Below are 144179 nucleotides of genomic sequence, written 5' to 3' on the forward strand. Positions count from 1 at the left end.
GGTTTAACTGCTTACCCACCCTCTTCTTGCTTTCAGCTCCCCGATGAGAACTCATCTACGATCCCGTTCCTTAGTTCTTTATAGACTGGCTACGTTCTCTTCTTCCCTTTCATTTCAGGTTTCCTCTGTGTTTGTGTCTCTGAAGTTTGACTATCACGTAGCTAGGGCTTTGCTGTTGTTTGGTTGGTGGTCTTGTTTTTTGTTTTTTGTTTTTCGTTTTTTTTTTTTTAAGAGATTTTCTATTCATTTTACATACTAACCACAGATTCCCCTGTCCTCCCTCCTCCTGCCCCCAGCCTTCCTCCACAACCCACCCCCCATCCTCACCTCCTCCAAGGCAAGTTCTCCCCTGGGGAGTCAGCAGAGTCTGGTACATTCAGTTGAGGCAGGTCCAAGCCCCTCCTCTCTGCACCAAGGCTGCGCAGAGTAGTCTCTCCAAAAAGCCAGCTCATGCACTAGGGACAGGTCCCGGTCCCACTGCCTGGGAGCCCCCTAAACAGTTCAAGCCAAACAACTCTCTCACCTATCCAGAGGGCCTAGTCCAGTACCATGGGGGTCCTCAGCCATTGGTTCACCGTTCATGCATTTCCACTAGTTTGGCTAGTTGTCTCTGTACTTTTTCCAGTCATGGTCTCAATATCCCTTGCTCACAGAATCCTTCTCTCTCTCTCATCGATTTTCAAGGGGCTGGAATGAACCCAGGGCCTTGAGCATGACAGTCAAGTGCTCTCCAGTCCTCTGTCTCTGAATTTCCTGCTCTGGAGGATTAGTGCCGATTCTGGAAAATTCCTGGCCATTTTTTTTTTTCTGCATATGCCTCCATGTGGCATCCAAATTGTGTATACTATTCCTTTTGAAATTGTATCATCATTTTTTGTTTGTTTGTTGTTTGTTTTTTAAGATGACTTAGTAATGTAAGTGAGGGGACAGTGAAACCACTGAACTGGACCACTCCATGGGTAGGAAGAAAGGTTTGTTGGGCATCGAACTGCCAAGACGATCTCTCAGGGGACTGAGAAAAGGGCAAAATGGTAGAGAAGCAAGCTGATTTTTACGTGACAATCCAGCGTCAGGGGAGGGTCTGTGAAACAGTCCAGCCTGTTTAGATTGACCATAAGTCTCTGATAAAGTAGTTTCTCTGTAGGGCAGAACTTTGCCATGGAGAATACACCCCTAGGAGATCATTTCAAAAGAGTTACACCCCAAACACCCACCACCTCCCCACCACCCTACCCTAAACACAAGGTGACTTCTAGAAACCAGTCCGTTTTCATTGAGAGAACGTGGTTGGCTTCTTCGAGGTCAAATCATGTGAGAGCAGGAAGCTCTTCTAAGATTACCTCCCCAGGAGTTTTAGCTCCTGAGCTAGTCTTTGATCAGCCTCTGGTTGGTCAGTTACGAGTGTGTGTCCTTACCGGTCACTGGCTTTGGCCGTTTCAGTCCTTTTTAGATGAAGGTTATGTGTAATTGCCTATCTAGTTTTTTAGTGGTGATGTGTTGTCCTGCTCATCTTGGTTTTCCGATGAATCAATGAAAAGTTGGTGGTTTTCAGTTTATTTGGCTTTTTCCCCCTATTGTGGGGGATGGGAATGACAACATACAGCCACAAAGCCACACCTGGCAAATGCTTCTGCAACACAGATGGCCGTTCCTTACGTCTTCCTCAATCCCTTAGAAGCTACACAACCCGAGGGTAATTACTAAAAACCTCTTAGAGATATCAGAGTCTACGATGAGGTGCTTCCTACCCTGTGGACCACATTGATGTGCCAGAGGAAGAGGAGTTCCTTCTAAGGTGACTCCCTCTTGTATGCTCCAGACCCCCAAACTTCCCACCTCTTTCAGTAGTTCTTCCCTATACATAACCATCCCCACCCCCCGACCCCCGCCCCATCCCGGTGTGTGTGTGTGTGTGTGTGTGTGTGTGTGTGTGTGTGTGTGTGTGTGTGCTTTCTCCTTTGGCTCCTTCACTCACTGTAATTGTAATTGCATAGACTTTGCATTGCATTGACAAATAACCTTAGAAAAGCACTTTAAGAGTGAGAGTTTGTAGTTTGTTCTGGCTTAGGGTTCAGAGCTTTTAGCCCACCACGATGGAGAGGGCATGATGGGAACACAATAGCTCAGTTCAGGATGGCCAGGTCTCAGAGAAAGAAGATGCCTGCACCAGCGACTTCTTCCTCTTGTGTTACATCTAAGCCTCTAGTGTATTCAATGGACACCTAGATTCAGTGTGTATCTTCTGATATGGGGCCTTGGTTGTAAAACAAGATTCCTATGAGATTACAGATGTGCTTACTCAGCCTTATTAGTCGGTTCAGAAGGGATGTCTGTAGAGACATGGCAAACAATTTCAGGAAGGAGAGTCTGCAACAGACCCTATAGCTGCAACAGCTTCATTCCAAGCCCCTCACCCTGCCCCTGCAAAGGGTCGCAGTCAGCTTTTCCCCGGGCAGACCCTTCAATTTCCCATGGAAGAAAGGCTGCCCTTGGCCGTGTGTGCTAATAAACACAGTCCCGTTTGTGGAAAATCAGACTCTGGTATCTTTCTGCCTTATGTCTCTTTTATGCCGTCTTAGAAATCTAACATCCTTTCTCTTGAGTCTGAGATACCAGCACAAACGCACTGAGGTGTGCTCTATGAATCTCCATGTACTTCTCCAGCCATTGAAGTTGACAATGTAGATTAACCATCCCAAGTCCAGCAAGTCCACACCCTGTAAACTTGACATCCAAACACATCTCCCATCTTCTTAAGCCAGAACATACCACTAGTGATGCCCTAAAAGCCCATATCCATCCCATAATGCAAAGCATGTACTCCAAGAATACCCATGATATTAACAGTTAAATATTGTTTAAAAGTCCCAAGTTCAAAGTTTTCTCTGAGACTTAAGACACACTCTTTAGAAATACGCTCCTATAAAGTCCAAACAAGTTGCATACTTCTAAAGTACATGGCACAGAGTAATTCTCATCCCAAGGGGGACGAAATTTTAGTATAGAAGGAAAGATGGGAAAGCAAGACTGATATCCACCAGGACAAATATTAAACCTTGTCATTCCATGTCCAGTATCCACACGGCATGATGTGAGCTTCCAAAGGCTTGAACAACGCCATCCCTAGGGCACTGTGCAGTACGGCCCACATAACTTCTCTCTACACTCTGCCTTTGCCTTTGCTTGCAGAATGTCATGTGTCTGGCATCTCCAACATCTGTCTCATCTCTTCCACTTCACTCTTACAGCTTGCTGTGTTGACCTCTTTGGACCTGCCTGCCGGAATCTTGTTCTGACTTTACACTGTCTGGGCGCCTTGGACTTCTCTGAAATCTGAGTGGCAGTTTCTATGACCTCATAACTCATGCAAGCCTGGGAAACTAGTATCATGTGGACAATGCCAGGGTCTCCTGCCAGCTGCAGCAGCTGAGCCTTTGTACCCTCTCCTGTTTCCATCAGAGTTCCTCGCCTATTAATCATAGTTATTCAGAAATCTGTATCATACTGGAGTCTAATGATAATAAATGCTTAGTCCCTTCTGACTGTTTAAAGTGTATTCTGTATTATGGTTTGGGGTGCCTTGTGGCTCTTGTGGCTGCAATCTGATGTTTATTACACTGCAGCCCTGTTGATATGGCGTTAAACTCTGAGGAAGAAGCATTTAAAATCCTGTGATCAAATCTCACTCTTTCATCTCTAGATGTGATCTCCGAAAGTACTTTTAGCTTCCTCTGAGGTGGGACAGGAAAGAAAAGGAGACAGAAGCAGGGTGAGAGTTCTGATGTCTGGGTGGAATGATGTTGTGTTTGAGTCTTCCCATGGAGAACAGGTCTTAATAACGGAAAATGTCTAGGGCTTATTCCAAAATGGTTTTCCTTCCTCTTGTCAGAGCTACAACGAGGAAATATTTTCTTGGCTTTTCATAATAAAGACAATACAGTTTCTAGAGGGAAAATTTGTGAAAATGTGGGCCCTAAGACTATGGCCTCAGTAGTTTCTTACTCACTTTAGAGCACACCCTGCCTCTAGCAGTTCATCGGAATTAGCATTTAAAAAAAAAAAACTAATTTATTGATTTACATGTATGGATGTTTTGCCTGCATGCATATGTGTACCGCATGTGTGCAGTGGCTATGGAGGCCAAAAGAGGGCATTGGATCCCCTGGAACTGGAGTTACAGACAGTGGTGAGCTGCCATATGGGTGCTGGGAACTAAACCTGGGTCCTCTGGAAGAGCAGCTGGTGCTCTTAATCACTGAGCCATCTCTCCAGCCCCCAGAATTTGTAGTTTAAAGTGTCTACCAGTTCATAGCTGGAAGCTTCTGCTGCAGTGGGTAGATCTTGCCTGCTGTTTTCTGGTTTTGCTTCCTCTCCAGATTTCTCTGTGGAATACTACCTGGCAATCTCAGTTTTATGATGGGTTAAAAAAAAAAAAAAAAGGCTACACAGTCTATTTTCAAGATTTTTTTTTTTTGGTTTTATGTTCTTTTAAGGACAAGTACAATGATTTCTGAGCTCTGTACCTAGCAGAGATAAATCTGCAAGTCTAGCAGTTCATTTCAATCAATTTAAATTTAAATATAAAAACTTTATTATTATGATACTTGAATGAGCTACTGGAAAATCTTACGTGTGTTTAGAACAATCTGAATATAGAAAACTATGTTTTTCAATTACAAATTTTATTAAATCCATATATAAATTATACATTTCTAATGAAAATTTACCATTCAAATTGAGATAATTAAAATATAAAAAACATATTCGAAGTGTTAGAATGTAAAAAGAAGGTAATGATATCTCATTAAAATTTTTGTGATTTTATATTGCAATAATGTAAAAAATATATTGGGTAAAATAAAAACATTAAAATTGCCAGGCAGCGGTGGCGCACGCCTTTAATCCCAGCACTTGAGAAACAGAGCCAGGAGGATCTATGTGAGTTTGAGGCCAGCCTGGTCTACTGAGTGAGATACAGGACAGGTACCAAAACTACACAGAAAAACCCTGTCTCAAAACCACAATAACAACAACAAAAACCAACCAAACAAAAACATTAAAATTATGTTTTGGGGCTGGAAAGATGGATCAGTAATTAAGAGCATCTGCTGCTCTTGCACAGGACCAGAGTTCAATTCCTAGAACCCACATGGCAGCTCACAACTACCTGTTACTCCAGCTCCAGGGAATCTGATGTCTTCTTATGACCTCTGTGGGTACTGGATACATCTGGTACCTAGACCCACACATAGACACTTAAGGTTTAAAAATTATCATGGCCCTACTGCAGTCGGAGTTTGTATTGATGTCTCATGGCTCTTGTTGCCATCAAAGACTGTGGTGTCTGGGCCAGCGGGGTCTGGGCCACCACCTGGGGCCATGTTGGAGTCTGTGGACCATGTTGCTGCTGGGCCCATCTGGATCTAAGAGGCCTACACCTCACCCCCCAGGGCCATGATGACATCCAGGTTCAAGCTGCTGCTGCTGGCCATGTCTCGGTACGTGGTCCTGCTGCAGCTGGGGTCTGTGTTGATGTCCATTGCCCATGTTTCCACAGGGGCCGTGTGGACCACGTGTTGAATTATGTGTTGAAGTACAAGGGCCATGCTGAGCTGTGGTGGTATTCTAATTGTACCCTCAGAGCTATTAGAGCCATAGCAAGAGTGTGGCGCACACGCCTTTAATCCCATAGATCTCTGTGTGTTCAATACAGCCAGCATTGGAGAAATATGCCTTTAAGACCTGGGGGCACAGACAGTGATGAGGCAGTCACTGGGTTTACAACCAATGAGAAGGCAGAACAAAATACTATGACAGGGCTCTCTTTTGGGACACCACAGGAGGAAGGGTGAGATTAGCTCACCCTTTAGCTCTGAGCTCTGATTCTCTACATTGGTTCTGGTGCCTACCCAGGCACACATTCAGGACTCGGAGTTGGCACACCCCAACATCTATCCATGACCTGCTGGAGTGTGTGAAGGGACTGATCTATAGCTACAGAGTCTCCATGGACACCAGTGGGATATTGGAAAGGAATGTCGTCGTGGGGTCCAGTATTGACCATGTACTAGAAGCCAGAGGCCTTGAACCTGACCAACAACTCATTCCACAATGAACGTTTGCAAGTAAAGCTGTTTGAACAAAAGGGTGTGCTATGTGATACATTGAAGCTCCCTGTGCCACTAAGATGAATGAAGAGGAGATGGAGAGTCGGAGAGATGGAGGAGCGGAGGGGATTTTTTTTGTTTGCTTGCTTGCTTTTGTATTTTTGTTTTTGTTGGTTTTTTTAATTAATATTCTTATTTGTACTTTTAATTTTTATTTCTTTTTATTATTTCTTTTAAGTTTTCCTTTGGGGGGTGTTACAGGGGTGAAGGGCAGATACAGAGGGGCTGGGAAATGAGTGGGACTTGAGGTTCATGATGTGAAATTCTCCAAAAAAATCAATAAAGGATTATGTTAAAAAATTAAAAAATTATGTCTCATGTATTTTTGGTTATATTTTTAAAATATAGCTATTAGCAATTTTCAAATTACATACACCCACATATGTCATTTGCCAATATCACTATAGTTTAAAATAAACATCTTGGCTTATTGTGGTACACTTTTAATATATGTTATAACATTTTACATATGAATTTGGGGATTTGTTTTGTGTGTTTGATTGTTTTGCTTGGTTGATTAGTTTTTGTTTTTGTTTTGTTTAGACATAGTCTTATTGTGTAGCCCTGGCTGGCTTAGACCTCTGGATATAGATCAGGCTGGCCTTGAACTCAGAGATCCATCTGCCTCTGCCTTCTGAGTGCTGAGATTAGAGGTGTGCAGTACTATTCCTGGTCTTCATATATGCTTTGAAACCTTACAGTATTTGTTCCAAATCTTTCTCTTGTCCTTTATGCTATGAATGCCTTGCATTTTATTTCAATATTCTAGACAACACACTAAATTATTGCTTGGATACTTAATAAGCACTTGTCCGCTAAAGACCTCACAATTAGGAGGCACTTTTTAATTAACCCACATGTATTCCATTTCCAGCATTTTATTTCTTTGTGTAAGTACAGTGACATCATTCTGCTTTTACTTGGAACTTTTCATCATGCTATTTTGCATCTGTTTAATTATCTCAGCTTTTGTTTATCTGAAAATATGTTCTAATGTAGCTCTCATTTTTAAAGGATAATTTCGGCCGGGCGGTGGTGGCGCACGCCTTTAATCCCAGCACTCGGGAGGCAGAGGCAGGCGGATCTCTGTGAGTTCGAGGCCAGCCTGGGCTACCAAGTGAGTTCCAGGAAAGGAAAGGTGCAAAGCTACACAGAGAAACCCTGTCTCGAAAAACCAAAAAAAAATAAAAAAATAAAAAAAATAAAAAAAAAAAATAAAGGATAATTTCACCAGATGAAAGTTCTAGGTAGACAGGGCATTCCCCTTCCCCTCCCCCACTTGAAAGTCGCTGTGCCGGCTTTGAACTGACATACCTGCTGAGAGTCTTTGGAAATTCTAATCTTGGCTTTGTCCATTTTTACCTGCATGTGTATAAAATATTCTTCTAATTTTCCTTTTCAGGTTGATGATGTCTCTAGTTTTTCAATAACTTAATTGTGATATGTACTGATATAACGGGTCTTTCTTTGGACTGCCAGCACCTGAATAATGACATGGAGACTTTTTATTAATTATGAAAGCTTAGCCTTAGCTTAGGCTTGTTCCCAGCTAATTTTTAAAACTTAAATTAGCTCATTTATATTCATCTACATTCTGCCACATGGCTTGTTACCTCTCCTCAATACCATACATCTGACTCCCTTCAATGCTGGTGAATCTTCTGCCTCAGACTCTTTCCCAGAGTTCCCATCTCTTCCCAGAAAGTCCCACCTACCCTCTCCTGCCTAGCTATTGGCCATTTAGTTCTTTATTAAACCAATAAGAAGGTGCCTTAGGCAGGTGTGGTAAAACAGAGAGACACATCTTCACACAGTGTACAAGAAGATTATCCCAACATATTGAAGTGTGTGTGTGTGTGTGTGTGTGTGTGTGTGTGTGTGTGTGTGTGTGTGTGTGTTATTTGAAGTTCACTGAGATTCCTTTTGTTTTTAGTTTTTGAGACAATATCTCACTATGTAGCCCAGGCTAGCTTGTAACTTTCAATCCTCCTGCTCAGCCTCTTAAGTTCTGGGACTTCATAGCTGAGGCATGTATGGCATTTCTGTTTTTTGCTCTTTTGTCTGTTTTGTGGGGCTGGCATCTAACACAGGGTCATATACATTCTGGGCAAGTACTCTCCCACTGAGCTACATCTCTAGTCCCTGAGAGTTTTCATTCTGGGTTACAGCTTTCACAAACATCAGACAATGTTGAACCATTCTTTCCTCAGACATCCTTCTGCCCTGATCACTCACAGCTCTTTCTGATGACGATATGCTATGCTGCATCAACATTCCCAGAGCCATTGAGATTTTCACTCCCCTCTTGCACCTTGGATAAATCCTGCTGTGGTGCCTTTCTATATAACATTTTCTCGTGTAGTCTCTGACCCTCTATTAATCATATGATAGGAAAATGTTCATTTCTGGCATATTGCTTATCATCTCTAGGATCTTTTGGGGGGTTGTTTTTATGTTTCTGCAGGGTAAATCTTTACCCCAAGGCTGTACTGACCCCACTTCTAAGACTTAGCCTTTCTGGGGTCACTAATGGATGCTCTGGGTCTCCCAAAATGGCTTACCCATCTTCCCACCCTCAATTATTTAAGAGATAATGGTACCTAGTTCACACAGTACAGATGCAGCTACAGGCAAATGGTATGTTTTGTCTCATGTCTAGTGAAGGAATCAACTGTGTGTTCATGTGTGCAAGCCTGTATTTACATTTCTATGATACATTCTTAGATTGAGACCATGTGATAGGAGGGCATTTGTGCATTGTGCTTTTAAAAAAAAAAAAAAAATGTTCATTTCCTCCTGGCTGTGTATGCCTGAATGTAAGCATACACATCATGTGCATGCGATGCTCCAAAGAAGACAGTAAGAGGCATCACATCCCTTAGAATTGAATTTACAGACCCCATGCAGGTGTTGGGACCCTGTGCAGGCGCTGAGACCTTGTGTAGGCGCTGGGATCCCATGTAGGTGCTGGGAACCGAGGGCCCTATGAAAGGGTGCCATGCTCTCTTAGCGGCTGAGCCACCTCTCTAGCCCTTATGTATTGTGCTTTCTCTACTATTGTCAAATGCTTCTCAAAAGGGTTTGCAATGCATCAGATTTCCATCAAAAATGTAGGAAAGCATCTGTCCTCTTGTCTACAGTAGACACTGGCACTCTGAGTTTTGGCAGCACAAGTGAGAATTACATATTGTCACTTTAATTTGTTTCCTTGACGACGAGTAGAGCAGCTCTGTTTACTAGAACTTTGGGCTTATTTTTCCCCCCTTAAAATACTGTCTCAGCAAGTGTTCTATGGCTGTGAAGAGACACCATGACCACAGCAACTCTTATAAAGGAAAACATTCAATTGGGGCTGGCTTACATTAGAGGCTTAGTCCATTATTTTATCATGGCAGGAAGCATGGCAGCATGCAGGCAGACATGGTGCTGTAGAGGTGGCTGAGAGTTCTACAACCTGATCGGCAGGCAGCAGGAAGAGACTGAGACACCGGGTCTGGCTTGAGCATCTGAGACCTCAAAGCCCACCCCACACTGACACACTTCCTCCAACAAAGTCACAGCTACTCCAACAAGGCCACACCTCCTAATAGTGTTACACCCTATGTGCCTCTGGGGGCCAGTTTTATTCAAGCCACCAAAGATATGTTCTTATGTGTTCCAGGTTTCTACCCGTTTCTTTTAATATCAGGATTTTAATCATTAACATCTTCACAAAAATCATCCATTTCCTTTTTTTGCCATAAACTTGATACAATGACATTGCTGTGAGTTAGCCACCAGAGAAGAATACTTGGACAATAGTTCAAGCCAATAGAAAGTCTTTTTCTATCCAGCCAGTGAGTACACTGAGGTCCTGAAGGTTACTTTTGATCATGGCTAAACTTTCTCTAATGACCCCTGACTGACCAGTATAGAGCCAACAAGTCAGTATCATACAGAGACCTCCTTGTCTCCTAAAGAGGAGGTCCAGTCCTCTTTGAGCCTGAAGAATAACTGTTGTAGAGTATTATTTCAAGATGTGTTACTTTTGTTTATACTCTGGAATGTTTGTTTAATGATGCAAAGATGTGTTTGATTAAATATAATTCACCTGCAGTCAGGAGGCTGAGTCAGCAGCTAGCTGACAGGAAGTGGTGGGGAGGAGCCAGGTGAGAAAGGGTTTATAAGGAGGGGCCAGGAGAAGCAGGAGGGCATTTTGGAAAACTCCAGTAAGGAGAGGAGGTGAGCTAATTGCTACTACTCAGCCTCTGAAGAGCAGAATTCCACCTTAACCTTTGAATGTTGAGTTCTTTAGAGGGAGAGGTTTAGTTAGGCTCCCTTCGTAGCTTTGCAAGAGTTGGAGCCTGGGGGAACAGATTTCCCTCCGGCTACATCCCTTGCAGCCTAACAGTTGCTGGTAGCGAATGAGTTGCAGTTCCTGATTCGGACAGCTGTGGCTTAAAAGGCAGAAACAATTTTTAAAAGGACAACAAATAACGTTGGCTAAGGAATCTAACAGGGCTTCCACACAGGAAGCAGAAGTTTCTAGATGACCCAGGTCTATGTCTGCTTGAGCACTGAGTTTCTAAAGGTTTGCCCCCCCCTCCCCCAACTAGGGCTGAAATTCCAACTGTCATGGCACCTGCAACGCCTGCCCCCACCAACAGGGGAATGAGCATGGGGTCAGCTTGCTGCACGTGAGGAAGCTCAGACTCTAGACGTAGGTGGGCCATGCCCTCTGTTTTCATTGTCGATGAACACCTGCGGTATAACATACATGAGGACATAAAGGAGTGGGTTCTCCTCCCGTGTAAACAATTTAGAAGCTGTAAAAGGGAAGCCAGTCTAGAAGCCAGCTGCTTATAAAGACTTTCGATCGGCTTAAACCTGTGTCCGAGTGCTCTTCTCCAGTGGGTACCTCACAACAACGTAATTCTGACTCTTCTCTGAGTCTGTCTGTGTCTGCTTCCTTTTGTCCACTCCCTTCTTTCTCAAGAAAGCTTTCTCATTTATCTTTTCTCCCTTTTATTCCATTTCATATTTCAGCTTTGCCTGAATCCATTCCTTCTTTTTGTTTAATGTTCACTTTAACTTAAGGTGAAATACTAAATTATTTTGCTTTTAATTTTTAAGTGATAAAGGTATATAATGTTAAGTTCTATTTGGAATACTCATTGTGCTCTGTACTACAGATTTTTCTGGAATCTGAGTTTCAGATTTGATATAGGTGTGTGTGTGTGTGTGTGTGTGTGTGTGTGTGTGTGTGTGTGTTTATTCAAGGATTATCATAAATGTATTTCTTACTATAGTTGACCATATGTGTTTGTGGGTTCAAAAGCCACATACTCAACCAACCTCAGACTAGAAGTATTTTTGGTAAAAGCTGTCTGCTATGATCAATTAGAGACTGTTTCTGATACTATTGCCTGAGCAACACAGGGTAGCAGCTACTTACATAGCATTGGTATTATACAAAGCTTTATATGAAATTTAAATATGTAAGAAGATGTATGGCTTATATTCAGCTATGATGCCATCTCATATAAGGGACTTGACCATATGTGGATTTTGGTATCTCTGGGGATTCTGGGACTGTCCTAAGATACTAAGGAGTGGCTGGGGGTGTTTGTTTGTTTGTTTGTTTGTTTTAAGATTTATTCTTACATTAATTTACACGTATGTGTGTGGGTCTGAGTGTATGCTGCATGTGTTCAGGTGCCCACAGAGGCCAGAAGGGAGTGTCAGATCTGAAACTGGAGTTACAGGTGGGTGTAAACCACTCGGTGTGGGTGTTGGGAACTGGTCTCTAGTCCCCAGGAAGAGCAGCAAGTGCTCTTAGAACCACTGAGACATCTCTGGGGCCCAGAAGAGCTGTCTGTTTTTAATTTATCGTTCATGTTTTTTATTTCTAGTTCCTGAGGAGTGTAGTCAGAGAAGATGGAGTATTTCTCCATATCTCTTTTTGAAACAAGGGAGCCCAGGATGGTTCTAAGTGACCTATAGCTGAGGTTAGCTGAGAACTTCTGATCCTTTGGTTTCTACCTCTCAAGGGTTGGGATTGCACATGTCCCATCATGCCCAGCTTCTCATTCCTTCTCCACCTCCTCTTTTCCCCTCCCTTTCCTTCCCTCCCTATTCTCTTCTTATTTTAAGTTTATGGTTTAAGTTTATCTGGAGTCAATTACATAATAAAAATCTGCATCACACAGTATATTCCATAGTCTCTTTTGAAGCACTGTAGTTTCTGGTAGTATCCATTAAATTAAATTTACTGATTACATCACTGAATATTCTCCAGATTCTTTTTGTCTAGCAGCTTCAGCTAACTCTGAAAGATCTCCTTTGTTGTTGGTCTCTGCAACTGTTTTTATCCCATTTCCCTGGATTTCTTCTTGCTGTGGGATGTCTTTCTGTACCCTGTGTGTATATATATGTGTGTGTCACTCTGATTGGTTTATAAATAAAGCCATTTGGCCTATGGTGAGGCAGGTGATAGCTAGGCAGGAAATTGAGGATAGACAGGAAGAGAAAGGAGAAGCAGGAGAGACGTTAGCCTGCAGCCCAAGGAACAACATACCAGCGACTGGTAAGCCACAGAACACGTGGCCAAAAAAAAAAAAAAAAAAAAAATAGAAATGGGTTAATTTAAGATATAAGAGCTAGCTAGCAGGAAGCTTGAGCCATAAGCCATGGCCATACAGTTTGTAAATAATATGAGCCTCTGTGTGTTCACTTGGGTCTGAGCGACTGCGAGACCACGGTGAGAGAGATTTGTCTGGACTGGGTGGGACACAGGAAAGCTTTGACTACATCTTCTGTTTCTTTTATCTGTACATACTTAACTACTGTTAATTTTGGTTCACACTAGTTTATTTTCTTTCTTTTTGCCATAAAGTATATGTTGTTCTCTTGTTTGGTGGCTTTAATTTCAGTGATGTTACTCCTCAACAGTTGATCTGACACACCCTGGGAGTTCTATTTTCAGTTAGGACACAAACTAGGGTTAATGTCAGGTGCCAGTTATAAGTGGGTACCCACACTTCTGTCTGACTTGTCTACAAATATGAGGGTTTCTAAATACCCACTTCAGGTTTGATAACTCAGGAGAATGACTCACAAAATTCACCAAAAGTAAAATTCAGCAAGTTGCCTCCACGGGTGACGGCACTTGGCACCGAGCCTGACAACCTGGGTTCCATCCCTGAGGTTTCCATGATGAAAAGAGATAATCAAGTCCTGAAAGTTATTTTCTGACCACCATCCACATACATACAAGCATGTATATATATATATATATATATGTGTGTGTGTGTGTGTGTGTGTGTGTATTCATATATGGTATACCTATATACACACACACACATATTAAGACAAATAAATAAAAATAAAGAACTCACCAAAAACATTACACTTACACTTACATTTTGTTACAAAAGACAAAAAGATATAGTTCAAGGACATAAGCACAGGGCCTGGTCTGGGAGGAGGGGGTCTCCCTGTGGGATCCGGGCATGTTACCTGCTGATGATGAGTTCACCAACCAGGAAGTGCCTGCAAGCTTCAGTGTCCTGATATTTTTAATCTGTCATTCATTATATAGGCAGGATTGATAAAATCACTAGCCTTATGATTGAAGTTAATCTCTAGCATCCTTCCTTCTCCCAAGGTCAAGTCATTGAAAGTTCCAGCCTTCTAATCATGTGATTGGTTTCTCCGACAGTCACCATTTTGAAGCTATCTAAGGCTTCCACCTGGAGTTGCTTCATTAGCATAACAAAGGCATTCCTATTACTCAGAAAATCTCAAGGGTTTTGAAGCTCAGTGCCAGAAATTGGTGACAAAGACCATCTATGTGGTGTGTGTGTGTGTGTGTGTGTGTACACCATACATTTCTTTGTGCATGACTTTAATTTTTGACCTTTCTTCATATAAATAGTATATAGGTGGGCAGTTTAAATCTTATCTGTCACTTTGTACATTTTATGGGAAAATTCAGTCCATCCTTATAAAATATAATGACTGACATAGTTGACTGTCTTGCTCTTATATTTAACAGTATGCTTTAATCTTCTTCCTAATGTTGCCAATTTTATGAAATTGTTGTTTGTTCTTTTTTGTGCCATGTTAATTGGTTTTATTTTTCAGTTCATTTAGCAACTATCTTCTCTTTCCCAGCACTAGTAATCAAAACATATTGTTCTACTTTATTTTCTTTGTTTAAAGAAAAGAAAACAGGCCTTACCTAAGACTCTGCATTACCTAACCAAAACTTAAATTGGTTACCTTGTAACAAATCAGTAAGGAGGTAACAATCTCTCCCATAAAGTAAATAATATCCTCCTATAAAGAAAGTAACTTTGAAAGGACCAATCCTCTTCTTATTCCCTCAGGTTTTCTTTTAAGACAAAAAATGATTTTTCATACACTATATTCTGATCACAACTTCCCCTTTCCCAGCTCCTTCCAGATCCTCCCCAGCTATCCACCCACCCAACTCCATGCCTTTCTTTCTCTCTTTAGAAAACAAACAGGTAAACAACAACAAAAACGGAATAGTAAAAAAACAAGAAACACACACACAATATAAAAATTGAAAACCATAATATACAAGCAAAAGAGCAGAAAGAAAAACAAAATACCCAAACAAAATGAGCAATATGAGACAAAAAAAAAAAATCCACAAAAACATTGAGTTTATTTTGGATTGGGGCCTCTGTGGAGGGTCCATTGAAGAGAACTAATTTTCCCCTTGCAAGCAGATGTCAGTGGTTGTAGGTTCTTGGTCAGGGGTTCTTGGTTGTAGGTTCTTGGTCAGGGGTTCTTGGTTGGGGTGGGAGCCTGGGTCGCCTGTTCTTGCTTTGTTCAGCCTTTTCTGCCTGTCAAGCTGACTCCCTCATGCAGCTCCTGGAGTTTTACCTTGTAGGCAAGACATTTTTCAATGATGAATTAATTACCTCTCAGAGCTAATTAGCCTTTGAAGCTCAATTTATTGTCATTGTGTTCTTTGATACCCAATAAAATGTTCCATTCTAGAGCCTTCCTCAGTCTTATCCCCAAATAAGATGAAAAATATTTTGCTGCCCCGCATCTTCACCTCCACCTCTGTAGGCCATCCCCTCTGATTTACTGAGACTGTTGAGAATATTTTATGCTACAATGATTTCAGAATTTTCTTTGCAAAGTGTCTCTTGTTTCAAGTGTCCTTGTTTACCACTTAAATTGTCCATTTCCGGAGACTACCACAACCCAGTGAGATAGAAATACACATGCATGGAGTGGGAGGGAGCTAAAGTAGCTGGGGAAAGAGACACAAAGACCTAGAGAGAGCTCCGACTTTGCTTATACTCACTTATCCACTCTCTTTTCAACATGTGGTGAGTTGAGTGAGATGTCCCCCATAGCCTCAGGAATTTGAATACTTGGTCCCCAGCTGGTGGCGCTGTGTGGGGAGGTTTAGGAGGTGTGGCCTTGTTGGAAGAAGTATGGGGCTAGGGGTGGGCTTTGAGAGGTTTAAAGACTCATGGTATTTCTAGTACTCTCTTTTTTCCTGCTTGTAGTTTACGATGTGAATTCTTGGCTTCCAACTCCAGCCACTGTGTCTCAGCTTTGCCATCATGGACTCTTTTCCCACTGTAACTATACTAAAACAACAACAAAAATAACAAACAAACAAGTAACTAATAAAACACTTTACCATGAGATTCTGTCTTAGGTCGTTCAAGCTGTTACAGCAAAATACTTAGCAGGGAAGGTTCTCCAGAGAAACAATCAATAGACTACAGGTGCTTGTGTGGGAAGGGGCTTGTTAGATCGGCTCCCATGAAGCAGCTGAGCAGTTCCACAATGGTGGCCAGGCTGGAGAGCCAAGGAAAGCTGCAGCCCAAATCAAGAACACAGAGTGAGAGGCCAGTGATGCTGCCCCGCACGAGACTCAGTGCTTAAGAGCTCCCACCCAACCCCAAGGCAGCTGGTGCAATCTGAGACTGAAGGATGATGAACTGAGTCTGATGTTCAAGGGTAGGGACAGCAGGAAACCGCACCAGCTCTGAAAGGAAGGGTTAGAATAAGCGAGAATGGATTTTTCTTTTCTGAGTTTTGCTCCATCTGGCTCACCAGTTCATCAGGGTAGGTCTTCCCCATGTCCATAATGATCCCAATGCTAATCTTCTTTAGAAATAGCTGGAACTGTGCTTACCAATCCTCTGATCATCCCTCAATCTGGGCAAGAGGACACCCATAATGCATCATCGAATACTATCCACTAGGTAGATAAATAAATCAGGAAAGCATGTCTTGCAGTCTGCAGGGTGGGAAGTTGAAGATCAGAGTGCATTCACATTTGGTGTCTCGCAAGGGTCCGTCTTCATCCTAATGAAAGATACAGGAGATCTTCAAAGTCCCAGCTTCTGAAGCCCCATCACGCCATGACAACCCATAGCATCTAAAGGATGGGCCCAGGGAGAGATCAGGACTTTGGCTGTGTCAGCTGGGAGTGAAGGCTGCTGGCAGCTGAAAACAAACTCACACACACAAATACCTCATTGCAGCCAACAGGCTGCCTTCGCCTTGTGACTGTCTGAAGGCTGGGGTCGTGTGCCTTTCCCCTTCCACCGTCCCAATCAGTTCCCGACTGGTAACTGTCCCAGATTTTGGTGGGCTTTTGCTGTCCATTCCCGGGCTTGATAACTCTTTTTGGTCTTTATTCATACCTCATTTGCGTGCGCGCACGCACGCGCACGTACATGCACACACTATCAGAGCCCACCTGATTCTATATAAACCCGAGTAGCAATTTTACTAGTCTAGCTCTGGCCGGAGTTAAGCTCCCAGCACTTTCCAGTAGGTAGATACAATCATAAATCACTGTATACATACATGAAATTCTCAAGGACTAAATGAAAACTAATAGTTCTTCAAAAGTCTAGAGAAATGCACTCAGTTGGTAGATAAATTTGATGCTCTGATGACTGGTAAACTATTAAGATGGATTTTTTAAATTTATTTTTTAATTAGTATACAAAGCAACACGATTTCCTATGACATTTTCATGCATACTTCGTTTTAATTGATTCCCGTACCATGCATACCTCTCACCCCCTTGTTCCCCATTCCCGGCTTGTATCTTCCTTCCCCATGTTTCCCTTTTGACATTCACTTCACATGTGTTCGACCACCCTCTCCATCCTTCTTCCTTGGTGTTTCTCATGGACACTTCCAGTTTCATGTTTTCTACTCAGTCATTCCCACATACATACATACACATAGATATATATTAGAAGACAGGATCCACATGAGAACTAACATGTTTTATCTTTATTTCTGAGCCTAAGTTACTTCACTTAATATATTTCCATTACATTCATTTTCTTGCAAAGTTCATTTTTTTTTTATTCATGAATCAAATTCCATTGCGTATATGTGTACCATGTTTTCATTATCCATTCATCAGCTGATGAACAGCTAGGCTGATCCCATTTCCTAGCTCTCATGGTAGAGTAGCAATAAACAGGCAAAGTGTCCCTGGGGTAGGACACGGAGTGTTTTGGGTCTCCGCCCTGCAGGGTATAGCTGGGTCATATAGTATTTCCATGTTTCTTTTTGATAATTCTTCACACTGGTTTCCATAGTTGCTGTACCAGTTTATGCTCCCATCAACAGTGAATAAGTGTGTTCCTCTTTCCCCACGTCCTCATTAGTGTTATTGTCAACTGGTTTTGTGAGGATAGCCATTCTGATCACCATGAGATGGAATCGCAATGCAGTTTTGTTGTGGGTGCACATATATGCACAAGGGCACCAGAGAACAACCTGGGGTGTCACTTCTTAGGAGGTACAGTCCATCTTGGGGTTTTATTGCTGTTGTTGTTTTGAGACACGGCCTCTTATTGGTCTGGACCTAACCATTATGTTAGGCTGGATGACAAGCAATCTCCAGGGAGATCTTACTGCCTCTATACCCCAGTGCTTTGTTATAAACCCATGACACACCTGAGCTTTTTGTTTGAGCTACCTTTCTAGGCCCCTCAACACAGCTTGCAACTTCTTGATGGCTAAGAATGTTGAATACTTCAAAAATACTTATTGACTGTTGTTATTTGATATTTTGATTGCTGTGGGAGCCCGTTTTCAGGTTCCTCGTGGCTTTACCCAGCAGGTCCACATAGAGGATGATTAGGACCTGAGTGCAGGTGTCTGAGATGGTCTGCACTTGGCTGTGCTGGGGGGCAGGGAGGTCTTTTGCTCCACCCCCTTGGCATCTCTATAAATACCCTGGGGCAGAGACAGTCAGGGCCCATTGGAATAGGTTCCAGGCCCTCTCAAGGCTATCTTTTATTTTCTGTTTATCTCCGCAAGATTCTCCGCTATAAATCCTTCTATCTAATATTTCCTGCTGCTCACACTCAAGAAAACTCTGGGGAACTGTGGGGTTGGTGGGTAAACGCTCCACAGATTGCATTCTGACAAAGTTTGTTTTGGATCAGAGGGCAGAGCTAGCCACTAACTGATCAAAATTAATCATAGAGTTTTTGGAGGACTGAGGACAGATAGAGAGACAGGAAGTAGTAAGGCAGGGCTTAGAGAGGATCTTAGCCCTTTTGGAGGGAAGAATGGAAGAGGTAGGAGGTTACTAATGGTCTGACTCCCGATTTATTATTGATAAAGAATAATTAGATAAGTACTTCAGGCTGTTTGTAGCTCTTGTGAACTCTGAAGATAGTTGAAATTCATTGTCCCATTTCCTGATTGGCAATTCTGGGTTTGGGTGTTTAATGTTGCTGTTCTTTAGTTGTTTTACATATTAACCCCATCTTAAATATAGCTTCTTTTCCATTCTGTAGACTGTTTGCTCTGCTGATAGTTTCTCTTGCTATGTAGAAACATTTTAACATCATGTAATCCCATCTGTCAGTCCTGTGCTGTTGGAGTTCTACTCAAAAAATTTTCCCCATATATATATAATTATTTCCCAAGATTTTTTATTATATCTTGAAGTATTTCTCCTTTTTTCCTCTAGATATTTCAGGATTTACAGGTGTTTTGTTTTGTTTTGGAGACAGGGTTTCTCTTTGTAACAGCCCTGGCTGTCCTAGTACTCACTCTGTAGACAAGGCTGGCCTCAAACTCAGAGATCTGCCTGCCTCTGCCGCTCAAGTGCTGGGATTAAAGGTGTGTGCCACCATGCCTGGCTCAGCATTTACAGTTTTAAATCAAGCTTTTTGGTCCACTTTGAACTAATTTTCTTAAAGATGAGAGATGTGGATCTAAACTCATGTTTTCTGCATGTGGAAATACAGTCTTGCAAGCGCAATTTAATAGGCTGTCATGTTTCTCTCATGTTTTGATAACTTTGTTAAAAATTAGGTGGCCATAGCCATGTGGGTTTATTCATGGGTATTTATTTTCTCTCTTATATTCCATTTACCAAGTTATACATGCCTGTTTTATTCTAGTACTATATTATCTATATCACTACGACTCTGTAGTATAGTTTTGTTGTTAAGACATATTCTTACTATGAAGCCCCGGTTGGTCTGGAACTTGTTATGTAGACCAGGAAGGCCTCAAACTCACAGCGACTGTCTGCCTCTGCCTCCTAAGTACTGGGATTAAAGGCATGCATTACAACAACCTGCTAAGTATAGTTTGACAGCAGTTCCTATGATACCTTGGCACTGTTCTTTCTACTTGAGATTGGTTTGGCTGTATTTCAGTATGAACTCTAGAATTGCTTTCTCTAATTTTGTGAAGAATGTCCTTCGATTTTGAGAGGGATTACACTGAATCCATAGATAAGTTTGGGTAGTAGAGCCATTTTCACAGTATTAATTCTGCTCATCTAGGAGCATGGAAGTTCTTTACATGGTCTAGAGCGGTGGTTCTCAGCCTTCCTAAGGCTGCAACTCTTTAATACAGTTCCTCATGCTGTGGTGACCCCCAACCATAAAATCATTTTATTGCTACTTTGAAACTGTAATTTTGTGACTTATGAATTGTAAAGCAAATATCTGATATGCAGTATTGATATGTGACCCCTAGAGGGGCTGCGACCCACATGTGGAGAACCACCGTCTAGTGCCTTCACTTTCTTTTTTCAGTGTCTTAATGTTTTCATTAAGGATACAGGGATCTTTCGCCTCCTTGGTTAGGTAAATTCCTATGCCTGTAAATCCAATAAACTCACTGGTTTCCAGAATGTAACTGGAACCTTAGGAGGAAAGTTAGACATTGTTTACATCTCCCCTAGGAAGAAATTTTAGCAAAATGTGTAAGTGAGCAGGAGTGTAAAGGTGTGTATGCCCATGCGCACCCACATGACCATCGGAGCAGGGGATTGGGTGGCTGCCTCTATTCTTCTCTCCCTTAGTGCCTTGAGACAGGGTTTCTCATTGATGCTAATCTCAACGTTTTGGGCTAGACTGGCTGGCTGGTGAGCTCTCTGGATCTGCTTGTCTCCACATCCCAGTTACCAATATGCTCGGCTGTGGCTGCCATTCTACATGGCTGCTGAGGATTTGAACTCAGGTTCTCCCCTTTGCAGAATAAGCAAGCACTCACGGAGCCACTTCACAAGCCCACAATTCCCCCTTCACCTCTAAATTTATCAATTTTGGTCTTCTCTTTCTTTTGGTTAGTTTAGCTCTGGGTCTGTCACTCATTGATGTTTTCAAAGAAATAGCTCTTTGACTAATTCTATGCGTCTATTCTGTTTCGTTCATTTCTGCCATAATCTTTACTAGAGCCTGAGGTATGTCACTAGGTTGTTTGAAATCTTTCTGATCATCTTATAGCTATACTCTTTTGGGACTGACTTGGTTACATCCCAAAGGTTCTGGCAGATTGTGCTTTCATTTGATTTTTAGTAATTTTTAAAATTCTCTCCTGATTTCTTTAATGACCCACTGTTCATTCAAAAGCATGTTGTTCGATCTCCAAGTATTTGTGTATTTCCTAAGTTTAGCCTTGATGATGACAACATGTTATTGGACTTAGTTTTTTCGATCCAGTCAATCTGCGTCTTCTTTGGGTTAAGGGTGTTTGCATTCAAGGTTATATTGTGATTATGGATGGTCCTCATGTTGTTTGTTACTCTGGTTGGCTGGCTTATGGTAGTTCTTCTCCTGGTAGTACTGAAGGTTTTCTGATTGGCTATGTTGGATGTGATTCCTTTCCATCTGTCTTCTGTTCATTCTTCTTCTCATGTGTTGTATACTCTTTCCTGTGTTCTCATGGATGAAATTTTCTTTTTCTTCTGTGTATAGTACTCCTTTGGTAATTGTCTTATGCTATTTTTACAATTGTTATTTTATGTGTATGGATATTTTGCCTTAATATATAACTATATTCACCTCACATGTGCCTGGTGCCTGAGGTCAGAAAAGGGCATTGGATCCCCTGGAACTGGAGTTACAGACAAATGTGAGCCATCATGTAGGTGCTAGGAATGAAACTCATCTTCTAGAAGAGCAGTCAGTGTTCTTAACCACCTAGTCATCTCTCCAGCCCTTTATGCTTATTTTAAAATATTCTAATTTTTATTTCTCCACCAATTTTAATATATAGCTTTGTTGGGTTGGTTATTTACTTTCAGGGCTTGTAATGTATCAGTTCATACTTGGTTTGGGGGGTTGCTGATGAAAGATCTGATGTTATTCTAATGCTTTCTTATGTTTGAGTTGACATTTTCCTCTGATAGCCTTCGTAGTGTTTATTTGCTTAATTTTTTCATATTGACTGGAACACGTCATAGAGAGGTTCTTATCTGGTCATATCTATTTGTGGTTTTAGATTCTTTCTGTGTTTGGATGCCTCTGGGTTTAGGAAATGCTCAGATATAATCCCACTGAATAGAGGGACACCAGGAACACGTACAGAGGAAAGGCTGTGTGACAAGGTGATGTGTGACGTGATCTGCAACAGAACAGAGGGCCCAGAAGAAGCCACATCTGCCAATACCTTGATCTTGGACTGTGACAGGCTGTTGTTTAAGGCACCTGGCCTGTGACATTTGATCACAGGAACTCCAGGAAGCTGGGTAAAAAGAAGAGTGTGACATTAAAAAAAAATGTGTAAACACAATAGAAGAAAAACAGATTATTTCGTCCCAGAAACCAAAACAAGAGCGGTTCAACAGGTGAGGCAGTCACCCTCAGAAGGTCTCCTGGGAGGTCATGGTGAAACCCTCAGATTAAACACTCTCTGGACTCGGTGAGTCACAAGTCACTGGTATCCTCTCTACTGATTCTCTCGGGGGAGCAAAAAAAAAAAGGAAAACCTGTGTACACAAGGAGTGTGCGACTGCATGGGTGTGTGTATAAGTGTATGTGTGCATATGTGTGTGAGTACATGTGAATGTGTTCATGCATGTGTGCATGAGAATGTGGGAGTGTGTATGTATGTGTGTCTACGAGTATGTATGTGTGTATGTCTGTTTTTGCGTGTGTGTGTGTGTGTGTGTGTGTGTGTGTGTGTGTAATGAAAACTGAATATGGAGAACATGTAATTGGCATATTACTGGAAAGGAAATGAGAAATTAATGTTTTTTTTTTAAATTTTGTAATTAAAAAGTTTTTAATGGGAAAGATTCAACTTAGGTGTGTAGTCTTCAGGATAAAGGAATGGTGACTCACTTTCTGGCTGGTGAAGGTCCTTGGTTTTAAGGATCTTTTCTTCCTGGAATGAGATTTCACCTAAGATTTACCTGGTAACCAGCGACATTTTCTGTTATGACCTGTTATGATTGCGTTGACTGGCTATCTATTTTTAGCATGATTGTGAATCTTCACTTTAATGCTGTTGATGTTTGTGAAACACATCGAAAAGTTTTAAGTGGCTGTTGCTAGTTAGGGGATCACAAAAAATGTCAAGTTTCTATATTTTTCAGGTTTTATTAAGTGTTTAAGCTATTTCCAGTCTATTAGTCATGGCAGATGTCTAATACTTTTCTCATACATGTGATCATTTCCATAATAATTCAACAAACATCTGGGTGTCTCAAACGGTTTCGTGTGATATGGAAAATGAATGAATGAGGATCTTTTCCAAAGTCCTTAGTTCCTAAGCAAGGAACTAGTTGCTATACTGATGTGCTTATTATATACTGACAAGGCATCCCGAGAACCAGCCTGTCTCCATGCTGTAGTCAGGAGCCCTACAAGAAAGACGAGAACCAGCCTGTCTCTGCTGTAGTCAGGAGCATTTTGATACTCTAGCTCACTTAGGTTTCTGTTTCCTGGAGTCTGACCTACTTTGAGCCGGCAGTGTGACTATAAATCCACTCCCCAGGACCATCTGTTCCCAGACACACTCTATACCCATTATACCAGGAGAGACTTTCCTAACTGCCTGGTCTTGCTTCTGTAACCACCTTGCTTACAAAATCCCCCACCCTGCAGTGTTACCCTATAAAAGGGGTTTGAGAAACTGGCTCATCTCTTGAACTCCATCCATCTTCTTAGGGGAGACAACCACTGGCCAGCTCCTATGTACACAAATAAAACTTGATTTGATTTGGCCATAATTTGGGTAGGTGGTCTTTCTTACATTTATGAGAAATACATAGAGGTATTTTGTTGTTTTGTTTTGTTTTGTTTTTAATGCAACACACATTAGCTGACATGTTAGCGGGATTCAGTGTGCTTTTACATACATGTATGTTGGGTGTACTGACCAAATTTAGCTGCATATACCCTCATGTCTGTAAACACTCTTCTACTTTTAGACTGGTGTTCTGTAGCTTCTACCCTGACAGAGAACAATGCGCTGCTTATCTTCTTGGGTACTGTTTATGTACTACAATGATCTCCAGTTCCATCCACTCTGCAGAAAATGGTAAAATTTCATTCTTCTTTATGGCTGAATAATGTTCTATTCATGTAATGTACCACATTTTCTTCACCCATTCACTTCCGGACACCTAGCGTGAGTCCATTCTTAGCTTGAAGACAGCTGTCCGAGGCCGAGACTTCACATGTAAGGTGTGGTGAACCACAGCTGACGTGGCCTTCCCTCCAGGATTCCTGTTCCAGTGGTTCTCCGGCCCAGGCCTTCTCCAGTACCATTCCCAGGTCATGCGGTGCCAGCGATCAGCTGCACACTGAAACAGCACTGGATTTGGAGGCAGAGGGAAGGATATCCTCAGGGTGTTCTATAGTCACACTGGACAGGCCCCAAGGCCAATGGGCTTTCGTCAAGAGCCCTCTACTGAGCAGTGCAAAGAAGAGCAGGAGAATGCCTCTGGTAGGGGTGAGGAGCCCGTCCTCACCCCACTGTTGTCTCTGAAGGCCTGAGTTGGCTGAAGTGGTTTCTTTCCCCCAGGGCTGCCCTGTCCTGTCATTACTCGGTTCTTAACCACACAGCCAGCCCTTCCTTTTATAAATCAGTCTGGTGGAGGGTAAGAAAACTAAATCCAGGGGGGGGGAACCAATGTAACTATTAATGATAGAAAATTTATTATTATACAGAGTTATGCAATCTGAAGTCAACGGGCTTCCCCAAATAAGCTGTGCATTCCTGTATTACAGGTACTGGATCACAGTAACAATTCCAGGGGAACAAAATAAGAATTCAGAAAAGACCATCTCAGGGTTCCAGAGCAGGGAACCCAGCCGAGGACAGCCTTGGTTCCTGAAAACTAACAGTCACTCTGGGGCATGAATTTACTAGCTGGTTGCTGAAAACTGGATCCAATGCGGGGCTGACTGTCACGGAACCGGCGGTGCTGAGGAGGGGGATGCAGACTGTGAATGGCAGGCAGCAGCCTTGCTTCTAGGGAAGTAGTATCTGCAAAGATGTTTAAGGAAGACACAGCTCATCGCTCTAACTCAGCTTTACCCGACTACTAGTTCTCAGGTAATCCCTGCAAACACTGTGGAGGTCCTGTGTCTTAACCCCTTCTCTTCATATTAGAAACACTCTGCTGTTGTTAGAACTTGTGACTGTCATTGTTATGTGGTCTACTAAAATTCTTGACATTGTGCAAGCACATAAAACGTGACTTCTGTATTAAGGTTTTATAGGGACATAAATGCTTTTGAGACCACACGGAGAGTACATAATTCAGTAAGGACCTAGGTAAAAAGATACGGTTTCTGTACATTAGAGCCTGGAGGTTAATTCTGCTGTTTCTAGCCATTTTGGACGCAGTTTAGTTTACAGTTCAAAAATGCTGACCTCTAGAGCCAGGTCTTGAGAAAAACGATCAGTCTAGCAAATGTAAATGGGGACTTGAAGTTCACAATGGATTTCACACTGCCTCTTAAGAGTACTTCAGAAAGAAGCAGGGGTGTAGCTCAGTGGAAGTGAGCCTTCCTAGCACGTGTAAGACCCAAGTTCAATCCCCAGCACCACAGTTAAAACAAAACACAAAGAAGAACACGTCCAAGGCTCTAGGATAAAAGACTTCACTTGTCTCAGTTAACTTAGCGTAGTGAACATAATGAAGGTCTTCAAATTCGGCCTCCACCACAGACCTGAAGGGTCTCGAGAGAAGTGACAAGAAAAGATGTCACCAAACGGCAGTTTTTCAGTTAGCTCTCCCGCTCTCCTTTTATCATCATCATTGTTATTGTTCAAGGCAGGGTCTCTCTGTGTAGCCCTGGCTGTCCTGGAACTGACTTTGTAGACCAGGATGGCCTCGAACTCACAGAGATCCGCCCCCGCCTCTGCCTCCTGAGTGCTGGGATTAAAGGTGTGCGCCACCATACCCAGCTACCATATATCCTTTTTAAATGGAAAAAAAAAATTAAGTGTATTTATTTGTGTGTGTGTGTGCGCGCGCGCGCGCGTGCGTGCATGCGTGCATGCGCAGGTCAGAAGACAACTTGCAGGAATCAGTTCTCTCCTTCAACTATGTGGATTCTGGGGATTGAGCTCAGGCCATCTTGGCATAGAGCATCTTTATCTGCTAAGCCTTATCTTAATCTACTTCTAGGCATCTAGAAATGCTTGGGTGTATTTATTTCCTTGGGTGTGTACTCTAGATTATACAAGCTGTAAAGTACCTCTTAGCTGGGTCTCACTGAAGAGGGACAGAGTGAAGAATGCGGACTAGAGAACACTGTTACTAAACTCCAGCACAGTTTCCCCCTTGGTTGAAGAACACACTTTCCAGACCACAAAGGATACATGTAAGTTGGGATGCCTCTTGCGGCCAAATGTTTCCGAATAAGTCTTTCAGTGCCGTACCAGTTAAAACCCTTTGTAGCATGTCCAATGCGTGGAAGATGAACACTTGCTATTGAAAAGAAAAGATTATGATAATCAGTGGAAAATATATACAGAAGAAAATAATTACTGATGGCCTCATGAAATGTGTACAATTACAATGTCAAAAATGTTCTGGGGAGGAAATGAAAGAGGGAGAAAGTAAGATTTTCTGTGGGGGACAAAGACCCACAGGTTCTAGAAGTAAGTAGATATGATGGACATAGATTATGACTGATGGGTGAATCATCAATTAAAACAAGCATAAATTCTCCAAAAAGTCAAGAAATTCCACCAACACTGAGATACACTAGGCTGAGACAGTAAACTCTTTCAGAAAAGAACTGTCAGTTGCAATATGTGTCAAGGAGGCTGAGGAGCGCCTCCTCATCTGTACAATGAGAACAGTGCCCACTGGACGGACACGGTACACAAGGAAAGGAATCTGTGAACACAAAATGATGTGGTTTGCGTTTACTGTGCAAACCAGGGGAGTCTTCACGTTTCTCGCCTCCCTTCAAAAGTCACAGCACACAGGACAGAAATTCTTCTCATCCTGAGCAGAGGGAAGGGCTTACCTTTCTTCTTCTTTGCTGCTAAAAACACCTTCTTGAGGCCCTCTTCTAGGGCCGCCATCTTGATGCCAGACAGGACATTGGCGCGATCGCGGTGCTGAGCCACCATCAAGGCCAACTAGAAAGAACAAGCAGTGGACAACTGACAGGGTAGCGGGCAGTCACACTGCCAGCAGGTGAGCTGGCCACACAGGAGACAGACGTCAGTGAGGCCCCGGGCTGAGCTCTGTTCCTCTGGATGCTGCCTGGGCACCAGTATCCTACACTGTACGAAGGGACTGGCCCATATGATTTCGTGGTAACTTATAAAGGCTTCTATTCCTGGTTTTAAGGTAGGTTCAGAGATGTGGACTCTCCTAAACGTTCTCCAGGGAAAAGAGAACTGTTCGGAATCTCGGCTGACATGATGTCAGGAGTTCTATATTTCAGCCCTCTACCTGGTGCTCATCAGCTCCACACCCCCAGGACAGAGTTATCCATCTCTGTCCTAACAGCCTGTAAAGACGGTGCCCCCAACACCCCCCAGAGGTCCTCAAGGGAACTGCTGAGGCAAAGCAATAGGGTCCCCCACGCATGCTGCTGTTCACTGTGAGCACCCTGCTTTCTTTTGCAGTTCTGGGTAGGGATTAAACCCAGGGCCCGGGGCAGGCTGGGCCAGTGACCTACACTGCCACATTCACAGCTGCCAGCTTGAGTCCCTGGATGCTGTTTCTTGTGCACAGACACAGAATCCCTCTCTGCCCACTTTGTGCAGCGTTTTAGAAATTACCGAGAGAAGAAACAGGAAACACTTTGCTGTTAGCCACAGAGACCACCAGGTATTTGAGTGTGAGCTTCTCTCGGCCTCAGTTTCTAACTCTTTTCTAAGATAGCAATGATCTGGCTCGAAATTCAAATATGGATTTGGGCCTCAGAGACAATCAGGTGGATGTGGTAAAAAATAGAACTCACTACAGATACTCCAAATGACAGGCACGCAGGAAATACTTAAGATGCAAAGCAGGGGAGGGGTGGGCTGCTTCCTGTGTTCCGCCGGCTAGAAAGTGTAATCCTTCACACACATTTTTTGTATAAACACAAATGATGAACCTTCAGAATCTTGCATCCTATTTTCTATTCTACTCAGGAAATGTTTTCGAGCATATTCTATGAGCCAGCACTGTGTGGCTAATGATAAAAAGAATGAACAGAAACAGAAGGGGCTGGCGGCCAGGCCTGTGACCAGAAGGGGCTGGCGGCCAGGCCTGTGACCAGAGTTTGATCCCTCAGACCCACAGGATGGAAAGAGAGAACAGACCCCTGCAAGTTGTCCTCTAAACCAACACACATGGGTACAGACAAGCACGCACACACACACACACACACACACACACACACACACACACACACAGCACAAAATAAGTAAAAATGTAATAATAAATTTACACAAATGATTAAAACATAGGAATGCCTGTACGTGAAGGGCCTGCTGTTTAGGCCAGGGAGAGAGCAGGGTGGTGTTTCGGGACTGTAACGGAAGGGAGCCCTGAGGCGCTGGAAATGATGTGCAGAGTGGCCTGCCTACCTGCCTGTTGTGGGTGGATTGTGTCCCTCCCGCAATGGCTACGTTGAAGCATCAAACCCTTGGGACCTAAGTTGTGACGACATATGGACAAAGTCTTTATGAGATTACGTAAAAACGAGGTTGGGCCCTAATCCAAGCTTACACTTGCACTTTGAAGAGGAAACTTTGGAGGCTGGGGGGAAAACTTGAGACAAGGAGGACAGCTCGGGCAGGAAAGTGCTTGTCTCTCAGGTACAAGGACCCGAGTTCATCCCCTGAACCCACATACAAAGCTGGGTGTAGTGGCATGCACTTGGAATCCCAAAACTGGGGAGCTGAAGACAGCTGGATCCAAGGCTTGCTGGTGAGCTCCAGGACAGAGACCCAGTCTCAAGCAAACAAGGTGGGTGGCCCCTGAGAACTGCCATGTGAGGTTCGTCTCTAGCCTCCACATGCGTGTGCAAACACACACACATGAAGAAACTAGGACACAGAGACATCAGAGATGTGCACACACAGAAGAAAGACACGCGGTGACACGAGGAGGTGGCTGGTCATGTACAAGCCGACAAGAAAAGCCCAACGCACCGCTGCCCCACGTGGTCACGCCGTCTCCAGCGACACTCGCAGTGTTTCCAGGGCTGAAGCCACCCGGTCCGTGCCATGGGTGTGGCAGCCCTACCAAACTACTGGGCTGCTACAGAGGCTGGGCAGTGAGCACTTGATGGGGACACACGGACACACACACACACACACACACACACACACACACACACACACACACACACACACACACACACCAGGAGAGGTTTAAGGGAAGCTGTTATGAGCCAAGCTTTGGTTCTGATATGTGACAGTTTCTTACTTACCAAATCTTGTCCTTTGCCTCGTGACTCTTTATCATCAATAGGAAATAAAAGGACACCTCCCAAACTCAAGTCTGAGGTTTGAAAGAGAGACAGAAGACCATTAAGTTCCCGAAGGGCTATTCTGAATCTTGCTTATGTGTTCACTTTCTCAATCCAATCACATTTTTTGTTATTTTCTTGCCTTTTGAAATACGATCTCACTCTGTAGCTCAGGCTATCCTTGAACTCGCAGCAATCCTCCTGCCTCGACTTCCCCAGTGCCAGGACTTTGGGCGTGCACCTACTTGGTTTTGCACTCCACCTCCCTCGGAATTTTCACAGCTGTTCTGTCTCCTGACCTGTCCTCATCTTAGCCCGGGACTCAGCTCCTGCCTTCCTGCATTTTCATGTTCTCCAAACTCGGCGGGCCCCATACGTGGTTACCAGCCTAGTGCGCCGTGGCCATCATGGCGACTCCAAAAGGCAGAGGAATAGGGTAGGGGAGTCCTGAGCTTGAGGTTCCTTAGGAGTCTCCTGCTTGTCTTCAATCACTCAAAGGCCGCCCTCACCATTTCTATCTATATATTTATTTCCCTATCATCCAAATCAGACCAAGCTGGTGCTCTAGACAAATGGGCCAATTTAGTTCTGTGCTCTACAGACCCAGTTTATATTTTCTGTTCAAACAAAAAATGATGAAACAAAATGATAAATATCCCACATACCCTAATCTTTTAAGGCATCTAAAACACCTGAAGCCCTGCTGTACCGTTCTCCCAATCAGATTTCCCAAACCAGCGGACTACCTCTGGATGGTCTCTAGGATGTGGCTAAGCTTCCTTTTAAAATGTAACTTTCCTCTCCTCCTTGGACAGCGGCTCTACCCTGGGCTGTGTGGGGCTGTGTAACTGCCTAGATCCTTCAGCCACTAGGTGTTGGGAATGGTGTGACAAAGATTAAAAAAAAAACCAAAAAACAAAACAAAACAAACAAACAAACAAAAAAGGACTCTTGGGAACTCTCCTGCCACCTCTCTCCAACAATGTGAGTCCGACCACCCTCCTGAGCTGTCCCTGGTGGCGCTAGCGAAGGCTCATCTGCTCTGCTGGGCCCTGTGCCAATCCCTCTTGAGAGATGACGGCACAGTCCACGGGCCATCATACTGTAAGTCTGTGCAGCCGCCATGGAGTCTTCCCATGCCTCCAAATGGTCAAGGGAATGTGGCCACTGAAAAGGGTGAGATCCAGCAGCTATTCCCAGTCCTCACTTTTACTTCAGTGTCTCCATACTGTGGATCTCTCTGCCTTCTTCACACCCTCTCTTTTCTTGTACAAAGTGGGTATCTCTAATTAGAAATCCAAAATTCAAAGTGCGCCAACATCTGAGTTTTGAACTCAGATTCTCACCTGATACCAAAGTAGAAAGTTGCCCACCTGACCTCATGTGATGGGTGCCTTAAAAACATTGTATGAAATTACCTTTGTGTTGCTTATTAGATGCATGTGAAACATAAACAAATCTTGTATTCAGACTCAGATCCCAAACCCACAGATTCATAATGTCAATGCAAATATTCCAAATTCTTTTAGAAATCTGAAATTTAAAACACTTGTGGTCCCAAGCATTTTAGATAAGGTCTACTCAACCTTTACATCAAAAGTTCCCTTTACATTCTCAAGTTCCCTCTTTTCTCTAACAATCTGTTTGCTCTTCCTGCCTCAGTGACTACATGGATGTTCCCCAGGCTCCATCATCTGCGATCTCATTTCTTCCTCATGATTACAATGCAGGACTTCGCACAGGGACTCCTCCATCCACACCTCTCACTCCACTCTCCCAGGTTCTCTGCTTTTCCAGCTGCCAGATCAGAGGCCAGATCTGGAATGACTTCTCTCAACAGTCCATGTCTCTAGAGCTGGTACTCGCTCTGTCTGTGTACCCCTTCCTTCCTACCCTACAGAATTGGGCAGAAGCAGGAGCTGGACCCCTACAGACCCTGAGAACTCTGGCAGGTGTTCGATCCTCCCAGCAGAGCCCTCCCCCCTCGGCCACCTCCGGAGGGAGCACAGGAACTTCCACTCACCTGCCGCACTGAGACTGCCGCACTGAAAAGAAAAGGCCTTTTCCTGCCCTGGTGCCAAAGGCTAACACTGTTCAACAAGACCCCCCTGTCCTCAAACAACCTTGCTTCTGCCTTCAGGGAGTGTGGTAGTCCTGGCTGTGGTGACCTCAAAAGACACCCTCTTTCCCCTGAGCTGTCGTGAACAGTTTCAAAGCGTCTCCACTGGGTACGGTGTTCCTCTATGGGGACGGTCGGTTCGGTGAACAGGGACACAATCTTCAGGGAGAACACTTGAATCCACTATCCTTATTACAGCCCCCAAAGAAGATGGGGAAAGTTAGCTATACATTATGGACGAGAAAATAGACACTCAGGGAGATCTGCCTCACAGTGACAGTGGCGGCGGAAGCCAGGCTCCGGCTGGCTCGTCCCTGTCCTGCGGTGCCTGCTAACCCATCCCATGCAGGGTTCTAAGTGTCCTCTCCTGTCCCATGCCGCCCTGGACCCGCTCCGTCTCTTACCTTTCATTTTCCCAGCCAGCTCATACACTTTCCTTGGCTCGGCGGATCGTGCTTCCAGAGCTGTGAATAAGCCACCTCTGCCCCAGCGGCCAGAATCATCTGACGGGAGAGAGAGAAAGTGTCCGTCTACAGCAGGCATGCCCAGTCCACAACTCAGAAAACCAAAGGCACACCAACAGGCTCTGTCTAATCTCCTAGGAATATTCTAGAAGGTAGACTGGGCCCTTGTGCCAGGAAGGGTCAACACAGGAATCTCAGAAATGAAGTGTTCCGAAAGAGCAGAAGCCCTGGTGCCTCTGTAGCGGCTGGAGGTGAGATGCGGGATGAAGAACAGAGTGGACGGACATAGCGGAGTGGCCGCTGGGAAGGCCACAGTGCACACTCCATACACAGGAAGGAGGAGGAGAAGCAGGGCTCAGTCCAAGCTGGAACTAGCACCGCTGGTTAAACCTGGTATTTATACTCATTTATTCTACACCCCTTGGCTCGTACATCTTTCATGTCAAGCGCCGTTCTGAGCACCAGGCTTATACCAGTGAACAAAAAAACAAAAGTCTCTGCTCCATGAAATGCTAATTTTCTCATGCAATGAGATAGACAAATAAACAAATACATGTTATCATGTCGGGTGACAGAATGCTCGACAAAGGAGAACAGGATAGAATAAGATAGAAAATAATGATGGCGGCTGCTTTGCCCAGGAGGCAGGGAAGAGCACTCTGAGAAGCAGACATCTGCACAGCGCTCAGCGTGGTTGTTGGGGAAAGAGGATTCCAGGTGAAGGAGGTAAAAGCGTGACGGTCTCAAGGAAGAGCACACTTGGAGTTTTGCTTTTCCTCACGGGATGTACTTATTTTCCAAATGTCACCTCATCTCACCGCCTTAAATATGCCGTGCAGAGGATAAAGCTGATACCAAGAGCCCATATGAGTAAGGAAGTTTCGGCCCAAGGAGGTTGGATAATTCAGCCCACTAAAGGACAGCGTCAAGTCTCACGGCAAAGGGCCATGCCCTTGAGCAAATGGATGCTGCACTGGGATCATCACTCTTAGGTCACATTTCGCCTCGTCCTTCCAACTTCCTGGCATCACAGAGGCAAGATGTCCCCAGGGCCCCAGCCCACTTTTCGTACCTACACAGTGCACAATGACAGCATCCTCTGCGCCAGCCTGTGGGTGGGTGACGTCGCCGCTAACATACTTGATGGAGGTTGAGTCTGGGTCTTCAGCATCTAGCTGGCCACAAGTCTCGTCTTCTCCATCCTCAAGGTCCTCCAGCTCGCTGTCCTCCGAGGGCAGGCAGCAGGACTGGTAGCTGTTGGATTCCCACCAGGCCATCCTTCACCAGACCAGAGAGGGAGGCAGTTAATGACCCCCTGGGCCGTCTATCCACAGGCAGTGACAAGTGGAACTGAACAGCACCTCCCCCTACCGAAGTTGTCTACTTAAGTGTAACGAGCCAAGTTTCTGACTGGCCTCACTGCCTCCCGACCACACTCCCAACAAGAAGCCACCAAGTGTCTGTCTGTAAGGACACACCTGAGAGGGACCGTTCAAATAAATGGCTCCTCGTCACACAGCTACAATAAAATCTTCTAAAATTCCTGTTTCAGGGCCAGTGAGACGGCTCAGCGGGTAAGGGTGCTTTGCCTCAGAGCCTGAGCACCCGAGTTCAATCCCAGGAACCCACAGGGTGAAGGGAGAGAAGACGCTCTGGCAAGTTGTCCTCTGACCTCCGTGTGTGTGTGTGTGTGTGTGTGTGTGTGTGTATGAGCACGGCACACACACACACACACAATAAATAAATAAACAAATAAATAATAAATTCTTGTTTAACAGAATGCATCTTCACCTTGGCCCTGAGGACTAAATGTAAACATTTAATCTTTCGAATTACACTCTGACTCCAGGAAGAACTGCCAGAGTGAAAATCACGGGTTTCTGGCTTTAAAGCCATGTCAGCTGTGGACTCACGACCCAAGACCTTAGCAACAGGGACCCCCCGCCCAGCCACTCCCCCCCCCCCCCCCCGTCTCCTCCCTCCCGGCCTGGTACGCGGCAGACGCACTTCCTCCTGTGTTCAGCCTCCTCCCTTGCCTTCTTCCTCTCCTCCATTAGTCTCTTTCTCTTGGCTGCTGCCTCCTGTCTTTTCTTCTGCCTGTCCTCCAGCTCTTCCGGGCTCAGAATCTTCTTCCTTTTGAGGGGCCCTTCGGCCAGGCCTGGGATTAGAACCTTGGGAGATGAAGACCCCCAGTCAGGACGGCCCGGGCCTGCCTGCTCCTCCGCAAGCTTCACCCAAAGCCCCCTGCAGAAGCAAGAGAAACACCACATCGCCACACTGCCTGTGTGCCGGGCACTGACGGTGAGGCGCCGTCAGTTACTGGTTCACGCCTCACAGGCACCCTGGCCACTAGACTCAGCCAGTGCACTGCCGAGGCCGGCAGAGGCGTTCACGATCCCGTCACGAGGATCAAGGTACTCCCAGATAACCTTCCTTCCTTGACTGAAGTCATAGCTCGTGGGAAGCCATTTTTAGTTTAAACCGTTTTAATGGAACTCTTTCTACAAATGCATCGTATGATTCCCTTTGAAACAGGTCGGTTTCTGCAGCCTCAGGACTTAATGACAGCTCTAGAGGACATATATGGAATGCCAGGCTCTGGGGTATCCTGTGCCACTATGACTGCCATCCTCTTAATTATGATGAATGCCAAGAGCAGACATGGTATTTTCTCATAACAACGTGATCCCCACAGGGGTGGCTTAGAGGACCGAGAGATGCTTTTACTCACATGAAGTCATGTAATATACTCACCTTCTTAACGTATGTTTGGAGACAGGATCTCATGTAGCCCAGGCTAGCCTTGAAATTGGTATGGAGCTAGTCTGGTCTTGAACTACTGAACCTCCTGCCTCCAGTTCCCAAGTACTGGGATTACAGGCATGTACCACTATGCTCGATTTCTTAATGCTTTTTTTGAAATTAGTTTTTATTTATTATTTGTGTGTGTGTGTGAGAGAGAGAGAGAGAGAGAGAGAGAGAGAGAGAGAGAGAGAATGAGAATGAATGCCAAGGCATAAGTATGGAGGTCAATTCTCCCCTCTAACGGGTTCTGGGAATCGAACTCTGTCAGGCTTGCACAGCAGCTGCTCTCCCTACTGAACCATCCTGCCAGTCCCCTGATGTCTTTTAAAGATTTTGTCTTATATTTTATGTGTACGAGTGCTTTACTTGCATATATGTATGGGCGCCGTGTGTGCAGGAGGTCAGAAGAGGGTTGCTCCCCCAGACCTGGAGTGACAGAAGAATGTGAGCTGCCATGCAGGTGCTGGGAATCTGGGTCCTCTTGAGAACAGTACTGGCTCCTGGCCAGGGAGCCATCTCTCCAGCCCGCTCCGGCCTGACCAATACTTTTAGAACATTTCACCGTTTTTTACATGAAGTTCAGTTCACTTGTTATATTCAGTCAACACATACTTGTTTCTTAACAGCCCAGCCTAAGAGAACCAAGTGACCCAGCATCGCTCTCTGTTTTCTTAGGGTAACAGCTTGGAAGGGTTTATGGTTTTATAGAAATGCAACATCACTTACGCTGCCTTTATTTCGGAGGGAGCGGCCCCCGTGACTCGGTTTCTCTAGAAGAGTTTTCTGAAGATTCACCAGCTGTTCAAATGACGTTCTGTCTTCCTTGCTGGGCTCTTTAGAATAATCTTTACCTTCAAATAAGTACATATGGTCTTCTAAAAACACAAAACCAAAGAAAGGCTGTCAGACACAGGAAGACGAATTCATGCCATTCAAAGCAGCCATGAAGGTGAACAAGGAAATGGCCATACTCTAAAAATGAGCCAAGCCCAGCCTATCACCACAGTGCCTCATTCCTGTCAGGAACACCTTTGGTTCTGCATAGGAGTCCTGTGCGTCCTCTTTTCATAGGACAGAACGTGGTTCATAACCCGGGGGGTCCATCCTTGATGACCCATGACTGGAGAATCCCTTCACCCTGCTGAGACTTCAGCCACGCATTTATCCCCTCCTGCTCCTTGGCACAAATCTCACTGACTTCAAGACTCCGCAATAAATCCCACTTTTTAATGTCAAGCACACATTGGGTATTCAGCCCGCTCCCCGCTTTCCTATGCTAGAGAAACAAATGGCACATCGTCTGAGGAAACGAGGCGTCGCAGAAACGATCCCTGCGTTTAGAGTGCCGCAGCCCCCACGCCGCACCCTCCCGGCTCCCCCTGCTCCCCGGCTCCCCGGCCGGCTGAGCTTGCACAGGGGTGGAGGCGTCCTCGGTTCCCGCGACTGAATGAGGAAGGAGGGTTCGGATTCTGAGGCCAGAGTGCTTTGGTCAGTCATGACTGACGGTACACAGAAAAGCACAGAAAACATTCTTGAACCTCACTCATGCTGTGTGATCACTCTGTTTTGGTTTTGAGGATTTTATTTTTATTTTGAATTATGTGTATCCATGTATGTGTCTGGGTGTGGGTTTGTACGTATGAGTATAGCGCCCGTGGGTACCAGGAGAAGGTGTCAAACCCCCCAGAGCCAGCTGAAGCTACACACGGTTGTCAATTACCCAACATGGGTGCTGGGAACTGGAAAGCACACACATGTGTAAGGCCATTTACAGAGAAAGACAGAGGCTCAGTGAGGCTGGGTGAACAGCCCAGATCAGGAATCAAGTGAGAAGCATCTGTGATCAGCACCCACAGAGAGATGAGAATAATCAGAAACTGGAATGCTCGTAAGAGCACACGTGACCAAGTAATGTGTTTCCAGAGCATTGTGAAGTTAGCTATAAGTATGTTTTCTCTGGAGAGTATGAAAGCAAAACATTTTCATTCCCAGGAGATCAATTGCTTCACACTTGTACCGAACTCTAACCAGCTGTAATTCTAATTGGCATTTGCTAATTAAATCAGCAGGGGGCTTTCAATGAGATGCTCCATCAACAAGTGGAAAAGAAAATAGAGATCTGAGAAGTGTCAAAACACCATCGACATATGTAGCTACATACACCATGAAATTCTAACGTCTAGCATAAAGGTGCCTTTCAAAAACCCTGGCATTCAAGAGAAACCAGTCGCGTGTGGGGTTTTCACGGGAGTTGTGCTAACAACTAGTCTTTCCCATCCACTGATGCTATTTCAAATCGTGCTCCCTCACCCTGCGGCCAAGGGGAGGCTGAAACCACCCCCTAGACCTGTGGTTCTCCACCTGTGGGTGGCGACCCTCCCCCAAGGGGTTGCCTATCAAATCTCCTCCATATCAGATACTTACACTACAATTCATAACAGCAGCAAAATCAGTTAGGGAGTAGCAACAAAAATAACGTTATGGTGGGGGGTCACCACACCATGAGGAACTGTAGTAAAGGGTCGCAGCCTTAGGAAGGTTGAGAACTATGGCCCCAGACCCTCACATATACCCTGACAGTTCAGTCAGCTGCCACACAGGGAGCCTAGACCCATTCATCAAAGACAAGTTTCCAAACGTTAATCCTACGGGGGATTTTTTTTTTCTTTTTCTTTTCCTGGCAGTTGGCCTGTCTAAAAATGCATAATTTTTCAGCAGTCATTTTGACTTAAAAGTGCAATGATCTTTCTGAATAACACCACAATTTTATTTTGTCCTGGCAAATGTTGAAAAACTAAGTTGAAATGAATCCGAGTGAGTGGAGAATTGGATGTAAGCTTTGGTATTTAAGGTAATCAAATATAACTTAAAAATATGGCCACATGCACACATACACACACACACACACACACACCCCGCACCACCACCTGAAACCTCTCAATGACAGTAACGGGGTTTTAAGGAAGATATATGAGGCCATGGTAAGTGAGGAAGTTCCGCACTCTCTGGAGAACGTGGAGGAGCGGCTGGAGGAAACAGATGAACAGGAGCCACAGAAGCGGGGCACAGGGGCTCGGCCAAGTTCACCATGAGAACTGACCCTCTCAACAGAAGCTTGGGTTTCTCAAGGGCAGTGCATCCCAGGCAGGGCCTAAGAGAATATCCACACACCAAAAAACGCTGGGAACACACAACTTCTGATACACCCTTCTTTTCAGCTTAAACCAGTGAGGTTATTTCAACCCCTCACTCTTCCATGGACCATACTGGAGAATTTGTCTCTGCCACTGGCCAATTAAAGATGTCGAACACGCGTATGCAGGAAGGCTCCCTCGGCAAAATCGGGCTCACCAAGCACAGTGCTGGAGTGAGACCCTATCCACTCCAGCAGAGCTGCCTGTTAGCCTCGGGACACCAGGCATTTCTAGAAGACTACCAATAAGAACAGAAGATTCCAAAACGAAATTAAAAAATAAATAAATAAGAGGAGAAAGGAAAGCACCTGGAAGAAAAAGCAGGGAATCTTGTAAAAACTGTAACAAACGTCCTCCCTGTAATACACGTTCTAAACGGATAACAAATGTTCTCAGAGAAGAAGCAGGGATAACATCACGCTCTTGAAATGACAGCAGAACGCAATTAAAACGGAGAAGAGAAAGCATCTTGAAGAATATGAATGGGATGTTATCATGTGGCATTTAAACATGACAAGTGTCAAAGGGCAGTGTCACCTGAAATGACCAGCTGCCCCAATTCCAACTTCTCCACCTGTCCCACAAACATCTCAGCAGTCCATGCCTGCTACGAAGTGAAGAGTCGGGAGAAACTATAAACTCCCATTTGCGAGTGAACAGAGAAACGGGCATCCAAGCAGCGGGGTGTCAGCTCCAGAGCCACACTACCGGGACACGAACAGGCAAGGAAGCAGCAGGACTCCAGCAGGATCTGACAGAGGTAGTGAGGACGGGCTGAGACCCAGGCACCAGAGCAGCGACTACCTAGGAAGGGAAAGGGACTAGAAAGCAGATGTGGCCAGACATTTTGGAAGACACCATGCTCTGTGTGTTTGTGTCGGGGATGTGAGGTAACTTTCCCCTTCTCACCATGTTACAGCAGCAAAGGGAAAGAGAAAGGAAGTGATGCGAAATCAGCTTCCGGATAAACAAGAGGGGACACAAAAGCTGATGTCCCGGGCCCAGTTCTCAGGCAGAAGGCAGGTGAGCTAGAAACCCCGGCTTCCTGTCGCTGCTGGTACAGGAAAACAGCCATTGACAACAGCCACGAGACACCAGGGAGCACTCTTTACACAAAACCACTCCAGTGAGCTAAGGATGGAAGCTCAGCTGGTGGAGTACTTGCCCAGCATGCACAAAGCCCTGCATCAATGCCTAGTGCCCACAAGCCAGCACGGTGGCACAGGACTATAATCCCAGCACTGGCAGTGGATGTGGAGGGTCAGAAGTTCAAAGCCAATGATCCTTAGCTTCCATGGTGATACACAAGACCACAAACAAACAAACATCTCACATTCAAAAATTCAGAACACTGACCAAACTGGGGGTGGGGTGGGGTGAGGATGAGAAACCACAGCAATATGGATCAAAAAAAATTTTTTTTTGAGGAAAGAGATTTTGAAAAAGAAAACAGAAAACAAAAAGAAATGTGGAAAATGACCATTTCAATGTATCAAATAAAAACACAGCAGAACCAAAAGATTCAACCAAACAGAAGAATATCAAGGATGGCAGACAAGGTCAACAACACTACACGGGAAGGGCTGGAGAGATGGCTCAGGGGTTAAAAGCAGTTGCTGTTCTTCCAGCAGACCCAGGTTCGATCCCCAGCACCCACAGGGCAGCTCACAACCATCTGTAACCCCAGCTCCAGGGATCCGATGCCCCTTTCTGGCCTCCACAAGCATATGGTACAGATACCCAAGCACATGAAATAAAAATAAATAGATCTTAAAGAAGAAACACTACATTCAAGCGTAGGGATCTGAATTGGGATCCCAGAACTTACAAACAAGCTTAGTACGGAACCCTGCCTGCCTGGAACCCTGGCACTGCTGGGGACAGAGAGAATAGAATTGCTGGGCCTTGCTGGTTGCCAGCCTGGATGAAAAAGTGATCTCTGAGTTCAGAGAGAGACCCTACCTTGAAGGAATAAGGATGAGGGTGAAACAGGAAGACACTTAATGCTTCTTCCAACATCCCTACGTGCATACACATACACACATACACACACACACACACACACACACACACACACATATGCACATAACACCACACAGACATGCACACACACACACCACAGGGAGAGGGGAATGGAGGACACTTTAAGTCAAGAACAAACTAAGGTAGTCCATGACCACTAATTGGCACTGCAGAAGATACAGGAATACTATACACAGAGGGGGAAGGAGGAGGGGCTCAGTCATAAAAGCACAAAAGTGGAGGAACAAGGGCTGAATAAAGGAGAGCTAGGAAGGAATCCCTCACCTCCACCACAGTAAACAATAACTCCCAATACTAACAGCAGACAGTAACGAACAAACGACAATCAAAGAACCAGCGAAGTTCCAGGAACAGTCATCATCTCAGTAACAACCTTCACTGCAAATGAGCTCAACTCCAGAATGAGCCACAGACTGGCTAGCCGGCAAATCAAATCAAAATTAAAAAGCTATCCATTGTCTCTAAGAAATACACCAGGCCGGTAGACACCCACAGTCTGAGAGTCCAAGGATGAAAGAAAGACATCTGTCAGGAAAACGAACTAAAGCAAGCCGGCACGGGCATTTTCATAGCTGATTAAAGACAGACACAACCAGACATAAAAGGTCAGATAGGACCTCATACGATAATAGTGGAGACTTCAGTAACTAAAAAAAACAACAGACACCTCAGAGTTGAGCTATTCCACAGAACAAACGGAATACTCCACCCTACGGGAACAGGACACACATCTGTCTCAGCAGCCCACAGGGCAACGGTTAAAATATATACATCCCAGGTCACAAATAAAATCTGCCTGCTTGTTTGTTTGTTTGTTTGTTGAGACAAGGTCTTACTATGTAGCCCATTTTCATGAGTAGACCTCTAACTCATGAAAATCCACCTGTCTCTACCTCCCAAGTGCTGGGATTAAAGACATGCACCACCACCGCCAGGCTCACAAATCAAATCTTCCCAACTGTGAAAGAATAAAAGTGTCTTCTATCTTATCAGATCACAGTACAGTCTGAGAAAACTAGAATTCAACAGCTAGAAAAATAAATCACAACTACATGGAAACCAGGAAGGCAAATCCAACAAAGGAGTTGAAAAACTTCTACTATGAAAATGTATAGACATTAAAGAATGAAATTCAAGAAGCTCTAGAAGATGGAGGCCTCTTATGCTCATGGCTTGGTGGAATTAATATTGTAAAAATGGCTACATTAGCGACTGACATGCTCACTGCAATCCCCATCAAAATTCCAATGTCATTTCTCACTTATATGGAAGCATACAGACCCCAAACAGCCAATGCAATCCTCAGCAGAAATATGTTAAAGGTGTTAAAATACTCAAATCAAATCACACTGCAGAGCCACAGTTATAAAAACAGCATGGCAGATGCAAGGACCCACAGAATACAAAAGGGGTCTCAGAAAGAAGCCCATACAATCACAAGTACCTCATTCTGACAAAGGTAAAAAAACACATTTTGGAAAGAAAAACAAAAAACAAACAAACAGCCTCCTTAACAAAGAGTGCTGCGAAAATCAGATTTCCACATGTAACAGAATAAAATGAGATCCATATCTCTCACCCTGCACAAAAAAGTCAACTCAAAATGGATCCCAGACTGTGAGTGAGATCTGGTTCACAACTCACTTCCTTCTTCCTGTTCTCCGCTTCCTCCTCCTCCTGCTGCTGCGCTGCAGGCAAAGCATCAGAGACCCACTGGCCATCTCTGGTTTCTCCCAGGATGGACTCCAGGTCTACTTCATCCACGGTGCTCCCCTCTGAGGACAGCAGTTTATCCAAGCCGAATTTAAGTATCTCACTCAACTTGAATGGAGAGAGCAAAAATCCAGTTAGTTCTGATAAAAAACAAAACAAAACAAAAAAACCAAAAACAACAACAACAACAACAACAAAAAATAACCATGAGGATGTGGGTGACTTGCTAATGGCTAAGACGTTCCCTCTCCGACAAACAGCCAGCATTTGCTGTCCACCACAGATGACACCAAGTAGGCTTTTAACAGCTGGATGATGGGTAAGCAGATGGTGATAAAGGATTATTGGAGTTATTGACTCTGACAATCTCAGTAACAATACAATATGGATAAGCGTCCCTTTTTTTGGGGGGGTGGGGGTAAGAGTAACGGTAATCTCAAGCATCTCCTGTAGCACTTCTCACAAACTCATCGTCACTCGGGCTTTTCCAGGAACCGCGAGAGAAGTCAGACTCGGTTGTTTTCCCAACTCGCTCACTGCTAAACCCCTTGATCTCACCACTGGCGGACTCCTCTGGCAATCTGCTTTCCTACCACAGTGTTCCATGGCCACTCCTGTTGCAGAGACCAGAACTCATCAGACTGCTGTTGCCTCCCTGAGCCTCTCCCTGAACCTCTCGTTCCCTCACTTCCAGTACTGGCCGACTGGAAGCACAGAAGGCTCACACAGCATTCATTTCCTAGTGCTCACCTGCAGCTCCCAACGCTGCATATGCTCAAACACTAGCTCAGCTCACTTGCATTTTGCCCCTTTGGACTGGACCATCTCTCTCTAGGTCATCTTCGTAACTTGGAAACCTTTAAGGTATGCTACAATAGTGTGCAAACTCCTTACATAGCTCGTTGAAGCACCAACATCTGGGTATGTTTATATTTATTTAACATTGCTATATATAATCAACGCAACTGGCTTTGCATTTGGTACCAAAACCCAAAGAAAGCCAAGTATTTGCGCCCGCACTGGAGGAGAGCATCAGGACACAGGCCTCCAGGCACACAGGAAGAGCTCCTGCTGATTAGGTTAATTGAGGTGGGAAGACCTGCACTGGGAGTGGGGACGTCACTTCCCGAGTGTGGACTCTGGACTGTGTAAAAAGGAGCGAGTGAGCTGTGTCCAAACATTCACGGCTCTCGGCCTTTTTATTGTGGCTATGATGTCACCAGCTGCTTCAAGCTCCCATGGATTTGACTTCCCCGCCATGCTGGGTTTGAACTGTGAGCTAACATAAACCCTTTCTCAAGCTGATTTTGTCTGGTGATTTGTCAGAGCAAGAAGAAAAGAAACTAAGACAGAGGTACAGAATCCAGTGCTATAACTACCTTTGTTTTCAATTCTCTCATTTTCTCGGCACCCTCAGACATAACTAATGGAACCCTCGTTTTAAGCAAAGAGAGATGCCTGAGGTTATGGAGTGATGAAGCTCAGATTTAAATGCAAGACAGACAGCTCAGCACTTGTCTCCTTCACCCTGTATCTATCGAGTCTACTGGTGACTCCTGCAGTTCCCTGCACAGAGCAGGCACCAAGGCAGGGACAAATCGTGACGAGCCTATGGGTAAGAACAGTTCTCACCTGGAAGTCGGCCTCAGCGGACGGTCTCTGGGCCCCCAGGGTGAAATGGCCGCCTTCCATGACCATGTTGGTCAGCTGCAGTTTGGAGGCTGCCTTCCTATACACGATTTCTTCCACGGTGTCTCGGCCAATCAAACGAATGACTTTAACAGACCTGTGCACAAGTCAAATGATAGCAGTGTGTGACGAGTGGGTGACGCCAGCAAAGGCCACACCAGGTAAGTACACCTACAAGGACGCCCCAAAGACTAGTGAGAGCGATCCGGCCTTCAGTGATCCCTGAACTTTCCAAATCGTGGACCAGAGCATGGAGAGGTGACCTGAACTGTGATGTGTCATCTGTGACCAAGGAAAACCACAGAGGCACATGTCATCCTCAGGCCCAAGGCAGGCACAGAACTTTTGGCAAATTTCCATAACATTGAGTGGCCATTTGTTAGTGGCAGGGGTGACTCATACAATATATTCTGAGACTGTTTCTCCTCCAATCTTCTCTTAGGTCCTCCCCACCCCTCCAACCTCAGGTCTTCTTTCTCTCTTAATAAAACAAACAGGAAAAAAAAAAACAAAACAAAAACAGAACAAACACAAGAAACATACATACACACACACACACACACACACACACACACACACACACAAAACACAAAACACACAAAAAACAACATAGGGAACATAATACACAAGCCAAAGACCAGTAAGATAAAAATACCCAAACAAAGCAATCTGAGACAAATATACAAAAACACCACTGAGTTCGTTTCGTGTCGGCCTTGGCCATTTTTTGTTTGTTTGTTTAGTGAGGTGGGTCTTAGCTCACTGAATTAAATGGCTTCTAAAGATTCCTTCTAATCCTTTTATAATTTGGCTTTGGGTTCAAGAAAGTGAGTCTGGACAATGGTGCCGCCAGCCAATGCCACTGCAGGAGACGGCCGCAGAGCTGGGCTCCTTCTGGGGTCTCTCAATTCCTGTCTGGTGCTGTCACCAGGCCTAGGCTCCTCCTTCCTTCCCGACCCAGGACACCAAGGAAGTGTGAAATCACGGACACTGACTCACTCACTTGTTCTGGCCAATTCGGTGAGCTCTGGCAGCCGCCTGCAAGTCATTCTGAGGATTAAAGTCACTGTCAACAAAAATAACGGTATCTGCTGCCGTCAAGTTCATGCCCACTCCACCTGGAAATGAGGAGAGAGAGAGAGAGAGAGAGAGAGAGAGAGAGAGAGAGAGAGAGAGAGAGAGAGAGAGAGAGAGAGAGAGAGAGAGAGAGAGTCATCTGAGGCCCACACAAGATCTGAAGAATAAAGACGGTCCAGACAGTGTCACACTAGTGAACTGAAGTCAGTCCACAGACACTCATCCACAACTCCAGAGCCCGGCATGGTCACACCTGTTCCCTTAACCTCACCACACATAACAGAAGGGGGAAGACGCTCAAGTCAGGAGCGTGAAGCCGTTTCGACTCTCCCAGATCTAAAACACTTGGCTGCATTTGCCTAGGGCAGTCTTCAACGATAAGGGCACACGCTCCTTCTGCACAGAGCTGTGAGCACGGGACAGTCCGTGTCTGGCGTTCGTGAGGAAAGGCCCTTCCCCACACTTGCAGGTCAGGCCAGGTAGCAAGACCTCTGGCGTGATGATGAAGGAGGGGTGGTGATGTTGCTCCTGGGCAGAACGGGAGACTGCCTCCCCTGCTCTGCAGAAACCACGAGCCTGGCCTTCTGTGACTGCATCCACTTCGACCAGGCGCACTGTGACGAACCGGAGCCAAGAATGCTCCTGCGGCAATTTTCTGGGTTTCCTTTGGTGCTACGGGAAAAGGGGTGAGGCACAACTGTGGTTTCGGGAATTAAAAGAACCGTGAAGGCAAATTCCAGCCTTCTCCTTGATGAATGTGGAAACTAATACAAAACGGACTAGCTCTTGCCAGGGTCATTAGCGATCACTGCTGGAACAAGGGGGCCTGACGGGGTTGTCCGAGAGCTTGAACTAAAGGCGCTTCTCAGAAGGACGACTGACGCCCAGCTGGGTCCTAAGACACGCCATGCAGGAATACTTTATGCTTTCACATAAAATTAAATCTGGAATAAAGAGCCAATAATGACTGATTACCGAGCGGTGCTAGGTTACCTCACAGGGCTAGTACATGTATATGCTTGATCTGCCAGGTGCCAAGCAAGTTTCGGGGCATTTTATACAGACCACCAACTCTTACACCTTACACAACAACCTCACGGGCTCTGGCTAGTCGTTATCACCCTCTTTGTTGATATCTGAGATGGAAACACAGAGAAGCCAAACACTTATTTGAAGCTGCACAGATAGAGAGGCTAAGATTCAGTCTCCATGTCTGGCTCTTGAACCTGTTGGCTACATTTTCTGGGCTTTCCTGGGTGCTATTGTAGTAACACCTCCCGGGTACCTGCTCCATCACACCAGCTCCAGAGCCTGTGGTGCTCACTAGCACCTCCCGGGTACCTGCTCCATCACACCAGCTCCAGAGCCTGTGATGTTCACTGACACCTCCCGGGTACCTGCTCCATCACACCAGCTCCAGAGCCTGTGATGCTCACTGACACCTCCCGGGTACCTGCTCCATCACACCAGCTCCAGAGCCTGTGATGCTCACTGACACCTCCCGGGTACCTGCTCCATCACACCAGCTCCAGAGCCTGTGGTGCTCACTGACACCTCCCGGGTACCTGCTCCATCACACCAGCTCCAGAGCCTGTGGTGCTCACTGACACCTCCCGGGTACCTGCTCCATCACACCAGCTCCAGAGCCTGTGGTGCTCACCGACACCTCCCGGGTACCTGCTCCATCACACCAGCTCCAGAGCCTGTGGTGCTCACTGACACCTCCCGGGTACCTGCTCCATCACACCAGCTCCAGAGCCTGTGGTGCTCACTGACACCTCCCGGGTACCTGCTCCATCACACAGCTCCAGAGCCTGTGGTGCTCACTGACACCTCCCGGGTACCTGCTCCATCACATCAGCTCCAGAGCCTGTGGTGCTCACTGACACCTCCCGGGTACCTGCTCCATCACACCAGCTCCAGAGCCTGTGATGTTCACTGACACCTCCCGGGTACCTGCTCCATCACACCAGCTCCAGAGCCTGTGTGCCCACCCCCCCCCCCCCCCCCCCTGTGTTCACTACACCTCCCGGGTACCTGCTCCATCACACCAGCTCCAGAGCCTGTGGTGTTCACTAGACACCTCCCGGGTACCTGCTCCGTCACACCAGCTCCAGAGCCTGTGGTGTTCACTAACACCTCCCGGGTACCTGCTCCATCACACCAGCTCCAGAGCCTGTGATGTTCACCACTAACACCTCCCGGGTACCTGCTCCATCACACCAGCTCCAGAGCCTGTGGTGCTCACTGACACCTCCCGGGTACCTGCTCCATCACACCAGCTCCAGAGCCTGTGATGTTCACCACTAACACCTCCCGGGTACCTGCTCCATCACACCAGCTCCAGAGCCTGTGATGCTCACTAACACCTCCCGGGTACCTGCTCCATCACACCAGCTCCAGAGCCTGTGATGCTCACTGACACCTCCCGGGTACCTGCTCCATCACACCAGCTCCAGAGCCTGTGGTGCTCACTGACACCTCCCGGGTACCTGCTCCATCACACCAGCTCCAGAGCCTGTGATGTTCACTAACACCTCCCGGGTACCTGCTCCATCACACCAGCTCCAGAGCCTGTGATGTTCACTGACACCTCCTGGGTACCTGCTCCATCACACCAGCTCCAGAGCCTGTGGTGCTGACACCTCCCGGGTACCTGTTTCATTTAAAATTTTACAGCAGCACCCCTCGTGGTCTGGTGGTTAGGATTCACACTATGCTGAAATGTACGCCATCTTTCCTTGGTCACGGCTATCAAGATGCCGTTTTTCCCAAAGGGTGATTCCCCCTTTCTTTGCAGGGCCAGGGAAGGGGCCCGGAACCCTGCACATGGTGCGTGAGCCACACTCCAGCCCACGAGAGTGGGTTCTTTTGAATAAGCACTGCTCATAATTGTTTGGGACATATTCATGAGCTGTCAATGCCCCCTGGTGGCAACATGATTCATTCACAGAAGCGCCTGACACAGGGTGAACTGCTAAGCAAACCAAGGTGCTGCAGCCCTGCGGCACCAACCCCACAGCAAGCAGGACGGTCTGCCCCTGAAAAGGCAGATACCCATAGCTTCTGTTCTTCCAGGACCTGCTCGGGGTCCTCCGGGAAACGCACTAAAATGTGGATGCCTGTCCTTCTTAATTTTAGACACTGCAAACAAAGGCTGTCCTCTGAGTAGGGAAATAGGAAATCTTTAAAATACAAAGAACTTCCGAGGCTACATCTGACCTGACCCCTTTACGTTCCTTCTAAGACTCCTGGAGACAGACGATGACGTAAGTGAAGGGCTGAGAAAGGGCAGCTGAGAGAATCTGATTACGTCATGCATTATTATCTTTATTAGAGAGATAAGGCAAATGCTGGAAAAATAATCTCCTTACCGAGGATTCTATCTAGTGCTTCTTTTATATGCTCTTATCACACTAGTCACTCAATGAATGCTTCCTAGTGAGACTGAACCTTTTTCATTGAGATGCCGATCTCTCTTTAATAGAGGAACACACATCTCTGTATTCACCATGTCTATTCCAGGAGGATTCCAATTTATAAGAAATAAGATAATGAGGGGCTGGAGAGGTAGGAAGAGCATTGCAAAGTTCTTATAGAGACCATGGGTTTGGTTCCCAAAACCCGTAGCTGGTGGCTCACAACGATCTGTCACTCCAGTTTCAGGGGATCTGACACCCTCTTTTGCCTCCAAGAGCACCTGCATGTATATGATACACATAGAAACAAACAGGTATATGCACATAAAGAAAAAGCTTTCTTAAAGAAATAATGAAATGAAACCCATGAATTAAAGTGATATAAGGATGATCCAGAATCTTAAAAAAAAATCATTTCCAAAAGCTAATGTCAAATTGTTTAATAACACATAAAAATAATTACCCTCTTACTGATAACATACCACAAATGTGATAGATAATATTTATGACTAAAGTTATATATAGATATTGTCATAACTCTTAAGTAGCTAGCAATTTTACTATAATCACATTTTAAAGCAATTAAATGTTCATTAAGCTTTTGCTGTGTTAGAGAAGTATTTCTAGAGGAACACAACCAGCAAGTGGTTATCTCATTCCCCAAACCACAGTTGGGAAGAAGATCTGCACCCCCTGAACGTAAATAAAATTTCCTACAGAAATAAAATCTCGGAGGACGCTTCCCAGACCAGGAGTCAAAGCAGGTTAGAAGAATTTCTAAGCACTCAAGACTTCAGCTGAAGTTCCTGGATGAGATCATGGCTCTGGTAACATAAAATGTCACCATACTTTTAGACATCCAGCCCCTTACCAGCCATGGCAACGGCCTCGGTTCCTTCCTTGTTCACTCCTTGGCAATCACCTCGCCTTCCAGAGAATTAGGGGAAACACACTCATGGCTGGGATGCCAAAGTTCTCTCCCAGATCATCTGCCTGCTTTCATCAGGACCTGCGTGGCCTACCTGCTCGGGTGCTCAGGAGAAAAACAAAAATGGGCTGCTTCCCAAAGTTCTTAATGGCCAGGTGCCTCTCTTCTCCTCTCACAGAGCCATCCACACGCTCGTAGCTGTAGCCTTGACAAAGAAGAGAGAAGGGCAACCTTAATTCTTTCTAAGGATCCTGGGAAACAAAATATCAGTCGATCCAAAAGCAGACATCAGTTTTACCCCCCTACTTCTAAGAATTTCCATGGAGGGTGGAGTCTAAATTTAGGGGGGGCAATGCTATCATTTTATAAAGAATGCATCATAACACATTCACACTTTTTTTTTTTTTTTTTTTTTTTTTTTTTTTTCCGACTTTCTCTTTAGCTTTTGCTTTCTGAACTCACTTGTAGCCAGGCTGCTCAACTCACAGAGATCCGCCTGCTCTGCCCCGATGCTGATAAAGCGCCCACCACCGCCCGGCACACATTCACACTCTTAAACGCTGTTGAAGTAGAGTTGGTATGTAGTTTTGACCATTCCCAAGCAATCCTGAAAGCTTGCTCTATGGCAGACTGCATTTGATGACAAGTAAGCAGTATGGAAGCTGGTGAGGGAATGTGTCTGGTGGCCCTCTCAAGCTGGGGGTCTCCGACCTGTCATCATGCTCCAGACCCAGAGAGAGCTCTGAACTTGAGCTCTGCTTGTACTCTGGGATCCCTTCAAGGGTGTCCCGCCTAGGTATCACTGTATTTGAGAAGCATCAAGGATCGCTCCAAGGCCCAGTTGGACTAACTTAAACTACAAGGTCTGAAGCTGACACTCTTCCCCAGGGCTTCAGATCAACCAAAGGTACAGTTTTTCCAATTACCTCACATTCATTTTACTACATATTAAGCAGAGTACTCAGGTAATGACTCCCACTCCTTATTGTTAATCAGAACTGACGGCCCCACCTCTCCCCCATTTGATTTGTGGGATATCTGTATTCACGTCTGTCTAGTGAGTCTGAGTCAGTGCTCAGCTGCTGAGACCAGTGTTTTATGACCTGAAAGTTCTTGTCATTGAAACTTGTCTATTATACAGGTAACATTTCTACAGCATTTGCCCCAGTGCCCGTAATCAGAAACCACATAACCAGTCGGACTGGGGCTGCGTATTTCTGCTCGGACATCTCTCCTCGCTGCTGGTGCTTACTCCACACCATTCTCTACATATCTGATCTTCTTTTGACTCTGAACAGTGCTGTGGCATCATTCTCCTCTGTAATCCCCACACCTCGTATGACTGCCTACGACATGTGTTATACAGGTGACCGGTGCAGCTACAAATGATTCAGGAGATGCTGTGCACAGGGGGAGTCACCTCTGTAATCCATATAGTCTTGCAGAATATCCAACATCTGGGTCATTTGGGAGAAAAGTAAAACCCGATGGCCCCTGGTAAGAAAAAAAAAAAAAAGGAAAGAGTGACAATTCTAGTAATATTTAAGGTGTATTTCCCTCAGGCAAAATTCCAAGTTTATGAATAAATGAAATACTGAAGTATAAATGTAACTTAAAGACTTCCCCAAAAAGTCTGAAGTACTTTATGTGAAGAATGTAAGTAAACCTGGTACTGTCCCCTTCAAGTGACCGTTCTTAAGCTATAGTGGAGAAATTCCCAGGGGCATCTGTCAGTGCACCCCAGCTACGGGAAGCTCCCGAAAGGCCAGAGAACTCACTGGAATGTCAACTCACTCAACTGAAAGAAATACAAGCTGTCTCGTCAAAAGCAAAATAAACACACATATGTAAGGAATAAAATGTAAAATTCAAACACACACACACACACACACAACACACACACACACACACACACACAACACACACACACCCTCTCAAGACCTTGAAAGCCATGGTCAGAAAGTCACTATTATTTATAGCTATCTTGGTTGAAAATTCAGAGAAACATTACTTTAGAAAGGGGCACATGGCATCTCATCTCCCAAGATCCTTGATAAAAGAAGAAAAAGAACAACACAGAATGGTGGGTTAGAAAGGAAGCAAGGGCTAGAGAGATGGCTTGGCAGTTCTGAGCAGTGGTTGCTCTATTCTAGACGACCTGGGTTTGATTCCCAGAACCCAAACGGCAGCTGACAACCAGCGATGACTCCAATTCTAGGGGCTCTGATGCCCTCTCCTGGCCTCTGTGGGTACTGCACATACATGGTGTCTTGACATTAGCATACACGCAGGCAAAACCTCTAACACATAAAATAAATAAATCTCAAAAATAAAAGAATGAAGTCAAGGGCCAGTGTGTGTGTGTGTGTATGTGTGTGTGTGTGTCACACACATAAAAAAACGAAGTCAAAGTGATACACTGGTGGCTCGTGTCTGAAATCCCAGCACTGGGGAGGCACAGGCAGTAGGACCATCTCAAGTTCAAGGCCAACAGGGTCTGCACTGATGTGTACTTGATAGTTCCAGGCCACCTAGAGCTACACAGGGAGACACTGTCTCAAAACAACAAAAATGAATAAACAAGCGGGCGGTGGTGGCGCACGCCTTTAATCCCAGCGCTTGGGAGGTGGGTCCCTGTGAGTTCGAGGCCCACCTGGGCTATAGAGTGAGTTCCAGGAAAGGCACAAAGCTACACAGAGAAACCCTGCCTCGAAAAACAAAAACAAAAAAATAAAATAAACAAAAACAGCAACGAATGAATGGAGTCAAGCCTAGAGCTCCTTTTAGCTGGGCGCTGTTTCAAAACTTCATGAACGAAGAAGCACCATGCTACCAAAACAAAATTCTCATCAGAAGAATTAACCCGGTTTTTTGTGTGCAATAAGCTTCAGCACAACCACAACTGTTAAGGAGACCCCCCAGAAGACTTAACCCCAAATGTGCATGTGGTCGGGGAGGGGGGTCCTAATCTCACCACCTCCATGTGCTGGCCAGGTGACCTTGGACATACAACCTTTCTGGGTCTGTGAAATGGAAAAAATCTGGCATGAAGAATTCACGAATTCTTCAGATCTGACAAGTAGATGCCCTTTATTGGCTCTAACCAATAAAATACTGCATGGCAAACAATTATTTAACATGCAATTATTGATCCTGCATATTCCTAATGGGCAACTTTCTTATATCTCAGGTCATACCTGGGGTCGTTCCTTCAAAGGAATAAACTGAAATCCTCAAGAATATGGGGTTTGTCTAGATTCCCTTTCTTCATGCAGGACAAGCTGAACACCAAGAAGCCAAATACTATTACACAAGATCACTCAATTCATGTCTTTGGGAAGACGTCCCCCAAGATCCCCTTGAGGTTAGACCAAGACCCATGGGTTAACAAGAAGAAACATTAACTGAGCCCCTGTGATAGATACTGATTCAACACAAGCTTCCAACAGGCAACCCTGTCTCTGTCCTGGGGGAACAGAACAAGGTCAGAGTGATAAGGTTGCCATGAGTTGATGAGTCACACAGCTATCAGAGGACACTGCCCATGCTGAACTGGGATCCTAATGGCTGCAGGAATCCTAACAAAGGGGTGACCGAGGAGGGGTAAGGGGGATGGGATGGCAGGGGCTAGGGGCATCGCTGCCTAGAAGGTGGAACCCTAATCAAGGCCCTGAAGAAAGAAAACCTGGATCCTTCTCAGAAATCGGTCAGCTCTTCACCACTGGGGTTCTGATGGTTACTAGCTCATAGTAGTAATGTGAACCTGTTGCCTACCCGGAGTACAGAAATGCCAGCAGCCTGTCCAGCAGGTGAAGTTTCCCACTGGCCTCGATCAGGTGCTCTCCGACTTCAAAGGGCTCTGGTTCCACACCTAGAGAAGAAAGAACCCACTTCCACTAATGTGCCGGCTAGGAGCAGATTCCCTGAGGAGCGATGCTGATAGCTGGCCACCAGCAAAGCAGCCCCACACTTCTTACACTGGGTGTGCCAAGTCTCTTCTGTGCTTGAGGGAAGTTTATGATTATGTGTTTGTATGAGGACCTCAATACTTCTTGACACCAGTCACAAAAGCAGGCATACCCCAAAAGAAAAGTAAACATAAAAGCTTACCTAAGGGGCCAACCCACCTCGATGTTAACAGTCAAGAAAGCCCAAACTGGAGTCTGAGCTCTCTAGGGAAGCGAATCAACAAACACATCCAGAGATGGCATATACATTCTAAGGTAGGTATGGGATAGCAGTCAGAATTACCTGCAGAACTTCCTTGAAAATGTACATGTTCCCAACCATTAAAACAATCAAAAACCCTAATGGGCATCGAACTAAGATTCTATGAATTGTTTAAACAGTTTCAGCATTAGGAACCCCTACCTGACGGTAACAAACCTCTGCACTAGGCCTTCCTATGATACAGACCCCATGCCCAGAAGTCTTAGAACTGTCCCTGGGCTTCCAATTGGAGCATATTTAAAAATTCCCAGTGGACAACCTGGGTGTGTTGGAGCAGGCACTTACATCAGCACTTATAATGCAGAAGCAAGTGGATCAAATCTCCACAAGTTTGAAGCCAGTGAGTTCTACATGGCAGGCTCCAGAACATCCTACACTACACAGTGAGACCTACTTCAAAAGAAAGAAAGAAGGAAGAAAGGAAAGAGAACAAGAAAGAAAAGAAAAGGAAAGAAAGAAGGAAGGATGGAAGGAAGGAAAGAGAGAGAGAGAAAGAAAGAAAGAAAGAAAGGAAGAAAGAAAGAAAGAAAGAAAGAAAGAAAGAAAGAAAGAAAGAAAGAAAGAAAGAGAGAGAGAGAAGGAAAAAGGAAGGAAGGAAAAGAAAAATGTAAACAAAAGTCCCAGCTGAAATAAAAATTAAACAACACCCGGCAAACCCCCAGGCGGAGGCCTAAGGTGCACTCAGAACCGTGGAAGTCAGTGAGACCAGGACAGTGGAGAGGCGCAGATGTGGCAGGCAGGCAGGACACAGCTGTTCCGTGGAGCCGGGGAGGCTTTCGGGAAGCACTGGCAGCTGTGCCACAGGTCTCTGGGGGATGGGTGGACCCCGGAGGGAGACAGCCGCTGGCAGGGCAGCATGGAGACGGCTGGTGAGGAAGGGCGGCCTGGTGTGCTAAGATGAGGAGGAAGGAACTGGGGGGAAACACCCAGACGAACCCCGACGACGGCTCTGGAGAACCGCTGGTTGTGATTCTCCAGAACCGTCAATGCTGGGAGAAAAACAAGTCAGTGAGCAAAGCTTAGGAACATGTCTGCCTTCGGGACAAACACAACGCAGGATCAGAGACTGGATCTTGGAGTCAAAGAGAAAAAGAAAAACGTCATCTCCAAGGATATCAGGAAGAACTGAGAACTCTGAGTGGCCGGGTCCGCTGACACGGATATGACAAACTGCACAAACGCAGACGCGGCGAAGGGCACACCCCGCCGCGGCCTGGGTCACAGACCGAAACAGCAACGTGGAGGGCCGGCGCCCTGCCTCCCTCACCGTCGAACAGATACGGGTGGTCCACACACTTCCGAAGCTGCGTGAGGACGTTCTGGAGGGTGACCCTCTTGGCCGTCTCATTCTCAAAGGCATCTGAAATTGTAACGACGACAGGAAGAAAGATGGATTGCCAGAGCAACGCCCCCTGCCCTGCCCCTCAAAGTCTCCACAGCCTCGGACGTTTAATCATGCACACCTCAGACCTGTGTGACCGCCCAGACGGGACTGGACACCTTGTGACATTTGCTTAGCCATCTCTAAGAAGGACCAGTAAACCAGGAGTTGAATGTAGCGACCTTGATGACCCTTTTTCCAGACATCTACACTTCCCACTGTAACTGTTCTGGAGGCCAGGGACAACTACAAAATGGCCATCAGGAGATCACACTGTTGTCTCCCCCTTCTCACTCCCAATTCCTCCCAGGGAATTTGAGTCAACGGCATTTTGCAGCTCGTTAAGTATCCAATGGGCTGGAAAGACAGAGGGCAGGACTCGAGCACTTAGAAGTGCTTGCTTCAAGGCAGTAAGGGGGATGAGGCCGGAGGAAAAAGGAAAGCGTAACAACGGTCGGAGAGCCCCTGCCTCCAGAACCGAATCTAAGACTCCACCCCCTTCTTGTACAGAGGAGAGCGCCTGATCATGGAGCACTTCCGGCATGAAAACCACACTCACTCAGCTTCTCAACAGACACGTCCCATACCTAGGTCTTTCATCAAGATGGCCTTGTAGTACTTTTTCTGTAGTGCTGACATGCCATGGTATATCATCACCTCTGTCTTCTTGGGAAGCTCTGTGGCTACCTGAGCTTTCACTCGCCTCAGGAGAAATGGCTGCAAGAGTCTGTGTAGCTCACTTGCTGCATAAGGAAAAATATTAGAATGTAAAATCGAGGTATTCAACAACTAGAAAGCATTCGGTCTGAATTCTGAGTCAGGACAATGATTTCTTTCATATTACAGACACTTCTGAACTTACAACAGGGTTTATGTCCCTGTAAATTCATCCCAGGTTGAAAATATTGTTAGTTGAAAAATGTGTTTAATATACTTAATCTACCAAACATCATGGCTTATCCTAGTCTACCTCAAAAACGCTCTGAACGCTTCATCAGTCAGTTGGGCAAAATAAATCCCATTTACTAAAATAAGATAAATAAATCCAGTGCTGAGAGCCAGCAGGACAGTCAATGGGTGAAGGTGTTTGCCGTCACGTGATGAGCAGAGTTTGATCCCTAGAACCTATGTGGGAGAAGGGAAAAAATGACCCCCACAAGTTGTCCTCTGACCTCCATACACGTGCGACATGAGAGAGAGAGAGAGAGAGAGAGAGAGAGAGAGAGAGAGAGAGAGAGAGAGAGAGAGCGAGCAAATGTCAAAGATATATTCGAGAAGTGAGAATTACATACACTTCACTGGCAGCTCTCTACCAGCAGGTCTGGGAACACAGGGCCCTGTGAAGTCTCCCTCTCATGGCTGCCTGGGAAGCTGTTGAGTGCCGATGCCACCCAGCCTGACCAGAGAAACTCTTCCGTCACTACCCCGGAAGGGAGAACCTTCACGGGTGTTTCCGTGAGCGGTATCCCGCAGCATGTTTGTGCTCTATGATCTTTATTAGTCATCTATGGTGGGCACTTAGCTTAGCTCTATCTTGGCTACTGTGAAGAGTGCGGCATGCGGGTGTGGTTTAATTTCCTTTGGAACCAATCTGGGTTGCTAAATTGTATGGCAGTTGTATTGTTAGCTTTCTGAGGTACCTTAGGACTGTATTGTTTACACTAGTTTATATTCACCCCATCGTCAGTGAGGTGAATATAGACTTTCCCCAAATTCTTACTGGTATTTGTGATTGGGGGGGGGGCATCTTTGATAATAGCCATTCCACTAGGGTGAGTGGTACCTCACTGTCTTTTTTTATATTTTTACATTTATTTATTTGTTTGTTCATTTATTTATATCGATGTTTTGCTGGCATGTATATAAAGGCACCATGTACGTGAAATGCCTACCGGGGTCAGAGGGTATCAGATCCACTGGAACTGAAGTTACAGTTGTGAGCCGCCATGTGGGTGCCGGGAATTGAACCCGGGTCCTCTGGAAGAGCAGCCAGTGCTCTTCACCACTGGGCCTGATTTCTAGTCCTCACTGTGGCCTTGATTTACATTTCCCTAACAACTACTGATACTGTGTGCTTAAGTGTATAGCATATGCTGTGTTCTATAGCTCAAAGCAGTAAAAAGAAAGCAATTATACACCTGTACTGATTTTCTTCTTTGACAACTTCACACACAGATGAAATATGCTCTGGTAGAAAAAAAGCATTGGAAAGAATTCATCATCAAGAAATGATAAAAGTTCAACTGATGATATACATGCCAATTACCTGAGCTGATCACTACCCAGTGTATACACAATTCAAAACACTACACTGGACCTCATAAAGCTATACACATGCTAGGTGTCAACAGTAAGTCAAAGTTCACACACATGTTCCACTGAACGTGCATCGCTCTACAGTATAAAAAAAAAACCCAAGCCATGCCACAGGCGGAGCTCTGGCTGTCCTCCTTCCTTCTCTGGGATCTCAGCTCCTTCTCGGCCTCTCACCAGCTCTGAACCCAGGAACTGCGAACCCTGAAGAACCCTATTCTTACTAATAATCCTGCTTTTTGGAGGCTCTCTTGTTCCCGGGATGTTTTTGCATGTATTGCTACTGATCAGCAGCGCCGCTCAGAAAGGTGGGCAAGTAACCACCCGCTTTATCAGCAGAGTCAAGTGCAGCTCCAAGAGGCCGGGCTCCGAGCCACAGAGCTGACCGCAACGTCATCAGTATTCGCGTCGTTTGTTCCCTCACCGGGTATCCTGAACTTCAAAAACCATCCTAAACCAGAATGACACTCCGTGATAAGGTTGCCAGTTACAGAAAAGAAAATATGCAGGACAAGTCACCAGCTAATTACCTGGCAACTCAAACCATGGGAGCTGCATGGGAGAAATCTTTAGCCCGTAGTCTGGGGCCTTCTACTGGGAAGTGCTCCTCCAACTCATACCTACTCAATACATGCAGAATCAAAATACTGTCTTAGCATCCGGGGTAATATCACAGGGACAGTCAGATAATTCTATGAGACAGAGGGCAGAGGTACAGGGGAAAGCCGCCCCCACACAAAGGATGATGAAGACGGACCCCCTCAACCCCCCTCCCCGCCACCACATACTGCTACATCCTATCTCTCTTAAGCTCTTGATTCTGGTGCACGGTTAAAAAGAATCACCGATGCTGTGGACCACTGAATGACGCTATGGGCCTCCAGTAGACACCCTCCTACCTCTTCCAAAAATGAACTATGAGTCCCAGAGAGTCGAGCACTGATGGGTGATGGCATTCTGTATGCTGTGAATATGTGTTGCTCTGATTGGTTGAGAAATAAAGCTGTTTGGCCAATGGTAAGGCAGAATAAGGTTAGGCGGGACATTCCAACTAGAGAGGAGGAGGGAGAACAGGCAAAACAAAGGAGATGCTGCCAGCCGCCAGCAGAAGAAGCAAGATGTAAAGATACCGATAAACCCGAGGCACGTGGCAAAGTATAGATTTATAGAGATGGGTTAAGATATAAGAGCTAGCTATCAAGTGGCTAAAGCCATAGGCCATACAGTTTGTAAATATAAGCTTCTGTGTGTTTACTTGGGTGTAAGCCAGGACTGTGGGTGAGAGAGATCTGTCTGAACTGCAGGGGGCCGGGCGGGACCCAAGAAACTTCTGGCTACAGAGCACAGGCAGCTAAAAGAAGACATGAGGCATCTACCCCTGGGCTTCTGTTTGTGGCTCTTCAATTCCCCGGTCTTCTGGCTGTCTTTCTTCCATCTACATCTGTGCCAAGCCTTCCTGGGGACGATCAGGAAGACAGGAACCTGTAGTGGGTAGTCATTCCAACCTTGATCTGGAAGTTCCAACCCCCAATGAGGCTTCGGTGACTGTCATGTCTACAAAGCAGGGCCGAGAGAGGACCCTGAAGACCCGAGATCCGGATGCACGGGCTCTCTTGGTTCCTGGACCCTGGACGCTGGAGGTTGACCGAGCAGAGTTCTCCAGAAAACACCGCCGGACTGCGATACATCTTTCCCAGACCCTGTGACTACCTATCCCTTCATTTGTGAGTTACGCCACTAAATAAACCTCCCTTTTAACTACGTGGAGTGGCCTTAATAATTTCACCAATAGGAACGTGCCTGATTTGGACTCCTTTTCAATGTCCTGGTAACGCTGAACAAAATCTTCCACCTGCTCCCTGCAGAAGAGATCGGGCTCCACGACACTGAGGAGGGAGTAGAGCTCCTGGAGGTTGTTCTGGATGGGAGTTCCGGTGAGCAGGAGACGGAAGACCACTGAGAACTTAAACACAAACAAACAAAATTAGGAGTCCCCACACCGGGAGGAGAGACTGGGTGGCCCAACAAAGAGCAGCCTGACAACGGGAATGAGCACAGTATGACGGCAGGAGGCTCGGGTGCAGGCTGTGTGTTCTACTTGATGGAGGACTTGACTCTGGTTTCAGCTATAAGAAGCAGGAAATGGCCCTACAAAGAGTGTGTAGGGATGCAAGTATTCAACACATTACTGTTACCCAATCTTGGAGAGTTAAATTACAGGATGCACCCTCCGTGGGGGAGCTTACCGAAGCAACAGAGACCAGAATGCATGCACAGGGAGCTGAAGGCGCTAACACACTAGGACCCTCCACTACAGGTAAAAGCAAGACCGATACCAAAACAGCGCCTTTGTGGAGTATCGAGACTTCTGGATGTTCCTGAACTCTATACCACATGACAGCCCCAAACAGAAGAGACTTTTTTAAATTTTCAGAAACAAATGGGGAAACCAAAAATAAGAAATTTCCTTATCAGCAATTGAATAGTAGTAATTAGTAATGAAATTTAAAAGTTAAGAAAAACAGTAACAACAGAGTATTCCTCCCTTGCAACTCCGTACTCTTGGGAGTTCTTTCTCGTCTTCCTTACTAAATCTGTTTTCTTTGCTCAAAACAAGAAAGAAAAACATTATTAACAAGAGATATTAACGCCAGGTGGTGGCCCACACCTTTAACCCTAGCACTCAGGAGGCAGAGGCAGGTGGATCTCTGAGTTTGAGGACAACCTGATCTACAGAGCAAGTTCCAGGACAGTCTGGGCTACACAGAGAAATCTTGTCTTGAAAAACAAAACAAACAAAATTTAAAAAAGATACCAGATCGAGGATGGTCAATCTCTGAACTGACATAATAAGAACCATGAAAATTCATGTAACAAAATAGAAAAGCCATATTCCATACATGTAGGTTATTTTAAATAAAAAGAACACAGCGGCCACTACACACACACACACACACACACACACACACACACACACACACACACACGATATACTAGATATACTGAAGTGTTAATGCAGGAGTGGGTTACGGTCTCTTTCCCTTTCTTATCTTTTGGCTGGGGAGCAATCGTAAGACAACACACTGCTTGTGTACTAAGAAAAGTAGTGTGGCACGACCAGTTCAAGCTGATTACAAAGGTGTGGGCAAGCTCCTTGTGTTCTCTCTGAAATGCTCATCGATTATCTACCCACGCGTGCCTGTTCTGCTTGTCGGACGATGTTTTTGAAGAACCTCAACTACGTGGACTGAGCTTTCTAAGCACAGTAGCCAGATTTTACAAGGCTATTCAGAGAAGAGCCGAGGTGGTCCAAGAACAGAGGGGCACAAAGGTGACCGCTGGACAGTTAGCTCTAGACTGAGTTCAGTTTGTGGTTCAAAGTACTGTCCACTTTGGCATCAGAACTTACAGTTGAAAAAAAAATCAAAGGCAATCTCTCTTTATAGCACTTTATAAGGTTTGCGTATAAACACTGTCTAAGCACATTCCTTACTAAATATTAAATATTCTTCCACATAACTTTTTATGGCAGCTTTGGTTGTAAATGCACTGTTAAGTATGAAACATAAATCCCAGCATCAACTCCCCATTTTCACATTTAGGTCACTTCCAACCGCATAAACAATATTAAGGGAGGAAAAAAAACAGACAGAATCCCCATTCCTTCTCTTCAGTCCAGTAAATAAATGGTTTTGTTTGGTTGTTTGGCTCTTTATTTTCTTTGGGGGGGAGGGGGGGATGTCTCACTACCCTGGAACTCACTATGTAGACCAGGCTGGCCTCAAACTCACAGAGATGCACCTGCCTTTACCTCCCAAGTGCTGGGATTAAAGACCTGTGCCACCATGCCCCACCTAAATACATGTATTTTCTTTGTCAACCATCTAGTGATCTGCTATCCAAACCTCACCTAATAAGGGACGCTGATGTGTCCCACAGCAATTTCCTCGCTCCATCCCTCCGAGCCTCAATTTCCTGAGGAATATGAAGCGCAGGCTCTGAAGACGGCAACAGAACTCGGTCTGCCCACTTCAAAGCCACCAGCCTGGGCTCCCTTTGCGGGACCTGTCTCTTCTCTCATCATATGTCAGTAAATTGGCACAGGAGCTTATGAGGCATTCTCTTAAAGGACAGACACCTAGGATATGGCAACTGCTATGACTCGAATGTGCTCCCCCCAAAGTACAGCGCCGCCAACGTGGCAGTACCAGGAGGTGTCCCTCCAGGAGGTAACGGGGTCAGAGGAGCCCCTTGTGAAAAGCGGCCTTTTCAAAAGAATCCTTGAACTAGCTTTCTCTCCTCTCTCTTACCTCTCTGCCACGTAACACAGTGCAAAGTCCCTAAAACCTTGCCCTGGCTCTCCAGCCTTCAGAACTATGATAAATAAATGTCCGTACATTATGACCCAGCCTGCGGTACTGCCCTCAAGCAGCACAAACGGACCAATAGAAAAACCTTTCGGGAAGGCGACACTGTTAAGAGTCCCTAAAAAGAAGTGGCGACGGCACCAGAGAGCAAGAGGAAGCCCTACGAGGGGGCACAATCTACGGAGAATGAATCTGCTTTCAAACTCCCCAAACTGCAACTTCTAGGCCAGGAACTACAGAACTCAGATCAAAGGTTTCCTTTCAAATGCCCACTAGATGTAAGTGATTTATTATGGCATGGGAACCAACTTAGTCACCACAAAAACTAATGTGTAGCCTCATGAATGAACAAGCCTTTCAACTAGGAGAAAGACGGTCTACTTTTCACGGGCATCTCAGAAAATAAATAATAATAATAATTTAAAAAAAAAAACCTGGCAAATCATTCCCATGTTTCCAAAAAAGTGGGAGAGGCCAAGAGAAGATGAGAACAACGTATCATACTTTATAACAGACAAAGACCACATAAATGATGAAGGTGATGGTCAGTGGTATGGGATTGGTCTTCATGTGAGCTATTAAATTCTTTAAAAGGTAAATTGGGGAGAGGCAATATGTCCAATATATCTGCTATTGCAAACAGAGATTCATGGTGAGGTTGTTTCTGTAAAGAAATTCAAGATGATCCAAAGAGAGCTGAAACATTTCCAAAAGCACAATGCACTTTACTGGGGTGGGGTCTTATTCGATAACCGAAATTAACAAACCTTATCTTATGAAAGATAAGGCGAAAGACATTGCCCTGGTGCCCCCACAAACACTTAGCCCTGCCGTAATCTGACTAAACAAGGAAAGCTTCAGTTAAATCCATGCTATTCCGGCCTAAACTATTTTTTTAGAAAGATCCGACTGTGCAGCCCTCCTCCATCACTCCCAAATGCTGGGATTACACCCATGCACCACTGCACCCTGGCTAACGTCCTTTGGCAAAGGGACAAGTAAGCAGGGCTCCAGAGTGTTGTCAGGACAGCGAAATTACCATGCAGGAGACTGCCGTCGTGGGGAGATGTCAGTATGTATTTCTCCCAACCTCGCAGCATCCACAACAGCAACAATAGTTTATTCACAACAGCGAATCTGTGAGTTACAGATTCTGAGTGACAATGTCAACACTGTTCTGACACCTGCCACCAATTCACTGCTCTGATGGGAAGTTGGTAAATGAGGGAAGACATGAATGGAGGGGAGATGAGGGGCATCTCTGTATCTTCTGCACATCTTTGTTGTAAAACTAAAAGCACTCTTTAAACGACTATCTCCAACAGCAGGCAGTTAGGTGAATGCCGAGGCTACCCTGTGAATTTACCTCTGAAAGTGTCCTGTGCAGCAGGGAGTTCTGGTTTTTCAATCTATGAGCTTCGTCCACAGCAAGAACACTCCAAGAGAAGCTGTGAAGAGAATCCGCTTTCAGCTTTGTGCAGCTCACTCACGTCTCACAACCACCTCACTGTGAAGCTCCAGCTATCGATAGACAGACGAACCACCAGCCTGGCCTCAGAAACACGTCTGAATCCCCTCCCCACTGAGATGCAGCCGTGGGCATGGACAACAGCTGTGTAAGGGGGTACGCGCAAGCGGCTTTCCCCCAAGACAGAAGAGATGGCAAGCAGGAAGGAGCCAAAGCCAGAGAGAAAGGAAAAGCCATTTATAACCACGTGCCAGGTACTGAACTTGCAGCTCTGAGTGTTTACTCCAAGAGAACACAGTGACTAGACAGGGTCAGACCAACAGGGAGATGAAGCTGGGAAAGGCTGGGTGATCTGGTCAGGCTCACAGAAGTAACAGTGAGATTCAAACCCATTAGAAAACTTAAGGAGACGGCTGTGCCACCGCAGACAAAGGGGGGATTTAATGAGAAGTTCTCAAAGAGACCAGGCCTGGTGCCTCCTGCCTGTTGGCCGAGGTCCTCAGTGACCACTGCAGAGCGTGATTTGTTGTATAGCAGCTAAGCAAGAGCAACTGATCAGCGTCAGTCACCAAAGCACATACACGTGCACACATGCATACATTTCTACACTGCATGTGTCTTACTGTGCAGCTCAAGCAGGCCTCAAATTTGCAATCCTCCTGCCTCAGCCTCCCAAGTGCTGGGTCACAGGCACAGAGCACGACTACGCTTTGGCTACAGAAGCACATTTTTTAACACATACTTTTGGGAAACTGTTGTAAACCTCCCCAAATATGGTAAATATTTATGCATGAATATGTTCTAGGATATATTACTTAAAACGGCAAAAATTGAAAATGACTTAAATATCGAATAATAGGCAATAAAATACATGGCTATCCAATAAGGCATATATGGTCACTGTAATACAAACGATGGCTGGGTGCGGGGGAACACAACTGAAATCTTAGCACCTGGGAGGCAGAGGTAGAAGATCACCAGGACTTTGAGGCCAGCCTTCGCTGTACAGCAAAGCCAGCCAGGGCTCCATGTAAACCACTGTCTCAAAGAAGTAAGTGAATAAAAACCAAACAAATAAAACATAAATATGTCCTTGAAAATTGAAAAAAAAATCAAACATAAAGTAAAATGGAGAACATATTAAGACTGTTGGTTTTGCTAGAAAGCATTATGGAATATTACATTATATCTTCATTTTTTACACTGATTTATGAGGCGGGGCCCACGTGTGCCACAGTGTGTGTGTAGTCAGAGGACAACTGGCAGGAGTCGATTCTCTTCTCTGTCCCAGGTGGGTTCTAGACTAGAACTCAGATCCTCAGGCTTGGTCTACCTAGGAAGATTCTATCTCAGACAGACAGGCAGGCAGGCAGGCAGACCGGCAAACCATGGGAATCAAAGAAAATTCCTCAGAACTTAGAGAAAGACCTCATGCAGAGGCTGACCTACGAAAAGGAAGTCTTCTCCTGAAGGTACAGAAGAAGAGGAGGAGGAGGAGGACAGTCCCATCAACGACAGGGAGCACAGGGGCCTGCAGATGGGGGAGGGCTGGGTCCACGGAGAGCACAAGGGTCCAGGGGACCGGGAGCAGGGTACACTAAGACTGAGAATGTGTAAGGTCCCCACAGCTGGACAACGGTCATGAGAGGAAGTGCACCACTGCCCGCAGTACGGAACCTCCACACACAGGTGGCCTGGTTCCCTGAAGGAGACACATTTTTATACATGGAGATCTCAAAAAAATACTTATTAAATGAAACACGGCTACAGGAAAGTGAATGTGGGCACATTAAAAGTGGGTCATGGGCTGGAGCGATGGCTCAGAGGTTAAGAGCGCTGGCTGCTCTTCCAGAGGTCCTGAGTTCAATTCCCAGCAACCACATGGTGGCTCACAACCATCTGTAATGAGATCTGGTGCCCTCTTCTGCTGGGCAGAACATTGTATACATAATACATAAATAAATCTTAAAAAAAAAATTAAAAAAAAAAAAGTGGGTCACATCACCATCAAAGGATGTCCTTAAGAGGCCCCCGGGGAGACGTTGTATGTCTGTCATCCAAAAGATTCCAAGCCGTTTATTACTGTTAGCATGCATAGTCTTAAATGTCCATAGCGCATCTCTTTAGTACAGACATTACATTTCCCTGCCATATTCAGTATGTACAACATAGCAATGGGAAATACCATCTTAGCTAACGCTGAAAGAATACATCTATGTTGTGGGATTCACACTACGAGTCAACATCATAAATAAATGTCCCTTGGTTATTTAGGTTCTTAAACCCTTCTACCGATGTGCTTAGAACAGATGACCTCAGATAGAAAGACAGGCTTTCTCCTGAGAAAAGCGACACTCAAGTACAGCCACATACTTAAACAGAGGCTTGCTCGCACCGGGTGCCGGCTCTGGAGGCCTGCTTTGCCACGGATTAACATTAGCGGTAATAACCTGACACATCCAGGAAGAGGGAACCTCAACTGAGGAATCACCTCCATCAGGACTGGACTGTGGTCACGTCTGTGAGGCATTCTCTTAATCGTTAATGGATACAGGAGGGCCCAGCCCACTGTGGGCAGTGCCGTCCCTAGGCCCGCTGTATAAGAAAAACTAGCTGAGGAAGCCAGGAAGAGCAAGCGGAGTTCCTCCGTGATATCTGCTTCAGGCTCCTGCCTTGGTTTCCCCTTGGGATGAACTGTAATGTGTAATGTGTGCCTTGGTCATGTGTTTATCACAGCAACAGAAAGCAAGTGAGGATGTCAGCCTCTGTGGCTCACCTAGCTTTATCTTCCTTATCTGTAAAGTAGGGGGTTTTTATGAGTTCTTAAATTTGTATTTAGTGAGTGTGTGTGTGTGTGTGTGTGTGTGTGCAAGCACACACACGACAGTGAGAGAGGAAGAGAGAGAGTATATAGAAGAGGTATATGTGTATGTGCAAGAGAGTGATACAATGTGCAAGCAAATGCGCACCACGGCGGCCGCACCCGTGGGGGTCAGAGGAGAAGTTTAGGAGTGGGTCTTTCCTTCCACATGGCTTCTGGGGACTGGACTTAGGTCTTCGGGCTTGCCTGGTAACTGCTTTTCCATCTGGCTGGCCTGGTTTTTGTGATCTTTCGATGGGATCATTTATATAAGATACTCAACATGTATACCCTAGTTAACCATCCTTCAAGATTCCATATTTACCGCCAGGCTTCTAGGTATCTGTGTATGTAGTTTTTAAAATTACATGTATGTGCACATGAGTACAGGTGCTTGCAGAGGCCAGAAGCAGGGATTCCCCTGCAGCTGGAGTTAGAGTTACACGTGGTTATGAGCTGGTGACGCGAGTGCTCTTTCAGATCTGCTGAAGGGACAGCAAGCACTCTAACCACTGAGCCCTGGGACAGTTCCCACTCCCTAACTGGATTTTGTAGGTTCGCTCTGGAACCGACTTTCCTGGTATTGCTGAGCATTCTCACAGTGTCGTTCCAGTGACAGACCAACAAGCATGTACGGGGTGAGGGAGCCACCTCGGCAGCTAACAGCACGTGGTGTGCAAGCCTGATGCCTGAGGGGATCCTTGCTACCCAGGTAAAAAGCCGGCCGATGTGATAGTGCATCTGTGGCAAAACTGGACACAGAGAGACAAGAATTAGACACACTTCTATGGCAAAATTGGACACAGAGAGACAAGAATTAGACACACAGGGCTAGAGAGATGGCTCAGTGGTTAAGAGCACTGGCCGCTCTTCCAGAGTTCAATTCCCAGCAACCACATGGTGGCTCACAACCATCCATAAGGAGATCTGGTGCCCTCTTCTGGCCTGCAGGCATATATGCAGAACACTGTGTAGGTAATTAATAAATAAATCTTAAAATACATATATATTAAAAAAAAAGGGATTAGACAGACACTCAAGGGTCAGCTAGTCTGGAGTATGCCACACAATGGCAGAAAGAAGAGTGGGAGATAAAGAGTCAACTTGCACACATAGGTAAATACACAGATACAGACACAGATACAGACACAGACACAGACACACACACACACACACACTCGGGAAGGGCAGGCAAGCAGGAAGACAGACCACTTGCTGGGGCACTGTTAACTCATGATGGGTGGAACACTTACCTAGCGTGTGCAAATCCCTGGTTCTAATCTCTAGTATCCTCCATCAAATACAATTCTATTAAAATACACAAAAAGGAAAAAGAGAAAAAAAACATACATTCCTCTCATGGAAAAGATAATACCCTCAACTTAAAGATAATATCTTTACTTAAAGGAAACAAAACACTAATCAGAAGTCCTAAAATCTACATGAGCCATCAATACTTCAAAACAGGACAGACGCGGGCGAGGAGCAGAACACCACAGTATGAACGGAGCACACGACTATGGTTCATGCAACACTTCCTGGGGCAGTACAGCCTACTCACGATTTCAGAAATGAGGCATCCTTCAAGCAAATCTGAAAAAGAAAGACAGACAAGTTAAAAAAAAAAAAAGGTCAGTGCCAGGAAACTCCAGTGCCGACAGGCTACTTCTGTCTTGGTAACTCTCTCCACTTACAGCAGTCTGGTCCTGCCTCTCCTTCACTGAGGAAGACATAAAGCTCTGAGCATCCTTTCTAAGTCCAAACCAAAGGGAGTCTGGCTAAGGGGAAGGTCTTCGTCTAACAAGAACTTCCAATGGGACTGTAGCTAAGTGTGCTGGCTAGTTTTAAGTCAACTTCACACAGGCCAAGCATTTGGAAGGAGAGAACCTAGTTGAGAAAGTGCCCCCCCCATCCCCAGAGGTGCCTGGGCAAGGCTATGGGGCGTTCCCTTGACGGACGATGGATATGTGTGGGGTTGGGGGAGGCCAGCTCACTGTGGGTGATGCCACCCCTGGGCTGTTGGTCCTGGGTTCTGTAAGAAAGCAGGCTGAGCAAGCCACGAGGAGCAAGCCAGAGAGCAGCATCCTCATGATCTCTGCATCAGCTCCTGCCTTGAGTTCCTGCCCTGACTTCCCTCAGTGATGGAATATTATGGAATAACGGAAGTGTAAGATTTTAATAAACCCTTCCCTCCCTGTGTTGCTTTTGGTCATGGCGTTTCATCACAGCACTGGAAACCCTGAGGGATTGCATGTCCTCCATGCCTGTGCTCCAGTTACCAGACAAGAGCCCCTCTCTTCAGCCCTTCTGGTCATCAGCCAAGAGGCAGCCCGGGCGCCACCTCTGAGGCCACGCCCCATGAAGCAGCAGGAATAAGAGGGAAGGAAACTAACCAACATTCGGCCCCATAATCCTTCGCTTCTCCCGTCACAGAGCCTCTGTGAGAATGTGAGGAAGTGTCACTTCCCTCCCCGCAGACCCCCGGAAGTACGCTCTGTCTAAACAGAATTGTGGTAGCTTTAACGACTTCTTCGGCCCGGGTCAGGAGTCCTTGCTAGGGAAGCACAGGGTTACCTCGTAGGTAGTCAGCAGCACGTGAAAGCCAGTCCCCTGTTGTAGGTCTCGCTGAAGGTGGGCTCTTTCCTCCTTGTCACCCGTGTATGTCACACAGGAAAGACCCGGAGCAAATCTGGGGCAAAGAAAAGAGATGAACAGAGCAAATGTTAGGTTCATGCGACAGGGTGGGTCACCTGGAAGACCACACTTGATGAGACAGCGCATTGTGCACACAGACCCTGGGAGGCCATGCGCCCAGAAAGAGTCCGGGGACGCCAAATCATGCCCTGGGGTCGCAGCTAAGCCTCAGGTAAGGCACTGATGTAAATGGTCACACACTGGCGTCAGGTCAAAGGAAATTTTCCCCACATTAGTCACTTTCTACATCAGTAGGAGAAGGATGGCTCTCCTTCAGTCCATGAAATGTCACTAAAAACGAGGACCGGCCTTTGAACTGGCACACAGTAGCAGTGACACCTGGACCCTCCTGTGCTGGACGCCGTGTCTACCTGCCATGCTTCAATTCAATTTCTAGAATAAATCCATGAGTTGTGTAAGGCACTATTATTTTATTATCTTTTCTACACCAACCATTAAGCAATGCAAAGAATAAAATGTCATCGAGTTTACTCTGTACCTCTCCATCTCTTCTTTCCAGTTGCTCAAAACAGACAAGGGACAAAGAATCAGAAAGGGCCCTTCATCATTCAGCCTTCCCACCAAGTAAACGAGGAGAGCGATAGTCTGGAACACAGAAAAAAAATGTCAGTTCTGATCCCAGTTCCACATGAAAAATAACCACAAAGTCCTCACAACCACCAGAACATGCATGCATATGCGCGCGCACGTGCACACACACACACACACACACACACACACACGCACGCACACGCACTCACCTACATCTATGTGTAACTTGTCTTACAATGAAATTATGTACTATCTTTTCCATGTTAGGGAATCAAGGAAGCCTCAGTAAACTTGCCAAAGGGATTTAAGGCGTTCAGTTACTTAAGTAGTTAATAAGCTGTGAGGACCAGTATTTATGTAACTGAACCTCTAATGCAAAAAAAAAAAAAAAAAAAAAAAAAAAAAAAAAAAAAAAAAAAAAAACAGGAAAGAATAGAAATCAAGGAAAACAAGGAACCTGGCGGACGAGGTCAGCTCAGCAATACTCTAAAATAAAATACCAGCCATGCCAAGACATGACCGTAAAAAATGGCCCACACGTGGTGGCTGTCTGTGCTGGCTGGGCTCACCTGATGAGGATGGGTCCTCCTTCCTCAACCCCTCCCCTCTTCCCCTACAGCTTTCCTTCCTTCTACATGTACGTAAGAGTCTGTTCTTTTGGCTGGATATTCTCTGAGTCCCAGTTTTATAACAGCAGACAAAACTCCTTGCTTTCCTGGAATACATACTGTAATAGGGAAATCCCAATAAATTACCCTCATAAGTGAATGAAAGTCTTTGTAAAGCCCAAAGCCTTCCTTCAGGACATGCCTGCATACACTTCTGAAGAAAGTGGGGGTTTGGGGAGACATGAGGAGATGCTGTGCCCAAACGCTGAGGTATTTTGGGGTGGGAGGGCAATCCTAAACATAAAACCCTAAGAAGCCACATGCCAAAAGCCAAGATTTTATCAAGGTTTCTCCACATAGCACAGTAAGGGTCCCCCACTCCTCACCTATAAAACACTTAGATAAATTAGGATATTTGCAAAACATAAAACACGAAATTACAATGGCACTATGTGACTAACGAAATTCACACTGTGTGAGCGGCAGAGCACTGCTGTGCATGCCCATGGCTGGAATCTGGAGGAGAAGCTACAGGTAGCTAGCTTTTAAAAAGTGCTTGCTTTATAGCAGAAATAACCTCCTCCTAAAATCGTCTATGTAACTGGACCTCTCAGCACAAACTGCCCAGGGCAAGCTTCTCAGAGTGACTCAGCTGCACCAAAGCTGGTTTCCTTGGCTGCTCTCAAGATGCCACTTGAGAACGTGTATGTCCATCACCACACAGCAGACAGGCCAACAAAACAAGTCTGTAGTCCCGGGTGGATTCTAAGAAGCATTACATGAAGAAAGAAAATTGATTCTACATCATTTCCTCCTAAAAACTGGACACACCTTGACTCATTCTATGAGGCTGGCATTAAGCCGGTGTGAACACCAGACAGAAATATTACAAGGGCACACCAGACCAATATCATCTCCATGCTATAACTGCAGAACTTCTAAACGAACTGACCACACCAGATTTGGAGGAGGCATACCTGGGGGAAGTTAAGGACTGAAAGGCAAAGACCAGCAGAGCTTGCTCTGAATGAGGTCAACGGGACAACGGCTGGGACCAAGGGGGCACATGGAGAGGCCTTCACTGATGCAAGAGTCTGTTAAGGCTGGGTCCTAAAGGCAGCCAGGCTACCCTCTCCAGGGCATGCTGCTCTCTGAGTGACCCCTAGATCGATGAGCAAGGTGTGCCTGCCTTAAATGAGGTAGTCTCCAACCTGAGACCAGGCTAGCCTAGGCACAGCTTCAGACTGAGCCTTTTTGTATGAACAGGGTGAGTCTTGGAAGGGGCAGTTAGCTTCTAAAAGGACCAATAAGACCCCTGACTGTCCCTTACGGTCACTTGTGAAACCTCTCTGGATCGGGAAATGCCTATCACATGGTTTTTAATCGGCTTGCCTTTGCCGTGTATACTGACGACATTGAGTTCAATGTTCTTTAGATTGGTAAACCTGTGTGATTAACCATGTGATATGATGTAACTGGACTCTCGATCAACCCAAACCCACACATGACATGTCAACCAACCCAAGGCAGTTTTGCTGATCAGCCTGACAGCAGCGTCACCTTCCTGACCACGCCCACCACCCCTGACTCCCCAGGTCTTGGGCTTTATGCTGCCTCCCTTGGGCCATCCGTTGGCTAAGTGAATTTGGAAACCACAGGGTACTATAATTCACCCTACGCTATCCTGAGAGAGACCCAGAAAGCAGGTACCACATAAAGGACTGCTAAGGTGGTTGAAGTCACCTTGACGCTGGGGCAGGTAAATGTCTTGTCTATAGAGAAAAGCCCCGGATCAGGCCCATTCACTGTTCTCCTAATTAAGGCATGTCTTCTCCCAGACACATGTTTACAAAATAAAATAAAACAGCAAAACAGGTCAAACCATGGTGGTGGCACAATTTTTAAAAACCCAAACTGGAAAGAGCAACTCCAAGACTGCAAGCTCTTCCCATGTGACTTTCCGCATTCCCACCCTGGGAAGAAGCAGGCACTGTTGCAGTGAGCGGGTAAAGATGACCACGAGTTGTGTGGAGGTGAACTGGGCTCCCTCCACAGCGGCATACCTGGCAGGTCTTCCCCAGGCCCATCTCATCCCCCAGGATACAGCCATTTTGGTAATGGAAGCACTGGGCTAGCCAATTGACTCCCTCCAGTTGATAAGAGCGTAGACGAACGCCTAGAAATACAAGACAGAAGCGGTCAGAAGAACTGAGATTTCAGCAGGCTTCGGCTTCTAAGACAGCCTCAGCTCCCACACTCCCAACCTGACCAGGCCTAGCACTTGCTCACTTTCCAGCTAATTCTTTTTTTTTTGGTTTTTCGAGACATTTCTTGTTGTTACTTTGCCTTTCTGACTCACTGTAGCCAGGCTGGCTCGAACTCACATATCACTGCTCTGCCCCCGATGCTGATTAAGGCGTCGCCACCACTGCCGTTCAGCAATCTATGCAGACTCGGTCACTATCTATCATTCATTCAAACTCCTGAAGCATGCCGTCACTGTCACCTAGTCCAGCTGACAGAAAGTCTTCCAGGGTTTTGACATCTGCTGCCCGGGTCCCACACCACTACTCACTCCTGGAAATGAGCATTACTAAAAAACAGCTCATCGACTAACGGCACACGAACTGTGCATCATAGGAAAGATGTATGGACGGGACTACTTCAGACCATGCTTCAACATGAAACAGTACTTCATAAGGAGCATCCCACAGCGCCTGGATGTGGAATGTCCTCCACGGCTCATGGATTTGAACACTTGGTCCCCAGTAAGAGATACTGTTTGAGTACTGTTAGGTCTCAAACCGGGGACAGAGGGCTGAGGTGCCCTGTTTAACATATCAAAGCAGGAGCGGGTGCCAGGTTCTCCCTGCCATCCTCAGGCTCTCCAGAGCCCTCTGGCTGGCGTACCCCACCCCTACCCTAAATTTCTCCAGCCCTGGGGCTGGGCTGCCCTTCCCTGCATGATCCAGCCGTTTTGGTTACCTGGTCGTTTCATCTACTCTCTCGGCCTGTCTCTTGTCCCTGGCCGCCTGTCTTGGTTGGCAGCTGCTCTCCCCTCCCCGTTAATCCACAAGATGGGAGGAGAAAGACCACCGACCCGAACCATCATGGCCAAATTAATTACAACAAGCAATTAATTAAAGCAAGCTTTTTTATTCCTATACATGGGCTGCCTCCCCCTAAGGCGGGGTTTGAGAGGTCAGTGTTGAATGTGAGGGAATTTTATAGCTCAGGAGTAGAGGGCTTCAAAATGGAGGATTTGGAGGGCAAAACGGCGGGGTTCCAGGAGCCGAGCACAAGAATAAAACCATGGTTACAAGGTGGGCGTAACAAGGTAGCCATTACAACAGGCCGCTATACAGCCTTTTGAAACAAAGGTAGGGTTGCAAGATGGTTATAAACAACTTTTTAAAACAAAGACATGATCGCCGTTCCTGGAACAGGTCCTTCAGAACCATTTGTAGTTAAGGTTACAGGCAGGACGCAGCCCAATCCTTGAGGAGCAGAGATTTAATCATAAACAGGAATGAACCTAGTCTGTCTTTACTATAAGCTGACTTTTAAGCCTAAGATGGAGGCAGGCTGGTTCTTCAGCCCCTCTCCTCACAGGGCCCAGCTCCATCTGGTCATGTCCACTCTGGACTCTCCCAGGTGTCTCTGCCTCTGGCTATGCTCTCCCTTTTGTCTACAAACCCTCTCCTCCAGCACACCTAGGAGCAGTGGCGTCCTTCCTTTTTATGTCTTTGGTTCATTCAGGCGGGTCGTGGGAGCTTGACCGGATGCGGCCTAGCTGGAAGAAGCGGAGGAGTGCACTGGGGAGCGGACCTTGAGGGTCACAGCCTGGTTCCACCTTTGACCCAAGCTCACCTGCGCCACAGGTGCTGACCCCCAACTCCTACCGCCATCGCCGGGACCCGCTCCAACTACCATGCTTCCGGCAGCGGACTGTATATCCGTATCATATGTCAGAATAAATCCTTCCTTCCTCCCTTATTATTTTTCTCAGATATTTTGTCACGGAGGTAAGAAAAGCAACTCACATTGGAAAACTGGTACCAAGAAATGGGGTCACTGCTATGGCCACTCTGGACGTGTGGTCTGTGGAACAGGTTTGCAGGAGGGACATTGAGAGCCTAGAGCTATGGCTTTAAGAGCCCTAGTGTCCTGTGAGCAGCATGCTGCTGGGCACCCAGAAGACCAGAATGCCAGCAGGAATTCGGGAGTGCAGGTCAGGCTATGGGTGTGGGGTGGGGGCAGTGATGGACAAGACTCTACCTGGTGCACGCTGGGAGATTAACTAAGCTCTGTTCTGTCGGGGTCCTGATGCTGAATTCAAAAGTAATGGATTAAAATTTTTTGTTTTTTTGTTTTGTTTTTCAAGACAGGGTTTCTCTGTGTAGTTTTGGTGCCTGTCCCAGATCTTGCTCTGTAGATCAGGCTGGCTTCGAACTCACAGAGATCTGCCTGCCTCTGCCTCCCAAGTGCTGGGATTAAAGGCGTGCGCCACCACCGCCCGGCTGGATTAAGATGTTTAACAGGGAGTTTCAACACAGCCTCGCACTGAGGCTGTGGCATGGACTCTGCTTGCTGCTTTCAGTCAGATTTACAGTGAGAATTGAGAGAGAGAAGAGTTGCACAAACATGGAGAATGTATACTTTGGGCACACGAACAAAGTTAGAGTTGTAGATAAAACAGAAGACGGTAAACCTGCAGAAGCCTCCAGGGTATAAAACTCAAGGCCTGTCTGAAAAACTTCCCTTTTGAGACCACCATCCCTGCAGATGATTAGAAGACTTAAAAACTTTCAAACAGGAGAAGAAGGCACCGTAACGTTTAACATACAAAGTGCTCTGGTCTATACTGTCAGCTTGAAAAGATGTAGAATCAAACGGCTTTGAGCTACCTCTCTGGGGATGTCTGTGAGGGGTTTTCCAGACTAAGTTCATCGGGATGGAAGACCATCCTAACTGCAGACAATTTTTTTTTTTTGTTTTTGAGACATCTCGTAGTCGCCCCTACCACTGCCCAGCCCCAACTCACAATCCGCCTCCCCCCAAAGCCCCACCCCCCCTAACTGCCAGACAAAATGAAAAGCACTAGCGATGGATGACTGCAGGGGAAGAAGAAGAAGCCAAGAGATTCAAAGTTGCTGGCTCTATGGATGGAGCACAGGAAGTCCCAGCAAGTCGGGTCAGCCTCTGGATGCTAAAAAAACAAGGAAATGTGTTTCCCAAAGCACCTCCAAATAGGACCACAGGCCCACTGACACCCAGAAGTACTGAGTACACATTCTCTTCAGACGCCATGGAGCATACACCCAACGGAAGGCCACCAGGCAAGCCCCGAGATGTGAAGGAGCTGATCACAATACAGTCAAGTTGGGAGCTGCTGACAGAGATGTAAGAAAGAAGGTTCGAACTCCTGCAAAGGAAACAACACACTTACGAGGAAGCTTCTAAATAATCCACCGCAGAGGTCTCAAGGGAGAGAACTACACTAATCTGAATGAAAACCGAAATCTATTAAGGTTCAAATGTAAAATCACAAACGCTGGTTGTGGTGGGAGGGAGGCAAAGAGTTTTTAGGAGCTGTAAAGAGACCACAAGTTCTTTTTTCCTTTTCAATTTGTACATACGTGTACATGTATGTGTGAGTGCAGGCACATGAGTTATTGCAGAGGTCAGAGGACAATTCTCAGAGCTGGTTTTCCAACCACACTGTGACATCCAGGAACTGAACTCGGATCATTAGGTCTTGTGCATGCAAGTACTTTACCCACTGAGCCATCTTGCCGGCCCAAATTCTTACATTTGACACCAGAATCAAGCAAGCAAAAAAACTATATATCTGATAAATTTGAGCAAAATAATTGTCTTGCAAAAAGAAAATCCTATTATTCTAGAATATAAAAAGAACTCAAACACCAAGTGAAAAAAAAATTTCAAGTTAAAAATTGGGCAAAATAAGCTGGTGGCGCACACCTTTAATTCCAGCACTCAGGAGGCAGAGGCAGGTGGATCTCTGTGAGTTCGAGGCCAGCCTGGTCTACAGAGTTTCAGGACAATCAGGACTGTGTTATACAGAGAAATCCTGTCTTCAAAAACAAAACAAAAACAAACAGAAGAAGGGGTTGGGGGACAAAGAGGCAAAGCAATAGGCACGTCCACATTCAAACCACTACAGACATCACCACCACTATTAGAATGGGGGGGGGGGTACAAACACTGGCACTGATGCTTTCTTTAAATACGCAACCAGCCCATGACCCAGGCACAGCACTCCCCAGTGTTGGTCAGGGAAATAAAGACTTATCTTCACATCAAACCAGTATATAAATGGTCTCAACCCTAGGGGGAGACAGGCGAAAGCTAAAAGACTGGGAACAATTCACATCAATTTTGGTGTAGAGATGGTAGACAGCCTGTGGTAAATCCATGCTGCTCATGGAGGAGGGGGAGAGAGAGGGGGAGGGGGAGGGGGAGGAGGAGGAAGAGGAAGAAGAAGGAGGAGGAAGAAGAAGAAGAAGAAGAAACAGAATAGTGGGGAACGTCCACCTCCAGAGATCACACACCATGTGACAGGAGTCATGTGTCGCTTAAAACTAGTTAGTGTATGTCACTCCTCAAAGTGACAAAATTACAGAAACAGAGAAGACAGGACTGGGAGGTAGCTCAGAGGCAGAGTGCTTGCCCACCTCAGCAAAGCCATAGGTTCAATCCCCAGCACAGGAGGAAAAAGAGGAAGGGAGGGAGAGAGAGGAAGGGAGAGGGGGAGGAGGGAGGAAGAGAAAAATTGGAAAAGGAACGAAAGAGGCAAAAGACAGTGGTCGCCAGGGATCAAGAGGGCGGTGGTAAGGAAATGAGTCTAGCTATCAACAGGCAAGCGGAGGAGCTTACGGCAGTGGAATGCCGTGGATCTTGACTGGGTGGACAGATGTCGACACCTAACTGACATCTTAGTTCGCAAAGTCAGCATCCCTGGGGAAAAGTGGACAACAGCACTCACATTTAAGAGTCAAGTGCAAAGACAGAAATTGCCCTAAGGCATTTAGACAGACATGAGTTTAATGCATGGAATTAGGTCACCAATAAAGTGTCAAAAGGATGGAGGAGTGGCCTTGTGGTTAGCATGTAGGTAGAGTTCTGAATCAGAACCACAGAACTGGCCCACCATCAACGTGGCTGCCTCCATGAACAAGAAGACAGAAAACAAAACAAAACAGGCCAGTGCACCAGCAGCTCCAACAACCAATCACCTCCCACCTCAGTCCATGCCAACGCAGATGCTCCACATCCTAACCAAAACCCACAGGTAAGAGAGAAACCAGGAGCGCACATCAACGCCACTCCAAGCTGCTTGTGGCTGGCCTGCTCCAAATCACACGCTTGCTTCCATACAGCCAAGTCATGACAGAACCATGGGAACCGGGACATACACTGTGTTTTCTAACCTCTGGGGTCTGGGTTGGTCTCTCTCTTGTCCCCAGGTAGAGGACCAAAGTGACGGAATAACCAAACCAATCAACAACAAAAAAGTCGGCCTGTATATTATCACACCAAAAAAGCCCTGAGGTGCCTTTTGAATCCAAAGATAAATAACCAAATGTCCACCATTACTAGTAACCAAATAAAGATTCTGGTAAACAATAAAATAGCCATTTTAACTTCTCAAATTAGAAGTTACCAGTGTTGCTCAATGTAAGGAAATGTACAAACATTTTGCCCTCTGTATTCTAAACACACTACCTAGAGGATTTAGACATCCATAGCTGTAGAGGCCCACAAAGGTTTCCTAGTGAGATCTGAGCTTGCTTTACCCAACAGAGCTGCATTAGAGGACTGCCTGACCACGTGTGTGATCACTAGGTGATGATCAGAAGGGTCTGCACTTGGCTGTGCTAAGGGAAGGTCTTTGCTCCACCCCTTGGCATTCCTATAAAAAGCCTTTAGAAGAGACAGAAAGGGCCAGTGGATAACGATCTAGGCCCTCCTGAGGCTATCCTGTGTTTCTATCTGTCTCTCTCCCCTCTATATTTTTATCTAAATCTCTTATCCCTCACTCCTCAAGAGTACCCTGGGGAAAAAGTGGGAGCTGGTCCCCCACACATAGCTATGGCCCGGAGAGTTGGCTCAGGGGTTAAGAACACTTGTTGCGTGGCGTGGTGGCGAGCTTTCCAGCACAGCAGCCAGCGGATCTCTGTGAGTTCCACCAGCCTGGCTACCAAGTGAGTCCAGGAAACGCAAAGTACAAAAAATGTTCGAAAAAAAAAAAAAGAAAAAAAGAAAGAAAAAAAAAAGAACACTTGTTGCTTTTGCAAAGGACCTGGGATTCCCAACACCCACATGGTGGCTCACAACTATCTGTAACTCCAGTCCCAGGGGATCCAATACCCTCTTCTGATCTCCATGGGCACCAGGCAATCATGTGCATACACATAAAAGCAGGCAAAACACTCATACACATAAAATGATAAAATTAATATTAAATCCATAACTAATATTTAGCTGTGAGAGTATCTATCAGTGTTACTTAAGAAAGTAAAAATTAAAAATAACCTAATATCCCAGAAGGGCTGCCTAAACTACAGAGCAATATATGAAATCTTCCAAAGTTATGGTTTCAATAACACATCCACATGGAAACCCGGATTGGACCTCCCTAACCACGGGTAGGCATGGGGAAGGGTGTCATACACAGGTAATAAACGCACTCGTAGGACCAGAGACTGGCAGGACAGAGGACATGTTGGCAGCAATGGGGCTATAAACTTAAATTTCTGTTTTGTGGCCTAAGTTATTTCATGAAGACATCCTGGAAGGAAAGGCCAGAATGTTTTCAATGGATTGACAACTCGGAATAGTGCACTTCACGTTCTGGCAAACAGAAAGAGCAGCTGTAAGTTTTACTCTTCAGCATTGGCTCTGTGTGTCTGCGTCCTTCTTCTCCCATGATAGCCGTTCATAGGCACACACCCCAAGACACGCTTCTGCCTTTGCTGCTCATCTATCCCATGCGTTCAAACTTGCAACCTCCTGTCTGCCCACTTCCTTTTAACAAGAATGTACCTATGCATGCATGGCCCTCCTGGTGTGTTATATGCAGCTGGATTTGACTTGCACACATTTCTGGGTCCTCTGCATAGTTTAATAGTCTCATTCCCAAGGCCGCTGGCAAGCACATAGGCAGGCACACAGACAAACACTGACCAAGATGTGCTGAACATACAAAGGCCAGTCCACAAAGCCAGATTTAAGTTAGATACACAGATGGGGGCAGGGGCGGGGAGTAACGTGGGGAAGGTCTTTAGGGACAGGGGAAAAAGACCTGCTCAACAAGAGGAAACCAAGCCTGGTACTGGAAACCTAGTTAACTACTCAGAAGGAGAGAGGAAGGTAAAATAACGATAAGAGTATTTGAAAAAGCCACAAAAAAAAAAATCATATTATTAACTAACCAGAAACAAAACACGCCTATAAGACACCTAATTATGTCTATATATACACATATGCAGCTTTAACAAACCTCGTCTGGGCTGACAAAGCTCTTTGCAGAGCCAAAGACCACCTAATAAAAACCCCAACACCAGACATGAGAAGCTCTCTTTTGAGTCCGTCAGGGCTGTCCAAGAGACTCCCAAAGCATACAGCCCATTGCCGTTGACCTTGGCTGCCCACCCAAGGTAAGTCCCTACTGCTGAAGACATCAGGCACTCCAGAAACAGGGCCGAGGGACCCCTGAGCTGGAACTGGCCTGAACGCCCCCTCCCTGAGGACTAGCTTCCATGGTATCTGAAGGCACCATGCGAGCTTCCAAAGGAGGGAGGCAACCAGCAGCCTACCCAGCTGTGACTCCTGTGAACCACAGCAATGACCAGCATGGCACAATAACCCTAAGGCACAGCAGTGGCACCATACCTTGGTGGTACCCAGCAGCTCTCTCACTGGACTTAAGGCCTGCTCAACAAGAGGGAGATCATGCCTGGTACTGGAAACCCAGCTGACTACTCAGTGCTGGTGAAGTCATGTCATTGGAGGAGAATGTACATTCACTAATTTACTGAGCCAGCATCATCCCGAAGGATCTATCAACGTTCGTCCTTCCACCCACATATACATATAGTCCTCATCCCTCACCAAGGAAACCTCTCTTTGCGACAGACCTGAGACCAACACAGAGAACCACAACCCATCAAACTACAGGTTTGTGAACTCAGTCCCAATGGATACATCTACAAGATGCTCCTACCCCTAAGGCTCAGGGAACATTGAGGAAGAAGGGGAAGAAAGACTGTAAGAGCCAGTGGGCCAGGGACTTTGCTGTGAAATTGCGTCTCCTGGTTAACACCAGAAGTTACAGCCATAGCCTCACCAACATGACTGTCCAAACATTCAAGAATGATACCAGTGAACTGGCCAAGATGGACAGAGAGAAGCCCACGAGGCCCCAACCCTACCCAAAGAACTACCGGCAAGTGGGGAAAGCGGAAAGTGGTCTTCTCCGGGGAAGAGCACACCAATTGGTTGTCCAGTGCCAAATGGTCAGCCCTGAAAACTTACACACAAGTGACTTTATACAAACCGGACAAGTTATATTTAGGAATATGTATGTATATATGTATATGCATACAATAACAATTAAGTTGGGGGGGAGGGGGAAGAGGCCATGAATTTGAAGGAGAGCAAGGAAGGTTATATGGGAGTGTTTGGAGGTAAGAAAGTGGGGGAGAGTTGTTATAATTATCTCAAAAATAAAATTTTAAAAGCTGGATATAAAAGAAAAACATTGATATGAACTGCCTGGTCTGCAAGACTCTAGGAGTCATCTTTCTCTTCAACCTCATCATCGTCTGCATCTGTCCTTCCTCTAAGTCGAAGGAAACTCACTTTTTTTTTTCCCAGACAGGGTCTCTCTATTAGGTAGTCCCGGCACGCTCTGTAGACCATGGCCTGGAACTCAGAGATCCGCCCGCCTCTGCCTCCTGGGTGAAGTAAAGGCGTGCGCCACCTCCTGGCAGAAAGGCACCTTTTGTTGCCTTTCCAGAACAAACCCGCACATTTTTGTGGCACTTGGCACATCGTATAAGTTAAGTGAATGCTTCTTTAAACTTTCAAGAGCACTAGTTAAGAAACTGGGGCCGATTTCGCTTATCTGCACTCCACACCTTACAGTACGCTCTGCTCTCGGCAGCAATAGATATCGACCCCATGGTGACGACTGGTGAGCATTCTGACTTTTCGTTAAACCAGCACCACATTCCCAGCAGATACACAAGGAAAGGGTGCTGGGGGCGCTGAACAGAGTGGGCGCCGCCGGAAGCGGTGGCTCCGGGTCCATCTGGGGTCTGCACACCTGGGTCTCCACATCTGGAGTCTACACAGCTGGGCTCGGAACACCTGGGGTCCCCAGAAGTTGGGTCCCCATACATGGGGCTCGTAAGGGCCAGTGGGCATAACATGAAAGCACAGGAGGTAACGACAGAACAAACTTTTGGGGGCACGGCGTCCAACGCTTTGAGAGTTACTGATGGAGCTGCAACAAGTGAGTGCGCATGCACGGTTGGCGGGGAAGCGCACATGGGAGGAGTTAGTGACCGGGACGCTCCAAGGCGGCCGGGTCGTCCCCGCCTAGGCCTGGGTCGCCCGGCGCTTTCCCGGCTCCCGCCCGCCCCCCTCGCCGGCCGGCTCACCCGTCAGGCCCCACTGCTGTAAGTCCTGCTCCTGCACCCGCGTCCGCACCGCCTCGGGTCCGCTCTCGGCCCGCAGCGCCCGCAGGAAGCGCGGCGAGTCACCCGCCATCCCGGAACAGGCTCCGCCCGCGGCCCCGCGCCTTCGCTCCCGCGCGCGCCGAGTGCAGCGCGCCGCCGCCGCCAGGGGGCGCAGCCGCGCGCGTTCCCACGCCACGGAAGCACGCAGGTGCGGAAGGCCTCGGGTCTAGGCGTGTGTCGGTGACTAAGGGCGCAGTGATGCTGAGCTCTGACCTCCTAGCCTTGGGCTCCGCGGGTAGCTAACAGCAGGCTCCAAGCTTGGCAGTCTCCGCTTTCATTTCTTATCTGTCTCCTTTAAACCCTGGGTCAGATTCTGAGCAGCTCTGCATGTATTCAGTTAAGGGGCGTATGCTTAAAAACTGGTGATACAAGGTGGATTGTATTACTATTCTAAGTCCTAAAATTACCCAATCTCTCTTTCCTCATTTATGACTGAAACACCAAGATAAATAAGACTAACTTTTGTCTCTTAAGATATTTTAGTGACAAGACACTTAAAAACCTGGTGGCACATTCCTGTAATCTCAACACAGGAGGAGTTAGTGGCCAGGATGCTCCAGGGAAGGAGAATTGAGAGTTCGGGCTAGCCTGGGCTACATAGCAGGCATATGTCAATAAATAATAAATACCAAAGCTCAGTGGGCAGAACGCTTGCCTCGCATGCACCAAGCCCAGGGTTCGATCCCCAGTGCCACATTAGTTGGGCATGACTGTGGGCATCTGTAATCCTAGCCCTGGGGAGGTGGCAGCAGGCAGACCAGAAGCTCAAGGTCATCCTCAGGTACAAAGCAAGTTCAAAACCAGCCTGGGGTACATAAAACCTCACTTAAAAATACATAAATAAGATGTGAGAGTGCTTTTTCTCCCCTCCAGATTCTAAGAGTAGCCACGCAGAATGTCCATGTGTGGTAAAACTATTGGCCATGTTGTCCTATGAAGGACCAACGCTGTCCTGCTTTGTAGAAGCAGTCCTGTGATGTCTAAGGGAATTGACCCCTCCCGTTATAAAGACTTCTCCAGGAACACACAGAACCAGACCGGGGTACTTATCAACCAGATCAAAGGGGAAGTGTCAGAAACACCAAGGTCACTGGATCTCAAATCCCTGCATCCCTCTGGAATCAAGTCGCCACTCGGATTACATCTGGGTTAAAGATTAACTCAAAACAGAGAAGCTGTTCTCAGTGGGTACATGCAGACTCTTTTTTACAATAGGAAGTACGAGTGTGCTCTTAGAGGGATATAGTGGTGTGATCTGTCCCTTTCCAGTGGAGCTGAGCACACTTGTATCCCCCACCCTCTCACCCCCTCCGCCTCCATCTTCCCAGTAGAGCTGTATGGAATAAATTCCTTTCTTCGCTGTTATTTTTTTCCATTTCCATTTGATTTTTTGGAGGCAAATGGCTGGACCTGGTTTCTTGAGAGTCCCCCAAATCAGGACTATGGCAGCACCTCTGACCATTCTCTTGCATCCCCAAAGGGTTGGCCTGTGAGTGTCATTGGTTACTTAACCAACACCAACGACTATAAAATGCCAGATTTCCCCTGTGCTGGAGCAAATAGAATTCAGTAACAATCCAGGCAGACAAGGCTAGCTGTAGCCTGAGGTGACCTAGTTCTCCTGAAGTGCTCTCCACTCAGGTGAACTGGGCTCTTGTCTTCGCTTACGTTTACAATGTCTGTATGAAGCCAAGTTTGAGATTTATTGAGGAAGTGATTGTACCTACTGTAGATTTAAGCTTGAGAATCAGAGAGGACTTGTCTGAATGTCTCAACAATAGCTATCCACGTGATTTGTGACTTGTGTGGCTTTCAGGGTTACTTTGCTCAAAAGTATCTTACACACATCTTCAGGAATTAAGCAGGTTTGAATTGGGTTAAAAACATGGTCTGACCGACTTATCTCTCTTGAAGCATTCTCTTGTGCACATGAATTGTACGGTGCTTCACAAGGATCATAGTTCAGGTTTGGGGATGAGAGAAGAGTTGAGAGAAGAGTGCTGACTTAAGGCTAAGCTCAAAGGCCACATATTTTGGCCTTAAGCATGGTTTAATTAGTCGTTTGATGTAGCTCTCCAGAGACGGCTCAGACGACAAAGAGGCTTGCCACCCATGCCTCAAGACCCGTTACGTCCCCGGAACCCACATGCTGGAAGGAGAGAATTGACTCTCAGGAGTCTCTTCAGATCCCTCCACACACACACACAGACACACACACACACACACACACACACACACACACACACACACACACACACACTCTGGTGCATGTTCCTCCCCTCAATTCAATAATAAATAAAACTCACAGCGCTGGTGCTGAGCGAAAGCAAACCATGGGGCCCAGTGGGGCCCGACTGATTCTGTGGGTGGCTTTTCTGGGCCACCGCTTCCTCACACCCGTGACAGATGTGCGACTCAGGGGCTCCGCGAGAAGGATTTGGCACCGGGTCTTGATGTCTGACTTCATCCTCTCTCGAGATTCTAATCTGCTAAAGCAACGCGGTCAGCCCCTTGCCACCCAATCAAAAGCATTCTTGTTGTGTTTTGCTTTGTTTTTTAACTTAAAGTCATCCAGAGATAAGATGCTAGCTTTAAACTAAGGAGGCCGTTGACACGTTGAGCCTGACATTTAAAGCACAGCTAAGAGAAATAACCGAGAAACCCGGGGTGTGCACATGAAAGTTTTACTCTGGATCTTCCAGGACATGAATCTATGGAGGGCAGAGTGGAAGCAGGGAGACAGGAGGCCGTTAACAAGAGCCGAGGCAGGAGATGGTGGTTTATGGTCAGCGAGATGCAGGGGAGTTATGAGTAGATACACTGAACAAGTCAAGGCTGCAGGTCACCGATTGAGAAATGGGATGGGGAGGCTGGCTTTGGGATTCAGCCCGAGCACGTGGTAGAAAGAAGACAGAAGGAGGCATTTGGAGACTGCCAAGAATTCCCACGTGTGCTGGAAGTGCGTGGAGATAAAGGGACTCCCGTTCACTGTTGGTGGGAGCACATATTAGCACAGCCATGAAAGCGATGGGTTCCTCAGACATCTAGGACTAGAACAGCAACATGACCCAGCAGCTCCCCTACTAATTATATAGCTAAAGCGGAGATAGTCGGTTTCAGAGCTTTCTGCACCCCATGTTTATCACAGCTGCCTTTCACAATAGATGACATGTAGACTCAGCCAAGATATCTCTCCGTGGGGAAATGCATGGAGAAATTATGGCATATGCACATACAGAGTCTATGTACATGCATATACATGTGTAACATACAGATTCCTGTATACATGCACCTATGTGTACATAGATGTGTGTCATGTTTTGAGACAGAGTCTTGCTATGTAGCCCAGGCTGTATTCGCTATGTAGCCTAAGCTGGCTTTGAACTCATGATCTTACTTCCTCAGCTTTCTGAGGGCCAGGATTGCAGTCACGTGCTATCACACACACGATGGACTGTCATTCAGTCGTTAAAAGAATGAAATCCTGTCCTTTACAGCAACATGAGTGAGTCTAGAAGGCTCATGTTAAACAACATGAATCAGGCACAGGACAACAAATACTGAGCATCCTCAGTTAAATCAGACACCAACAATGCTGATGTCACAGATCTAGAGAGCAGAGTAGCGGGTACTAGAGTGTTCTAGGTCCTTTTCTGTTGTTGGTGTAAGACCCTAAGACCAAGGCGACATAGAGAAGGGAAGGTTTATTTGGGACTACGGTTCCAGAGGAACAGGAGTCCATCGCCCGCATGTGGCACTCACATCTTGAGCCACAAGCACAAAGAGAGAGAGCAATGGAATTAGAAATGGTGTGAGTCTTTAAGTTCTCCAAACTCTCTCCAGTGACACACTTCCAGCAACAAAGCCACAATTCCTAAACTCCCCAAACAGCACCACCAACCTGGGAACGAAGCATTCAAAACTGTGAGCCTGAAATGGATGGATCCAGAAAAAATCATCCTGAGTGAGGTAACAAACCAGAAAGCATCATGTATGTACTCATCATAAGTGATTCTAGATATGAAATAAAGAACAATCAGACACAACACAGAACATGGAGCTATATATATAGCATGGAGTCCTAGACGACTGTGCTTATAATAAACTTCGTTTTACTCAATATTGAAAAAAAATAGCAAACGAATGGAAACATGAACTATGAACAAAGTTGAGCCCAGCTGGATCAGCCTCTGAATAGTAAGACAGTTGATTGTTGATCTGTTTGGAGGCAACTAGCAGTGGACAGTCCTGTGCTCATGCATGAGTTGGCTGTTTGAACCTGGAGCTTATGCAGGATGTTGGCTCAGTCTGGAGGAGGGACTGGACTGCTGGACTGAGTCTACCAGGTGATCACAGTCTCGGGGAGCTTTGCCTGGAGGAGGGGAATGGGGCTGGGTGGGGTAAGGGAGGGGTGGGAGGGGAAGAACAGGGGAACCCGTGGCTGATATGTAGAACTGAATGGTATTGTAAAATAAAATAAAAGGAAAAAAAAAAAAACAACAACTGTGAGCCTGTGGGGGAGATGCTCGTTCCAACCTCCACATAGAGAAAAGGTGAAGAACCGACAGAGGATGGGTAGGCGGTTAGAGAGGGACTGGACAATGGCACAGGAAGAATCTTTAACGTTCCTTTGCATGGCAAGGTACCGGTGCTTGACCAAAACTAATTAATATTTCAAACGAACCAGTAGAAAGTATTATGAATGTTTCTAACTCAAAAGAGCTGATGTTTGAGGTGATGGAAATGCAAGTTTCCTTGTTCTGACCATTATTCATCACATGCATGACTGAGATATACCAACGTGTTAGTGACTTTTGCATTATGGTTACAAAACAGTGCCTGCCCCGGAGGAAGAGCCCTGGGTGAGTAATTGTTGAATGTCCGAGCCAGGTGCCTGGAAGCAATTCCAAATGTAAGACCTGTGCTTGTTAAAACTTTGAGATACAGAGAAGAGGCACCACAGATAGGGCCAAGGCACAGAAGGCTTGAGAAACTTCGCTGTGATTCTAGTGAGTCGTCAGCCTTAACTGGCAGGTACAGGAGTTCAAATGCTTTTGGGGTTAGCGTTCGGGTTATGTAATCATGATATTTGTTTTATTCTTTCCATTATTCCTCCACAGAGGAAGGCGGGCATCTGGCAGGCACCTCAATGAGATTAACGGTCACCAAATCACCCCTTTGCTTTTCATTTTGCATTTGCAACTCCTACCAAAACAAGCATGATCAAGCACAGGTCACCCACAGGTTATGTGTGCTCTCCTCTGTGTCCTTGCTCTGTGGGGTAACAGTCGTTCACTGGCAGCCTCCAGTGAGGCAGACATGAGGCTGTTCAGGTTGCAGCCACAGGGAAAAGTTGGGGCTTCAGATGATGTCAGTACCCTGTAGTGAGTCAGAATGAAAGAGACTTCGGTTTTCTTTCTCAAAAAAAAAAAAAAAAAAAAAAAGGAAAAACTACATTCTGACTTTAATGTTATTATACATCTTTGGTATCAAATAACATATAATATATTTGGGTTTTCTTTGTCCTTTTTTTTTTTTTTTTTTTGAGACAGGGTCTTTCTACATGGCCTTGGCTTTCCTGGAACATACATTGTAGACCAGGCTGGCCTGGAACTCACAGGGAACTACCTGCCTCTGTCTCCCAAGTGCTGGGATTTAAAGGCATGCAGCACCATGCCCAGCTGACAAATAATCTATTTTAATAGGCTGTCTTTTATTTATCCTGTGACAGTTTCACACATGTAAACAATGTATCTTAATCATATCCCCTCCCAGATACTAAGACACTCCCCTCTACTTCATGCCCCACCATACTCCTTTTTGAAACCCACAGAGTCAGGGTGGTGCTGGCCGAAGGAATGTAATGATCCTGTGGACTTGACATTGTGCTGATCTTGGGCAAGGAACCACAGTGGCTGTGAGCGAGGACTGCAGTAGTCATACCATATCAGAAGACAGCATTTCACAACACTCCTCCTCCCCATCCTCCCTTGGGTTTGCCCTGCTTTCCTACTCGAAACTCGGCTTTCCTTTCCAGGACCTTCTGGTGGTCTCTGTCCAGCTTTAGCCTGGTGATAACCACCTTGCCAGGGTGGGTGCCCGCATGGAGAGTTGTACCATTCACCTTTTCTCACTGCACTTGTTCAGCGTAGATGACGTATTTCTTCCTGGACACTTGGACCACTTGGCCAGTCTGCTGGCCTTTGCAGTGTCCTGGGACAGCCTGAACTTCATCTTTCTTTTGAATGGGCATAGACTGAACATTGTACTCCTGTCTCAGCTCTTTAGAAAAAAGGGAAGACATGATCTTCCTCCAATGTGAGAAGGTGCATTGAAATGCCGTTTGCGGCTCTTGCTTCAGATGGAGGTCACAAAGGGATTAAACTTCATTTTGGCTGCTGTGATCCAGCGATGGCCACCACGTTTAGTTTCTTATAAAGCCTTTTTTTCACCTTATATGATAGGTAACATTATTTCTCCCCATTGTAATGACCATGTCCCATGGCTCTCAGAAGCATTTTCTGATGACTAAAAGTGTCTGACTATAAAGATTCTAGTACACAGAATTTTTTGAACATCTGTGAAGATGGAGAAGTCCCTGGACGCCACATTCTATTGTGTCTTAGGAACATGAGCACATATGTACCAGGTGTGTTCAGTTTTCACACCTAAGATTTGGGATTTTAGGGGTAAAGACATAGGACATCTTTGGGTTCCTGCCAATTAGGAAAAAGAAAAGGGAGGTTGGAAGAATCCTCAGGGTCGTGGTCTTAGTTAGAGAAAGACAGTGTCCAAAGACAGTGTCTAAACAATAAGGTTGAACAAAGGGACCATTTTGCCTTTGTTCAGCCTTATTGTTTAGACAGCCTGCTCTTTATGTGGAAATATGTTTGAAAAGCTGGATTCCAAAGTCAACAAACTGGGATTGCAGCGGGTAGTGGAGTGGACTGCACAGACAGTCTACTGCTCAATAGAGAACTGAACATGTGAAATTGCCCAGAACTAATTCGATGGCAAGGAATGACAGTCAGAGGCATGAAGAGAAAAAAAGAACTCAGGCATTGCCGTGGCAAATGAAAACCCTGAAGGTCAATCTCAGTTCAGAACTGCCTACAATATCCAAACTACGTCTGTAAACATGTACTTGATGGCATTCCAGTGTCACGCCCTTAATCAAGAGGATCAGTTCTCTGAAATGATTGGGTTTTTAATTTATTATGTGCTATTTTCCTACAACATTGACCTTCCAGGCAAGATCTGCCCGTTGTTGTACCAGTGGGATGAGGTTGTGGGATTAACCAACTGATTTTGGATTGGATTTGAGGCCTGCTCTGCAGGAGGGAATTCACACTGGGCCGAAAGTCTGTGGCTTGGGATGTCATAGACCCTAGTGAAAAATCTAGGAAAGCCTTGCTAAATGGTCACATTGTTAAACTGCCTTCTAACTGTCTAGTTTACAGGTTAGTGTTCCTCTCAACCTTGGCTAGAGAAGCGTCCCCGTCTGCAGTGGCCAACAGTCAATGGAGAGGCTCACAACTAGTCAGAGTGTTGAAATAAGTGAGTGCTGAGTACTCAGTCCTAAATGAGACAGTCATATCACCACCTATCCACTGGAAAGGTTCAAGGGACAGATCATCACCACCTATCTACTGGAAAGGTTCAAGGGACATCACGGAAGAAGAGGTGGAAAGAGCCTAAGAGTCAGAGGAGTTCCATATTTTCTTACGTCTTCTGGTTGGTATAGATTAAAGTCATAGACTCACATGAATGTTGGTGTCGTGTGTGGAGAAGGGGATTGATTCAGCTAGCTGCATTCGGGGTATTGGCAGGAGTTTGTTGACAAGCAACAGGAAGACACCAGATTAGACACTTAAGCCATTTAGTAGAAACCTCCCTAGGAACCTCAGGAAGCGGAACACTCAGTTGGCGCTTCTGAGCCACAGAGCATTCCAAGCAAAACCTGTTTGGGGAGTGTGACTTTTGAAGAGAACTTGTTTAATTGGTTTACTGTTTTAGTGGGTTGCTCTTTCTTTCTTTGTTTTGGAGTATGGGTTTTGGAGAACAAGGTTTCATTTGGGGCATGTGAACCCAGGTAGTAACTTTCTGGAATTTGACAGATTGCCTCTTTTAATTGACTAAAAGCAGTTACGTGAAGGACAGTATTTGTTTTGGTTGTTTTTTAAAAGTTAGTTGAGACTTTCAAAGGTTACTCTTCTGTACTTAAATACTCTTAGGTACTTTTTTTTTTTAAAGTTGGATCATTTGTGGAGATGAGTTAGGACTTATTAGGGAACATTTCCCTCTCTGTTGATGATGTCTCCTGCAGTGTGTATGCTGGGTACAGTCCAGACTTTGGAGACTATGGCCTTCCTGATCAAGAGGACAGGTGACTTATCACAGAGGTTCCATGGACCCCTGGGTGTTGGTTGATCCCGGAGTCAAGGGTCAACATGCCAGCTATCCTTTTAGTGACGTATCATTATGGGTGTAAAGCCTCTAAGCTTCAGTAGTTAGAGACGCAAAGGGTTTTTATCAGTTTGTACTTTTAACCTTTGTGTGATATTTAAATAAAGCTCCGTTTAGGAAAAATCTTGACTTTTTGTTGTTATTGTTGGACTGTTTACTCAAGTGGTTAAAAGCCTAACAACATAAGTAATTATCTTTATTAGGTATACATTTTTCTATTTTTAAGTCAGCTTTTGTAAATATTAGCATGAGTGGATCAATATAACCTTAGGAATTTTAATAACTTTTAATCATTAACCACATCTTATCTAAGTCTCATCCTCTTTAATGTTGCATAACTCAGATTTTTTGTGACTTGGCTTTATACATTTTGGGGAGCTGTTTTTATTTATTATTTAGAACAACAATCTTATATAAAATTTATCTCTACTTAAAGTATTTTACCCCTTTCATCAAAAATATAATTTTATCTGTATACCCTTCAACGTCTCCCTGCCTACTTATGTGTTTTAACTTTATTTTTTGTAAAGAAAAGCTGAATCTAAATTACATACATGGTACAATGTAGCAAATTAAGATTACCTGTACACATACTGTTAAATTTATAAGATACTGTATCTGATTTAAAGAAGTAACTCATAAAAAGAGAAAGTGGCTTATGGTGATGATATGATTGCTAATGAAGGAAGCGATGGTGTACCCCATAGGCACCTGGTGCCCCACATGTTCACTGCAAGAATAAGGAGGACAGATGTCTTCAGTATCTAAAACTGCAATCATGGGGTAACATTCAAAGGCCCCTGGCATCTCATAAATCCAGAGACTCTGCCAGTCATGTTCTGTGTGATATGGAGAATGTTCTGTGACAGCCCTATTTTGGTTTTGAATGAATTTGTTAAGTATATGGCTGCCCGAGTTACTGTTTTATTGCTGTGAAGAGACACCATGACCAAGGCAGCTTATAAAAGAAAGCACCAAATTGGGGGCTTGCTTACAGTGTCAGAGGGTGAGTCTATGACCATCATGGCTGGGAGCGTGGCAGCAGACAGGCAGGCATGGCATTAGAGCGGTAGCTGAGAGCTTACATTTGATCCACAAGCACATAGCAGAATGAGAGAGGGGGACTGGGCCTAGAGTGGGCTTTGGAAACTTGAGGCCCGCCCCCAGTGACACACCTTCTCCAACAAGGCCACGCCTCCTAATCCTTCCCAAAACAGTTCTACCAACTAGGGACCATACATTCAAATAAATAAGCCTACGGGGACTATTCCCATTCAAACTACCACAACAGCAAGCTAGAGGAAAGGACTGAACAGCGTGTGAGAGACACACAGATAGTAAAACACCGTCAAACTGGGTGCTCAAACATCGAGCAGAAATCAACTGGGGGATCCCCATTGAGCCGTTTAGCTGGAGTTTTCAATCGAGTCCTGGTGGAATAGAGTGATTTTTTTAGGGTAAGGCTCTTAAGTACAAATAACAGAAGACAGTAACATCATCAAATTGGAGGCTAACAGACTTCTAGCAGAACTGACTGGGGATGCCCCATTAAGGCAGTAAGCTGGTGTTCCTGATATGGTCCCAGACAGAGCAGAGTGTTCCTTATGGTGAGGCTGCCAAGTAAATGAACGAATAGTAATGGGGATAAAAAGATAAAGAATGCATGAGCAATTTAAGGGACAAACATAATATTTATTACATTAGTAAATTATAACGTGCTGTTTAAAGTCACTAAAAAGCCACCTCCCTCCACAAACATGGCTCCCAACCCCCATTCCAGACTCAAACATATTTGTCTCAAAGTGTCCTCCAAGAGTATACATAAAAGATAGATTGCTCCGCCTAACACAATAACAAAGCAAAACAAAACAAAACAAAACAAAAAAGCTCCAAATTAAAACATTATGACTTGAAAACAATTTAAAAGGGGCTGGGGAGATGGCTTAGTGGTTAACTCTTGGCCAAAAAAAGTCTGAAGACTGGAAACCATGTAAATGCCAGGTGGGCGTGATGGTGTGCCTGTAATTCCACTCACAGAAGGCAGGGATGGGATCCCCAGAGCAAGCTGGCTAGCAACACTAGCCATACCTGCAAATTCTAGTTTGACTGAGAGACGCTGCTCCGTTGAATAAGGTAGAGAGTGAGCAGGATGTTCCCAGCATCAGCCTGGGATTTGATTTAAGATTATGTGAGCCTCCACTGTTGGGATTTGAATTAAGATTATGTGAGAATATAATGAATTTGTGACATGGGTGTGGGATCATCTGATGTGGATGATTCTCAGGAAAGGAATTTAGAATGTCCTCAAAATGTAAGAAGAAACACAGAATGCCTGCAGCCTTCTTCAGTTTCTAGAGAGCAGTTAGGGTAAATGATGCTATCACACCTCAGACGTTTGTGGAAGACAAATAACATTGTTGTGCTTTAAATAACCTTGACCATGCTGGGCTGTGAAGCAGGCTTCTCTGCCTGACTGTAAGCTCCGAAGTCTGTTATCGAAGGAGCTGGAATAGAAAAGTGAGCCTTGTCCGTGTTAATGACACCCAAGGGCTTGGCTGTCTTGGGTCCCCTGCTGTCCCACTCCAGTTCCTCTGGCATTAATCAGGACAGGCAACTTGACCAACCTCTCCCACGCCACATTCACACCTACCCAAGTGCCAGCACACACACACACACACACACACACACACACACACACACACACACACACCATGAGAAAAATAAAAACCTGAAAGATAAGCCATTTCCAACAAAGATTATCATTGTTCATCTCATAATATGAAAATACATTTAAAAAAATAAAAGGTTCAACCATAAAATACTCATCCATTAGAAAAAAACTTTAATCAAAACTCCAGCTAGCTGCCTCCAGTTCCTCGGTTGGTTTCTAGAAGATGTGGCAAGCATCCACTTTAATAATGTTATCTCTGTTGATGCTATTTGTTCTAAGTCTCATGGGGAACACTTTGAACTCTCCATTGGAAACCCCAGCTGGCTGCCTTAGTGGGCCTTTCCCAGTCGGTTTCTCTTAGATAGTATGAGCACCCACTTGGATGGTGTCCTGCTATTTACCTATCTCTCATTCTTTATTGGTTCCTTTGGTTTGCTACATACTTGATATACTCACTCATCCCAAAACAAAAGTATGACTATCGTAAATCATTCTCCAGACCATGCAAAAACAGTTGATTTTATATTCTGCCTCTTTTTTAAAAGACAAGATTTGCCTGCAGGCATGCATATGTACCACATGCATGCTTAGTATCCATGGAGGCCAGAAGAGTGTAACCACTGAGCTTTCTATCCAGCCGCTCTGCCTCTTTATTGAACCTATTTTTATAGTTATTCAGTTCACTTTGGTTTTGTTTTAAATTTTATGAACACTACAGTGATCATCTTATTATTCCCTCCAACTTAAAATGCCTTTGTCAGCGTCTTGAGGACTCCCTTCCTTCTCAGCCGCTGCAGGGCAGGTGGGTTTCCTGGCTTACTTCAGCTTCTGCCTTGCTTTGCTTTGTTCCTACACTTTCCTGTATCTTCAAAGCCAGTAGCATAGCATCCTGCTTCCACTGTTCACGTGGTCTTCTGGTTCTATTGCCAGACATCTCCCACTCTCCTTCTAAAAAGCAGTAAAGTTCCCCTCTTTGTCCTTGGAAGGGAACCACTTAGGTTGGTCAGAATAATCTGCCTACCTCAAGCACTTAGCTCACTCACAACGATGAGGTTCTTCTTGTCATGTAAGGTAACATTCAGGTTGCGGGGAGCTGGGATGTGGATACCTTTGAGGATCGTGTTTTCAGCCTAGCACAGTGTCCATGATGTATTTCCCTGTGTCCCTCCCCCTTCTCTGTGGCACCAAGGACCTACAGCACAGTGGGCCTTGTACCATGTGTGTGTGACTCCTGAACTACTGTGACGGTTGCAAACTTTACTACTCAAATAAGTGTCCCAATGTTCAGTCAGATCGTATCACAGTCGGTGATTGTGAAGCAGCTGACTTCAGTGAAGACGCAAACTCATTCCTCTTTACACAGCTGCCACCTTAAAAGAAGTGGCCTCCGAGGGGATAGTTACTGAATGAATGTGAGCAAAATGCAGACGCCGCAAAAAGAATTAGGAAAAATAAGAGTACAGGGAGCTAGAGAGATGACTCAGAAGTTAAGAGCTCTTGCAAAAGACCTGGGTTCAAGTCCCCAGCAACCAAACAGCAGCTCACGACTATCTGTAACTCCAGCTCCAGGAGATAAGGATAGTCTTCTGGCCTCTGTGGGCACTAGGCATGTACATGTTGTGCAGACATACATACAGTCAAAATACTCATACTCCTAAAATATAAATTTTTTTTTCTCAAAAAGAAATTTCACTGTGATAAAGCTATTCGTTTGACCTCTACAGAAACTATGAACACAGTCATTATGGTTAACCTTCATAATGGCTTTAGAATCACTTAAGAAATTGGTGGGCACAACTTTGCGTATGTCTATGAGAGCATTTCCAGAGAGGATTCAATGAGGGGCAAGATCCACCCTGATCATGGGCAGTGTTGTAGACTATTATTTCAAGGTGTGTTACTTTTTGTTTATGCTGCATTTGTTTAACTCTGTGAAATTGTGTTACTGTGCCTGTCTAAAACACCTGATGGTCTAATAAAGAACTGGCCCATAGCAAGGCAGGAGAAAGGCTAGGCAGGGCTGGCAGGCAGAGAGATTATATAGAAGGAGTAACCGGGGAGGAGGAGAAGTAGCCAGAGAAGGAGGAGGACATCAGGGGCCAGCCATCCAGCTACCCAGCAAGCCATGCAGTAAGAGTAAGATTTACAGAAGTGAGAGAATGGGAAAAGCCCAGAGGCAAAAGGTAGATGGGATAAGTTAAGTTAAGGAAAGCTGGCAAGCAACAAACCAAGCTAAGGCCGGGCATTCATAAATCAGAATAAGCCTCTGAGTGAGAGTGATTTACTTGGGAGCTGGGTGGTGGGCCCCCCAAAAGAGTAAAAAACAACAAACAGCGGGGCAGTTCTATCCAGCAGGCTTGAAGGCTCGGGCCTCCTGTTGTGTGGTACAGGGCTGTAAGTTCCCTCTCGGGTTTGCTATGTTTTCATATCATTTAGACCACATACTTGGCAGGAGTCTTCCTGAGGCAGCAAAATGATTCTCCAAGTCAATGACTTCGTTTTTAAATTCACTTTAAAGTAGTCGAAATAAACCATGTGATAGTAGAGGTTTTTGTTTTGTTGTTTTAAGGCAGTTCAACTAATAGCCTACCGCCGTGTAACAGCAGGCTTTGGGCAAAAAAGAACAACAAAGGAGAGAAGAACTGGCGGATGGGCTTGTTGCTAAATAAGTTAAAATATCCTCGGGCGAGGGCAGCTTGTGTGGAGGCTGAGAGCCCACGCTGGAGCCAGGCCGCTGGGTTGTCCCTGTTGGCCTCCATTCCTTACTCTGTGTCGCCTCCAGCGGGTTGCTTAACCCTTTTTTAAGTAAATATTTCAAAATGAAAATTTTGAGAGAGAAATCACTTTAAAAGAAAAAGGAATGCATTTAATTGAAATTGTGTGCGCATGCTTTGACTCTGGCACGGACCTGGAAGCTCCTGTACCTAGGAAGCGCAAAGCGCTAGTCACTGCGCAGACACCACCCCACCCCACGCCTCCACCCCGCGCCGCCGCCCCAGCCGTCAGCTCAGCTCGCCGCAACCTTAAATTCCTACTGTAGTAGTGAATCCAGTATCACCTGGTCTCTGAAGTGGGGAGGGGAAAAGGAGCCAGGACAGGACAGAGCAGAAAGTGAACTTTCGTCTTGTTTAGCATTTGGAGCAAGGTTAGCTTCTGAAGTTTAGCGGGCCTTTACCACTTTAAAAACAAAAGCAGGAAGTTGAAAGCGAACCCCGAAAGAAAAGTGGGAAGGGATGGAGCTGGAGGGCCGCTCTCCCTATGCGGGTGCTGCTGGAAAAAGCTGTCGATGAAAACATATACAATATTATTGTTTTCACGTCTTCCCAAAGCAGCATATTGAGCTGTTTTCGTTTCTGGAAGAAGGGTGCACGCCCTCGAGGGGGCGGGAGAGGAGGTGGGACGGCACAGCCCCTCCCCATTGGCCCCCCGCTGTGTTTAGCTGAGACACCATTGCTCTCCCGGGAGTGAAGCCCAGTGCTGGTGGAGCATCGACCTGAGCAGGTACCTTCCCAAGAGGACTCACCTCCGGGCCATCAGAAGCACCTCATGTTCTATGTATTTGTGTGCCATGGCCCGGGTCTTCCAGGGGGCCTGAAGTGCGTTCACTCTCTCTTGTCATTCTTTCGCCAGGACAAGTGAGGCTGACCCAGTCGTTGAAGCACCATGACCAAGAAAAGGGTCGCCATAATTGGGTCGGGAGCAAGCGGGCTCACCTGTATCAAGTGCTGCCTGGAAGAAGACTTGGAACCCGTCTGCTTTGAAAGGTCCGATGACATCGGAGGTCTGTGGAGGTTCCAGGTAAATCTCCCGGGCCCCTCCCTGAAGGGCTCCTTTCAACTCCTGTATGCAACTCCGGTATTATCCCATGCCTGGAATAAGGAAGAGCAAGACGGGACTGAATTCTGCCCTGGCACATGTCACCTCAGATTTTAGGCCTCTTCCTTTCTCTAGGCTGTGGTTGGCAAAGTGCAACACAAATGTCACTTCTTTTCCCTTTCCTGGTGCCCCGAAAATGGCACACGGACCTAGGGTTTTGTTTGCTTGTGCGTTTCTCAACTTGTGCTATTCCAAAAGGGGAAACAATCTGGGAAGCAGAGAAGTAGCAAATGTTAGAAGCTCCTGGCTTGTTCCTGCTCCGTGACAACAGATAATGAGCCAAGTGGCCGCTTGCAATCCTTTCCATCTTCTTCTTCTTCTTCTTTTTTTTTTTTATTTGAGACTACTGCTCTTTTTTTTAATCCTATTTATTTATTTATTTTTATTATTTATTTATTATGTATACAGCATGTATGACTGCAAGCGAGAAGAAGGCACCAGATCTCATTACAGATGGTTGTGAGCCACCACGTGGTTGATGGGAATTGAACTCGGGTCCTCTGGAAGAGCAGCCAGTGCTCTTAACCTCTGAGCCATCTCTCCAGCCCCCCATCTTCTTTTCTATTACAAGCAGTTCCCGGAACGGGGCTGGAGAGATGGTGCAGCAGGTAAGAGCACTTGCTCTGAGCCCATCTGACAGCCTACCAACTCCAGGCGACCTGAGACCCTCTTCTGACCTCCTCAGACACCAGGTGTGAGCATAGCACACACATGCAAGTAGGCAAAACACTCACACATATAAAATAAAAAGAAATATTTTTTTTTTTTAATCCTGGGGCTAGGGAGATGGCTTTTCTAGAAAATGCTAAGGGCTTACTGCTGGAAGACTTGAGTTTCATCCCAGCACTCACGAGGAAAGGAGGGGAGGAAAGAAGGAAGGAGGGAGGAAGGGAGAAAGGAAAGAAAAGAAAAGGAAAGGAAAGGAAAGGAAAGGAAAGGAAAGGAAAGGAAAGGAAAGGAAAGAAACCTAGTGAAGCCGCATGCCCTTGTAATCCCAACTATGGGGACTCAGAGATAGGATTCGTGAGGCTTGGGCTCCAGTGAGCCAGGCTGTAGGCTCAGTAAAATGCAGTCTCAAATACATAAGGTGAGGAGCAATGAAGGAGATCACCCAGCATTGATCTTTGACCTCTACATGTACCGTGCATGCATGCACACCCCAACAGAGAGACAGACAGACAGACAGACAGTCATGTACACATGCACAGCACACACATTCCTTCTCACTTGAGGTAATCCTGACAATCCTCGTCCTTGAATAGAATATAAAAATAAGATTTCTCAGGATAACCAGGGCCATACAGAGAAACCCTGTCTCGAAAACAACAACAAAATGCCGTTTGCTTTAACCTTTTCCTTCCCTTGAGAAGAGAAGGTCAAATTCCTTGGCCTTTGCCCCGGCCACTAGCCTCTCGTTTAGTACTCTAGCTTTCCTCTGAACCCTATGCATATACAACTGGGCAAGTTGTTAATGAAGTTAAAATAGCAGCCGGACACAGTGCTCCACACCTTTGAACCCAGCACTCGGGAGGCAGAGGCGGGCGGATCGCTCTGAGTTGGAGGCCAGCCTGGTCTACACAGTGAGTTCAAGACTAGCCAGGGCTGTGTAGCGAGACCCTGTCTCAAAGAAAGAAAGAAAACTTTCTTCTGGAGGGAGAGTTGTGCTTAGGAAGTGACTATCAACCACCTTCGCTGATTTCCAGACTGGCGCGCCCTGAACTTGCATCCTCAACTCATGTTCTGAGTAGTGTTGAAGTGTCAGGAGTGTGTTTCATTTTTCATAAGATCTAGCAGCGCCAGCCACCTCCTTGGAAGTAGCTGCATGCCACTCTGCAGTTTGGACAGCAGTGCAGCCCTGCATCGTGCCTCAGGACAGACAGACATCCACTCTGGCATTGGTCGTTATTCAGAGGGAAAAAGGATTCCCTTAGGAGACCCCCCATTCCTTTATCAGCCTTGGGCGTGGGCCGAAAAGCTTCTTAATTAGGAATGCAGTCAGAACAGAGGTTAGGGTTGAGAACACAGTTTTAGCTTCAAAGCCTTTGTCTCTCATCTAGAAGGAGTGTGACTTTGGGGAAAGCACGTAACTTCTCCATGTCTGCTGTTTCTACAAGAAAGAGCTCACATAGTGCCTACTTTATAACGTTACCGTGGGCAGAAAGTAACTGAGTACGTGTACCGGTCACTTCTGACAGTGCTGAGTGCATGGTGCGGCATGCCAGGTATTATTCAGGAGGCCTGGACTGGGACCTGCACACTCAGTGTCTCTGCTAAGCATCAGAGCCAGGTTTAGTAATTCCCACACGAGCATGAAACGAACACATGAAGGGAGGAAGTTGGGAGAGTACCCAACATCGTGCCAGAATATCAGGTTTGTGATTTTTATTGCGAAAGTGGCTTGAGATGATTGTCTGCTAGAGATCTAATAACATTTATTTTCTGATTGCCCTCTTGGCAGAATTTCACCATCCTATAAAAATCAATCATCTGTGTTTCATCATAATGCCCTGGCTTCTTTCAAAACAGCCATGTCTTCACCGCTCAGCATTCCATTCTAGAGCCACTCAGGATGCTGCCATGTATTAGCGTCCCAATATACTTAGGTTTAAATCAGGGCCTGAGCCAGGAGTAATGGCCCATAGCCTTTATCCCAGCACTCAGGAGGCAGAGGCAGGCAGACTTCTATGAGTTAAGATAATAAATAAATAAACAAATAAAATTAAAATTTTAAAATTCTAGCTGGGGCATTTAAAATACAGTGGCCCATGCCTTTGATCCCAGCACTCGAGAGGCAAAGGTAGTCATATCTCTGTGAGTTCAAGGCCAGCCTGGTATATATAGGGAGATCCAGGACAGCCAGAGATAAATAGTAAGACCCTGTCTCAAAAACAAAACAAACAAACTAACTAATTAACAAACAAAACAAACAAACAAACTAATTAACTAACTAAAGAGTCCCCAAGGAACATACTATACAGGTGTCTGCTCAGGATGCTCCGGGAGCTGGGAACCTTCACAGGTTGTTGGGTTGCTGCCGGGACCACACTGTGTCTTCAGGGCAAGTCAGGAGGAGCAGGCGTCTTAACAATCCATGAAGATAACAGCTTTCACTTATTTCAATCTTTGACTTTTCTTTATCTCTGTTTTGTAGTTTATTCATATTCCCCTATACATCTTTTGTTAGATTTATGCCTAAGTATTTAATTGGGGGATGGTCTTGTAAATGGTGCATTTTTTAAAAAAAAATTTTTTTATTTTTTTGGTTTTCCGAGACAGGGTTTCTCTGTGTAGCTTTGTGCCTTTCCTGGAACTCACTTGGTAGCCCAGGCTGGCCTCGAACTCAGAGAGATCCGCCTGGCTCTGCCTCCCGAGTGCTGGGATTAAAGGCGTGTGCCACCACCGCCCAGCTTTAAATGGTGTATTTTTAAAATTAAAAATTCCAATTGTTCATTTCTTGCATGCAGATAGTCTACTTACTTGTTTATTTTTTGAAGGTCTTGCTCTGTAGCCCAGGATGGCCTCAAACTTATTATGTAGTTTAGGCTAGCATTGAACTTCAGGATTCTTCGGCTCAGCTTCCAAGTCCTGAGCTTACAAGTCTGCACCACCAAGCCTGGTTATGCCACTGACTGTGTGCGTGCCTGTGCGTGTCTATGTATCTCTGTGTAAGTGTGTACATGTATGCATGTACAAGTGTGCACACGTGCAGGTTCACATGCATGCAACCTCAAGCGTTGTTCCTCAGGCATGTCCATTTTTTTTATGAGAGACAGCCTCTTTCTCTCCCTGGCCTAGAACTTGCTAAGGAAACGAGGATGCCAGACAGCAAGGCCTGGGGATCCATCCGCTTCCACCTCTTTGATGTTGCCATTGTAAGCTCAGAACACCACACCTGGCATTTTTAATGTCAGCTGGATGGATAATTCTAGGAACTGAACTTAAGTTCTCATGCTTGCAAAATAAGCACGCAACCAGCTGAGCCCTGCCCTAGCTCTGCAGTGACTTGTAGGTTGACCTTGTTCTGTATGGCCTGGCTGTATCGAAGAGTTGCAGTTTTACTTTGTATTCTTTGTTTTTGTCTTGTTTTGTTTTTTTACATAAACACTCATGTGACTGGCCACAAAGTTAGTTTTTATTTCCTCTTTCATGAATTGTAGGGCTCACCTGCTTTTGTTTTCTTTTGTTTTGAATGTGTATGGGTGCTTTGCCTGACCACAGTCTTTTTTGTTTGTTTGTTTGTTTGTTTTTGTTTTTTGTTTTTTCGAGACAAGGTATCTCTGTGTAGCTTTGCGCCTTTCCTGGAACTCACTCTGTAGTCCAGGTTGGCCTCGAACTCACAGAGATCCACCTGCCTCTGCCTCCCGATTGATGGGATTAAAGGCGTGCGCCACCACCACCCGGCCGACCGCATGTCTTTGCACTGCATGCGTGAGAGGCGGGCAGAGGGCATCACATTTTCTTGGAACGGGAGTTACAGATGGTTGTGGGCTCCCATGTGAGTGCTGGGAACTGAACCTGGGTCCTCTGCAAGAGCAGCAGGTGCTCTTAAGTGCTGGGCCACTTGCAGCCTCACACCTGGATTGGTATGTGGTACAATGTTTTGTGCTGCAGTGTGTGAAAACCCTCATGACTTACCCCTGAGCTGGGCAGTTCTCCCTCGGGACTCACGTGTTGTAACTGGAGGACAGCTGAGACCGGCCCTTCACGTGGTTAGAGCTACAGTGGGATTGGCTAGGTTAGTGGGAGCTGGATGGATAATTCTCAGCTTCAGATACTCTCTTCACGGGCCTCGGTTGGGCTTCTGACAGTACAGTGGTCTCAGGGTAGCTTCTATGGACTTCTGTGAGTTTGGCTCCCACCAGAGTGAGCTTTCTAAGTGTCTCAGCCAGTCACTGCAAGGCTACTTAGGATTTGGCTGTGGAAGGTACTCAGTGCCATGTGAAGTGTATGCTGCTGCTTAGAAGAAAGTTCTAGAGACAGTTCAGTGTTAAGAGCAAAGATATGACTACAAGGAAGATAGATATTGGGAGATGCGTGCGTGTACGTGTATGCGTGCATGCATGTGTGTGCGTGTGTGTGTGGGGGGGGTTGGTTGGTTGGTTGAAATACGTTCCACTCCGATAACTTAAAAACCTTGAGTTCGATTCTCACGTTGCCATGAATCCTTCTTGTTTGCCGCAGGAGAACCGTGAAGAAGGCAGGGCCAGTATTTACAAGTCCGTGATCATCAACACCTCTAAGGAAATGATGTGCTTCAGTGACTACCCCATCCCAGACCACTACCCCAACTTCATGCACAACTCCCAGGTCCTGGAGTACTTCAGGATGTATGCTAAAGAATTTGACCTTCTCAAATACATCCAATTCAAGGTAAGACATTTTCGTGCGCTTCCTGTTTGAAATTGTCCACCAGGTCAATGAATAATGAAGTTTCTTTTGCCTGTGTTATCTGTCAAGACTAACTTGAAATAGACATATATTTATTCCGTCCAAAGACACCTTGGATTATGGTCCTCACTCTGCTACAGATTAACTTGTACCCTTGGACAAATGAGTTTCTCGCCTTTGATTTCTAAAAAGTCCTTCTTTATAAAACAACATGATTATCACTCCAGATTATTACTGGTTCCTTCTTTCTGTGAAGTTTTCTCTCATGTTACTATAATTTGTAATCATGGCCATAAAATAACATGTATTTATGACATCCGGGAAAAGCCCAAACTGTCTCCTGACTTTTCTGCTAAATCTTGCCCAAGGTAACAACTTCCAGAGCCTGGCACTTGCAGCCCGTGGGTTGTCCTATGTTTAAGAGAGACACTTCTTGAATAAGCTTGGCACTGTGCCGAGCAGTAAAAAATGCAGAGACAAAAAAAGCCAGAGAAAAATTGTATTATGTATGGAACTAATAAAAGTGAAGGGGCACAAAAAAGGCCCCTGCTGAGGGGAGCTCCCCGTGGCCGCCCAGAGGAGGGTGTCCAGCCCACCAGGACAGGACACACCAGGCTTCAGCAGAGTTTGTTTTAGGACAGATTATATCTGGGCTGAGACTTGAGGGGCGAATAGGAATCTGCCGAGAGACGATCCAAGCAGAAGCACTGACCTGCGTAAATGCTCGTGACAGAGAGAACGTGGTGTGGTTCAAGACGGTGGGGCTGGGTGGGATCTCTTCCAGTCCACCGAGACATTCCGGCCAAGGCTCCAGAAGCTCACCAGAGAACATTCTTAGTATGTTATGCAGAGCAACCCTTATTTATTTATTTGTTTATTTCACAAAGCTAAAAGTATGCCACCAATAACCCCATCTCACCGCCTCTTTAGAATCGCCCATGAAACGAACCGCTCTAGAAGGCAGAGAAAGACTCCATGACAAACAATGAGGGCCAGTGGGGTGGTGTTCTAGTCCCAGCAGAAAGGGGAACCTGTAGCCGAGTCCTCTGTTTAAGGCCAGCCACTGCAGACAGGACTGGGCTAAGCAGACACGGGGGTGGGAATATCAAGGGATGGAGGAGGAACAGGTCCTTAGTTCATATGTCACTCATGCTTGGGAGAAGCCCCTACTTTTATTCAGGCACTGCAGAGCCTTAGGGCATAGACAAAGAGACCTAGCAATGTGTTTGTTCTCGGAGCAGAGGACAGTGCATTCCATTGCCTACCCGATTTTGTAGCCCGCCCTGTTGACATCCATGGACTGTGTGAACCAGATATCCCAGCAGAGGCCCTGTAAGTGATGGTACCTGTGACAGCCCTTTATGTGTGTACCACTCTGCAGGGAGCTGTGTAGGGAAGACACAGACTCTGTAAGCTGTGACTACAGTTCTCTGTCACGTTTTTAGACCACAGTGTGCACCGTGAAGAAGCAACCCGACTTCTCTACTTCAGGTCAATGGGAGGTGGTCACTGAGTGTGGAGGGAAAAAGCAGGTGGCTGTCTTCGATGGAGTCCTGGTTTGTACAGGCCACCACACGGACGCTCACCTACCCCTGGAAAGCTTTCCTGGTGAGTAACCCACCGTGATGGAAGACGCGGCAGCCATGACTGTGGTCTGACCCCTGAGGAATGGGAAGGGTGGGGTCTGAGTGAGTCTTAAAAATGAGGTCTTCCCCTAATTAAATGCACCCCCTGAAGATGTCAGGGTAATGTGTATTGCTGCCATTTTGGAAGTGCAGAAGATGGCAGTTTGGAAGACTGGGGGAAAAGTAGAGGTCCAGCTGTGATCATGAGCCACAAATGTCATATTTTTTTGGTCAGTGAATGACTACATGTGCAATGGTAGCCCCATACTATTGTAACCGAGCTGAAAAGTTCCTGCTGTTTTTGTAAGGGTTCGCCTTCGTGACACAGGAGCACAGAGTGATGTTTGCAGGGCTGTGCTGTAGACCAGTCTACTGCACTGTCAAGTTGTTTAACATTGTAGCATGCGGGCCTGTTAAATACCTAACATTGGACAATGGGTAACTTACTGTTGTGTATGTTCTACACTATACCCTGTATAATTCTTCCATGTATTTAAAAAGTGTGCCGTAGACTAGTGGGCCATGTTATACCAGCAACAGCCTCACCACGCTCGTGTTTATTGTGTCTTTCTATTGACATGTGCCATCGATGTGCTTTCTATTGACATGTGTATGATATCTATGCAGTGATGAGATATATTTTCAATATGCTTCTAGAGTGATTGTATTCCTGCCAAAAAGCACATGACTGTATTTAAAACTCATGGTGACTGTTCTCCTCACAACCTAAAAAAATTCTAGAGTTCTTGATTAGCACTAGTTGGAATTAGAGCTTTTCCATCAATTGAAGAAGAAGGAGAAAAAAAAAAACCAGAAATATTGAGTTTCTAAGAATGAAGTGAAAGCTTAAAGCATTTCATTTCATGTTTCTGGCCTGGACTTTGACCTTTAAAAATGTATTCTACATATGCCCTATACACACATAAAACTGTGAGGATGAGGGCTGGAGAGAGACTCAGAGGTTAAGAGCACTGGCTGCTCTTCCAGAGGTCCTGAGTTCAAGTCCCAGCACCCACATGGTGGCTCACAACCACCTGTAGTGAGATCTGATGCCCTCTTCTGGCCTGCAGGTGTACATGCAGGCGGAACACTATATGTAATGAATAAATAAATCTTATTTAAAATATTTTTTTAAAAGGTGGGGATGAAAAATAAAGGAGAATGGAGGTTTTCTGAGGCTTTCTGGACTTGTGTCTGCAGATTCAAAATGCAAATTATTTATGACAGGGAAATCACAAAGGCAATGAGAGAAAAAAAGAAGCAAACGTTTAGAAAGATGAGAGAGTCACTTAATAAAGGGAGAATATGGAGAATATAAGTTTAAACTTTAAACACCACAAAACAAAACACGTGGTTTGACAAATAATATCCTTCATACAAACCATCCCCCAATAACTGTTTTCCCTTCTCTTCTAGGAATTGAAAAGTTCAAAGGAAAGTACTTTCACAGCCGAGACTATAAGAACCCAATAGAATTCACTGGGAAAAGAGTCATTGTAATTGGCATTGGGAATTCTGGAGGGGATCTGGCTGTGGAGATCAGCCACACAGCCAAGCAGGTTTGCATCCATAATTGGTTTACTTTGCTTCATTCTGACCAAGGAAGTAGACCCAGGAAAGAACAGAGAGACCTACACATGGCCCACCCGGGCCTGCAGCAAACACGTGGGGCTTGTTCACTGCCCAGGTTGCAGCTTTAGGGTTGATGCTGAATACACAACCTATAAATCAACATTTTCAAATGGACCGATGAATTTCAGTGCATCAAGGAAGTTTGACATAATGCTCTTTAAAGACTTATTTTTATTAGTGTGTGTGTATGTGTGTGTGTCTATGTCTGTGTGTCTGTATGCATGTGTGTGTCTGTCTCTCTCTCACTCTGTGTGTGTGTGTGTGTGTGTGTGTGTGTGTGTGTGTGTGTGTGTACACATATGTCATTACAGAGGCATCAGTTTCTCCTGAAGCCCATGTGGCTGTGAGCCACCTGACCTGGGTGCTGGGTACTGAACTTGGGTCCTCTGCAAGAGCAGCAAGTGTTCTTAGTCACTGAGCCACTTTTCCAGCATAGCATAATGTTTTTTGTGAAGTGAAAATATCCCTTTCTTGTCCATGTAATTATTCCCTGATAATTATAGAATTAACTCATAGAGTGACATAGGAAATCACCTTCATGGTTAGACATGGAAACAGCACTGAACAGAGGTATTGCTGGGGTAAAGTTGCTGTGTAAATATCGTTGAACAAAACTGTAGCAGTAAGGATTTTTCTTAAAATAATTTGAACATATTTGTACAGAAACAGAATAATCACAATTACTGAGAAACAGGTAGGCATTTACCTATTGCCAATAAAGTAGTGACTCAATGAAGATGCAAGATTATATTGAGTAAATAATGTCCTTACACAGCCCTTTTAAAGTAAGATTTGTAAATTCGTTGCTTATTGTAAACAGGTAGCAATGGAAAACCGGAGTTAAAGTGTAACAGTCACTAACATGTATTGAGTGCTCCCTGTAAGTCACACCATTTACACAAAGACCATTCTCACGATTACATTGGGTACATAAATTACTGTCACTGGTTAGTAAATGGCAAACCTTTTACTTAAGCCCTGAGCATTGACCTCACTTTTCCAAAGTTGTATAGCTGATACACAAAAGCATCTGGTTCCTGGGGATATGCGTGCACTTTCACCCGTGACATGCAGAAGCGTTTCATATGTAAGCCCTCGGGTTTCCACTGGTGAGGATGTACGTGTGGAGGAAAAGATCGTTCCTTTGTAGACAGGCAGCTCACTGCTTGAGAGCTTAAACCAAAGACCTTGAAGCAAAGTACATTGTTACAGCTCTAGAAACCACCTCCAGAGGGAGATGTGGAATAGAAAAAGTAATAACTTGCTGGTAATTGAACATCATCGGCCTTTAGTCAGTTTGGAACGTGGACTTTGGCAGTGGGGGACACTGGAAGACTGTTTCCTCCAGGTCCACTAGTGGTCTCTGTTGTTTTCATCAGTCAGTGAAACATTTCCTTATACAGGCTCGGGAGTTAGACACTGTGGAAAAGTCAGCTTTGCACTTTCTAGCTGGATGACCTCAGGCTGTGTGACTTACTCCTTCCATCCATAAAATGGGGCCGACAGTGGCTTCCTCAGAGTTTAGTGTGCTGGTTAAATTAAAATGTAAAGGGCCTGGCTTACTTACAGGTCACAGGTATCAGTAAGGAGTGACGCTGATATTCTGGGAGACTAAGGGTGCCCAGGTTATACCTCCTGCTCTGCAGAAACACACTCGGAGAGTCAGAGGCCAAGAGCTTATAAATTTGTGAGGTGGAGATTGGCCATCTCTCTGACAGGGCTGTTGATGATAAATGATGTAATATAAATGATACAAATGATAAACAAGGTTTTTGTAACACTGCAAATAATGTCAGTGGCAAAATGACTAAGGGCTTTGGATTAAATGATCTGCGGTTCCTTTCAGTTTTAGTATTCCATAGCTTTTTTAGAAAAATTGCTTTACAGTTGTTTGCTTTGTGGGGGTAGGGGGAGCACACAGGTGCCCATGCATATGTGGGGGGCCAGAGGACACCAACAGGGGTTGGTTCTCCCCTTCCGCCGTTTAGGTCCTAGGGACGGAACTTAGGTTGCCAAGCTTGGCAGCAGGTGAGTTCCCTATTAGCCGTGTCTCCAGCCCTGAATCTGTATTTTTTTTAAGGCGTTCTATAGGTGGTAAGTGCTAGGAAAGCTCAGGAGGAGGAGAGAAAATGATCCCCTCGAAAGGTCAGTGGTGTCCTCATGGAGGGAGCAGATTTGATCGGAGACTCAGAAGTGCGTAGATGTGGGAGGATTGATGTCCATGGTTCTCAACGTGTGGGTCACGACAACCTTTTCACAGGGGTCGCCTAAGACCATCAGAAAACACAGATATTTGCATTACAGTTCATAACGGTGGCAAAATTGCAGTTATGAAGTAGTAATGAAAATAATTTTATGGTTGGGGTCACCACAGCATGAGGAAATGTATGAAAGAGCATCAGCATTAGGAAGGTTGAGAACCACTGATTTATAAGAAAAGGGCTTGTTTAGCAAAGAGCAGTAGATGACAGCAAGATGTATGCATGGCCAGTGAACGTGCCAGATTAGGAAGGAAACAGGAGGGCATTTTGCTTACAAGGCTATATGGGACTTAACCTTAAGGAGCATGGGACTGCTTTTGAAGGACCGTGAACAGACTGATCAAAACAAACAATGTTTCCCATGGCCCAGGTATTCCTCAGTACCAGGAGAGGAGCTTGGATCTTAAACCGCGTGGGGAAAAATGGATATCCTACCGATCTGCTGCTCTCCTCTCGACTTTCCTACTATTTGTCAAAGATCCTTAGCCCATCACTAATAAACGGATTTATGGAAAAACAGATGAACCAAAGATTTGATCATGAAATGTTTGGCCTGAAGCCTAAACACAGGTATGTTCCCAGGATGGGAGAGGGGCTGGAGATGGCCAGGGCCCAAAGACCAGCACTGCTGACATGGACTCAAGCAGAGCCACCCCTGCCCAGACATTAAGAACATCTGTAGAACCAGAGATCCTTTTCTCCAGCTTGCTGCTCTGTAGGTTTTCAGCTTATCATTATTCTTGATGTAACTATTTTCTCATAGTAAAGGTTCTTTCTGTACAGCACTCATCAATTACTAAGACACAGTGGCAGAGGTCAGTGCATCATCTTTCTTCCATCCAACAAGCCTGCTGTGAGCCAGGCGTTCCGTATACTGGGCATGAAAAACAGAGGGAAAAGACAAACTCGTAACACGAATACACCTTGTCCTCTGGAGGACTTTCTGTAAGTGTAGAGCTAGCTAAGTGAATCCTATGCTCTCTCTCAGACCTTACAATGACTTTATAGGCTGGTCTAATTTAATGCCCATTCTCTAGGATTATAAAAAAATTGAATCTTATGTGACAAAGTAACTTGTCCAAGGTCAACACAAAAAGAAATGACATAGTCCAGAAAACGGATGTTCCCTTAAAAACACCAATAGAAAGAAAAATAACAAATGTGGTTTTTGAAAATTCATAGAGACAGATCTGATGGTGCAGGATTATAATCCTAGCTACTGGCGACATGGAGGCAGGATGAGTCCTAGTTCAAGGCAAGCCAGCCTGGGCAACTTAATGAGAAAAGTAAAAAATACAAAGCAGTTGAGGATATAGCTTAGTAATAGATCACTTACCTAATATGAGTGAGAGTCTGCATTTGATCTCCAGTACTGTAATGCGTTTGTATGGGGGGCGGAGGGGGGGTGGACAGCAAAGCATGGAATATAGTAGGAGTATAGAATGAAATTATAGTATACGGAATGACTTGGGGCCAATGACAAGGTTCACACGGTAAAGGCACTTGCTGTCAAGCTTGATGGACCTGAGTTTGATCTCCAGGACCCACATGATGGAAGGGGAAAGAACTGACCCCTCCAAGTTTTCCTCTGACCTCTATGGGCCACTGTGGCACACAAAGACCACATATATATACACACATAGACACATACTCTCTCATACACACAGTCGGTCAATAAATGTTAAGATGTTTATGAAAGCTTTTCTAAAGACTAATTTTAAATGCTTGGTTGTGCCTTTTTTATTTTATCTATTTATTTGTGTGTGGGGTGGGGGTCACACAAGCCATGCAAGGTGTACATGTTTAGACAGAGGACAGCTTATATGAGTCAGTTATCTCTACTGTGTGGGTTCTAGGGATCCAACTCAGGTCATCAGTCTTGGCCCAAGAGATATTTACCTGCTGGTAAATGTCAAATGGCCATTTCATTGGTCTCCCATGTTTTTTTTTTTTTTTTTTTTTTTTTTTTTTTTTGGTTTTTCGAGACAGGGTTTCTCTGTGTAGCTTTGCGCCTTTCCTGGAGCTCACTTGGTAGCCCAGGCTGGCCTCGAACTCACAGAGATCCGCCTGGCTCTGCCTCCCGAGTGCTGGGATTAAAGGCGTGCGCCACCACCGCCCGGCCAGGTCTCCCATGTTTTATTTTTGGTTAAGTATTCAGATCTACAGAAAAGTTGCACAATTAGCAAATATGAAGTCTACCCTTGTACCTGTTTCCTACATTTGACTGTCTGAGCAGCTTTCTGTGTTTTTTTTCTGTCCCCTCTTGAAATATCAATAGATTAACATCTACACACAGCCTACACACATACCTAGGTGCATAGTTTTAACTATGTGAGAGTAAGCTGTAATCATCAAAACAAAAGTACCTAAAATACTTCAGCATATCACATAAGAAAAAGAACATTCTTTGGTATATCCATAACACAAGTATCACAGTCAGGAAATTTAATATTGATAAATATGTCCAAAAATATTGGCAATTAAAGTTTTAACAGTTTTTCCAACAATATTTTGTGGCTTTTTATCATTTCAAAAATGTATCACTCACCCTACTACAGTCTGTCATATATTCATACTCTCTCTTACCCTGAAATAATAATTCCAATTCTCTTTTTTTTAACATAGACCTTTAATATATATATATATATATATATATATATATATATATATAATATTGTTTTGTAAGTCATCTCTAAATTCTGACTTGCATAATAGCTTTTTCTTTATTACATTATGTTGAGTAGACTCAGATTCATGAGGCATAAAAACTTTTATATCGTCTACTAAATAAGGTTTAGAATGAAGTCAATGCAAAGGCATTCAGATATTTTAAGCAGAGCTGGAGAGAGATGATTCAGTGGTTAAGAGCACTTGCTGCTATTGCACAGGACTTGGGTTCAGTTCCCAGGACCCGCATTAGAGGCTTACAACCCCTTCTACTGTCAGGTCCAGAGGATCCAAAGCCTCTGGCCTCTGCAGGAATTAGGCACACATGTGGCACATATACATACACACATGCACTCACACATACATATTAAATAAAAATCTTTTGAAAAAAACATTAAGAAGTGGGTAGCATAATAATGTCTTCAGGAACAGCCGTTCTGAAAATGGTGTGGAAAGCTGATGAGATGGCAGTTTACAGATAACAAACGTTCCAGGAGAAAGAAGAAAAAAAACTGCCCAGGAGAGGTTATAGGCAGATACGGGATTAACAGTTTTATGTTTTGCACAATCGTGTAGATGGCTGGTTTAGATAAAGGATAGTGTCTTCATGAGGGTTTCTATTACTGTGAAGAGACACTAAGACCATGGCAACTCTCCTGAAGGAAAACATTGAATTGGGGTGACTTACATTTTCAGAGTTTTGGTTCATTATCATGGTGCAGCATGACAGCATGCAGGCAGACATGATGCTGGAGAAGGAGCTGAGAGTCCTACATATCTATCTGAAGGCAGTAGGAAGTGAACTGAGTCACTGGGCACAGCTTGAGCATAAGAGACCTCAAAGCCCGCCCCCACAGTGACACACTTCCTCCAACAAGGCCACACCTCCTAATAAGGCCACTCCCTATGAGCTTATGGGGGCCAGTTACATTCAAACTACAGCAGATAGGGAACCGTTTGGAAAGGAGAATGAAATCCTGAGGTTGGAATGTAGAAAAGAATGTATATAAAGGTTAGAATCCATGCAAGTTAACTGTAACAAAACTGGCCTTTAAAAAAAAAAAAAGACCCAAGAAGGTGGAAACAGGCGTCTGGCACCTTACCCTATGCTGTCCCCAGGGAACACTACTTACCCCATCGGAAGTATAGAAAGCTATTTTGACAGACATTCTAAGATCCTAGGCTGTGTAACATTGGGAGTCACTCAGCTTCTCCAGGCCTGATTCCTCATCTCCAAGTCACAGGTAATGACGGCTGTTCTCCTTTCTTCATAAAGTCTGAGGGTCAAGGAATTCAGTGCACAGTAAAGCTATCTCTCTATAGACTAGATGTTAGTATATGTATGTAATTTATTTGTGGTTTGGAAAATGATGATTTAAGTCTATCTCTGGGCTCTGGAACTGGAAATGGGACTGAGCGTAAAGTTCAGGATCTACTTCTGCCATTTCTTGAGAGCTGTCTGAAACTGTAGCCTTACCCTGCCTCGGAACATTGCAGTTACCTGAGAGACCACCTACGTGCACTCCTCAGGTGAAACTCTTTTCCCTTCATTCCTGCAGCACCCTCCCTTCCCAAGCCATCCAGGCCCCGAGGGCAGGATCGGTGCCAAGCTGGTATGAGGCAGACCTTGATCGGCGCCTTTGGCCAGATGCAAGGGGCAAACACTGGCGTGTTGTTTTACCACCAGCGCGCAATCACCCTCCCGTGCTGGTTTCTTTCCTCTTCTCCTTCACTCTGACCTCACCCCCGTCTTACCACTTACAGAGCTCTGAGTCAGCATCCCACAGTAAACGACGAACTGCCAAATCGCATCATTTCTGGCTTGGTGAAGGTGAAAGGGAACGTGCGGGCGTTCACGGAGACGGCCGCCATATTCGAGGACGGCTCCAGGGAGGATGACATCGACGCGGTCATCTTCGCCACAGGCTACAGCTTTGCCTTTCCTTTCCTTGAAGACTCTGTCAAGGTCGTCAAAAACAAGGTGTCCTTGTACAAAAAGGTCTTTCCGCCTAACCTGGAAAAGCCGACTCTTGCGATCATCGGATTAATTCAACCCTTGGGGGCCATTATGCCCATTTCTGAGCTCCAAGGGCGCTGGGCCACCCAAGTGTTCAAGGGTAAGGGATGATCGATGTCGACCGCGAGGTGAAATGTTTTAACTCTGCCTATGAAAGTGCTTCTAAATACCTACAGGGCAGGAAGGATTTCAACAGAGCCTGGCACGAAGCTAGTGCCAGAAAATTTATTTTCAATAGACCTAAAGCAGTAATGTGTCACCATAGTCATACATCAAAAACACATCAGTGATTTTTCTTAATAATCACATCACTGGCAGTACTCAATTCAGAGGTGAGTTTGGCTTAAGATCTTTCAGAAAAAGATTCTCCAGGTGACTCCAGTGTGCAGCTCGTATATATTTGTGGAGTTAAATGATCCTTTTGTTAGAGATAAAGTCTAATATAGACTACCATGACTTAATTTCAGCCATAGATTAAGAGATGCTTAGAGATTCACCCAGAATGTGGAATATTGAATTTCTCAAAGCCCCAATTCCCCCCCCCCTTATGCTCCTCTTTCCCATAGCTCACATGAGAGGACACATGGAAGACACAGAAGGTTCTTCCTGGATACTGAGTTTCTGTGTCCCGCGTTTAGAGAGACTGCCAGGGGAGTTACCGGGGTGTGCTCAGAAAAGAGAAATCCATCACCAAGCTGGCCGAGCAGATGAAACCTTTTCCACGGGGACTTGGGGTCAGTCTGCTGATGAAATGGCTTAGAGGAGTGGATGTGTCTTGTTTCAAGACCTCTCCAGTGCTAAACCTCAACCCTCACTCCGGAAGCAGAATTAGACCCAGTGCTTCACGTTGCATAGAAGTCGATTTGAAGGTTAATACAAAGAATGTTCCAACGATGAGAGCATCCAAACAATTACGCCATGTCCTTGGGATACATAAGGTCTCCATGACCAGAGATGTTTAAGGAGAAATGAGATAGATAGCTGCTTGATACTAGTGTCATAGAGAAGAGGATTGCCGTAGGTAAGATCGATTTCTATCCCGAAATTATGTTTCAGAATTTTATGGAGTAGTGCCTAGTGCCCATTTACCTGTGAAGAAGGTTGGTTGACCTGGAGTTATTTTGGCTTAAACACTAGTTGGACTTGTCTAGTTGGTATTTTGGTGTCAAATTCCTGCTCTTGGAACTGTTTGCACATCAGAGCTTAAACTTATTTGTGAAGCTTGAGTATTATGAGTTGCCATTGGCCTTACGCTCAACTCTTATCAAATAACAGAATTTAGGTGGTGAGAGTTACCGTCCATGGGACTTTAGAATAAAATATCATGGTGAGATTTTTACCTCCTTCTTTCTCTGAAATATAAAACCTCCTCGTTATCAAGATACCAGTGCAGAACTGTCTCCCATTCCCTTGAACTTGGATGTTGTGCCTCATTTTTTCTAGGCTTCTAAGTCATTTATCATTTCCTCATATCCATCATATTCATTTCCCAACTGAAAGACCACATTAAGAGATCAGTTGGAAGTCAGAGAAAAGCAAATAACTTCCAAGGAAATGCAGAGTTGGGGAGCCCAGTCCCAGTGGATACATCCACAAAAACAAAAGCAAAACAAACAAAACAAAACAAAAACCTCCCATATCTAAGGCTCAGAGAACATTTTGGAAGAGGGGCTGGAAAGACTGTAATAGCCAGAGGATCGGGAGTTGTCTGTGAGATTGTGTCTCATAGTAATGTCAGAAGCTATACCCATAAAGTCTCACCGACGTGACTGCCTACACATGAGCTGAACAAGAACAGACATGCTAAAGTGGGTGGGGAAAGACCCCAAGACCTCAACCCTACACAAAGAGCTACAGACCACTAAGAAATGCTGAGAGCAGGAGCTATAGTCTTCAGGAAAGAGCACACCGATTGGTTATGCAATACCAAATAGTTATCCCTGAAAACATGAACATCCCTGACACAGGTTATATTTAGGAATATATATGCATATACATATATGCATGTAATAATAAATGAAAAAGGAGGCCATAAATTTGAAAGAGAGCAAGGAGGGGGTTGTGAGGGGGTTTGAAGGGAGGAAAAAGGAGGGGTAAATGTAATTGTATTGTAATCTCAAAAATAAAAAAAAATAATTAAAAGGTACCTTGCAAGGACAAGGCGGAATAGAGTAAGTGATACACGTAAGTGTACTTCAGAGAACGAAAGGGGCGTTCCTTATCTGAAATGCTGAGGACCAGAGTCTTCTAGATTTCAGATTTCTGACAATTTGCGTCTATGTAATGGGTTACCTCTGGGCTGAGACCCAAGTCTAAACATGGAATTAATTACTTTTTCCTAGACATCTTTACACATAACATTGTATAGGACTTAATCCGGCTGTGCCTGCCTTTTGAGTGTGACCTGATAACGTGATACCATTGTGGATTTCTTTTTCTTACTTAGGGCATCTTCTTCAATGGGAGCAGTTCCAATTTCTGATTTCCAGATTTAGATGCTCAACTTTTGCCATCATATTTTAGTAGTGGTGGGACTGAATGCATTTTGTAAACTCGTCTGAGACCCTGTAATTCTTCGAATTTTCCACAGTGTGGTCATGGTCATCAGGAGTATTGCCCATTCTGAAGTAATTAACACTTCTATTTTTAATTCGTTTCTCCTTAGGGCTGAGGAAATTGCCCTCACAGAGTGAAATGATGGAGGAAATAAATAAGGCTCGAGAGGAGATGGCAAAGAGGTAAGAAATTCTCCCAGGAGACATTGGAGTCTCCTCTATGTATTTCTCAGTAAGAAGAATATTTGCTAGACTTGGTTTTCATGTGTGGGCTGAAGGATTTCCGTTATACTGTGATATCAGAGGGAATTGTAGCATGTGTGGTTTCCATGTGGCCGAGGAAGGAGAGAGAAGCTGGTAGGACGTTTAAAGGCCATGTTTACGGCCGAAAAGAAGTGGAGTAGGAAAAAGGAACATAACGAACATAACGAGGGAACATCAGACATAGTATTTGGTGAGGATTTCTTAAATGGCGGGGCTCTCTGTTTGCCTCCTTCTCTGGCAGCTCCCTTCCCAGGCGCTCTATTTGCCCGCTCCACTGAAGTCCTGTGGTGGAGTTGCTGGGTCCTGTGCTTTCCCCCTCTGCTCCTCCCCCCACGCCCCTGCACTGTACCGCCCTGGACACCCCTGCCCACAGCCCACGTCAGGCCCCCTCCTCTCACTACTGAGGTTGACACTTCTGAGCAGCCCTCCTCCTTGGAGTGTTTTCTCTCCCTGTGTGGGGCACAAAACTAACTTATTTCAACTTCCTGCCCTCTTTCCTTTGGCTTACTGATTTCTCGGACGGCCTTCTGACTGTGTGCGGTCCCCAGGGATGTCACCTAACTTCTGCTTAGGGTCAATTTTGTGCTCATATTTAGCATTTCATGTGCATGGAGATGATTGACTCCTTGTGACAACCCTACAAGGTGGCATTGGTGATTTCCTTTTCTTGAACCTTGGTGAATGCTACAGCTCTAACCTCCACCTATGGGATAAGTGAACGCATGCCCACAACGTCTGAGTCACTGGCGCTCCCAGGAAGCCAGGTCCCCAAGTTCTTCCCTGTCTCCTCACTTCCGAAGTTTAGTGTCATCACTAACTCCTCCGTGGTCATCTGAGAGTCCCTCTGCCATCTCACCGGCTCACTCAAATTTACTTCTTCTGTCATTTGTTTCTGTCCTCCATTGTGGATTCCTCCATCTCTATTAGCTCGGCTTGGCTTTTCCCTTACTCCCTCTCTCTCTTACAGTCATCACAGAGCAAAAAGTTGGTTTTTCATTTGCTCTCCAGACCCCCTTTGTCCACATAGATAGCACTGTTTATCACGTTTACCCACTAAGAACTCTTTCAACCCTTTACGTCTGCGCTTGGTGTAACCAACCCATCTATCTCCGTCCAGAGGACCAGTTACTCTTGGAGGATGACATCCTCTCTCAGCTTCTCAACATTCTAAACCGATGTCAGTCCAGAGAAGCCCTATTTTGTGCACCCCACTAACTCTCGTCCTCACGGGATAACTGAGGATCCCGTGCTCGAGGAAGGTTGAGGCATTCGATGTCACAAAGCATTGCATCCTCTGGATCTGCCAGCCCTGTCTCTCCATATCCACTTATGTTTCCCACGCTGTGAGCAATACCCAGATAGTCTCCGCCCATTCCTTCCCCGAACCTCCACTCTGCTCTTTGCCTCCCTTACAATCCTTCCTTTGTTCTCACTTGGGCTTTATCCTTCAAGGATCCCTCAGCCATTGCTCTCTTAACAACCGTCTCTCTACATTCCCATTTTGCGTCCATTCCAGAATAGTTACCTGAAGCCTTATATTGTTTTTCGAGACAGTCTTGTGCTTGCGCTTCTCGCTTGGAGACAGCTGCTCGAACTCACAAGATCTCTGCTCTGCTCCGAGTGCTGGGACTAAAGGCGTGCGCCACCACCGCCCAGCACGTCTGCCTTCTTGAGCGGAGTGTCTGTGCATTCAAGAGTCTAATGTTGATTCTCCCTGGGCACAGCATCTGCACCTGAATCTGCTGCTGTTTCAGCAGCAGTAACTAGAGCTCTGCATTTCCTGGCCTCACTCTCAGGCAGCAGCCTGGCAGGACGTTTCTATTCTGCCAGATCTGCCTCCTGGCGCTGCCAAGTGTAGTTTTTTAACTAAGTGTCTATTGTTCCATTAACCAACAAAGACTCAAGAGTCAGAGGCTGGGGTGAAAACCTGCTAGCTCAGAGAGGCTGAGGAGCCATTAGCTGACCTTCCCTCTTCGCTGGTGTCTCAGAAAGAGAGCGTCTCTTCCATCACTCCAAACCAAACAGGACGGCCACACTCAGAGTCCCCCCCTCCTGCTCCCTGTGCATTTCTCTATCCATCTTCCAGACTCCCTCCGACTCACTATGATTACTTTCTTTCAACTAGTTACTGGCTGTGCCTCCTAACCCGAGGTTGATTTTATTTAATTAATGCAAACACAAACTTGAGAGGTTCATGGTGTGATCAAATATTCCCTCAGCAGTCTGGTGCATTATAAAATCCTTAAGGAAGGTAACACATGGCCTATGTATTTCCCACAGTTCTTGGCACGATATCAGGCCCACAAGCAGATACTCACAAAGCACTGACGGGCCGTTCGCCAGGATCACTGTTAGCCTGAGGCTTCTGTCTTCTTTGCTTTAGGTATGTGGACAGCCAGCGCCACACTATCCAGGGCGACTACGTAGAGACCATGGAAGAGATTGCAGAGTTGGTGGGTGTCAGGCCCAATCTCCTGTCTCTCGCCTTCACTGACCCCAAGCTGGCATTACGGTTACTACTGGGACCCTGCACTCCAGTCCAGTATCGCCTGCAGGGCCCCGGAAAGTGGGCAGGAGCTCGGCAAACGATTCTGACCACAGAAGATCGTGTAAGGAAGCCTCTGATGACAAGGGTGGTTGAAAAGGGGGACTCTGGGGCTTCTCTGACGACGATGCGCGTCTTCATGCTAGCTGTTGTTTTCTTTGCTGTAATCCTGGCTTATTTTTAGATGGGGCACTGTCAGCCTCCTGGCTTTCCCTGGAAAAGCCTCATCTAGCAACACCTCAGAACCTGACAAGACTGAACACTGAGCATCATACTGCTCAGAAACCTCCCCCCCACCCCTTCTCATTTTTCCTTTTGCAAGGCTGGGTTTTCATTTATCAATTCATCTTCCTTCTTCTCTTGAGCCTCCACTTTTTCCTTCTGGAAATTCCGAGACGATGAAGTCAGGGCCTCTTTCCTCGTCTCCATATGTTATCTGCAGAGTCCATTTAATGCTTGACTGCTGTATTTCTAATCTTGCACACCTCGACTTCAGAATGCAATCATTCATCCTGAAAAGACTGCTCCTGTTATCAGGCACATACTGGCTACAGTTTGACCTTGTAAGCAGAGGCAACGTGTCCAGCTCAGGAATTCCTGCAGAGGGCAGTCCAGCAAGAATTAACCGCTTAGTGCTGAGGGCTGGAAGTCCAGGATCAAGGATGCCGACAGTGAGGAACTCCTGGCTTCATAATTAGTACAGTGAGGGCATTGAATGGCAAAACAGAAAACATGTCCTGAGCTAAGTTCCGACATGTGGCACGTGCTTAATAAATACTCAGTGATATATAGGAAATAAGCTGGCCTCCCTAAGTCAATCTAGTAAATGTCTGACTCTATGGAACTCTTCTTCTGATACAATTCAATGTCTAGCTGGAGGTTAATTTTCGTTTTTATATTATAACTGAATAGGCCCACCTTTAATGTGGGTACTGGATTTGAACTCGGGTCTTCTTGCTTTCATTAGCAAGTGCTCTTACCAAGCCATCTCCCTGTCACCTGCTTCTGCTTTCTTTAACAAAGAGACTACTAGACTGAACATAGTGGCACATATGCTAGGACTGGGGAGTTCCAGGCAAAGGATCACCGCAAGTTCAAGACCAGCCTAGTCTGCATAGTGAGTTTCAGGCCAACCAGGTTTGCGTAGTGAGAACTTGCCTCCAACAACAACAACAACAGCAAAATACAAAACAAGAAAAGAAATTGCTCCCTGGGTTTAGAAGTCATTGAAAGAAACTGCCATCTTCCAATAGGTAAGCTGAAGAGTGTGAGGGTTTTGCTTAGCTGTCCTGGCTTGACCTGTAAGTGCCTGTATTAGGATGGAGGAGGGTTTCAGCTGAGGAGGTGAGTGACTGACTGCCAGCTGCTGAGGCCCAGCTGCTGAGGTGGGGTCTGCCAGGGTGATTTAGTTCTCCGCCTCTCTACCCTCTCCTTCCATTCAGAGTCTACAAAGAGTCAATGAGGTCATTTATGTCTTAAGATAGAATTCATTTTTACGGTACTAATATTAACCAGGGCATTCGGCCTAGACCAGTTCTTCTTGGGTGCTACAGTGCAGTTCAGAAAAACAGGAAGTGATCTGTGTAGCAGGCTTTCTTGTCAGGCTATCTTTGGACCATCAGCCCAGAAATAATGACCCAGAGACTTATTATTAATTATGAAAGCTTGGCCTTAGCTTAGGCTTTTTCCCAACTTGCTCTTATAACTTAATTAACCCATTTTTAAAAAGTCTACATTTTGCCACGTGGCTCAGCTACCTCTTCTTAGCACAGCACATCCGACTTGCTCCCAGTCTGCTGGCGAAATCATGCACCTAGATTGCTCCTCCCAGTTTCTCCCTCCCTGCCTATAACTCCTGCCTATACCTCCTGCCTAGCTATTGGGCGTTTTGCTTTTTTTTTTTTAAAAAAAATTACTCCAATCACAGCAATACACCTTCACACAGTGTACAAACATCCCACAACAGAACTGAACTGCAGACATTAAGAAGCATCAGCTATCGGGTTCACTGAACTCCCTAGGGATAGGTACTGGACGTGCAGGCAGGGTGCCTTCAGAACTAACTGCTGTGCAGTATGTCTCTAAATGGACTGTTGCCAGTCACTGAAGTAGGGGGTAAGTTTGGTCAGCGCAAAGAACAGCGTTAGAATAGCACAAATATGCATAAGCAGATCTGTGAGAATTCACACTCTTTCCTCATCATACATGTAATCGGAAGCTGCCTGACATTTCACCCCGTGCACCTTCTGCAGACTTAAGTACTGAGCCCTGGTATGGTTCCTGGGGTCCTTTTCCTTCCCCAATCCTTTTGAAACTGTTTCTCATTATTAAAATGGTTCTGGGATTTTTTAAATATGAAGATTGCTTTTGTTCAAAAATAAATTGAAGCACTGCATCTGAACTCTCCTTCTGTTACAATGTAAAAATCTTCCCATTTAGCTTGTAAAGACATTGAAGGACAGACAGCACCTCCAGGAATGCCATCTCTCCTCATGAGCCATAACACCAAAGGCTTCTTTCAAAGCATGCAATTTTAAATTGATTTGACTCTCTCATTCCATTTAGAATGTGTAAAACTACAAAAACACCATTGATTTCTAAACCAAGCTGAAGGTAGGACCAGAATAGGATATTGAACTTAAAATAACTGAAGATACAAAGTGTAAGTACTGGTGAATTTACACATTTTGCTCTTCTGGCCATATGAAAAGATGACACCACTTTCTCAACTATGATAAATCTGATTACCCAAAAGATGTATTCTTGTAACACCATAGAACAAAGAAATGGCCAAAAGGAACCGAGTAACACACGTCAAAGGAGGAGAGAAGCCATGGCAACGTGGCCCCAATGGCCCAACTGGAAAAAAATTGAGCAATAAATGACCTAGTATTGGATTATAACACGAAACATAAAGGTACCCGAGTCCATACTGTTATAAATAAATGATTGAAAACATCCCATCCCATCTCCCACACAGAATTACAAATAACTCATGTGCTTGTCCCTCAAGGAAACAAAGCAAAACTCTCTTAAATATACTGCATAGATGAACTTCCCTCAGAAATCTAAGTGTGGGAGGGGGTGAGAGGTAACTGCAGAGGAGAAAGCAGGCAAACTACCTCAGCTAGGTGGTCCATGTCAACATAAGCAGTGACAATCATATGACATGATCCTCCTTCGGACTTTAGCCCAGGCTAGACCTGAGAAAAGTATGAGGCAAACTCAGGATGATCTACAAATACCTTACCACCTTAGAACCTTTTAACTCATTAAAAAAAAAGTCTGAGAAGGGCTTCCTAGCACACAGGAGCCTTGAGGGTTAAAGTATCCATAGTGAAAATCCCAAAATAGAAAGACATTAATTCAAAAATTAAAGGACCATTAATAAATGTGTACTCTGCCTTAAAAATGATATATCAATACTGGTGTTAAATTGATAAATCCAGCACAGTGAGTGACATGTTCCCATGAAGAAAACTGGGCGTGGAGCATCTTAGGAACTTCGTGTTGTCTTTGCAACTTGAATCTAAAATGATTCTAAAAGTTTGTTTTTTGTTTAGTTCGGAGTTTGACCTGAACTATGGTATACTAAAATTTTCTCAGAAGAATGTTGGCTAGTGGGTCTAAAGATAACTCAGTGGTTAAGAACATTTGCTCTTGCAAAGGACCTGTGTCTGGTTCCCAGCATCTACATGGTGGCTCACGATTGTCTGTAATTCCAATTCCAGGGCATCAGACTTCCTCTTCTGTCCCCCATGGGCACTGCATGTGTGTGGTACATGTGCAGCCATGCAAGCAAAACTCTGTTGACACACAAAATAAAAATAAATAGATCTTTTTTTTTAAAAAAAAATAATATTGGCTGGGACCATTTATTTAAATGACTATTTCTTCAGTTCTACTCAGATTAAGTCATTCTAATAAAGCAGTTTTGTTTCCTGTGATGGATAAATATAAATTATGGTTGGGGGCATTTTTGGTACAAGGTCAAGACTTCTTAAAATCACTCAGATAGGTTGTACCCCGAGGCTGAACACATTAAACCAGTAGTTCCCAGCAGGAAAACTGATGGCTGTGAAGGACAAGTTGTACATAAACAAGTTATACATAAAATATATACATAATATTTACTATTAGTTCATCTTGCTTAACAGGGCATGGCACATAAACATCCTCTAGACTGTCTACCTGCAACTCTCCAAGGCACCATACTTCTGCACACAGTCTCTGTTGTACTGTTTTTAATAAATCCCGTCCCCTTTCCAGCTGAATAACACTCATCATCAAGATTCAGTTCATCTGTTATCCCTTCTAGGACCGACCTCCTGACCCTGAATGTGACATGTGATCTTTGTGTCCTCATCACATTTGGTATAGTCAATTCCTCAGTCATATTTGATGGACGTCCTTATCACAGGACCCAAAGACAGTGCTTCCTTTACCTGGTACCTCTCTCAGCTCTTCAGACACAGGTGTCTTGTAACTAATCTGTCTTCCCAGTCCAGAGCATAGAGGGGCCTCACTAAACTAATGATAATTGAATGAATATACGTAACAAGGGAGGTTTAAAAAAAGGATGAGTTTCTAAAGGATTAAATAAAATAGGGAATAACACTTTTCTAAAAGGAACTGGTTTTGGAACAAACTGTTTTGCAGAAAACAGTCTGGAGTAGACCACTGATCCGAGTCTGGGTAGTTCTGATGCACTTTGTGGTGTGAAACAGGTGTTGGAATACAGCTTATTTCCTCGATCGAGCGGGTCTTAAGAAGCCTAGATCTTAAAACAGAAAGCATGGCTTATCTCTCCCCTGATTCTCACGACACCCAGATCCCTGTTGCTATTCCTTTTTTGCTTTCTCCTGTTCGCCAGCTCTTTGGAAGCACCCACTGCCTCTTCTGGTTGTAATTCTTTATAGACCCATTTATTCCCCTTCATTCAGTGAAGACTTTAGTACCCAGCTCAATGTGTCTATCTATAGACACAGTAGTTCCCGAAGGTGACATTAATATCTATGTAATTAGTACTTCACCAATCTAATGGATTAACTAGGATTAGGTCCAGCTACATTTAATAGGAAAGCAGTAGACACTAGTAGCATAACATGATTGGCAGTTATTTCCCTCTCATAAAACCAAAAACGTCTGGAGGTAGGCATCTTTTATGAGATGATTTGTTTTTTTCTATTCCTTCGTTTTTAGCTACCTCATGGTCCAAAGTGGCTGCTGGCCATTCTATGGACATCCTACACACAAGGATAGAGAAGTGAAGAAAGATTTAACAGAAGTTCTACATAACATTTCCATCTATCTACGTACTGGGGAGGCTGAGAAATGCATCTCTGTGGAGATGGACTGTTTTCCAAGGTTGAAGTCAGTGCTTTTTTAAGAAGGGAAGAAATGAATGTTAAGGTAGACCTCCAACACTGCCATCTCACTTTCCGGTTCTGTGCCCTAGTTTAACATTTTTATTTTATCTATATATGAGTGTCTTGCTTGCATGCTTGTATGTGCATCAAAAGATGTCAGATCCCCCGGGGGAGAGAGGGTTGTGAGCCACCATGTCGGTGCTGGGAATCAAACTCAGGTCCTCTGAAAGAGCAACCAGTGCTCTTAGTCACCGAGGCATCATCTCTCCAAGGCCCCTCTATGACTTTCTTACTCTGATGGTTTTATGCTCTACCTCACCTCACCAATCTCCATCCTTGATCTTGTCGAGGATCCTGCCAGTGCTAATAACTGCAAGGTCCCTGAAATGTCAGTGGCAGGCCTCCCACTCTCCAAATGACTTCCCATCTCGCAGCTCACTCCGCTGCGGCTCCTGTGCTCATCATTCTTTGACTCCACCGGGCCCTCCGCCAGCCTGCTTTGCCTTCACTCTCTAGTCTACTGGCTTCAAATCGCGAGTCCAGCAATATGTCCCCAGCCTACCATGCACTCTCAACTCTGCTGCTGCCTCCTTGGCTAAACTTCACCATGCGCTGAATGCATGCATCCACACAGCTGATCATTGTAAGAGAAAACACCACTATGAAGAGCTGGGCGCCGCATATAAGCCTTCTGCAGTACCTGCCAGTCACACTTCATGCGTCTACTCAATTCTCTGTCCCACTGTTTATTTCATCACTTCCAGTTAGAAAGAGGTTGCTGGGTAGAGTTGGAAGCCGAGTGTGAAAACCATTCGAATGTGGATCCGCTCTCTACGACGCTGTCAAGCAGTTTGATGGGATCTTGTTAAAGTGCAGGTTCTAATTCCGTACCTAGGGCGTGAGACCTCGGATCCGGCCTTTCTAACGAGCCCGCGTCCCACGGTTAGACAAACTGCTTTGAAAGACGTGCCTCTGAATGTGCCTAGACGTCTAAATACCAGCGGCTGAGACGCCGGACCCTGACCCCACCCTCCGCCCCGCCCCAAGCTGGAGGTGCGCACGCATCCACCACAGAGGCGGCCCCGGCGGCGCCGGTGACTAGAGCGGCAGGCGGCTAGGACAGGGAGAGGGCGGGGCTGGCGCGCAGGGGGCGGGACCAGAGACCGGGTGGGCGGGGCCAGGGACGGAGGCGGGTCCGCGCCGCGGGCCTTGTAGCCATTTTAGGAGGAAACCCGGATCGTCGGCTTGGGGCGCGGCTTCAATTTCAATAACTTTATTGGTCTCCCCGTACGCCGAACAGCCGGCGTGCGTGTGGCCCCGCGATCCCGGAGCGCATCGCCGGAGGTGAGCGGCGTGAGGGTGTGCGGGGCCGGGGCTGCGGGGCAGGGGTGGTTCCCGGAGCCGGCGCTCCAGCCGGGGCGTCCCCGAAGTAGGCAAGGGAGGGGACCCGGGGCGCGGCCTCCTGCGGCGGGGATTCCCTTCCCGAGCGCAGGGGCGGGGCCGGGACGCCCCTGACGCGGCCGCGGGGGTGTTCCCCGCCCGGTGTCGTTCCCCGCCGCAGGTTACCCCGACTGGAGCTGCAGCCATGGGAAACACCACCAGCGAGCGGGTGTCCGGCGAGCGCCATGGTGCCAAGGCTGCGCGAGCCGAGGGCGGCGGCCATGGCCCGGGCAAGGAGCACAAGATCATGGTGGGGAGCACCGACGACCCCAGCGTCTTCAGCCTGCCCGACTCCAAGGTGAGGTGACCGGGCTGTCTGTCGGCTGCTTCGCCCTTCTTGGTTCTTCCTCCTCCTCGCTCCCAAGGGTTACGGGTTTTGTTTTTTTTTAATGAGAGGGCTTTCCCGCTGACAGAGATGTTGAGTGCTCATGCCTCTTAGGTACTCCCCCAAATTAGGATAGAGGCAGTTGTTTTGCTGCTGTTGTGACTGATCTGCGGGCCAGGTTTTTAGGACTGGTACCAGAGACGCGTCCCCTGCCCGCTGTATCCTTGGTTCTGCACGCAAGCTGCCTTCTTGTAGAGCTGGCAGGATGTGTATAGGTTGTGAGCGAGGGTGGAAACTTAGAGAGAGTGCGTTGTTTAAGCTGCTGATTCGGGCTCCGTTTCTCACATTGGCCTCAAGAGAGCTTGAATGAATTTCTTTTCCCCGAAAATGTCTTTGTGTAGATATCATGTTTGCACTCTCTGAGATGCTCTGCTCCCCCTCTCTGGTCCTCATCCCCCTTTGCGTGGCTCTCAGCAGCCGTCACTTGGTTACTTGAGTACTTGCGCCTAGTCTTTGGGGATCAATACAGGGCATCATTGGGTGAACGGTTCGGTTTTTTATAAACGTGGCGACTGTGGCTGTGTTTTTTTTCTTGCACACCTGGTTGCGCTTTGCGGGAGAGCAAGTTACTCCCCCTTCACTCCCCTATAGGGTTTGCAAATGTTGCCTGAGGCTCAAAACCACCCACAACCGTTGCCCAAAGGACTATCAGCCAAAGACCCCCTTTTGTTCCCCCGAAAGAAGAGGCAGATGGAGCCGACAGCAGTGTGATTGCTAACTCTGTGTTCCTAATCACTTTTAGAAATGTCAGCATTAAATACATTTAATTTCTCCAAGTAGGCTGTCTGGAGTGAAAAAGAAAAACTCGAGGGTTGGAGAGGATTGGGATGTATTTGACGTTAATCACTTTATCCCTTCCCACTGAACTGGGGCTTAGGGTTGTGAATAGAGTTTTATTTACCGCTTTGACAGCACATGAAATTTGGATTATACGGCTTATTTTCTCGGATCCTGATTGAGATCACTGTTAGAGAAGTGAGAGGTATTGAGCTATGCATTTCTTGAGGGGGGGGGATTCCCTCTTTGTTTCCTTCTTCCTCTCCTACCTTAGGACTCCTTCCTCATCGTTTGGGCTCTGTGCTCAGCCTAGATTTCCTTCTCCAAAGCTTATCCGGGGTGACAGGCTGTATATTTTTGCTCATTCCTACATTGATGACTCAGGATTTGGGTACATTCAAACTGTGACTGCAGTAATTGGTGTCCTGAATACGAGCCAGGTTGCTCTGTGTGGATTTGGGCCTGTTTTGGAACATTCTTTCCCTCACATCTTGCCATTTGTGAAATGAGAAAAGTAGTTGTAACAATTCTCTCTGTCTCATCCAGATTAAAAACTATATAGTTCACATACCCCTCCTACTGATTTTCCTGAAACATCTTCGGACTGTAAATCGGATTGCCAGCTTGCTGCTGTTCCTGGTAGTTTTGCTGATGGTTCAACTCAGTAAACCATCTTCCTGCTAGTCAGCTGCATTCGCTCCTAGCACAGAAATGTCATGTCATAAGTGGAAGGACTTGGCTCCAAAGCCAGGCTTATTAATAGTGTAGAGCTTTCAAAACTGAAAATCCTCAGTCATAAAAGTAATTGATAGACGCAGTGTGTGTGTGTGTGTGTGTGTGTGTGTGTGTGTGTGTGTGTGTGTTGGGGGGATCTTTGCTTCAAAGGTCAGGCTTTTTAGTAGACTTACTCAGTGGTTCTCAGTCCTGTTTGTATATTTTGATCCCCCCAGATTACTTTAAAAACCTTATGGGAAATCTGACGCATTTATAAAATAGAGCAGTATAATGAACAGTGTGTGTGTCACTCTGTTTAAATGGTGCTGAAAGGTCATGAATGAACGGTGTGTGTGTGTGTGTGTGTGTGTGTGTGTGTGTGTGTGTGTGTACTCCAAACCACTTCCCCACCAGCTACTCTGAAACTGATTTCAGCAAACAGTATTCCGAACATTTTAGGGTACACCTCAAAAGGTGACTTTTTAAAGCTGATATGATAGCAGCTCATGCCTGTAACCTAAGCTGTTCAGAGGCTGAGGCAGAGGGATCACTGCCAGTCTAAACTAGAGTGAGAATTTGACCCCCTAGGAAATAAACAAAGCAAAACATGTTTTCCTTGTTTACTGTAATATAATTATAGTGTGATTACCTGAAAGCTTGGAAAAGTGTATTCTCAGATCCTATTTTCGAATGAGAATCTGAGGGTTGTTCTTAGGCCTATGTCAACAGTCCTAAGGCAACCATCAGCCCCAGTGCATTGCTGGGAGACTATGGAGGCCAAAGCTTTGTCTTAATCCAACCTTCCAACCTCCTGAATAATGTGAAAGTCCCTTCTTTTCTTTCTCCGTGTACTTTGGTTTGTATTTGTGCAGTAGGTCTAAGAACTATCAGGAGACAGAATGGAAGGTGAAAAATGATGTTCACTTTGGGAAAAGCCCAAATAAATAAGCTAGTCTTTTCTTACTCTAACCTTGTTTTGTTTGTAGTGCTTGACTGGTACCATCCAGTCTTATTTACCTGTCAGTGAAGCCGGTGGAAAGTAGGGATTATCAAACTGTTTCTGTAAAAGACCAACTAATAAATAACTTAGACTCTGTGGGTCATACAGTCCATCATAACTCCCCGGGTCTGCCACCACAGCAGAAGGTTGTGGATGGTAGGTCAACAAATGAGGGGCTGTTTCCAAACAAAAGCTTTGGGGAAAGCTGTCCGGCTCACTGGCTACAGTTTGCCCATGCTTGTCCTAAAGGATGGCAATGAAAAGCAACTAAGGAATTCGTTTTTCTCAGAATCCATCCTGTGCTCCCAGAGCTCCAGCATGTCATCCATCCCCTTGGGGTACTTATATGAGCCTGGCCTTAGTTAGCAAGTAAGGGTACCGAATCAGTGGTCTGGCTTTGGAATTTGTGGTGATTGATGGATGATGGTGCTGGAGATGAAACTCCCAGCCTCATGCTTGGTAGGAAAGTGCTCTACCTGGAACTACATCTCCACCCTTAAATTTTTAATGTTCCATTGTATAACCTAGTAGCTAAAACAGCATTGTTAATTACTTAGGAACTGTGGTATCTATAACTTCAATTGCAGTTGACAATCGAGACCAGTTTGCCTCTGAAAAATATATTCCTGGCTTAATTTTCTTTTAAAGAACCATACTTGGCTTTCTTATATATTTTTTTCTCTTAAGAGGCACTTAGAAGCGTATCCTAATTGTCTGCATGGATAGACTGGAGGACGGCTTTGGAGGGTGTTTGCTTGTTTGTTTGCAGGGCGACCCGAGGTTCGGCAGGGAAAACGATGTAGGTTGTGGTTTAGGCAATGCTGGGACAGAAGCCATTTGACCATTTTGGACCCTGTGCTGGTACTTTTCTGTAGTTTGTTCAAACTCTGACTTAACTGCTGAATTTAGGGTAGCTATCTTTAGTTGAAGCCTAGAACCTTTAATACCCTGGGGAAAGTTACCTCTTAAAAACCCTTGGGTCATAATTTATTCTAGGGATGACCTACTCCTTCTTACAGCTCCCCGGGGACAAAGAGTTTGTACCGTGGCAGCAGGACTTGGATGATTCTGTGAAGCCCACCCAGCAGGCCCGGCCCACCGTTATCCGCTGGTCTGAAGGAGGCAAGGAGGTCTTCATCTCTGGGTCCTTCAACAATTGGAGCGCCAAGATTCCCCTGATTAAGAGGTGACGACACGTGTTTCCATTGAGTCTGCAGAGCAGGACTGTCGGACCCCTCCTTGCCTGTCTTAGGGGAGAGACTAGGCCTTGGAGAGCTTCTAACAGCATTGTGGGTGTATTCTTCAGGAATGTGCTTCTCAAGCCATTTCTCGTCTGGAGGAGGTCGGGCACTAGCTAATTCCCGTTGCTTTGAATTCTGCATTAAAACAAAATGCACTGTGACATTCTAAGTCTCATGCCAGTTCATTACTGGCAAAGCAATGGTGAATGATTTATGTGGTTGTCAGAGTGACCTTTTGTATAGTGGGTCATTTTCCACAAAAGGCTCACCAAAATATGGAAAGAGTACCCTGAAATATTTCCCAACCCAAACCTATCTTTTACCTCATTCATAATCGTGAGGACTCTGTTCTTTGTGTGTAATGCGTGTGTGAGTGCATGTATATGTGCATATATGTATGCCCATGTGTGTGCATGTGGAGGCCACAGCAAGAACCAAGTGTCTTCCTCTGTGCCTTTCAGCCCTGTTGCCTTTAGACAAGCTCACTGAACCAGAATGTCTCCATCTCAGCTAGCTTTCTTTACTGGCCAGCACTTTCTCCGGGTCTGCTTGTCTCTGCTTCCCCAATGCTGGAGTTACAGGCATGTGTAGCCATGCCCAGCTTTTGACCTGCATATTGAGGATTCAAACTCAGGTCCTCAAGCTCACCACGAGCACTCTTCCTGACTGAGCCAATCTCCCCAGCCCCAAGAAATCTGTTCTGCTAGAACAAAGCAGTTTACTAAGATGAAACATTTTGGCAATCAATCTCCCCAACCCCAGCACCCCATCCCCCACCCCCAGATACTGGTTAAGAATGAAGGTATTGGGAGAGGTTGACAAGTACATGTCTTGAGTGACAGAGAAAAAGGAGATGGATTTATGCTTTGCATGGGGGTGGTGGTGGGCACAAGATCGTAGCTCAGGAATGTAGAAGGCCACTGGGATGGCGCCATCATGGCCCCTTTCCCCGTTCTGTCTTCTTGAAGGAACTTGGCCTGTTTGACCTTCTGTGTTCTTCCCCAGTCATAACGACTTTGTTGCCATCCTGGACCTTCCAGAGGGAGAGCACCAGTACAAGTTCTTTGTGGATGGACAGTGGGTTCATGACCCATCAGAGGTAAGGCCTTGATTTGCAGGGGAGCCTCAGTGGTCTCATTATGACTTATTGCCCTCTGGTTCAGTAGGCAACAGCCCCTCCCTACTAGAGACTTTTGTAAAAGTAGAGGGAGGTTGGGTGGAGAAGAAGGATTTGAAAGGGAATCCAATCTTTTTTTTTTTTTTTTTTATTCACTGTTTCAGCCTGTGGTTACCAGTCAGCTTGGCACAATTAATAATTTGATCCATGTCAAGAAATCTGATTTTGAAGTATTTGATGCTTTAAAGTTAGATTCCATGGAAAGCTCTGAGACATCGTGTCGAGGTAATTTTGTACTGTTACTTTCTCTTGCTGTGCCTTTCTAACAATACATATTCCTTCCCCAGAGTGGTTTCTTGTTGTATTTTGTATTTTCATGTCTTCTCAGGAATCTTATAATGACACCCTCCCCTCCCCTCCATTCCCACCCCACAGTCCACTCTGACATAAATCCCCTGGTATAATGTCTGCCTTTCTTATTCTGATACACTGTTGTCCACTTTACCTTTATATAACCTCCCAGTGGCCTGTGGTTTCAAAAGCTGTTTCCAGTAAGGTTTCACACTTTCCAGTAGCATCTGGTGAGATGTAAAGGCTGGACACATCTGGTTTGTCCTTCTAACCTGAATCAGCTAGTTTGAGAGCTCAACTGACAATTACGGTTTTATGAGAGCCTACGACTATAATTGTTGCTGAGGGAGGGAAAAAAAGAAAAAAGCCAATAGTTATTATCTATGGATTGAATATCCAGGGGAAAATCCTGTGTGTTTCTGTTTCATGTAATATCCCTTTCCCCAAGGTCTTTATCTGTGCTTGTTCACTCTAGTAGCAGAGGCATGCTTTGCAAACAATGTCCATAGTTACTGTCTCATTAGTGAGAGATATGCCTGCCTGGAGAACCGCACACTTCACTGAGCGTGTGGTCTCGTGCGTGCGAAGCCTGCCTCTGCTGCTTGTCATGCCATTGTGCAACCAACTCCCAGCAGTAAAGTCGAGGGCTTGGACCCTCAGTGACCCTGAAGTAGAGCACATAGCAGAATCTCCAGGACAAGGGACAAATAGTCCATAGCACAGTAACCACCTATTTAGAAAAATTTTGTTTTCAGTATATAAACTCAGAAAGTTATGCTGAGCATTCTTATTGGCGGGAGGGGTGGTGATCCTAAAAGGTTTAAATTCTGAGGCCACTAGGACTATGATTATAGTATGAGCTACAAAGCCAAAGAGTATCTGACCGTCAATCATAATTATGTAGTGAGAAGACTAGCACACTTTGGGTTTCACCCATTTTCCCAGTCCAGTGATGTAGTGCATAGAATCCATTTATTAGGAACGTGCAGATAAGGGGTGTGGTCATGAGTGTGACTTTTCAGTGACAACTTGGGTTTTTAGTGTACGGACAGCACATGAAAGTTGTCCTGTGTTATCTCCCGATGGCATTGTGTGGATGACGTGTCCAAAACAACTGATGGTGTCTGAGACGTCCTGGTCCAAGGCCGCACTGTTACTGCTGCCTTCCTTTTGCCTTACATGCTGAATCAAGCCGGAGTCATTAAAGTAGATTTATTAAAATCTTTTCTCTGGCTGGGCGGTGGTGGTGCCTTTAATCCCAGCACTCGGGAGGCAGAGCCAGTCGGATCTCTGTGAGTTCGAGGCCAGCCTGGTCTACAGAGCGAGATCCAGGACAGAGGACAGGTGCCAAAACTACACAGAGAGACTCTGTCTCGGGGGAGGGGGGTGATCTTTTCTCTGGAACTATAAAATTTTAAAACAAAGAAAGCATAGTTTATTTAATTTTTGTGGGTTTAATCTGAATTCTTTTCATTTTAAAGTAGAATTCAGATACCATAAAACACATCTTTTTGAATTGTACAGTTTATCCATTTTTTTTTTTTTTTTTGGTATATTGAGTTTTTAAAACTGTCACCTCAAAAGAAAAATTGTTCCCATCTCTTCCTCCTCCCTTCCTGTGTCAGTCACAAACCTGCCACATGTATTTGCCTGTTCAGGACAGTTCGTAGAAACGTAACCATACACCATGCGGCTTCTTTCACTTAACGGGCTTCCGGGGCTTCCATCCTTGTTGAAACATGATCTTGCTTCTGTTTATGGCTGAATGGAAGTCCACGGTATGACAGTTCCTTTTTGATTATCCATCCATTGTTGACAGACACTTGGATTTTGTTTCCTCTTTGAAGCTCTTATGAATATTGCTTACGAACACTCATGGCCAGGCTTTTGTGTGGGCTTATGTTTTATCTTAGGTGATACACCCAGTACTGGGTCACAAAGTTGCACTGTTTTCCAAAGTGGTGATACTGTTGTTCATTTCTGCCAGTGATGGAAACACTGTAGATCGAAGCTCCCAGTTTCTCCACATTTCTGCCAGTACTTGTCATCTCAGTGGCAGCCAGCCCACTGAGCATGGAGTGGGACTGTGTTCTGGCTTACATCTGCACTTCTTTGACTATAGCTAGGTTTTGTTCTGTCTGCTGTGATCATTATAGACTTTGAATGTATAACATTGTTGTCTGTTGCTTTGGTAGAAACAAAATGAAATATAACCTTTTCACATTGAGTTCACAGAGTACCTTTGTATCCAACTCTCACTTTGATTTCCTCAAAAGCATTGTGAATTAGGAAGATTTTTATCTTATGGATGTGGAAACTGACCGTAGTAAAGGGTCCTCTGATTGGCAAATAGAGTTGGTTTCCTGGAGCCTGGGTCCCGACCTCTCATTGCTTTCTTACATCATGTTGCCTTGTTGGGAGGCCTCCTGGTCCATGTTCAGGATGACGCAGACATTCCCTTTGCTTCCTTAGAGTTAGAGGCCCAGTAGGTCACAAGCCCTTATGTTCTAGGACTTGTACTACATTTAAGATTAATGGCTGTGCATTGATAGCTTTCCCCATGCATTATTACTAACACTTCAACTTTCCTTCACTTTTGCATAAATATTTTTCAGACCTATCCAGCTCACCCCCAGGGCCTTATGGTCAAGAAATGTATGTGTTTCGATCTGAGGAGAGATTCAAATCCCCACCCATCCTGCCCCCTCACCTACTCCAAGTTATTCTTAACAAGGACACTAATATTTCAGTGAGTATCCTGAGCAGGCTGCTAGAGCATCTTGGGGCTATCTAGATCCACTGAGGCCAAACTTAAGTAACCTTGGGGCTGGAATTAGGACATAGATGTGTGAAGGCAGTAGGCCAGGTCACGTCAGCAGCACCATAGAATCCTTTTCCAAGACTGAACCGTGACTTCTTTAGGTACCAATAGCAAAATTTATAGTTGTTTCTGTTTATAGTAAAATCAGAACCAAATATGCTGGAATTAATGTCTACTGTGACTTCTATTCCAACACAAGATTAAGGGTGCTCTCATTAGGGGATATACAGAAATACACGACTTTTTGTGTAAATAATTTTTCTCTGTTTTTCTTAATTGGTGGTTGATTCCCAGGAAGATTATTTCTGCCCTTTCACCCAAACCATCTATATTGTTAGGTTTTCGTTTTAATTCTGTTAAAGAAAATTAGCAGATGTTGAGGTTTAGCATTTCACCCTTAGACTGAGGATTTTTCCAGATTTTATGATCTGGGAATGCATGATTCATAGGAGGCAAAATGTACCTATTTAGAGTTCTTAACAACCAGAGGAACAGTAAGCTATTTGTTTTGTCTGCATTTAATCACATTTGTGGGGGCTGGGGGGTGTTTTTCCTCCTAGTGTGACCCAGCCTTACTTCCTGAGCCCAACCATGTCATGCTGAACCATCTCTATGCGCTGTCCATTAAGGTAAGTGGTGGCCCTGGTGTCCCACAGCCTCCCGACTGGAAGGGTAGGAGTCCTGCATGCTCTTCATTGGTAACTTGCTTGCTGCGGCTTTTAAAATTGCAGTTGGCAACTGACGGTCAAATGATAGAAAAGCTGTCTTTTGCTTACCTCGCAGGCTGTTTGATTTTAAAGGCCAGTCTCTGGTCTGGTCCAGGCTAGCTGAACTGTCAGTGATGGGGGACCCTCCTGCTCCCCAGTGTCTGTGGGTGGCTGGAACCTTTGTACCACCTGTTTACTTAAGTTTGGATTCATAGTCGTTGGATTCAATGAAACTCTGATTTAGCTTCCTTCAACAAATGCTTGAATGAGACAGGAGAACTTCAAGTGTGGGCTCGAGCTGCGCTGAGATGTCCTGGTTGTGTGTACCCGAGTGTTTCCATCTCTTGTATGGTAGGGAGGGAGTCAGTGACGGACCGTCTGTGTCTGCCCCACCCCTGCCCTAGACTCCTGGTTTCTTGTTGCTTTAATGTCTTTGTGGCTTGGCTGTTAGCATAAAAGTATGTGGTTCTGTGGCTGGCGAAGCTGATCCTCACAAGAACTCCGTGGAGAAGTTGGTGAGCGGCAGATTGAGTGGTCTCCTCCCCAGAAGTTCTGAGTAAGTGTGCCTAGGGTGACTCCAGCAGTTTCTCTGGAAGCTGCTCAGATTTCTTGGATGTGCAGCAAGAACAGGGAGGTCACTGATAGAGCTGACGTTAATAGATTGTGTGGGTGTATATAAAATTTTAATATACTGAATTTCATTTTCATAGTAACCTTGAGAGGTAAGTATTATTTTTAACCCCTGTTTTATAGATAGAGAAACTGAGACTCAGAGAAGGTCAGATGGCCAGTAAGTATAAGACGGGACTGAGCTCAGTCCTCTTAACCCTCGCCCCCTCTTTCCTGCCCGTCCCCACCATGCAGGGCTTCTCAGGGATGCTCCTCTCTCACCGAGTTTGACCTGCCTGGCTCCCACCTCGTTATGGCTGTGGCTCAGCACAGACCAGCCGGAGGGTTAGTCCAGGACACGGTCATGGCGGACAGTACAGGGCGAAGGAAGACAGCAGGCCGCGCTGGTCTCTGTGTTGGACTTTCGGGGTTCTTGGAGATCTGGTTGAGCTTTGCCTCTGTGACTGTCCTGTGGCTCCCAGTTGGTGTCCCTTGTCTTCTCTTCTGGGGCACACCCACGCTCTCCCGTACATCCGGGAAGTTGGTGCCTTTTCTCCCTTGTTCTACTTGTGATACAAGTGACAGTGTGGACTTCTCAGCTTGTTGGACCATTCGGAATTGACCCGTCAGATTGGATGTCTAAAGAAGCTTCTCGTACTTTAAGGATAGATAGGCACTCCCACAGTTCCCTCCCAGTCAGAGAGGATGCCTGGAGTTCCTTCTTGGCATTGAGTGGCAGTTGGACCTGCTTGAGGCCTTAGGAATGAGTGTTGAGAAGGATCATTGCCAGGCTTAGGTCTAATAGTGTAATTTGAAAGGAGAAGGGGAATGAAGTTATAAATTAGTATTTCTTCCTGACCTTTTATGCGTCAGATACTTTGATCTTCTCTTGTAATCATCAGAACCACTTTAATGGTAGCTATTATCCTTTGTATGAAGAAGTCTTAAAAAGGAGCAGAGGGACACAGAGACCATTATATAGACCACTCAAGGCTGTCCACCCATACCACAATGGCAGGAGTCTGGATTGGAACTGAATTAGATTTGATAGCAAAACTAGCCTCGTTCTTTTACTTCAGACTATCTCTTGAAAAGTAAATGTGTTGGTTAGTGTTGTCAACTTGAAAAATTTTAGAATACTGTCAGGTGTGAGTCTGACCATACCTGTTGGGAATTATAGTGAATACACTAATTGGTATATGAAGGCCCATCTTAATTGTGGGCAGGCCATTCCCTGGGCAGGGTATCCTGGACTGGATAAAGTGGGGGAAACATGCTCAATACAAATGTGCAATGTGCTCAGCTGCTTCCACTTCCTGATGCCTTGGCTTCCCTGGCACAGTGGACTATAATCCAGAACTGTGACTCAGAATGACCTTTTCTCCAGTAAGTTGCTTTTATTGGAGTATTTCAGCAAGACCGTGAGTGTCTGGGAAGATCCAGCAGCCACCAGAACTAACGAATCATCTGTATGTGCTTTTCTGCCCTGCAGGATAGTGTGATGGTTCTCAGTGCAACCCACCGCTACAAGAAGAAGTATGTCACCACGCTGCTGTATAAGCCCATTTGAAGAGGACATCACTCCTTGCCTCCAAGGATTCTGGAGAAGCATCTCCCTTGCCTTTGAACTGAGCCGGTCTCCTGTGAGGCTGGAAGGCTGATTTGTGTTGAGGCTGATATGTGTGTTTCAGAGCCTCTGAGTAGGGTGCTCTGCTTTTACATTTGATTGCAGATGAGAGCTTTATGAGTTCACGGAGTTTATTTTCAGAGAAACAAAACCATATATATGCATATGAGAGGAAGGTTACTGGATGCCTCCTAGCCCAGCTGGATAGGTTCTCTCTGCCTGGCCAGAGAGAAGTCGCCAGGGCCTGAGTGGGAAGCTGTGGCCGCATCAATGAGTATACTGGAAGCTTCTTTTCCTAAAGTGAAAGAATAGCAAACTCTTAGGATCCTTGTCAGGCAGAGGTTCTGCCACTGTACCCTGGTGTCAAAGGGTCAGCCTTGTGCCCGGCTGCTGCCCTCCTTACAGCTGCCTCATTGCAGGGTGGCTTTCCTTGCATGGATTGATTCTGTATTCCTACAGTATGTGACACAGTGTTTTTATATGACACTAGATGCCCCACAAGAAGCCTCCTCATTTTATGTCCCCTGTTTAACGGTTTCCCTAGTGCTCATACATGACTACTCAGTAAAGTGAAAACCCCTTTGAAAAGGTGTATGGGATTAGACTCACCTTGGAGACTCGAGTTGCCAGGGTCTTCTTTTTAGCCTAGCACGGACCCAACACAATTTATTACAACTTGTTTTAATGTCTGAAGAAACACAATGGCTCAATTTTAAGAGAAATGCACATCTTTGTGTTTCGGTTTGGGCCTGTGTATTGGCTGTATGGCACACGCTCACGGGCTTCCACTGGGCCTGGCCCTGTTTCCAGCTGTTCTTTATCAGAGCACACGGTTTGTAGTGTGAAATTAGGAAACCTTCCAGCTTTCATTCCTGAAAGAGTTTTATGTGCCTACATTTTTCTTTAATTTAAAAAAAAAAAAAAAAAAAAAAAAAGCATGTCCATCAGTTTTAACAGCTACTAAAGAAGCTCACGCTTTTGACAAATGGTTCTTAAGATTTTCTTCTCCAGTCTAGGGAATTCTGCAGTCTTGGGTTAATATGGCCAGCCATGTGTACCTCACTACCCAAGCACTACTTTAGACATGCAGGCTCATTAGACGGACATACTAGATTTCCCTACTTTAAAGATGTGTAAGATGAGGAACTGCCCCTGGGATTCAAAACCGTGTACATTATTGCTCTTTGCACCGAGTATTAACAAGATGTGTTCTTCCTTGGCCTCTTTTAAATCTGTTTGACGGTGAAGTGGATCACTGATGACCACTGAATGAAAAGTATTCAACCCACGCAGGATTCACAGGAAATATTTTCTCCAAGTATCTTGACACTTCTGTTTTGCAGATAAATGCAAGTCAAGCATTAAGCGTTGTTTATGGTTGAGAGACTTCTTGTCTGCTAAGAAGAGCCAGCCGCCCTGAGAGGGACCCGTAGGTCAGTGTAGCTACCTCCTGACTTGCCCACACATGGGCTCAGCAGTCCTCTGGATTCTGAGACCTCTTTGATCCCAAGTGTGAAGCAGGGAGATGTGGGGATGCTTCACAGGAAATACAGGTTGCTGGATGCCTTGGTAGGTAACTGGGTGACTGGGGTAAGTACTGCCTCAGCCCTCCCAAGCCACTGCCCTCCTCCTCCCTTGTGGAGAACCTTTGCTCTCCAGTGGGCTTTCCGGATCGTGTGCCATTGTGGAAACTAAGGTCTAACCCATAGCATAACCAGCTCGGAGGCTCATTTAGAAGTGGGCCATGGAGGAGTTCGGAGTGTTGATTGTTACGTAGTGGTTTCTGTTGTATCTGCACTTGTTAACAGAGTTGCTGGAACCGTCTGTGTGTTCATGTCTACAGTTTTTACTGCACACAGGTGTGGCCGTGGCAGGGGAGGGAAGCTGTCTTCAGTTTCAGCCGAGGCTCTGTGGTCAGGTGTGGCTGTGGTGACAGGGTTTCGGTGCTGGTGACCTTCAGATCCTTCTCATCTGGAAATGACAGTTCCTAGTTCTCAAGTCATCCCCAGCCGAACTTGAACTTCCAGCTGGTGTGGAAGGAAGGAGTGGGTGAGGGGGGCTGGCTGGTGACTCCGGTGTTGCCCTGCCTGCTGGTGTCTGGCCCCGGGGAGCTCTGTGACTGCTTTTCTTTTAGTTTAAGCTACAGTTTGTTTTCTGTACTAAAAGTTTGGTAGAATTGGAAATAAGACAAAAACATTTTAGTCTTTTTAAAATTTACTTTTTTCCTTCACCTATGGGAATTTTGTAGTCCAAGTTGGTAGAATAAAACAGCCTGTAAGGAGGGCTAACTCTTGACCACCTGAGATATAGATTGAGGGTTATGAGGAAATGGAGTACTGAATGAGCTGAGGAATGGTACCAGGAAACTGAAGGATCGAGTAACTTGAAACTGAAAATATCCTCTTTAAAAGAAAAGCAATTCAAGCCAGACACAACCTGGATCCTTGGATTTCATTGTACAGAAAGCCTAGCAGCCTGCTAAATGTCTTCTCTCGGTCTCCTGGTGCCTCTATTCGCTCCCTTTCCTCTGCATTCTGTTTGACTTGGTTTATCAACAAGACAAGCTCACCAGGGTCTCAAGTCCATGTTGCCTAAAACTTGGGTCTGTGACTTGGACAGTGTGAAGAACTTCCATAGTATGGTTATAGGCTTCCTGTCTACCTAGACTTGAGTAGGATTATCCACTGTCGGCAACACCCCTGAAGGGCACACCTAGCTTCAAGAGCACTAGCTTCGTAAGTATGAACTGCAAAGGAAGAAGCTGCGTTTCTCAGAGGAACCTTGACCCACTCCTGTTTGGTTTTGATTTCTTATAGATCTGCTGGATCTTCCATAAATCTTTCCCAAGGTGTCAGTATTCCATGCATGCTGCTAAAGGGAAGGGAAGGGAAAGTGGGGGATGGGGCTTTCAAATGTGTGACCTCAGAACAATATGCACCTGTCCGTGTGTGTGTGTGTGTGTGTGTGTGTGTGTGTGTGTGTGTGTGTGTGTGTGTGTAAGTGAGTTTGTGGTATTCACTCTGTCCTCAGAGACACTTTTGTTTTCGTGATTTGGGGCAGAAGAGCAGATAACTATTTTATTCCTGTATTAGGACTTATCCTCAAAGCCAAGTTCTTGCTGTCTTCTATCAGGCTACATGAATAGGAGCCCCAGCAGGAATAAGAGTCTTTCAGAACTCTAGGGGTCTAGGCATCTGTCTGTCCTTTAGTGACAGTCACAGCTGGAGACTGAAGGACTGATTTCTACAGTGAATTTAGTGTTTGGGATAAAAAGCCAAATCTTTTTTCAATTATAGGAAAGAAGAAAAAAAAACCTCAAGTCTGCTCCTTGTAGGATCTACTCCCTCAAGAAGTCTAAGCTGGACTTTGTCTCAGCTTGTGTTTCTCACTAGTGATTTCAAGTAAGCAAGCTTCTTTAAAAATAAAAAGACTCTATTATAGTTCCGACACTAGTTGGAATTGATTTGAATTGTGTGTGGGACAGTGCTTTTGCATTAAGATTGGTGTGAAATACTAACTACTAGGGATTTGTAGGTGTCAGATTACATAGTCAAGGGACACCTACACTAAGGGTTGAATCAGATGTTGACTATCTTCTGTTGCCCTCTGTAGAGAACCTTCCCCACTTTACCATTTTAGGACAGCCAGAGAGCAATGTTCGTTTGTCCTAAGTTATGTACTGGGTGGCCTATCTGAGACATGTTTGAATTTGACAGATACTGGTTGTTTACACTATAGCACTTTTTGTTATGAAGCAGGGGTGATTTAATTTGAAGACAGTTAAATATGCATGAGTCTCTTAAACGGTGCTGTTTGTGGCCTTTGATGCTGATACACAAAGCTGCTTCAGTATTTCACAACTGGACACAAGTTCACCACTGGACTGTGACATGCCTGAAAACTGTATAATGTAACACAAAAATGTGGGTTTGTTTTTTCCATAAATCTGTCTAATAAAAGTATTATACAGCAATAATATTTGAGTTGTTTGCTGATTCCGTTGTTAGCAGCATGATAAAACCAAGATATTACAGAACCTGAAGAATGTAAATTGTCGTGACAAAGGAGAAGCCATCACTGCAGGACACGTCTACCGCTCGTCCTTCTTTTTCTGCCCCAGGACATGCTGGCATTGACTACAGGAATGCAGCTCTCGATTATTTGTTTCCAGCATTTTCTACAAACGGATCTATGTTTAGCTCTTGTCTTTTGCTGGATTAGCTGAGATCTTCGGGCCAATGATTGTCATCCCTGACTGCTCATTCTTATCCCCAACAGAGAATCTAAGCATATTGATGGCTGTCTGCTGCCTCCAACTCAGTTAAATGGAAATCTTAGGTGTGGGGTCCACACACAGGAACTTTACAATTCCCAGGTGATTCTAATAAACACAGGGTAGGGACCACTATCCTGAACCCTCTCCACTTGTCTGCTAGGTTATATACTTCTCTGTGAGAGTAGATTATATGCTGTATTCTAACAGCAGACTTCTCTGTGCTTGTTCAGGGCAACGTGTAGAATACAGTGTTTGCTTCTCTCCCTTCATTTCATGGAGTTTTTTACTGTAAGTGGAAGTTTGTCTTCTACCCACCTGTTCCCAAATACCCAGCAGCCACTTCACAAATAATTGACTCAGAGGCTTAATATTATTTATAAATGCTTAGCTGGTAGCTCAGGCTTATTACTAACTAGCTCTTACACTTAACCCATAATTCTCTTTTTTTTTAAAAAAAGAAATTATTATATATGCAGTTTTCTGCCAGCATGTGTCCTTACAGGCCAAAAGAGGGCACCAGATCTCATTACGGGTGGTTGTGAGCCGCCATGTTAACGCAGAATTCTAGTCTGGTTGCCCCACCTATACTTCTTGCCTGGCTACTGGCCAATCAGCTTTTATTAAACCAATTCAAGTGACAAATCTTCACAATGTACAAGAGCATTTTACCCCAGCAGTTTACATGGAGGGAGCCTCTGGATTTTCCTAAAACAGCCGAGTCCCCCTACATTGGCTGCTCTGGTCTGTTGGTGAACTTTCTTGAGGAGAGAATGACTATGGGAGTGGCCATCAGGGACAAAATGAGGGAGGGACAGCACACGGTCAGATGTGTAAGGAAAACCTACCCTAATGAGTATAGAAAACCACTAGTGAGAGTGAACTCAACAGTTAACCACAAAACATACAGTCCAGAGATGGCCTAGACGAGACTGCAGGGCTCTGCCTCTGAAAGAACGTTCCAGATGTCATATGTCCTGGTCACAGAAACTACAGATAGTGCCAGAGTTCTCTGAGAGCAAAACTTACACTGCCCTGTGCTTTCTACAGCATCTCTGGCTTCTGTGGCTTAGGTCTTGTGTTGTATCCTATCCAGTCACCTTTTCACCGCTGGGGCAGTTCCCAGTGACATTGGTGGTTCAAGGCTACTGTTAGTCTTTTTCTTCCAGCGCTGTTCTTTTGTAGTGGTATTTCGGACTGGGGTGATGGCTCAGCAGGTGAGGATGCTTGCCACCAAGCTTGGTGGCCTGAATTTGGTCCTCAGAATCTATGTGTTGGAAGGGGGGAACCAACTCCTGCAAGTTGTCTTCTGATCCCAGCATGGTATATTTTGATCTCAGCATGTTATTTTGGCAGTTGTGAAGTTGCCTGTGAATGTAAGATTTTTTTTTTTCTATTTCTGAAAAGAAAAGGTTAGGATTTGATAGGTTTCATTGAATCTGTATTACTTTGTGTAGTGTTGGCATCTTGGTAATAGTAAATCTTGTTCATGAACATGGGATATCTTCCCATTTATTTCTTTCAGCATCATTTTCTAGGTTCTGTCTTACAGATCTTTTAGCTGATGAGCTCATGTTTTATTTATTTTATGCTATTATAAATGGACTTTTATATTATTGAAAGTATAAAACATTGATTTTTTTGGTTGATGATTTTCTGTCTTGTTATTTTGTTGAATTCATTTGTACATGTGTATAATCCTTAAGATTTTCTGTATTTTAGATTACATCGTCTATGAACAGGTAATTTCACTTTCAGCTCCATGCATATTCACATCCTCCCTCCCTTCCCTGCCTCCCTGCTCTCTCCTTTAAATATATAGATTATATTTATTTATTGTTTTATGTATGTGGGTGTTTTGCCTGCATGTATGTCCATGTACTATGTGTGTGCCTGGTTCCCACAGAGGTCAGAAGAGGGTGTTGGATCCCCTGGAACTGGTTGTGATCTGCCATGTGGGTACTGGAACTGACCCCAGGTTCTCTTGAAGAGCAGCCAGTGCTCTTAACTTCTGAGCCTTCTCTCCAGCCCTCTCCTGTTTTGAAATCGGGTTTGACTGTGATGCCCAGGGTGGACTCAAACTGCCAATTCTCTTGCTTGAACTTTTCTTGCTAGGATTAGAGGTATACACTACCATGCCTGGATAGCGCTATGTATTCCTATCCCAATAATCTGAGGAATTCTGTATAATCTCCGAGGTTTTCATAAAGAGTTCATGCCTTCATCTATTTAGAGGGACATCTTTCATGGTAACCTGCAGTGAAAATAGGATTATCCTTGAATTCTTGACGTTCTTCTGTAGATGTAATCAACCGTCTTATTAAATAAGAAACACAGAACCAATGTAAAAGAGAAAGCCAAGAGATCAGAGCTCAGAGCTAAAATCTCCCCCTTCCTCCTGCGGTGGTTCCAGCTTCCCGAAAGAGAGCTATTTCCCTGTGTGTAAGTCGTTTCATAGTCATTCTGCCCTCTCATTGGTTGTAAACCCAAACACGTGACTGCCTCGTCACTGTCTGAATGTACAGCCCCCTAGGTCTTAAAGGCATATGTCTCCAATGCTGGCTGTATCCCTGAACACACAGAGATCTATGGGGTTAGAGGCATGTGCCACCACCGCCACACTCTGTCTATGGCTCTAATAGCTCTGACCCCCGGGCAACTTTATTTATTAACATACAATCAAAATCATATTTCAGTACAATTAGAATACCACTACATTCTTCTTTCTCGTTAGGAAGAGATGCTCTTGTCCCCTATGTGCCTCTCTACCTTGCTATCATATCCAGACATCAGTTACTAAATTCTGATGAAGGTATCGTATTTCTTAACAGATGTGAGGTCCTAAGGAGACCTAACTGACTGACCTCTGATCCTCCAATATTTAGGATAGTGCCAGAAAAGTACTCAGTAAATACTTATGTGTGTATGTATAGTACAGGATAACATAATTACTTTTCTTAGACATAGTGGTCCTTTTCCTTGGTCTTGAGAAGCTGAAAGGGACTTCCTCCCATACAGCTCCAGGTGTCTTTCCTTCACATTATTCCAGTGGTTATTGGGTGGGTTCTAAGAGGAAAGGAGAGGCCCATGCTCTTTGCTGCCTCTTGAATTGGTGCTTCCCAGCCATACAAAGGAGCCAGTCCTGGGGCCATCCAATGGCTACTCTTGGCTATGGCCAATGTGTTTCTTCCCCAGTCTTCCTGTAGTCCAGGTTACCCTTAAGGAATCAGATGTTGTAGACATTTCTCATTTCCCCAAAAGCTTTCCTATCCAAAAGCCACCCTCTGCCTCACTCTGTGGCTGCCAGTACTCCATATTGCTTCAGGCTGCAACATGTTACGCTTTAAACCCATACATGTGCAATTATGCTTTCTCAAGGTGTATGCCAACCACAGTGTTTAGAGAGCAAACACCAGGGACTGAGATGTGGTCTTCACTGTGGTTCCTAATGGCCCTTTAGCACACATTCCAGGTCATCATGGTTATGTATGCTAGAGGATAAAGGAAGTTGGAGCACAGAACACAAAACAAGGCCCAGGCTCACTGGTTTACCATTAAGAAAACAACAGGGCCTGTTAGATGGCTCTGTGGGTAAAGGCACTTGGTCCCAGGCCTGACTAGGTCCATTCCTCAGAACTGCATGGTGTAAGAAGAGAACCAACCCCCAAAACTGTTCTCTGACCTTCCCACGAGTAGGCTTGTCTGTGGGCTTCATGTCCCTAGTGCTTACAAAAGTCCCTATTAGAATATTCAGTAGATACTTGAGTGAAAGGTCATTCCCAATAACTAATTTTTACTGGCATTCTTCAGTTGTTTATTTCTCACCAAACCTACTAGGGCCAAGTTGAAGCAATAAAATCGTGAATTTAGAAATACTTTCCTGGGCAGTGGTGGCGCACGCCTCTAATCCCAGTATTCGGAAGGCAGAGGCAGGCAGATCTCTGAGTTTGAGGCCAGCCTGGTCTACAGAGCTAGTTTCTGGACAGCCAGGGCTACACAAAGAAACCCTGTCTCAAAAAAACCAAACCAAAAAAGAAAGAGAGAGAGAGAGAGAGAGAGAGAGAGAGAGAGAGAGAGAGAGAGAGAGAACACCTCCCTGAAAGGCATTACTTGATTACCACATCTACCATTTAACTCAGTGTACAGCACAAGAATATTCCTTTAAAGTCTTTCAGCCTTATACAAAATGTAAGGTGTACATACAGGCATATACCCGCAGAATAGAAGCTTTAAGGTGAGTGAGTGTGCGTGTGTGTAGAAGGAAGGAGAGTGAGACAGTCCTCAGCTTACTGTCTGATACATCAATAACTTTTCATGCTCTAATCCTTATGGACTGGCTACAGATCTAAGGGCCACTCACACTAATATCACATACAATAGTTTGTTTATGTCATAGGTGGGATTTGGGGGTTTTGTTTTTGTTTAGATTTTATACATGAACACTGCTACATCACTCCCATTTCCTAACCAACTCCATTCCTGTCCCCTCCCCAATTCATGATCTCTTACTTTATTGTTTTATATGAAGATATAGATATATAACCAATATATATGCACAAGTGTACATGCTTACAGATAACCTATTGAGTCAGTTTATCTTTGATCCTATGTATGTGCTAGGGCTGACCTCTTGGGATTGGACAGCCTATATGGGAGCTCATGCCTGGAAGAAACTGATTTGCCCTCTCTCAGCAGCCACTGACTACCTGTAGCCT

General features: G+C 45.4%; 3 protein-coding genes across 5 annotated transcripts; 2 read left to right on the forward strand and 1 right to left on the reverse strand.

The window, feature by feature from the left end:
- Nucleotides 1-23061: 23061 nt before the first annotated feature.
- On the reverse strand, nucleotides 23062-81140 carry Chd1l (chromodomain helicase DNA binding protein 1 like). The gene is given in 24 exon segments (XM_028854075.2): nucleotides 23062-24926; nucleotides 26271-26379; nucleotides 26927-27041; nucleotides 29336-29406; nucleotides 31898-31996; nucleotides 33030-33235; nucleotides 33965-34128; nucleotides 35489-35637; nucleotides 41644-41671; nucleotides 41674-41820; nucleotides 43345-43498; nucleotides 44405-44519; nucleotides 48920-49030; nucleotides 50246-50319; nucleotides 52600-52696; nucleotides 54323-54415; nucleotides 55024-55179; nucleotides 58550-58712; nucleotides 62483-62564; nucleotides 67006-67037; nucleotides 68019-68133; nucleotides 68638-68744; nucleotides 71362-71474; nucleotides 80989-81140. Coding segments are annotated over 24 exon segments (2688 nt in total). The 5' UTR covers nucleotides 81098-81140; the 3' UTR covers nucleotides 23062-24847.
- A 14377-nt stretch (nucleotides 81141-95517) lies between these two features.
- Nucleotides 95518-119434, forward strand: Fmo5 (flavin containing dimethylaniline monoxygenase 5). 2 transcript variants are annotated; one of them, XM_028854076.2, is made up of 9 exons: nucleotides 95518-95704; nucleotides 95834-96001; nucleotides 101261-101449; nucleotides 102913-103075; nucleotides 104509-104651; nucleotides 107356-107555; nucleotides 111417-111769; nucleotides 114335-114407; nucleotides 116872-117217. In XM_028854076.2, exons 2-9 carry the CDS (start codon nucleotides 95867-95869, stop codon nucleotides 117215-117217), a joined length of 1602 nt encoding a protein of 533 aa, XP_028709909.1. In that variant the 5' UTR covers nucleotides 95518-95704; nucleotides 95834-95866. The 2 variants fall into 2 exon arrangements, with proteins under 2 accessions (XP_028709909.1, XP_037062814.1); XM_037206919.1 differs by lacking the exon at nucleotides 95518-95704 and having other exon boundaries at nucleotides 95867-96001; nucleotides 116872-119434.
- Nucleotides 119435-123602: 4168 nt separating this feature from the next.
- Prkab2 (protein kinase AMP-activated non-catalytic subunit beta 2) lies at nucleotides 123603-139167 on the forward strand. Of its 2 annotated transcripts, XM_028854091.2 has the most exons (8): nucleotides 123603-123746; nucleotides 123964-124140; nucleotides 127738-127904; nucleotides 128965-129058; nucleotides 129241-129361; nucleotides 132043-132176; nucleotides 132809-132877; nucleotides 135057-139167. In XM_028854091.2, exons 2-8 carry the CDS (start codon nucleotides 123988-123990, stop codon nucleotides 135132-135134), a joined length of 816 nt encoding a protein of 271 aa, XP_028709924.1. In that variant the 5' UTR covers nucleotides 123603-123746; nucleotides 123964-123987; the 3' UTR covers nucleotides 135135-139167. The 2 variants fall into 2 exon arrangements, with proteins under 2 accessions (XP_028709924.1, XP_037062815.1); XM_037206920.1 differs by lacking the exon at nucleotides 123603-123746 and having other exon boundaries at nucleotides 123878-124140.
- The last annotated feature ends 5012 nt before the right edge of the window (nucleotides 139168-144179 follow it).

Source organism: Peromyscus leucopus, chromosome 6 (assembly GCF_004664715.2).
Source record: "Peromyscus leucopus breed LL Stock chromosome 6, UCI_PerLeu_2.1, whole genome shotgun sequence".
Lineage (NCBI taxonomy): Eukaryota > Metazoa > Chordata > Mammalia > Rodentia > Cricetidae > Peromyscus > Peromyscus leucopus.

Excerpts from the sequence above, each read along its gene's own strand:
- Fmo5 (XM_028854076.2), top strand. The coding sequence starts at position 95,867 with ATGACCAAGAAAAGGGTCGCCATAATTGGGTCGGGAGCAAGCGGGCTC. Across the intron at positions 101,450-102,912 it reads TCAAATACATCCAATTCAAG|ACCACAGTGTGCACCGTGAA; the intron begins GTAAGACATTTT and ends TCACGTTTTTAG. Across the intron at positions 104,652-107,355 it reads TCAGCCACACAGCCAAGCAG|GTATTCCTCAGTACCAGGAG; the intron begins GTTTGCATCCAT and ends CCCATGGCCCAG.
- Prkab2 (XM_028854091.2), top strand. The coding sequence starts at position 123,988 with ATGGGAAACACCACCAGCGAGCGGGTGTCCGGCGAGCGCCATGGTGCC. Across the intron at positions 124,141-127,737 it reads TCAGCCTGCCCGACTCCAAG|CTCCCCGGGGACAAAGAGTT; the intron begins GTGAGGTGACCG and ends TCCTTCTTACAG. Across the intron at positions 132,177-132,808 it reads ACAAGGACACTAATATTTCA|TGTGACCCAGCCTTACTTCC; the intron begins GTGAGTATCCTG and ends TTTTCCTCCTAG.